The following is a 144,179-nucleotide window of genomic DNA, read 5'->3' as shown; positions in this document are numbered from 1 at the left end:
TGGTATTTACAGTGGTACTTCTTGTGGTACTTAAAGTGGTAAGTACTAGCATTTACGGTGTTAATTCTAGGTTCTTATTGTGGTACTAAAAGTGGTAATTACTAGTAATTAGGGTTAGGGGTTAGGATTAGGGTCTTAGTAATGAAGGTTGTACTTCTATTTATTTCTATTTACTTTGGTACTTTAAGTGATAGTTTCTAGTAGTTACAGTGATACATCTATGGTACTTATTGGTAATTCAAAGATACTACAGCAGCAATTTATAGGTAGTAAATGTGGTACTTCTACATACAGGAGTAATTTCTAGGATTTTGTAAAATATAAAATAACATAAATCAGCATTAGAGAAAACAAGAAGTACAACCTTCATTACTAAGAGTTACCACTGTATCTAAAAGTACATACCTTGTAATTCTCACTATAGTATCCTTTAAGTACCACAATAAGTACCTAGAATTACCACTGTAAGTACCACCGTAAGTACCATTTTAAGTACCACTGTAAGTACCACCACAAGTACCACCGTAAGTACCACTGTAAGTACCACCATAAGTACCACAATAAATACCTAGAATTACCACTGTATCACTGTAAGTACCACCGTAAGTACCACAATAAGTATCTAGAATTACCTCTGTACCAAGGACTTACCGGCCCGTAATGTAAAGTGTTACCAAAAAACAATACGGCCGTACTCGAGTCACTGAGTGCGCTCTCCCTGCGACCGAGTGCGAGCACCACACTTGAGAGGGAACGCTCAGTTCTGCGAAAATATTGCGTGTTATTCCAAATGACAAAACCCCATCGAAGCGTGAATGTCAACATTGTTTTGAATTTGAGGGAACAGTTTGGGAGCCAATGGCGCGCGCACGTTGATTGCTTTAGCAGACGAAAAGCAAACGGAGCACACACGTAGACACTGTTGGCGATCTGGGCTATTTCCAACATGTCTTTAGCGGGATAAAAGTACGGTCGGTAGTAGTAGTGCTGACCTGGAGGAAAAGGCTTTAGGGCCGCGCAACTGGACACAATAACACGGCCATCAATTACAGCCCAGAGAGAGAGAGAGGAGAGGGGAAGAGAGGGAGTCCAATCAGAGAATTAGAGCGATGTGGGGCGGGCGGACAGCGGGATGGACAGCCCCGAGGACAGATACCGGCCCCGGGCTAAGTGACAGGACGGGGATAATAACCGCGGGTCGCACGAGGGATGGACACGACCAGGTGACAATACAGTGAGCGATAGACTTCATCAAGATGGCCGCCTGGTGCTCGGGGTCCACCCCTGGCGCTCTTGCGGGGCAAAGAGTGTGTCCGTGCGTGTGTGCCTCTGCGCACGTGTGGAGTCGCTCAATCTCCGGTGACAGTGAGCGATTCATTGCAGGCCGGCGCGCGGAAAGACCAAAGTGACCAATACCTTTTTCCTGGCCGGATCCATTTGAGCTAATGTATTAGTGGAGGGGGCATCAGTGGGTGCTGGACTTCTGCTGACGGCGCTGGACTGACCCGGACAGGCATTTAACGACCACACTAGCTTCCAAGAGAGTTTTTTAGCGAGGTGTGACAAATAAAGCGGCCGTGTGCTTTAGCTGTAAGTATTTCATTAAAGGTGGCACAATGCAAATTTGCCTTTAAAGCAGTTTTTACATTTTTTGTTGTTCAGTCACCAACAACATTTCAGTGGTGTTTTGGGCCATTCATGTATGTTTGAGTTCTCTTTGAATCTCACACACTGACTATTCTAAGCGCTGTGACGCTTATAAAGTGCTTCTCCAGTTTTCCCATTTGCGGAGCCAGGAAGTGCGGTACGACCCGCCCAGCTCCCACTCTGTAGCACAGCTAACCCTTCCTTTGCAGCGCACCGAGAGGCACAAAATATCACCTAAGCTTCACTGTAACAAAACAACATACTTTATCACCTTCTGATAGTGGTCGTGTTGCAATATTTTGGAAAAAAAAACATTAGAACAAAACTAGCCAAATTTCTGCTATCTTGTTAGCTGCATTTGCAATATTACTGTCATATAATTGGACATCTTTCAGTGGTTTGTTATCTCACACATCTTGCATCTGACTTAAAAAAAAAAAGTGTTGCTTCGATCTGGACTCTCAAAATAATTGAATAAAGTCAAATGAAAGACTGAACTTGTTGTCATATCCTCTGCGCACACTCCACACTTTTGCTCTGATCCTCCCTGGTACTTCTTCTGCCACATTCCCACCACGTCTGTCTCTTTCTTTCCCTCTCTCGTCATCCCTCTCTCCCTCCTCAGTTGGAGCCGCCGATATCAACATGTGCCACATGTCCTTGAGCCGGCAGTGGACCCCTCTCCGCAGGACTGCTCCTGCCTGTCCCCTGCCTGCTCTGTGTCTCTCTCATTCCCCCTCTCTCTCTTAATATCGAGTTGCCGGGGTAAACGGGGGCCCGAGGAATCTAATAACTATGACAGTGGGGCTTTTTTGGCATTGTTCCTGAAGCCGAGCAGACACACACAGGGCTGTCTGCTGGCTCTAATGAAAGGTTAAATGAATAGGACAAAGTGACAGGAGGTACAATAATGGAACAGCAGAGAATGTGTGAGCGAACAACAAGGACAGGCCCACCACGGCGCCGCACAATCCTGGGGCAGATATAGGCCCGCGACACTGCGCTGCGGCTCTGAGTGCATGCGGGGCTCTCCGGGACGCAAACGCTCGGGAGGAATTCCAGCATGGGTCTTCTCTGATAAGTGCTAAGGTCAGTGGCAGCGGGTGGAGGATGTGTGTCTTACATGTCTGTGCCTGAGCTGGAGGAATGCAGTGTCCCTCATCAAAGACACACACTCTCTCTCTCTCTCCTTCCACCTCTCTATCTCTTTCTTGTGTCAAAAGCCCCACTGTCCCCGCCGACACACAAGCTGGTTGTCAACAGATGTGCCCCTGGCTCTGCCTTTTAGTCTTTAATAGTTACATATCTGAACAAACGCTCAGACATAAGCTCTCCACACTTTCACCATCTCGCACTATTGGAACAGGTGGAAGTGCAAAAAAAAGTCTGTATTCAAATGTCATTCTACGATAACACATTAAGTTATAAAGGCACACATTCTCTCGGTTCCTCAGTGTTGATATTGTACTTTTTAAAATCAAGATAATGTGTATGTGAAGAAAACATAAAGTTTATTTGCCATTAGAGAGGAGCAGTGGATTGATTTTCATGTTGTTATTTTGGGTTATTTATAGATTATAACCAATTTTGACCCCACCCCCCCCAAAAAAAAACACAGAGTGCAGACCTATCAAAATAACAGGCCACACGGTTTACGGTTACCGTCCCTCAAACAGGAAAAGTGCTCTGAGACACAAACAAACACGCAAAGTCCCTCATCCATAGACTGTTCATAATCACTATCATTACCGCCTTAAGTAGCCCCTGTGTCACCAACAATGACAGGGTAGGACTGCTAACATGTCATCCATGGCAAGTGCTGAAACCGCAGGCAGAATAATGAGTCAAAGTCCTCAATGGTGACCAAAGATGATGCCCCCATTCATGTTTTCAACTGGAGTAATCTACTCAGTGTTTGCAGATAGAATGGACCGTTACAGAATGCATGGGTGGGAATACCTGTATGAGGCCTTACAAGGAAGTTGCACATGTAGTATATGGTTAAATCTTGCCTGGGTTTAGAAAATAGCAGCAGACGAAGCTGGCACTAACCCCACTTTCACATGGAGCACTTACAGAAGCCATTCCAAGCAGATGTTGATTCAATTTCTAAGTAATATTCAATAATTCCATGTTTTGTCCCTACCTTTGCTGATCTCAGTGATTAATCCGAATCCCCTTTGTCATAACTTTGATGAATGGGACGAGCTTTCATGTGAACCAGGGAACAAGGAGTGGCTTTCGGCAGAGACAGAAGTAGTTTGATTGCTCAATCTCAAAGTTTCTTTCTCTCTCCTCATTTTGCAAAGTTTTGGACTATCATTTTAAAAGTACCTCCAAAAGTTTTATATTTTAAAAAGGTGTCTCCACTCGGTAGGTGGGACAACTACCTTTTGGTAAGAGAAGCTCCAAGTAAAATGTCTTCTATCAGGCTGATTTGAGCTAACCTTTGTGATACAGTAATGATAATAATAATGCATCGGTTTTAAATAGCGCTTTTCTGGACACTCAAAAACGCTTTACATTGCATTATTCATTCACTCCATACTTGATGGTGGTAAGCTACTATTGTTGCTGCCCTGGGGTAGACTGACGGAAGCGAGGCTGTCGATCTGCGCCATCGGCCCCTCCGACCACCACCAACCACTCACTCACACTACATTCGCCAGGCTTCCTGGTGCTTCCTTAACGGTCTCCCATGCAAGTACTAACCAGGCCCTTCCCTTCTTAGCTGCCGCGATCTGCCACCATAATGACTTTCTTAATAGTGATAATGTGATGTCATGAAGGGTTATGAAAGCCTTTAAATCTAGTAGTAGTCATTGTAATTGTTGTAGATCTCTCTCACACAACAACAAAGTCAAAAGGATAAAAAACAAAGGTGTGATCAGGACAACCCAGCTGGAGGTCTTAAAATATTGTGCACATTTGAGCACACTCAGAAGAAACCCATTCAGACAGTCATACTCCTGCACACAGGAAGGCCCAATCTCACCAGAATCAAACCTTAGACCTTCTTGCTCTAAGATTACAGAGCGAAAACAACTTTCTTACCCAAGCGCTCCAAAAGAGATTCAACCTCCACCAAATCCAGCAGCACCAAACAGATGTGGGCCTCCCAAAGCAGGCAAGGAGTCAATGAGAGGTAGACATGTTGGCAACGCGCTGCACTTTCCACCATGTGCTTCAAACGTCAGGCAACGTTGACCTTAACGTATTTCAATGAACTGTGCCAACATCTGAGCCATTTTCTCAAGCGCTTATGGCCACAACTTTGGTGGCCTTGCTCTCAAATCAAACTGAACCACCAACAAAGTCTTTTCCTCTGACTGTGCGCGATGGTTGTCACATAACAGGAGGCTCGTGTGGAAAAAAGGACTCAGGACTGAACCGAATATGCTTGTATTCCGAAAAAAGAGTGAAAAATCTGTCATTATAGCGTAACACTGGCTATTTGCCCCGATGGCAGACCGCACCTGCTAGAGTGACGGGAAACTGTCAGTATATGAAAAAGAAATGAAGCAAAGTGGGAATTTAAAGTCGATCATAACAAACTTACTATAACCAATCATTCTTTTATTCTTTTAAGAATGAGCCTGATAAAATGATGGAAGTCAGATTACATGAACAGGCAGAGCTGAGGAAACCAAGTGAGCCATAAGTAATGCATTTTGACACGGATGCTGAGGGCTATATAGCATTGTGACTTGTGCCATGACTCGCCCTTGGGCTACACTTTGGACGCATCAGGTACCACACGCAAGCACATCACTCATAGAAATAAAATCCCAAATGTTTTCGATCCCAATGATAACTTGAGATGTTTTTATCTGCCTGGGCGATAACCAGCCTTTTCAAAGAAGCATTAGCCTGCCTCGAGGAAACAAGACCTGACTTGAGCGTCTAATTTGCCTTTTCATTTGCAGAAATAAAGCAAACAGTTGAGCGTGTAACGTCACCGCGCGGGCTTAATCGTCCTGATCCTTAGTGCAAATACAAGCCGGCAGTGCCACCGCGCCGTGTGCAAATGTTAGAGACTAGCAAATCTTTATTAAATTTTACAAGACAAACTCATCATTACGGAGAGCCCAAGAAGAGAATGCCAGGAATGACGAGCACAGTAGTTGACTTTGTCCCCTCTTTTCCCCAAAGTACATAAACATCTTATAAATGAGAGACCGAGACGTCCGGGGGAACGGTTCTAGGTAAAACTAACATTGTCAGGCGCAGTTACCAGCTCTGAAGGAGACACTCAGGGCAATAAGTCCAAAGTCAACGCAGCGCGTCTCAATCCTTAGGAATTTTTCATGAGCTACCACTTATCTTGTCATATCAGATTTCTTCCACCGGTGTTTTAGCAGGGAACAGAAAAGACACCTCCAGGCCAAATTATTCTCCTTTAATCAAATCACTCCCCATGGCCCGAGGAGACAGGTGCAGGGCATGGGCCACTAATGCACCAGGAAGAGAAAGTTGGGACTTGGAGTAAACAGAAGGAACAGGTTTTCAAAGATGTGTATTCGAAACAGAAAATACTTACTCATAGTGGAACTGTTATCATTAAGTTACGAAAAGGGGACAGCAGCAAGACGTACCAAATATATTATAATAAATGCGACACAAATCTGTACATTAGGACAGAAAGGTTGCTGCAGGAATTAAGGACACTCAGGTTTAAGTGTAACATACCAAACTATCAGGTCCCCTTGGCATGGTGTGCCAGCTTTGGGCTTGGTTAGTCCATTAAGATAAACTTTGAGCTGTGGGCACAGAAAAAAAAGAGTTTCTGAGTTAACCCCTGCCTTAAATCAAGCACATTTTCTCCTGTTTAGCTTTACCCAAATCTAAAAGCTTCTCGACCGGAGCTACAGAGTACAGGCCAGTGAAATACCTCATTTGAAAACTAAGACCTACAGAACGGATCAAAGATGTTTCCTTAATGTGTTGCTGTCACCTTTTCATGGTTAATTTAGTGCTTTTTTTGCCATGTTTTTGTTGCTTTTCTGCTACATTTTTTTGCTTGTTCATCACTTCTTGTCGCTTGTTTTGCTGCATTTTTGTAGCCTGTTCTGTTTGCTTTTTCTATGCTTTCTTGCCGCCTGTTTTGTTATGTTTTTCCACTTTTTTTTTAACTTCTTCATCGCTTTTTTGTAACCGTTTTGCTGCTTTTTCATCTCTCTTTTTGATGCATTTTCTGATTTGTCACTATTTTGACACTTTTTTCGAGAAGCTTTAAGATTTGGATAAAGTCAAAACTGGAGAAAATATGCTCGGTTAAATGTAAATGTAAATGTATATAGATCAATTGTTCTTTTGATATTACATTGAGAATATACTGGCACTACCGTAAAAACAATGGAAATCAAACCTGAAAGTCAAGTCAACTGAACAACTGAACAACTACATTTTTGCGCCTTGGATTTTCAAACAATGTTTTTTTTTCCGCTCCAATCACAATACAAGGAGCTAAACGGCGGGGTCTGGCGTTCCCATCACAAGCGAAAGGGCCAGATTTTCACTTTTCATGGAACAAAAATCGAAACAACTTTATTCTGGAGCGCAGTCGGAGCAGAAGGGAGCTATAAAATATAAATTATCCCCCATAACCCTATACCTCCCAGCTGAGCCATTTGGTTACAAGCGTACTCCTGTTCGCTGCTCTTTCTGCGGCGCGGACATGAGTTATACTAGGGGCCTGCGGAGGACGGATGGATTACAAGTGAGGTGTAATTTCCCTATCGGACGCCCGCTGCCCAGTGACAACCCAGTGTTTATTTGACACCGTTGCCAGTAATTAGTTCTGGACAGAATCAATTAAGGCCACCCTAAATTTAAGCAGAAAATCCTGGATTCATGGGCAGTGTCCGGGACGAAGAAAACTGTGGGGTGTATTTTACAGTCGCGTCGTGCCAAAGACTGTTTTTCACTTTGGGTGCAGGGCATGTTTTTGGACAGAGCGTTTCCAAAGCTAAAAAAACGCAAGTGATGCAGGATTAGGGCTCAATTGTCCGTTGTTGTATAATGACAAATAAAGCACCTTGTCCTTATCTAATTATGTTTACAGTTACTATGAAAAGTATGATTACTTTTTTTTTAACATCCTAACCCCCACCGAAACCAAATGTTGGCATTACCCAAATTTAAAAAAGCTTTGACTGGAGTGCTCATTTTTGAGTAAGTTCTTGAGATAGTTCACTGAGATTATTTACATAAATAAAAAATAATAATGGCCCTTAAACGGATCCTTGAGGGACTCCACAATGTAATCTTGCCCAATCTGAATTGCAGTCATATAAAAGCTAAGATCTACAAAACTGATGTAAACTTTGTTGTTGCGTTTATGTCACATGTTTTTGGGCACATTTCTGTTGCACTTTTGATGTGTTTTCTTCGCTTTTTTGCTTCTTTTTCATCGCTTTTTGTTGCTGCATTTTCTGCACTTTTTTGTATTTTTTTTGCTGCTTTCTCATTGCTTTTCAGGCATTTTTTGCCGCTTTTTTGCTGCTCTATTGTTGTGTTTTTGAGGCGGATTCATTGCTTTTTTATGATTTTATTCAAGTGTCGTGCCCAAGGACACAATGGCAGTCTTCTCCTTCATGAACGCTAATATTTCCTCTTTGTAGCAATGCACTTTTGTCAAGCTTATGCCAAAACCAAACATGTTCCGAAACCCCTATTAGAAGAGGCTTGGATTTGCCTGTAAAATGAATTGAAAACAGACATTGAGTGAGCACATGTAAGTACGCCTCTCCAATTACAATTCAAACACAGCTTGTTGCAGCACACTTAGATGAGAATCGCATTACCGCTGATTCCATCCAGACAGTATCTCCAGCTCGGGCCTCTGTGATAGCGATCTGCGTGATAAAACACATCTTAAGCGCTTTTGTCACAACACCTACTCATTATCTTCGGCTGTTTATACGGACTTCTAGTACAGTAAATCAGGGCGTGAGGATCGGGTGTCTGACTCCGCACGCCGAGGGACAGAGATGTAATTATGCGTACATGTGTGTGTTGTTTTAAATCTCGGGGATCTCCCGCTGCGCGCTTTATTAAATGAGGTGTCCTGCCATCCAGTTTGTCTCGCGATTTCACGCCGCGTCTGATTGGCCGCCCCCCCCCCACATACAGTATTTCTAAAGTTAAAATAATGTCTTTGATTTATATACTGTGTTCAGTAGCCTTCAAAAAGGACAGAATGTGCCACTTTGATAGTCACCTCATGCTCTGGGATTGAAAGAGAGAGAAGTGGCAACAATGTCAGCCAACGCTCCAAAAATCACCCGCAAACTTATCTCGGGCGACGTGAGTGAAATGTCAGTGTAAAGGAAATCCCGTTGCTATGTCACACCATAGCAACAGGAGAGTCAAGGGAGCTAAATGAGGGGCAAGTCTGAATTATTATTTGTTTTGACACTCAGCCTGAAACATTGAGGGTTAAAGCCTTAACCTCTTAACCGAGTGCATTTTCTCCACTTCGGCTTTACCCAAATCTAAAAGCTTCTCGACTGGAGTTCACAGCCTATAGGCCAGGCCTTTTGCTCAGTTTTTTGATGAGTTTTTGTTACCTTTTTGTTGCTATTTTGTAGCTTTTTTTCTTATTGTGTCTAACTTTTTTCTGTTGAGTTTCTGTCACTTTGTTGCAGCACTTTCACTGCTTTTTGTTGCTCTTTGGTGGCTTGATCTTGTCACGTTTTGATGCTTTTTTCCCAAGAAGATTTTAGATAATAACAAACAGAAGAAAGTGTGCTCGGTTCAGGAGGAGGTTAAGCTTTTATTAAAAAAACAATAAAATAATGGCATATTCTTACAGAGTTCTGTTTATATAAATGCATTTGTTAATGTGAGTATCAAAAGCTTTGTTTCAAGAGATATTGGCAAAGACCCGCCACCCACTAAAAATGGTCTTGAACCACATGTGATGATGAAACATGACTTTTTGCTGTAGAGCTTTTCCAGTGCCGATACTGAAGGCTGGTTTTATGTGGAGCAAAAAGCTGTGGAAGTATTGGGGTTAATTGCTCATAATCGCAGCATGTTAATGATTTTTTTTTAAAACACGCACTTAGATACAAAAGCTGTTACATTTCAATAATAGAAAAGTATGCATTGGTTGAGGACGTGCGGGGGGAGGAGGGGGGTGACCTGGGTCAGATGGGAGCAGCACTAAGCAGCCTCTCTCTTCATTAGCCTTGTCCTGTGTGCAGTGGGCAGCATGGCCGACCTCTACCTGTCCAGTGGATTATTGAAGCGGCTAACTGGAGCTCACTGCGGCGCTAACCTCTTCTCTCTGATTCTCTCATTCACCAGGCAATCGCCACTGCTGCTGTAATCTCCACTGCCTGGCTAACTAATATAGACACCGGATATTAAATACAGTTCATTATTTTGCCAGATTTGAAACAATAATAATCTTTTAAAATTGTCAAAGTACAACAAGAAAAATAATGTAAAGTAGGTAATAAATGTATCATGTTTTACATTTTACACGTTTACAATTGTACTGCTGACATTTTTGGTACATTTGAACTGGATTATGTCTCTGTAATCAACATTGAGTCATTTGCATGTAAGTTTTGGGCCTCCGACCTATTTCCAGAGTTGGTGGGATTTACTATGTAAAAGAAATCCAACTACTGATGACTCTAGTTACTGCTTGGATTACTTTATTTCAGAAGTAATTTGATACTAGTTTAGTAAAAAAAAAAAAAAAAACAATGCTCTGAGACTAAGCACTTCAGCTCCACTTAAGTTTGAGCGTCTGCGCAGCCCTTAGTGTTTTAATAAGTTGGAAGAGTTTGTTTGTCTTGGTTCATGCACATAACCGACAACAGACCACAATATTCTTTGCTTTAGACGAGAAAAACTCAAAATAATGTCCGTATCCCCCCAGAAACTCTGTTAGACTCACTTCTCTCTGTGGATCCTATTGCTAAGGGATGCATCTCAATCCTGTATGGATCTATTTGGTTAGCCTCCTCAACCTCCCTCACAGCTATTAAGAATGTATGGGAGGAGAGCCTTAATGTTAAATTAACTGAACAACAGTGGACTTCTGCTTTATCTTTAGTTCATGCATCATCTATTTGTGCTCGACACCGACTCATACAATGTAAAGTTTTTTTTAGGGTTCATTACACTAATTCTAAGTTGTCTAAAATTTATCACTCTGTGAGCGATTCCTGTGGCAGATGTAATTTATCACCAGCAAATCATGTACATATGTTCTGGTCATGTCCCAAGTTAGGACCATTTTGGTCATACATTTTTGACCTACTGTCCAGAGCCTATGGTTGTACTATTGTTCCAAATTCCATATCTGCCATTTTTGGTATTCCTGCTGTTTTGGGCCTGCCAAAAGCATTTAAACGCGTATTAGCATTCACCACCTTGCTGGCCCGCAGGCTGATTTTGCTTAATTGGAAACTTCCCTGTCCCCCATCACATGTTCGTTGGATACGAGAGGTATTGTATAATCTGAAGCTTGAAAAGCTGAGGTTTTCGCTCAATGGAGCAGTAAAGTCATTCTACGACACATGGGATCCCTTTTTGCGACACATCGATTCTTTGAATATTCCTTTTGAGGATGATTAGAATGTTTGTACGTACCTACATAATTTTTCTTCTCTTTTTTTTTTTTTTTGTTTTTTTTGTTTTTTTTTTTCATTTTGGTATTTATTTTATTTTTATTTATTTACTTATTTTATTCCTTTGTTTTTATATATTTTTCTCCCTCTTTTTCTAGATTCAATTTAAATTCTGTATTTTTAAGGAAGTGTGTTTTTGTTTTTGTTTGTGTGTGCGTGTGTATATGTTTTGTGTGATTGGTTTATTGGCCTTTGGTTGGGGAGGAGGGTGGGTGGAGTTTTTTACATGCAGTTAATTTCTAAGAAATGTGACACACTATATTTACAATCTTGCAACTGTATGTTGGGTTATATTAAAAAGTTCAATAAATAAAGTTTGAAAAAAAAAAAAAAAATAATGTCCGTATTTCTAGACAAAAGTACAAATACTTTTCAGTTGTTTTTTGTTTATTGGTTTATTTGGTCAGGACAGTGCATGTTAAGGAACAAGCCACACCGAGTTGTAGCCTTAGGCTAATTTCCATCCGTCGCTCCGTTTAATGGAAAATAAAATGTATTTTAAAAATAATAAGTTTTCGTTTTCAGCTGCCTATTTCCCATGTTGTTATCTTTTGTGTACTATCTTTTGCCTTCTTGGGCAGTACTTCATTTGTAATTAGTAGTTTCAGGAACACTTTTGGATTGAAGAGATGGATTCAGGGAACAGGCCAAAATAGTTCTGGGATCCTTTACCCCGAATAACTGAAAGATTGGAGAAGATGTTCCCCCAAAAGGGGATCAAATGAAGCACTGCTCTTGGGGCAACAGATATACTTACTTTGACTTTAACATAAAATCTAAAAGAAACAAAACAAATTGGGAGGCTATTTAGGAGGAGGTTCTTTCTGTTTACAAGAGAGCACAGTGCCTTGAGCAAAGAAAATGGTCTTCATGACACTGGCACAGGAGAGTATGTGTGATGAACAGAGCTTCAGAGTGGTGGGTGACACAGGAGGAATGTAAATTGACATTCTTGAGAGTATCCTGAGCCATCCCTGACGCAGTCTCACACCAGGCCACCGTCCCCTCCACACGCTGGGCTCCTCGGTGGAGTTTATTAAGAGAAACCATCCATCTTTGTCACTCGTGTGTGTCTTTGTATGTCTGCTACATTCATTCTCCCAACACTATGTTGACTACATGTTCAGAAGCTCTTAAAATGTCACCTATGAGGTGCAGGTTTGTCCATAAAGCCATAAAGAGTATTTGTGACTGCAGACTAATAATGTTAGCGTTATTCCAACACTTCTCTGTGGTGGAAACAAACTGTCTTGCCTTTAGACATAAAGGCAGTTTTACCCACTTTTAGGCCATAGTTTTGTTTTATTTTTAGGTATAGGAGAGTCCTACTAAGTTACAGTTTTGCAAGGAGTCCTGTTTGTATTAGTACTAATGTCTACCCATGGAGGTATTGCTGCCGTACAACTCATTAAAAAGGGGGCAGTGATAAAAGTTTATATATACTTAAAGTGTTTATTTAAAGGTGATGAAGGATGTGTTTGCCTCTTCTTACTTAAGCCCAATTCCTAAATTTCTCCGGAATTCAGTAAAACTTTGACTCCCGAAGGCTGCACAAGCCAGATTTGGTACTTGACTGGGGACAGGTGCAGGGAATGTATGCTTAGGAGAGAGAGCCCATTTCAAACTGGTTTTAGGATCTCGGTGGATCAAGTGTGAAGCTCTTGAAGTTTTATGATTGGACCGTCATCTTAAGAATAAAACAATTTACAAAAAAGTAAATAAAAAACTAAAAAATAAGAAATTTTAAATCATGTAAAATGTGATTAATTCAACTTTGCAATTGTTCTAAGTGAGACCAGTGGGCCTATTTGATTTAAACATGTTTACCTGCAGTTGAGGACATAAGGTAAAGTTTATGAAGTATTCACTAAAAAAACTAAAAAAACTTATACTGTTCTGTATTAGATTTTGACATTCAGCCTGGCCTGCCACTCATTTATTTTGTTTGCTTCAATATGTGAGTGTAGAAACATAAGCATATTAAAAAAGAGAAAAAAAAAGTCCTGTCAAAATTTGTAGCTGTACTATTTCAACCGCTGTGCCACTGGGATAAATAAATAAATACAAATCATTCATTTTACTTATTTGGGCCAAAAGGGCAGGAAAGTCGAAGGCCTAAGGAAATTATTAATTGCACAGGGATTTTGAAAGGGCTAGACTCACACATTTAACTGAAACCTAACAAAAGCTTCAATAAAAGCTTACTACTACAACACAAAACATACTGAAATCCATTCGATACTACAAAGTAACAACAGCTTGCTTCCAATATGATTCCTATAAAACCCAAATTGATAAAACCCCAGTCAGCCAAACACTGTGCCAAGTTACTCCACAAATCCAATATAAGAGAGAGTGCAATATGAGGACTGTTGAACAGGGCTGAGGCACAATACGCTTCTTGACACAACTTTAGCCATTTTTCCTACTAATGTTGATCTGCTTTTCAGTGACGTGAGGCCATGCAACATATTTATGAGTGCATATGAAAAAGCATGACCCCAGAGGATTTATCTTTAATGTGTGTAAAAGAAAAAGAGAGAAGGAGAAAGTGTGGAAGAACTCTTTATTTCTATTCAGATCCACTATATATATTCTTTGTGTGTGTGTGTGCGTGCGTTGGGTCACAGTCTGAATTGTGTTGTGAGCAGGCCTGTTATTATTTCATGCTTTGAACAGGCTCTTGAAAGACAAATGTGATTTCCAATGTTGGCATGTGATTTTTGTAAGTGGCACACATTTTGTCAAAGCAGTCAGTTTGTTGTGGTTAATAAAGAGAATAGGGAAACACAATAGATAGGTAAGGAGACGTCTCATGGAAAAGCAACAGGTGAGGGGAAAGTGGTTTGAAGCAAGGCAGACTGCTGAGCAAACACAAAAACGTCTCTTCATTCAACCTCACAGGGGAACAGCGCGCATGGGTATGAACGCGCGTGAAGGTAGAATCCAAGAATAAAGTGCGTAAAAGTGAAAGGAGACGCGGATCCTCGGGCGAGTCATAATTACCATTGCAGCATGTTGTATCTGACAGACCCCGCACTCCTGGCTCTCCGAAAAGTTGCTGGCGTCTCCCCCACAAAAGTCTGACTTCGCCCTCAAGCGGGGAACTTTCTCCTCTCCAGCGCCGCCGGACCTCTCTTGACTCTCGGCGCTCAATGAAATCTCTTCATCGCAAACTTTTCTGCTCAACATCACAAGGAGTAACAGTCACGTTAGCCCTCTTTTTTTTTTCCCTCCCTCTCCTTCACAGTGCGTGGATCGATATCTCTGTGCGTCACGACGTTTTTGAAGGGAAAGCAGAGTCCGCGTTCTGCGCACCGCGTGTCCAAAGCGACTGTGTGGAGGGAACTCTGACAAGACGCAGGGTCGTAAACTCCGTGTCCTACCTTGTGGAAACGCTCCGTGGTGGTGGTGAGGCACGCACTCCCCTGGCTGCCCCTCTCGCGCGCTGGCTTTCCTCGGTATAAGCAGGCAGACGGAGCAGACACACACGGAGAGAGGAGGATAAACCAGGGCTCGTCTCTCCTCCGCCGTGAATCCACTTTTGTATTTGAGCCACCGAAGGTCAACACCCTGTCTGTGCCCGGGCACTTGATTTACGATGTTGTGTCAGCGCGAAGAGTCGCATCTTTGTGACACAAGAATGTTCCAAAAAAAAAAAAAAAAAAAAGGCGAGTTTGGGGCAAGGCGAGTAACGAACAGCACCCGAGCGTTAACAAACTGCAGGATTCTTTCTGCGTTATGCACGTTTTTGTTTGGTCAATGTGTATAAGAGTGACAGCTGTGCAGAGTGGAAAATAATAACAAACAAACAAATAGGCTGCCTCTAAACTGCTATAACTTCTTCTTACTGTACCCCAAATAATGAATCAAAGGGGGGATTTTCTTAGTCCATTATGAAACAACTTTTTTGTAAGCTTTAAGAAACATAGACTTTCAATAAGCAAAGGAGGCCAAATAAAAAAAAACCAATACATCCAATTCTCTATATTGACTTTTCCCCCTATATTCTTACTATTGTTATGATCTCATCTATTCATCCTTCATTTATGCAAAGAGTATTGTTTGGTCTGTTTTTTATTTATTATTGGCTTGCACTAACATAAAGCAGGACTTGTTCCGAACTAGATTTACAGGAAGTTTGTCGATAAAAATAAATCAAACCATTTTTTAATGCAATCTATGCTGAGGAGAATTTGATAGGCCCGTACACCGTCACGCAATTTAATAAAATAAATAAATAAAGATCAAATTTGCTCAGTGTGCGTTACAGCTATATGTCTCATTAATGTGAACATGCTCCATCTTCTCTCACCCGCCTCCGCCCCTGCCCTCTTGTGACTGCACTTTTCAAACACGCAAACAACCCAGCGCTGCGATGTGACAGTCCTACAGCTGTGTCCCTCTGATCCCTCTCATTAAACTTTCACTGCGCGCTTGTTTTTCACATTTGCTCAACATTTTTTATTTATTTTATTTTTTTTATTTTTTTGACTGAGACATCTCCAGAGTGAGGAGATTTGAAGGGTGTGTTTTGAGGGATACATGCCTTCTTCCTCCCCTTCTCCCCCCTCCCTTCCTCTGCTGCCTCGCACGGTCCCAGGACAGTCGTTCCTATCAAGTTGGAGCGTCTGGAAGCCCCACTTGCATGTTTGGTCAACGGGTAAATAATAGATCAGGGATTAGTCTTGTGCTTGAATTCGTTTTGGGTGTAACAAGCCTGTCGGGGCGTCCTGGGATATGCATATTCATACATCCAAGGCCGTGGGAGAGCAAAGAGCAGCTGCCGGTTCGTCAGAGGGCTTACTCTGCTAATTAAATGAGATATTACATACTTGCGTGTGCAACAAAACAAAAGTGCTTTAACAGGGGGACAAATTGTGCTTTGTTACAGTTAACCTTTACGGTTTGTTCCCGTTTGTTCCGTTTTCAGGCTGAATAGAATAAAGTTATGCTATGTTAAATGACTCACATTTGCCAGACGTGATGATCACATATGAAGCACATCCATCGGTTCATTTGAATCTATTAGTACTCACAAATCTCTCGTTCATACCGGCACAGGTGTCAAAGGTGGGTGATTCATGTTCACCCCTCCTGTCTTTCACTTTTCCTCTGAATATTTGTTTGAGACATTATGGAAAATGAGAAAAAAAAAGGGAATAGATTATGAGAAAAGCATGGCTATTACCAACACGGTGCTAACACAGACAGAAATGTCATTGCTGAAATGAAAGTGTTTTCTCCCATAAATTCATGTTTGGTTCTTTCCCCAAACTGGAATCCTTGCATCAATAAGGCAACGCGCCATGGAGTTAAAAAGTTGATTTCGCCTGAAAACTGGCAAAAGCCTCGTGAGCAACAACTCCATGAGATGAGATAGAACTCAACCCTTCACCAGTGGGCCAGTTATATTGCATCATGTACATGTTGAGGTCATTGCATGGGGAAATCAAACAAGATTTTTCATTCAGATCATGATGCTTTTCTTTTTGATGAACCAGACAGTGATGTCTGTGACTAAAAATAAAATGAGGAGTCAAGTACCAAAAGTCTTTTCAATGATATTTGTGAAGTCCCTCTTGGAACGAAATGTTTCGAGATAGTGGCAGTTGTGATATTTGTTCAGTACTTCTCGTAAGGGTATGGCCCTGCAGCTCGTCTGGTCAACTTCTTCCCAAAGCCTGATTAATCTCAGCAAAAAAATAAACAAAATAAGAAAATGCAGTTATTAAAGGGGAGTTTTGCTGGAAAATTGTTGTCGAGCACTTTGACAACATAAAGGAAGGTCTTTCATCTCCCCCTGGTGTCTCTGGTCAGAAAACCACAATTGCAACTTCGCTGTCTCTGGGTAGGAGGCCCCAATACACACTAATGGAATCACAAAGAAGAAGCTAGCAGGCTAACGGCAAAGCTAACTGCGGGCTAGCGCCACTTAAACAGTATTTACAGCCAAGTTTGAGTAAAAAAATTATCTCCATTGTGTTATTGGATGTACAATATCCCTCTCTCCCTTGTCTTTTCTGTCAGCCTACTATTTACTCTCACGGACAATTAATAAAATAAGTTAAAAAAGCAACATGATACGACACCTGCAGTGGTGCTTATGGCCTCTAGGGGCATGAGTTACTTAGTACTGCTTTAAATTGGTGCTTTCCCTAAAATATTCCTGTGCCGAAATCCGTCTGATAGAGAGTGCTCAAATATGTTTATTTGTCCCGGTGACAGAATCCCACTGTTCACTAATTACCCAGTGGGAGCCCTGATAATGAGCTATTGAACCCGCTAGTGAAGTGCTCGGCCTCCTGGGACGGCCCATCAGCCCGCGCACCCCTCTGCAGGATCTATCACCCCGCACCGGTCCTCCGTTCATTAAGTTTCAGTCACTAGCCAAGCAGAGAGAGGGCCAGAAAGGTCAGCCCAGCTTTCTCCCCCCCCGAAGAACCCTGGGATTGGCTGCAAGTTCTCCTCGCCATTAGGAGACAGACAGAAACTGCAGCCAGTAATTCTACGCTTCTGCACTCTCACACATTTAACTTTCTCTTAAATAAGTTATGCGCTATTGTGACACCGAGTCAGGTCAAGTTTATGTACAAGTGCAAGTTAGCCTGAGGGAGCGCTACACAATGTCCTTATCAAGACAAGGGGTGACATTAAATATTCATGCACCAGCGCATTGTGTTTCTTAGTCCTGCTGTACACTATTGATACACTGTCACTAAGTACGGATGTTTTTATTAGTGAAACATGCGGCTCTAAAAAGCAATCTCCTACCACTCAAGATATGGCCAGATTTTAACTGTTGTTATGCATTAATAATTAAGAAGTAGAAACACTGTAAAGTAGAATAAGAGCATGGGACTTCTGCTACTTTGATTTTTAAGACTGGTCACTAGAAAACACATGTGTCTTGTGACATTTTTCTTTCTTTTCCAAAACATCATCCCATAGTTTGAGAACGTACTGGCCGTCTATTCACGTCTTCACTAACCTGGCAAAAGTTCATAATGTTTTCGGACTTCAACATTGAAATTCATAGAGCCTGCTTACATAAGTAGGATGACTCTTGGTGAAGTATTGCTGCTGACTGAATTGTAAGCATTTGAAAACGTATCTCTCGTAACTGTCCATGAAAGGTTAAGGATTTGGCGTTACAGAAATCACCTGATGAGCACATGAAAATCAGGTTTGCTATATCAAAGTGGAATCCTTTCACAAGCTGTTATCCTGTAGTTTACCCTATAGAGGTTAAATAAGTCAATCAATCAATGGTTGTTCCTTTCCTGACCTTTATGTTTGGAGTTTGAACCTTCAACCCTATCTTTATAATCATACGACATTCTGGAACCAAATAGTGTTCTCAATCTACACCAAACACTACCCAAAAAAAAAACCACCACAAAATAATATTGGACCACCTTTAGCTTTGGTTTTCAGCGAGATTCAGCGTTGCATTAATTTCTTGCATTGACGATGGGAGAGAGTGACCAATGCAGAACGTCTTCGACAGTGCATCCCAAAGATCCCTGTGGGGTTAAGAGCTTGACTCTGTGCTGGTCAATACATGTGTGAAAATAATGTCTCCTGCTCCCTGATCCACTCTTGCCTCAAAAAGTCCTTTAAAGCAATAGGCCACCGTTTTTACATACCAAGATATGTTCTTACCTAACCTTAGCCAAGTTGATATATCCCCGTCTGGTCTTTGTCCGTGCGCTCTGTCACGCAAACGGAGCACATACGCAGCCTCTCCCACATGTCATATAGCTCCAAAAAAGCTCACGATAGAAGCTACCAAGCTCTTCCACGTGTTCCCTATTTAAATAAAGTTACGTGAAGTGTTTTCATGCGAAGTATATTTACACAGAAATGTAACATGTCGATTTTATAAGCAGATAAAAAGGGGGACTATATTGTGAGGCGTAATGATACGAGGAGCACAATGTCCGCGCAGTAACTCCTAAAGACTTCCCCCGCTCACTTCCGTCAATAGAAGCTGCGTGACTTGTAGAGAGCCTTTTACAACAAGCAGAAAATATATTTTGGGAAAGTGCTCGCGCATTCCTACCTCATGGTCGAGGTCCTGAGTCCTGTGTCGTCGTCCGGGGTGAGTTGGAAATCTGTGAAACATTACTACACTATATACTTTCTGCTTGTTATCACAGCCCGGCACGATGCACGTAAAAGGCATTGTTCACAAGTTATCGACGCTTCTTCAACTGTTCTCTGCTAGCTCTCTACAAGTCACACAGCTTCTATTGACGGAAGTGAGCGGGGGAAGTCTTTAGGAGTTACTGCGCGGACGCTGTGCTCCTCGTATCATTACGCCTCACAATATAGTGCCCCTTTTTATCTGCTTATAAAATCGACATGCTACATTTCTGTGTAAATATACTCTGCATGAAAACACTTCACGTAACTTTATTTAAATAGGGAACACGTGGAAGAGCTTGGTAGCTTCTATCGTGAGCATTTTTGGAGCTATATGACATGTGGGAGAGGCTGCGTATGTGCTCCGTTTGCGTGACAGAGCGCACGGATAAAGACCAGACGGGTATATATTAACTCGACTAAGGTTAGGTAAGAACATATCTTAGTATCTAATAACGGTGGCCTATTCCTTTAAATAAGCGAGGACCACCCAAAATGTCCTCACTTTCCAAAAATGTCCTCACTCTGTTGGTTAAAAACTCAAACTGGTCCTCACAATGTCGTAATTACAAGAACACACACACACACATACACACACACACACACACACGCAATCTTGTACTTCTATCTTAGTGAGGACACTCATAGACATAATGTATCACCCAGATCCTAACCCTAAGGTTAGGGCCCCTAACCCTAACCATAATCCTAACCCTAATCTAAACCCAATTGTAACCCTAACTCTAAAACCACATCTTGACCCTCAAACAGTCCTTCAAATAAGTGAAGACCACCCAAAATGTCCTCACTTTACAAAAATGTCTTCAGTCATTCATCCTGGCCTATCGAAATCCATTGATGGAATAACCTGGTAATTCATGTACAGTATGCAACTTTTTCTTTTTGTCAGGCAGTGTATTTCTACATGATAAAACATATACAGTAGAACACTCACATGGCCAAAGTCATACTGCGTAACAGTTCATCCAATAAATAAAACATACAAACATTTATTTCATTGCAAGGATACTTGTGAGTGAAAACATGTGTGAACTGGCTCGCCTCTCTTCCATCCTGACTCATAACTTTGCTATAGGAGCAGGACATAACCAGCTTGTCTATTTTGACACCCACTGCATCTGTCAGTTCAGTTATTGTGTAATGTAGCAACATAACATAACCTGGATTATTCCACCCTGTGCGATGTACGTAAGATGTACCTGCGCAGTGTAGTGAGACAAACCGCCGTTATTGGACAAAAAGACAAATACTTTTCTCATCTCAAAGCTGTTTTCTACCTTGACAACATTTACTCAGCGCGGGCGCGATCAATGTCCCATGTCCTTGGTCTCTTCTGCGCGGCACCCGGGGGAAATATGAACTTAAACACAACCTCCACACCTTCATTTACTCTCTCGGCGAGCAAAGGACACGCTCTGCAGCGGGGGCCCGGGGGAAATTGTTTGACTTTTTCGTTCCCACCAACTGTCCTATGGGGGTGGAGTGGGGGGTGGCAGGGTTCTGGTGGTGGGGCAGGTTGGGATGGCACTCGGAACAGGGCGCTGCTGAGTCATTTGGTGAGGCTCCAGGGATGCCCACGCTAAACACTCGTGACTTGTGCCGATCAATCCGTGCTTTATGAGGAAGGAGAAGGTCATCAGATGGGAGTCAAACAGAGGTTCACGTGCTGTCTCTGGTTTGGGACAGGGGGGAACGGGGTGGGGGGTGGCACAAAAGGGTATCCGTGATGATAGTGGATGTTGGCGGAAGAGGATGCAGCAGTTTGGATAAGTGAAATGCACGTCAACAGGTTTGTTTATCGAGAGTCTTATGTGTCACAAGATTTGGCCCAGGAACTCAAGTTTGTTTGTTTAAAAGAAAAAAAGGAAATAAAAGCCAAACCTTAAATCAGGGAAATCCAGTTAATTATGAGCCAAATTAAGCAAAAGGTTAAAACAAGAAAACTCTATTAGTTTCCCGTGCTCTCACAATCCCTCCTGCATGTCCAAATAGTTCAAGCAAATTGTTTATATGCACGTTTCAAGCCGATTTACAGCTCTGAGTGGGGGCAAAGTGAAGAAGGGGGGATCACTTCTACCTTCTATCGCTAAATAAAACATCAGGTGAGGACCATGCAACAAGGTCTTTTTGTTGTGCAACATACTCTGTGGTGGTGAAAAACAAGTTAATTTACAGCAACAAAAAGTCAGTTACCCCAGCTTTAACCAAGAAGGACCAATTGAGAACCAAGAGTGTGGAAACAGGATAAAAGGACTACGAGGTAAAGAACTGGTTAGCAAGGATCTCTGCATGTACAATAATCCATCATTGTGTATTAAACGTAATCATTTTTCCAACCCTTTTTCCAACTTCCTTTGAAACATTTTGTCAATATAAACTATTGCTGCAAACAGACACTTTTTCATCACTCACATAACACTTTCAAATACAGGAAAGGAGGGCCGACACGTCCTGCCCAAGGACACAAAGAGATTATGCACTCGTTGGGGCTGACATCTCCAATACTCCTGACCCACTGTTGCTTCAAAGAGGCTCAAAAGGCACAGAATATAAGCTCTCTGCCACCACACAGTGATTATATTTGCGAGTTTGCACTAAATGCTACATCAAATACTAAAGCTTACTGTGTTATGTGAAAAATAAATAATATTCAATAACAATAACAATAGGAAGCTACCGTGGGTACCATATGTTTACATACACTTAATAAAATAAAACTCACTTTATATTAATAATATAAAAAGACATATTTGCATTTTGTTCTTCACTGTATAATAATAATAATAATAATAATAATAATAATAATAATAATAATAATAATAATAATAATAATAATAAGTCTCCATTTGCTAAACACCAGAAGAATGAGAGATAGAATTGTCAACATGGTTTTATATTACTTTTTACAAAAGCAAAAGTTTACATACATTTCATTAATATTTGGTAGCATTGCCTTTAAACTGTACAACTTGGGTCAAACATTTTGGATTTCCTTCCACAAGCTTCTCACAATAGGCGGCAGGAGTTTTGATCCATTCCTCCAAACGGAACTGGTGTAACTGAGCCACATTTGTAGCCACCTTGTGTACACATGCCTTTTCAGCTCTGCTGATCACTGTGATGACCACTTCAAAACATTGACTTTGTTATCCTTAAGCCACTTTGTAACCAGTATTGGTCATATGGTTTGGGAATTGTCCATTTGGACCCATCTGCGCCCGAGCTTTAACTTCCTGGCTGATGTCTTGAGATGTTGCTCCAATATTTCCATATAACGTTCTTTCTTCATGATGTCATCTATTTTGTGAAGCGCACCAGTCCCTCCTACAGCAAAACAACCCCACAGCATGATGCTGCCACCCCTGTATTTCAAAGTTGGGATGATGTTCTCCCTTTTTCCCCCAAACGTGACAATGGTCATTATGGCCAAATTTTTATTTTTTCGTCAGACCACAGGATAAAAATGTTATTCGGGATTGTATCCGGCACGACGGACAAATGTTAGGGATTGTAGGACTGTATAATGATTTTGGAAGTCTTCATCCACTCAACATATCAAAATCGGACACAACGGGCAGTTTCAAAGATTTACTGTTGTTCAATTTGTTACAAAGGTCTGATGAGGTTACAAACATCTGGTATCTGAAAGTACATAGGGACAACTATTACTACGAGTAACTTAGCTACACATATAACTCCACACCTAAATCACATTTCTTAAGTAATTACATGAAACTATACTAACTTACAGTTAACTGTCAAATAAATCATTACCCACCTCACACACAGACGCAGACATTTGTGGCTGCCCAACTGAAGCTAACTGACAGCTCAACTGTATATATGGTGCTCCGTTACTTAGCAACCCTAGACTCCTCCCACCAGTCAACTGTATTAGAGAATTTACAACAAATGTTATTCTTTATTATATTATATTTTATTTTAATTTGCAAACTCCAAACTGGCTTTTTGATGTTTCTTTTGGAGTAAGGGCTTCTTCCTGGCAGAGATCCCTCTCAGCCCATGTCGGCACAGTACTTGTTTCACTTTGATGATGACAAACTCTTACCAATTTCAGCATCTTCACCAGGACTTTTGCATTGGTTCTTGGGTTGATTTTCACATTTCAGACACAGGACTTTCAACTATGGGACACAGAACCTGCCTTCTTTCTGTATGATGACTGGTCTTTTCCATCATTGTTTGAAACAATGAACCTGAACCTTCAAGTGTCTTGAAATTGCACCCAAGGATGAACCAGACTTGTGCTTCCAAGAACATGACATTGTCATCTGGGCTTTCCCAAATTGTTTAAACGTATAGTGATCTTAGTGTGTTAAATTCTGACTTTGTAAAAAGTAACAAAAACATTTCTAAAAAAAATAATAATAATAATCTGTCTCTCATTCTTCTGACATTTAGCAAATAGAAATATTTTTTTAAATTCTAATTTACCTAAGTAAAGATTTTTGGTTTCTGGTTTCATGTCAGATACTGAGAAAAAAAATAAAAATGTGTCTTTCTTATAAAGTGTATGTAAAAATCTGTATGTTCTTCTTGAGGGTTCTAATGTGCTTAATCAGCTAGGTATCTGACAGCCTTCAAATTGTTAACCTAATACCATCCAACAGGCTCAGATAAATTTACCTAAACATGAATAAAACAAATTAACTTCAGAAGTCTTTTTTGTTTTTGCTAACTTCTTGTGTTTAATTGCCCAATATTTAAACTAAGAAGTGCCACCCCTTTGAAACATGACAGTTCTTGTATTGACAAATCCCGAAAAGCATTCCCCACTTCCCACCTGCATTCTGCCTCATGGGGACTGTAGGGCTTACTAATCTGCCGGTGCCAACAAGTGACAGCACACTCCGATCATGCAAATCCAAGCAGCATGAAAAATTCAGCAACCGCAATGACAAGCAAAGGAAAGAGAGGAGGGGGGAAAAAAGAAAGAATGACACTCCATGGAGGATTGTGCAAAGTCTCCGCCTGTGCCGCCTCAGGTAAGTAGGGATACGATGTCTGCATTAATGCGGGCCTTTCTTTGAAGCGCTATGGGAAGGAAGAGAAGTGTGGGAGAGATGACAATAGGTACTAAAGAGTCACAAGTCCCGAGCTTTAGAGGAACAGCACTTGTACAAGCTCCAGGTGGGATGTAAGGGCTGGCAAAGCGTTTAGTTGAACATGCATGGAGATGAGGCAGGCTGCGACATGCGAACAGTCTTTGAACACTTGGAGACATGAATGGGACCTCTCCAGTGTTCCCTTGTTAGTGCTCGCTTAATCAATTTACCCAAAGGAGTTCACAAGAGAGACATTTGTGGCCCCAAGAGGTTCCCAAGTGAAACATTAAGATTATTTTTTCTTTTTTTTTAGTAATGAAATTTGTTCTGTTCTCCTTTAGTATATTGCAAACTCAGACATTTGAGGGAAAAACACAGTGCATCTGATTATAAAGCATTTGTATCAATTTCATAAATGTGCAGGCTAGTTTTCTAGCATTTCTGAGAAAGTGACCCTGAAAAGTGACCCTGCAAGTTGTGAAATGTGCCTATAAACTCGTCACTACAAATATGTTGGGAAAGTAATGAATGAGTTTGGATTTAGTGGCTTCTTCTTTCATTGTTTGTAATAATAATAATAATAATAATAATAATAATACAACAATCAGGTATAGGGCATATAAGGGCAACTCATTCTTGTTCATAGTCTTAGAAACTTAAATGTAATTTGTTTTCATAATTGGTTTGTATGACCAGCAGGTCATTTTCCTAAATCCTTTTATTCCCCCCCAAAAAGCTTAATGTGTCAGAAATTAAGATTTTTGCAGTTTTTGGAGATTGGAATACATTTTAAAAGACACCAAAAAAAAATCCTTTCGAGCCTTTATTTAATCATTCTCTTAATGTTTTAATTAAAAACTGTCTGACATGTAGGTCTGCATTACCAACAGTCATTTTTACACACACATATTTTAAAATATGAATTTAGAAAAAATCAAGTCCATAATAAAATAGCCTTAGTTATTGCAGTGGTCTCCAAAAATATAATTTAATAAGTTAGAGGTATCTCACATTTCGGTCAAATGAAACCAGTCATGTGACGCCAATTTTAGCCTCACACGTTTGATACAGTGTGGCGTGGTTGTGTCCGTTGAGTTGCCTTGTGTACGAAATGCGCGGTATATGCCTTGCCACCATTGCGTTCTGTACAGTACAGTACGTCACAGCAGCCGGCATGGTGGCCTCCAGTCCCGAATGTTACACCACTAACCATTACACTATCTGGATTTGTTGTTTTTGTCATCATCGTCATCATTATTCTTGCTTTAACTATGTTGTTTTGCTTTTGTTTGTTTTAAAAAAATATATTTCATCTTTTTTTCTAAAATCAAAACAAAAACCAAATATTTGCATATGCATTAGTGCTATATAAGTGCTTCCAACCTGGGGTATAAGGATGCCTTGGGGAACGCGAGCACTTAGCACTGGATACTAGGAATTATTTCACAGTGAAAATTAAAAAAAAAAAGTGTAGCTAAACCGTATGTATTATTTCTAAAGAAAGATATGAAAAGGATATGTTCTGTAAAAGATGGTCTGAGAGTAGTTTAACACTATTTTTAGCACAACATTATCTTTAAAAAAGAAAGAAAAAAGGCTGTTGTTGTGTTACAGTATAAATGACAAGGCCTAAAGGGTTCGATGGACAACAAGCTTGGGACATGCATAAATATAAATATTGAATTCATACAAAACCTTGTTTTATATTGCCTTTATAAACAGCTAGTTGTTGTCTGATTATTCTGTGCACAAAGAAACAAAAAGAACGTAATTTGACTGGATACGTTGCATGGGCCTTTGTTTGCCAAGTGTATCAAATTTGACTCATGATCACACTTGCAGAAATGAAAGCCTTTGGGATGCTACTTGTAAGTGAGGGGGAGAGCTACTGTCTCCTGAGTTACAAAAGGTTGGAGAACCCTGGGCTAAGCTTATGAAAATGACCAGAGATGTGTGCCTGACATCTGTGTTGCTGGAACAAGACAAGTCCATATTGTGTGTCTAATGCACTAGCGCGGGGCGGGGAAGGAAAATGAAGAAATATGAAAACTGGCACTTCACTACACAGTCGGACAAATGTTGCTTCATCTGCTCACTGTACGACATAACGCACACACACACAGACACAGGCACATTGTGAGGATATGGAATCGACTTAGTGTGATTAGGCAGTTCTTTGACCCACGGACACAGCCTCTCATTAAGCTCCTCATTTGTGGAACAATTTTAGAGGCAGTGGACTGGTACATAATGTGCAACATCTGCCTGCGCTGCGCCTGGCTCAGACACTCACACTGACACGTGGCATCTATCTCACTCGCTCTCGTCACATGATATAATGACCGTCATACATCAGCAACAGGCCTCAATGCGAGCTCTGCAGTGGGGTCTTTTCGTGGGGTCAAAGGGCAGGTTCAGACAAGATCAGTAATTAGAAAAACAGATGAGGACAGATTCACGCACATTCGATCACAAACAGGGTCACTGACAAGTCAAGGCTACCTCTGTTTGCTCAAATATTACATTGGCGACAGATGCACTTACACTGTTACAGGGAGGCATGTTGAGCCATGTTTAAATGGTAAATTAACACTTTTTTTCTCCACTTTTTTCAGTTTACTTTTATGTGTACTGTATATAGAAAATTCCCTTTCAGCCACAAATGTATTTTGATGTTGTTTTTTGCAGCTTGCAAATTGTATATAATTTTAACGAATTTCCAAAATGACTCATGGTATCACTGCAGAGAAGTTTCCTGCGTTTTGATCAGCATGAGCATATGGGGAACCTGTTTTTGTCTTATCCATTGATGTCCAGACACAAGTCACAGCAGTTTGGAGGTACAGACCAATGATTGTTGGTACTATAAGTGATGTCACTTACTTGTCATGATGTAATTAATGCCATATGAAAACTGTACATTTACAGATGCAATGTTCCTTGAATGGTGGCACACCAGTCAGCACTCCTGCCTCATAGCAAAAAGGTCCCAGGTTTTGTTCCCAGGGTTTACATGCTTCCCTTGCCGTGCCTGGGTAGGTTTTCTCCAGGGGCTCTGGTTCCCCTAAAAATGAAAGTGAAAAAGTAATGTGTAAACTTGGTGCCTTTTTGAAAAAGGTTCTTCCTCTATTGAAATGATATTCATGAAAATTTGCCTTGGTCTGTTTTGTTTTGCAAAATTCTCCCTCTACATTATGGATGCAGACATTTGTGGGTAAAAACACTGTGCATGTAATTATAAAGCATTTGTATCCGTTTCATGAACTTTCACATGCCTATGGGTCCCTGTTAAAGAATTGTAATGCTAAATATGTTAGGAAAGTTAGGAATGAATTTACTTTGGACCACAACTTACATTTTAATAGTGGCTCCCTCTTTCATTTTTGTAATAATAATAATAAAAAAATGTCTTGCAGCTTTTCCGTGAGTGTAAAAACTTTTGATCTAAAAATCGTTTCTTCCATCGTAAAACGCCTGAAAGTGTCGTGAAAGACGCGCATGCTCAGATGAGCGCAGAGACAGGAAACAGCGGCTCGTTTGAAAAAAGAGAGGAAGAAGCTGCTCGGTTGTTGTTGACAACTGTGTTGTGCGCCGAGAAACCCGTGTGATCTGCAGCTAAAGAGGCAGAAGATCGCTTTTATATGGCCACGAATGACTTGCCTGGATGCCCGCCCTGACGTGCTCTTACGAAAGGACTTGGTTAATGTTGACGTGGGGCATGTGTTGCTGCTTGTGCAAGTTTACGATCAGTAGCTAAAAGTTAGCTACATATATCTGCCAAAGAATAGGCTATTGTTATAAAGTTCTACCTCGCAGAAGTATCTGATCAGGTGAAATCATGGACAGGTAAGCCTCCGTGTTTGAAACACTGTCTCTTATTTTTGTGACATGAAAGCTGAAGCCTCTCCTACTTCGCAGCATCAGACATTAATCTGAAATAACTTGTGTCTTCTTTCTATTCTGTTTTAATTCCCAGTGCCACCATAATGATTGGTGATACTGACTCGCGCATCCTTGTTTTGGAAGAGCACGTGAAAACATTATCAGATGAGCTAATGCAGTGCCAGGTTTGTATTTTACACTCATTAAAACGCAATAGTAATGTATGCATGAGATAACCTGTGTTTGTATCGTTAATCATAAGGTAAAATGTAGTAATGGCTCTCCACAGTCGTATTGATTATATACTTGATGTGTCTAAAAATAATGAGTCTATTATTCATTGCAGGAAGACACACAATATGCTCTCTGCCTGTGGTGACATTGGCACTGGCAATGGCAACTTTATTTATAAAGCACTTTAAAACAATTAAGTTGACCAAAGTGCTACAAAGGTAAAACATAAGATTAAAACAATACAGTACAAATGGTGCATCAAATACAAATGAAAATCTGATAAAATGTCAACATCTCAGGCTGTGTCAAAAGCCAAAGTGAACAAGTGCAATTTAAGAGCAGATTTAAAAACAAGCACAGAAGAAGCCTGTTCCCTCTGAGCTTTCGGTTGGTCTTTGGGACGCTAAGGAGGAGCGAGAGACACTCCGTCTCGATCTTCAATATAGCAATTGTATGCTTCTTGGCTATTACCGTAGTCTGTTGCTTTTTAAAGACAATTTAGGCCTATTGTGATTTATTTCTTAATTTGTTTATCTTCAGCAAAGTAAAAAAAAAAAAAAAGCCCATTGACATACATGTGATTCGAGTAAAAAAAAAAACCTCATCAACAGTTTTTTAAATAGCCTGGCAATGACAAAAACATAAAGTTTGTAGTATTAACATATTTGTTCTTGTAACAGCATTCGTAAGTATCTAAGGAATATTATTGTTTTTGTACTACTCTGGATAGAGTAGCTTAAGTATTTACTCAAGTAAGAGTAACTTTAATTTGAAATATTTTATCTCAAGAAAAAGTAAAAAGTAGTGATCAAAATAATTACTCAACTAAGAGTATAAACGTACCTGTGGAAAGTGTAGTACAGTTACGCAGTAACGCAGTGTGAGTACCGAGTAACTGTTTAAGTGGAAAAGTCTGATTTACGACCAATAGTAAAACAAAACATGAAATAATGTGAAAAACCTTTTTCTTTTTTTTTCAAAGGAAATGCCAGAAAAAGATACAAAAAGAATAGTGAGAGTACAGATGCTTCATTAGTAGAAGTTAAAAGTACCAGATGGTTAAACTACTCCTAAGTAGTACAGTTACTTCATAAAGTTACTCAATTGCATTTGGCTAATGTAACTGAGTGTTACTGGGCTCTGTTCAGAATGAGCAGAGACCCTCTCTCTGACTGAATGAGCTGTTCTTGCCTACTCACCACCAGGTGGTGCCTAAAAGCATGAGTGAGGTGAGCTCGGCCTTCTTTTTGCATACGCTCACTTGCCCATCATGCACCAACAGCTGCAATGGATGAGTTGTTAAAAGCACACTCTAATGAGTCAAAAAAACATTCATTTTGGCTTCATTTAATTTTTGTCTTTTGAAAGTTATGGTGACTAAAAAAGAGAGAAGGTGTTGTATTCAAGTCGAGATCTATATTCAAGCAGTAATAAATGAAGTAATACATTATGCCATTGCATTGCACTCACAAACACACTCTCATTTATCCAGGCTTATTGTACATGTTTTTAGTGGTAGAGGAAACCGGAATAGCCGGAGGAAACCCACAGGGCGAACATGAAAACTCCACACAGAAAGGTCCCGTCCAGGTGGGAATCAAACCCGGGACCTTCTTGTTGTGAAGCACGAACGCAAACCGCCGCGCCACTGTAAACTCAACATATATTCATTTTATTAGGTAACTGATGATGATTAACTTCATTGTTCCGTTGGGAAAGTTGTTCCTTCCTTAAAGTACTATCAGGAGACTTGAGCTAGGCTCCGTGCTGGAGGATTGGCCTTCCCAAGATAAATATCAGTTCATACGTATGTGTCCACACACAGAACATTTTGTTTTTCAAAATTGTTTTTGATAAAGCTAAAAAAAAAATTAAAACAAATCTGTTATCTCTGCTTAAACTCTTGCCCGAAATGCCACTTATGCATTCTTGATTCCCACGATCACTTTCTACTCTTCCTGGGATTCTGCTCCAGAGTTTGAGAATGTGAAGCTGCAATGTTTTGAGTTTGTTCCTAATTGCCTGTCCTCTTGGCTCACGCTGAACTCGAACCCGTCCTTGGTGGTCTCCTCTCGGGAAGGACATCAGTGAGTCTGTCTAGCTAATAAGAACCTTTAGTTGTGCCCTGTACCATTTAAATCGGAGCATTTGAATACCATTGATGTCTTAAGTCTCAGCAAGACGTTCTTCTGGACGACCATTAAGTAGAAAAAGGCTCATCTGTCGAGCTGCAAATGATCCTACTAGACCAGTGCTAATGTTATTAATATGTGGCTGGATTCCAGTGGCTCCCTTTTTGGTATGTTTAGCCCATGGTGTTTTAGTGTCTAGATTTTTTTCAAATGAATAATTCAGCAATCATCAAACACACATCCATCGCATGTTTTAAAGAGCGTATGGCAGATGAGAGGAGCCTGATGAGGCTCTTGACCGAACGCCTGTCTATATGTGGGCCGTCTAATGGCAGCCAAAGGCCAGTCAGAGGCACAGCACCTTTTTCAAGTTGCTACTTAATTTCTTCGGCTGATTTGGTGAGACCCCCCATACCCCCGCGCTGACTATGTACACGCACAAATGCGTACTGACATAGAGATCTGTGGTCCTTCCACTTTGTATGTGGAGCTCATGGCCTTATCAAGGTCTGCTTCTGCCATTTGAGTAAATAATTGATAAGACACTTTTGAAAAGGGGCTTAAGATTCATGTGCTAATTGGAGACCAGTAGATTCCAGTGGGAGGGATGACTTTTATCTTCTGATGATGTGAACATAATTTATCAGATAATTTTATATTAAGTCGATTTGGTATAATTCTGTCTTTTAATGTCAGAAAATGTACTTTTTAGATGTCCCTCATTAAATGTAATGTAGCTTAAAAATGTTTGAAAAAGCAGCGAGACAATTTGAATTGGAAATGCGTCAGGGGCATGCCGGCTGCTCCACTTGAGGATGACTCTCTCTGTCATCAGTTTTGACTTTCTTTGGGGCTAGTTACTTTGGAGCGGCAGTGGAAAAACATATCTGGAGAGAGCAATTGATTAATAAAGAAAATGCAAGCTCCACTGCTGTGTTTTGATTTGGATCTGGCTCCCCGGTCATAAATACTGCATAATGACAAGTGTCAATGCTTGCTCCCCTTGAGTCGAAGGTCACATCTTCGTGATGAAGATCCCTGTTAAGAGTGCCTCATAATTAGAGAGGGCAGAACACATCAAAAATTATTTGTATAAGATTGTTAAATTATTGATGGCTCGCAGTTCTGTCTTATGCTAATGTCACTGAGCTCCCTGTTTCAAATTTGTGTGGTTCTTGCAAGATATTTAGCCATTTTCCTCCGTTGCTGCTTAAGACAAATTTATAAATGAACTATTTGTCACGATAAGGAATTTGTAGTTTGATATATTGAGGCAGGAATGTATAGCGATAAACAATGTTATTGACTATAACAATACTAGATACTGTCAACTCTCAGGCATAAAAATGACAGTAAACTGTGTAGAATCCTAAAATACCACACAAGCTGCAATAAACATGAAATGTAACGCAATTTGCTTCAGTTAGACAAAATTGGGAGGAATGCTAATTAATGTACAGACGATAAAAAATATCGAGCCCGAAAATGTATTGTTTATCTTTTATTTATTGAACGTTAAAGGGACTATAGGGAGTTCAAAAATGTAAAAAATTAAGTATTTTCCTCCCCTACATGTTCCAGCCATGTCCTAATGTGTAGAATGAGCTCAGACCTGTTCACCACAACTGCCTCTAAAATCCTGCACTCTCACTCAAAAAGGTGTCACTTCAGGTCCGAATTGCCGTCATGCACGAGCTTAATATAGAAGGTGCAGTTACATATATGGCCTGAGATGGCAGTAGTGAGTATAAAATGGCCAACTTGCATCCGGCCCCTTTAAGTCGATATAGTAATTATTGTGACAGCCCTAATGAACTATAAGTAAATTATAAGACACTGCGTTGTCCATGACAGTCTGTGGCGACCACAGGGACGACTCCGTCCCCCGGTGGTATGTGAGCGCTGGTTGTGACGCGTGAGGACACGAAACGCAAAATGCTTGATTATATTAATAACTGTATGTCAACCTTCATGTTAAACTTGATTTTCACAGGCAGACAAGGAGTTTGTGTGGTCCCTATGGAAACGTCTACAAGTGGCAAATCCAGACTTGACCCAGGCTGTCAGTTTGGTGGTTGAGCGGTGAGTATGTTCATATCTCAAATTGCTACCTGAGAAAATTCCTTTATCTGAGGGGAGAAATATGTGTGAAAGTGGTAGAGGGGTGTTAAGGCACTGCGGCCATTCTGCTGGGGTTGCGAGTGAATCTGGTGCAGATGCTGATTTAAGCCTCCTTATCCCCGGTCTAGAGGTTCAGCCATGGAAACCCCTTTAATGAAAGCACTCTCCACCGCTGCTCCCGTTCTGGACAGCTGAAACACTGCTGCCAAAGACATGTCTTTATCGGATAAATTGTGAGATTGAATATGACCTTTTTTGCCGGGTGGCTAAGCTGCACTCAAAACAGTGGCATGGGAACTTTCTGAGCAGAGCAGAGGGTGGGTCTTAAGCCCAGTTTATACAACTTTAAAATCTGGCAGGTTACTTTAATTGTTTTCAGCGTTTCTTTTTTATCTTTACTTCAATTGAAATGTTTACATATTCAGAATAAACCTATTTCCCAGTCGTATTGCTATACAGTATTATGGTAAATGTTCTATATTGGGGTTACCAACTAAATCAGCTCGAGGTCCGCAAACTTTACTATTGTAACTTTTAACATATGTCCAGGGTCCGGACATATGCATCCATTGCTCTTAAAAGGTTGCCTAATTACATACCAGAACTGCTTAATGAATCAATAATTTTGCCATTGCATTTTATCTTATTTAAATGTTATTACAATTGTACAGAAAATTGTTAATTCAGCCTTAGATATTTAGGTATATTGAGAGGATGAAAAGACTTTGGGGTCCGGACTAAAGCCTCTGGAGGTCCGGATCTGGACCCAGATCCGCCAGTTAGGGACCCCTGGTCTACATACTTTAGGCACACTAAGCGAGTGGGTGTAAGCGCTTCACACCTGCTGCTGAAGCTTATTTGGACATTATGTTTGCAAGGATACTCAAAGATGCTTTACATTGCATTATTCATTCACTCCATACTTCGTGGTGGTAAGCTACTATTGTAGCCGCAGCTGCCCTGGGGTAGACCGACGGAAGTGAACCGACCACACACACGCACACACGTACACACACAAACAGGCGCACACAGGCACACATGCTTCCTGGTGTTCCCAAACGGTCTCTCATTCGAGTACCGACCAGGCCCTTCCCTGCTTAGGTCTGACGGGATCGGGCATAGCAAAGGCGGTTTGGCCACAAGTGGTACTCAGTAAGTAAAATTAAGCCTGGGTTATGGATAATATAATCAGTGTGATAATCTGCCAATTTGGAGAGTTTCTTCTGTGTATTTAATCAAAATCACAATCTCAACTTTGGTCCATCTCAATTATTGACATTGGGCTTTTTATCAGGTCTGGAGTAAAATAGAAGGTTATTGTGTGTCTTTATGCTGGAGTGGAAAGCATTGCAATAGGTTTTTTTGTTTTGGCATATCGATAGCCCTGTCTAGGCCAAGTAATGTTTTAGGTTATACTGATTTTGAGAATCACTGATTGAGACCAGGTTTAAAGCATGGATGAAATATTACATTACGTTACATTAGTAATACAGTTCAGTCCCCACTATTGACATTGTCCACTATTGTATGTATGTATGTATGTGTGAAAATGTGTTGACTCTCGGTGGTCGTTCATGCTATGGTTAAAATAAAGTCAAATAGAATATTGATACTAATTTTGTCCATTGTTCCAAGTTTAACACACTGCTTTTAGTCTCGCTGCAGTAGTAGGTGCTTGAACACTAGTCGTATTGGAACACATAGGACTTTGTCAGTACTTCTGTCTCCCACTGCGTCTCCCCTACATTCTTGGCCCCTCAGGAAGCCCATCAAAGTGAGTGAGCTGAGGGAACATGCGCCCAGAGAGTGTAGGTGCATGGTATCACCTGATGCACACGAGGATATTGACATGGTAATTGTGTCGACTCCAGTCAAGCGCTGGGGCCCGCTGGGAGCCTCCACTCGGCGACCCCTCCCCTTCCCGGGCCGCTCTTGTACAGTGATTGGTTGGTTGCTCAGGACATGGTGAATACAGCCCCAATGTACAAGAAGATGTAGCTAGGCCAGGCTGCGTTCGTGCGCCTCCCGGGACGCCCGCATACTTATTTCAGTGTGCGCCAGGGAGGAGGCCGATCAAGAGAGGCACAGAAGAGACAATGATGAGTGCACGGATGGTGGCCCTGAGAGACAAAAAACAGTAGAAACAAACAGGTCCCATACCAATACTATGTTTTTGTCTAACTAAAAGTTCATCATGATAAAAGAAGAGCTGGCTTGGGTTTAGCGCTGCCGTGGGAAATGCACTCATTCACTGCAGTTTTCCTCAAGTGACCTTTTCATGTTTCAAATCTGTTTTCACACTAACTATGCACTTTAAAATGACAGTTTTTATTCTATTGCATTCTAAAGATGAAAAATATACAAGAGCATTAACTATGTTTGTATGATTTTTTTTAGTTGACCTAACCCTAACCTTCTGTATTCTGTCTAGTGAGAAGCATAAAGCTGAGATGAAGGACAGGAAGGTGCTGGAGATCCTCCAGTCCAAGGACTTTAAAATCCAAGAGCTTGAACAGGTACAGTTTAAATTGGGAATCTCCTCATAACAATCTACTATTAATTTCATTTCATTTATTTATTCATTTGGGCAGAAACCTATTTCAACCATTTTTACAGAAGAAAGAAAACAAAACAAGACTATTGTGCAGGAAGAAGTTCAAAGAACTTATAATAAACCTACCCCTTATCAATCATTCAAGTAACATCACATAAACTTTCAGCACAGACTCATGCAAGAAACCGATGCATGAGTCTGTGCTTGTGCTATGCTATGTTACTGCAATAGAACTGGGAACTTTCATTTTCAGTGTTTCTATAGAATAAAGTACTATATTTCTTATCACATTCAATATGGCCTGACACTGTGAACAATGATTACACTGCTGAGGCAGTTTACTCCCCCTCCTCCTCCCTTCAGTGAAATGTCTTTCATTAGCACCCCTCATCCAGACTGTATGTAATGAGACTGGCAGCAGTAAAATCAGGATTTTCCCCTCTTTAGCTAACTAAACACCACTAAAGCACTTTATGAAGCATGCGTAATAGGTCGTAATAGGTTGAGCATCGTTAAAAAATTACCTAACTCCTCATTATTGTTGTGTTTTTTTGTTGTTTTTTACTAGCTTTCGATTATTTTTGTATTGTAGTTTATTTTTCATTGTCGAACATTGTCTGAAACAAACCTGACTCCAGAGGTTTTTAAAGGGCTCTGCGCTGATGCAAGTAATAATTGAAATTACTATTATTGAAACATAAACTTTAAAAGTCTTCAGTACAAAATGTATTATTTTAACATTTTATAAAACATGCGATTTTTCAAATATATTCACTTTGGTAAAGAAAGATTTCAGTTTTCTACCATTGAACTGCTCTAGGCAGTCATGAACTGTCATAGAAGTGCACGCTTTGAGATGGGGCGGGGCAGGGGACATTGTGGAGGAGCTTGTGTGTGCATGCATTAATATATTACAGAGTTGTGTTATTAATTGTTTTTTCAATTGTTATTTTTGAATTAGTTGAGTTTGATGATTATAATTGCTATTCTATAGATGGAATAGCAAATAAAACATTTGAATGTAAAACTGATTTGTAGATAAAGAATGAACAACTTAAGGTAAATAATACTTAAACAAACATAATTCTATTGATTCATCTATCTATGATCTTTGTCCGAACATATATTCTCAAATTAATATGTAATCTCCAACTCTGTCTTTCAACTATGTCTTTCTCCCCAGTCTCTTCACTTTCCCTTGTTACTCCATTTTTGTAACATAATTAGCTTTCATTTTGAATTGCACTGGGAATTTCACATGCTAATCTTTCTGTCCTAGACCTCTTAACTTCTCGGAACACCCTCATTCCTTTCGTCTATCAATTGAGCTTCAAATTGTTCTCGCCCACCTCATTATCAACGTTTGAATTTATTTTCCGCTCGCCAGTATAAATCTCTATTAAAGCCCCTCTGTTCTCAGTACAGCGAGCTCAGAGGACGGTGGAACGCTAAATCCACTATCTGGGTATATCTGAGTGATTTCCCCCTACATGGCAATTAATTGCATCCCAGAGCGCAGTGTTATTTGAGAAAAGGGTGTACCCAAAGAAGGCTGTGGATTATGAGCCAATGCTCATCCCCAGGTGAGGCCGAGTAAAGAGGCCAGTCTCTGCCTACTAAGGCCACTTTAGCTGCCAAAGAACGTACGGCATATATCCATATGCACATACTGCTGGCCCAGAGTTAAATAGGCCTTGAGAATACCATTTAGGGAGTTTTATAGAGGGCTGATCAATTTCTAATGAGAGCTGAGCGTTTGTTTGATCTGTTCTATTATTCTATTATTCTATTATTAGAGATGTGGTAGCACCAATACAAGGTATTGCTTTTGGACTGATCAATAAAAAGTGGTGTTTCTGTGTTTCAACATTTAAAATTTCTGAACTGAAGAATTAATGGCAATTGCACAGCAGCATTGGCTCTAATTCAGACTCATGAAAGGTTAGATCTAGTTCTGCATTGATCCAAAACTATCTCACCTTGATCAAATAATTTATGTTTTTTTTACATACCTACTGTGTCAAAGATTAGGGTCTGCATTTTGTATTAAAACCTTGGCGATTAAACTTCATTTAAATGAATTATTCTTCTACATTTCCCAAGCTTACTAAATTTTTCATAAATCAATCATTATTCTGTCAGTGCCATGGTATAAAACAAACAAAGCAAACGTGATTGTTTTTAGCATTCGATATCATCATAGAAACACTGCTGAAATTGAAAGAAAAGAAATGTGTAATTGTAATCCAGTCCAAGGAGTCGCTCCCTTGTTCCTTCCTTTGCAGAAATGGAAAACCACTGGAAGAGGACGTTTTTATCTAGTAATGTGTTGTTTCTGTGTGTTTGTGTTGGTGCCACAGAAGGTAGCGGCGCAGCAGCAGGATCTGAGCAGTCTGGTACAGAAGGCCCTGGCGGTGGAGGAGAGCGCTGTAATGAAGAGAGAAGTAGCAGCTCTGCAGGAGCAGCTCGTTGCCCGCAGTCAGGAGCTCACAGTGGGTGAAACAAATTCTCAGTGACAGTCTGAGCCGCGGTCTCTGTCACACCAAACACGACAAGTCCCCCATGGCTATAGCCACAGGCGCTTCAATGATTTAAGGAGCGCATAGACTCTCCACACAGCATCACTGTCTTCATCTTTTCACCCTGTCTCAGTTATACCTGTGTCTCGGCGCTGACAACAGAGAATACTTAACAGCTGGAGGAGTGAGTGTGTGCATGTGAAACAGAGTGAGAAGGAGCAAAGCAGGTTGTTAACTTGTAGATAAATACTTAATGACTCTTTCAGTAGTAGAAGTGTGTGATGGTGTGGCTTCTGCCTAATTATACTAGGATGGGACTTGGTTATGATTAATTGATAAAGGAGCGGTCCTTACACGGTCTTAGTATGGTCTCATGGCGGGAAATGGTGGGGGACAGCATCAAAGGAGCCTGAGGTTGAGTCTAATGGGTCTTGCAGAAAGCAGCATTCTCATTAGGAGGCTGTCATTAAAGCGGACAGGCTGGCCCCTGTACCTGCGTGAGCCGGGCTCTTGCAGCATGTGTCTCCGTGCACCGGCCAACATCTGGCCGTGCAGGCCCCGTCATACAGTCGTTCGGCACAGGTGACCTTGGCCAATCAGGAGCCCATGCAGGGGCCTCCCACTGCAATGTCTATCCACTCTTTACATATTCATCTCACCCACTGCCCGGCAGGTTCCTTTTCTTTTTTGACTTTTGATATTTTTTTTCACCAAAAAAATATTTTTTTGTGTCCATTGTTTATTTGGCCCATGTGACCCCCACCTTTCGCACGTATCTTATCCAGGAAATGAAGACGGAGAGTAGGAGGCAGAGGGAGGAGGATCAGCGGGTGGTACAGGCTCTCGAAGAGAAGAAAGAGGGATTAGCGACCCGCTGTGCTGCCCTGCAAGCTGACCTGGAGGAGACAGGGAGGCAGGCCAGTGCCCAGAGCGAGCAGAGGGACGCTGCCCAGGCCAGAGTCAAGGTATGGACCTGGGGCCGAGCCAGGACGCCAGTCTCCATTTATACCAACAACACAACTAATCTCAAATAATCAATTAGTATAGTGCCGTACAGTGGCCTAGGGCAATGGTTCTCAAACTGTGGTACTTGGGTTTCCTTATCTGGTATCAGTCATAAGTGAAGTGGTTTTGGTTTAAGTTTTGATGCAGTTTTGAGGGCTATTTTCTCCAACCTGGTTTAGTCCTGAATCTAATATTGATCCTATTCTTGGAAGGTCAAATATTTTATTATGTGGTTTTGGGAAAAGTCTGAACCAATGGCCTTAACAGGAGTTTGCATGTTCTGCATACTGTACACTGTGCGGTCTGCAGCGCCATGCCCAAGCTCCAACAATTTGCTTAATATCTCTCACTGCTCTTCGCCCTCTTTCACACTACAGTATATTATAAATCTCTTGAAGCATGTCTAATTACATACAGCCAATCAAGTTAATTTATAGGGGGGTAACTCATTTTCATAATTTCTTTCTTTTCCACACTAAACAATTGACACATATTAAAACAGTCACTGCATTGAAGGACATATTCTGTATACATCCATGTACTTTGTTGACAAGTTCATATTTATTCTGCTGTTGGGGTGCTCTTTATGTTCTGCCTGCCTGCACTCACGTCCCAAGGTAAAGAAGTGGGTGCAGAATGCTACATTTGTACCCTTGGAAACCAATCTGCAGAAAACGTATTCCTCCTTTAGTCCGACTGAGGTGAGGGGAAGTCTTGAATAAGTCATTGCTTTTCAGTAATTACACATGGACAGACGTTGGACACTGAGCAGCAGTAGTCTCTGCATATCCGTTAGTCTAAGACACTTCGACTGTTCTGCAATTTTGGCTATAGATTTGAGATATTTGAATGCAAACACAACAACCTCGTTTGCTACTTTATTGAACTACCCAGAACAATAACAGCACTTGAAATCTTTATTACGTACATTTCAACCTGTTTAAAGAAGCGTGTCAAATACTTTTACTTTCCGGGTCAGAAGGATTTTGGTACTGTACTAGGGCTGAAACAACTAATTGATTCATCGCCAAGGAATCGATTATTGAAATTGACAACTATTCAATGAATCGTTTTCTAGTAAACACAGACTCAAAAAGAGCAAAAATGACATAAAAATTGTGTGTTTTGAAATGTTTTTAAAATCTCAGATTAATGTGCATCAAATCTTAATAAAAACAAATCTCAGATTTTTTTAAATAATAAAATAGATTTACGATTCGATTAGATTCAGAAGCAGAATTAGTGCCAAGAGCCTCCAACAAACTTTACTCCATCAACATGTCCTCAAGCAATACCACTTTGGCGTTATGTGGCAAAATGTATAAAAAAAAAAAAATGCATACACCATTCACAGCCAAGCGACTAATCGATTAATCAATTAATCGTGAAAATAATCAGTAAATTAATGGATTTCCAGATATTCGTTAGTTGCGGCCCTATTCTGCACATAATGTTCACAGGTTTTCAGCCGGGCATTGGAAAGTATTTAAAATTTAAAAAAATAATTGTGCCAAAATTAAGGCCTTGATTTTCATAAAAAATCCAAAAGGCATTAAATCTAAACTTCGCTGAAAATAATGCCATTTCTGGATTTCTTTGACTCCATATTTTCATTAAATATAAAGAAATATGTCCCAAAATTAATTCAGTGACAGGTTTTGCTCAAATTGTGTGCAATTCTTTTTCCAGCTCTACAGGTTTTTGCTCATAAGTGTCCCGTTATGTACAGTTTTCTTTTTTAATATCCAAATTTAACTCTTTCCCCCTTGGACGCCTACTCGGAACAACCCATACATTTATTACTAGGGCTACCCAGAGCATAATTGCGTAAAAAATCTGTGAAAATATATCCATATATCCTGGTTGTGGTGGCCCCCACCTATCGCAGCCTCTGTTACTTGTGGAAAATGGTCTAACAGCGGAGGTGGCAAAACACGCCATTAGGGGTACAGGGGGGTCGTCAAATGTCGTCTTTATGGAAAGAGTTTAACTTGACTTGCATGAAGGCCACATTACCGGACCTATGCTGATCAGCCGATTTAATTTCATCTGGCATTTCAGAAATAGTTGACATTGTGTAAGAACAGTTTTGCTGCGTTACTTCTTGTGAAATCCTTCATGTATTGTTTTGAGTTTGAGTCTTGTTCTTGTTCGCCAGGAGCTGGAGGTGGAGCTGCACAAAGCCTGGCAGGAGCTCTCCGCAGCGCAGAGCCACAGCAGCAGTCTGGCAGCCCAGCTCTCTGCCAAAGAACGGGAACTGATGACAAAAGAGGGCCAACTCAACCAACTCCGGTCAGCCAACTTCTGCACTGACAGTGATCGGTGTCTGACGGTCTCCGTTTGCAACACCGAGTGTGTTTTGAAATGATCTGAGCTGCAAAATGAATGCAAGAGATGCTATATTACTCACTATGCTGCAAGGCTTGAGGGTGACACAGATTTCTTCCACCCCGGCTCACCTAAAGCCACTTGATAAGCCCTGCATAGTGGATGCGCTTTAAAGGAGGGAGGAAAGGGAAACGGGGCAGGCTTTGGTTAAGCTTTAGTCGATATGATAAAAACTGTGAGAACCGTCGGGGTCTTAGTGGTAATCTCAACCTTTTTTAACTACTTTTCTGTTTTAATGCCACAGGAACTTTGACATGTTAGTCACTCCTCAACTGGAGACTGCTGTTAAGGCTTTAGCTTGACGATTAAAGATGTCCTCCTGAGAAGTAACTGGGAGAGGAATTTTGGAGACTGAAATATGTGTAAGGTGAACGTTGGGAGGGTTGTTAGCGGAAAGTTCAGGGCACCCACAGGCGCTGTAGGCACGCAGTGACCAAGGACATGCTCACAAATGTAGAAGTGTCCGCCTGTGCATTTATGATCAGAAATGTGCCATAAGTATGTAACTTTGCTTTTTTATTCCACAGTGAAGAATGTGCCAAAGTGCAGACTCTCTACAAACAAAGCACAGAGCATGCAGCGGATCAAAGCCATCTGATCCGACAACTGGAGGGTCTCAACCTGGACACGCAGAGAGTCATGAGGAACCAGGAGGAGGCCCACAATGCGGACGCCACTTCTTATCAGGCGGTAAACACATGTGTTTACATGGAAGAGGGCTGTTCAGTTATGGGGGAAAAACAAGCATGATTATTTTGTCATAAGGGAAATCATCATTGTTATTTAAATGATTGTTCATTATTAAATAGATTGCATTTTTAATATATGAATATATTATATATTTATATAATATATATTAGTATAAAATATCATAATGTATTAATGCGATTATCACCACATTTTCAATCCATGTCCATAGCTCTTCTCTTATGCACATTATGCATTTCTGTAAACTTTGGGTAATAGACGTTTTCGTTTTTGGGTCATTCCACCAAATCGGTGCCTTTTTGCGTCCCGAGGAAATAAACAGCCACAAAATGGCAATCACAACAAAGTCTTGAAAGACAACTATTACATAACATTATTAACAATCTTAACAATGTTATGTAATAGTTGTTTTTTGAGTGTAATATTTAATAATTTTGAAGCAATTTCAACAATACTGTGATTTTTCTTCTTTAATAAGGTGTAATATGAGAATCACTGAATCACATTATCCACTTGGAGATCTCATTGTTTTAATCTTATTTCTATGAAACCTTTACAGTTTTATGTGTGTCCCTAAGTTTTTGTCATTCCTGTTACTGCACAATAGGCCAGGATGAATGATGTGTGTGAGTGAATGTATGGTGGTGGTCAGAGGGTCCGTTGGCGCAGACGTGTGTAGTCGCGAAAGCGCCTCTGACAGTCTCCCCCAGGGGAAACTGAAGCTACAAACGTAGTTTACCACCACCGAGTGTGGAGTGAATGTACAATTGTCTCATGTAAAGCGCTTTGTGACCATGTCTGTGAAAGGCGCTATATAAATGAAGATCTTCTTCTTCTTCTTACTGAAGTACATAAACTCTCCAAATATTAATATCCCCATTTTACAAGTTGGAAACCATTTTACAAGTTGTCTATGTCTTTATTTGAAGGCATCTTAATATTTGGCCGATTTATTGATAAACATCATATATTTGTATTTATTGTATATATATATATATATATTATATATATATATATATTTTTTTTACTGTTTAATTAAAATATTACTTTAACAGCTTTATACAGAGTTGAGCCAGTGTTACCAGGCCTTGATTTCGAGCGAGGCCCAGCTCCGGCAGAATCACCAGGAGCTCAGTGACCAGTCGGCTCAGAAGGACCAGCAGCTCCTGAAACTGCAGGCCCAGCTGGAACAACTGGAACAAGCGCATACTTCACTACAGCACCCATCTCAGACTCGGCCGCCCAGCTCTTCTCTCAACAGACAAACCAACTTTAAGGTGAGCTCTCTGCCTTGGCATCCTTTAGCCTCTCGCCTACGGAGGGCATCCCTTTTCATTATTTATTAAACATTTGCACACTTGCACACTTACTTAGGGCTAAGTAATTTTCTTTTAACGCCTGTTATTTGTCAAACTTTGACATGCATTTATGTGGGTATAGAAATAATTATAACAGTTATCTATACATTTTATATGGCTAGATGCTGTCCATAACCTCTGTTGGCACTTTCCCCCATGATATCATGACCCTGCTGTCAATCATCAAGTAGAGGCTAGTGTTTAATTGTCCTGAGGTACAGAACATGTGATATGTAGGTGGATCTGAGCTCCGTAGGCAGACTTGTAACTGACAAGCGGACAAGGGAATGTAGTGGTGGGCTATAACTAGGCATCACTGATTTAATATTGGCCTATCACCCTTGATCTATGCACCTCTTTTAACAGAAATGTCTTTCATGTCATGTTTTTTCTGATCTCCTCATACCCTGGGTAAACACAGCCCAGTTACATGCTACACTCTCCACCTCCCTCCTGAGTACCTGGTGGTACTCAAAGGCTCTGATTGATGGTACAAGATGAGAAGTGATTTAATTGGTGCTCTGAAATGTCTTGATGTCCTAAATATGGCGTTAAAGGAACCGTCCTTCGTCTGCCAGCGAGCAAAGAGTTGGATCTCTACCTTTGAACCCCAAGGCAGAATGTGCATAGATTAATTTAACGCAGCAGCCGCAGTGTAAGTGGCCTTTAATGGCTTCAAATGAGGTGCTGCTCGGGCCACACAGTGTCAAAGACGGGGTCGAGAATAGTAACAGGTTCCCTCGAGCTGCACAACCTCATTCCTTCAACGTGCGACCATGGTGTACCGTCTACTGCTTCAGAGCATGTTATGTTCCACTTTTTACATCTGTTTATGTCACGTACCTCTAATACTGCAGTACAGTAATCCTAAAGTGTCATGTAGCAAATTCTAAACATACATCATACATTATTTAGATTTGGCACTGGTGGTGTTTAGGTTTTGTCCAGGGTAAGTTTTGTTTTTGTTATATACTGTATAGTGAAATTATGTATGGCTAATAATGATTAATAATTGTTAGATAGAAAAAAGTTATGTCAGATCTTAGAAATTAGTATCTGCTGTGGACATTTCCAAACTACATTAACATGGCAAGTGCCGGATTGATATTCCAGTGCAAATAATCCCAGACTAAATCCTGATTAAAGAAGAGGTGTGGAGCATTTGCTGCTGATTCATTTAAAGTGCAAATTCAAATGACAGATTTGAATGCTTTTGAAAACATGACTTCTTTAGATGGACAACATCTGTTGTAAGTCCTTTTTATCATTTTATGAAATTGAAGAAATGTTGGTGGTAAAATGTATTTTAATTTGAATTTTTAATAAGCTAATGACAGGAAGTGACATACATAGAGGTAAAGTTCCATAGCACTTTGACTCACTAATTTCCCATACGTTAATAAGTGATGATGTCATCGCTCCACTTCCATGTCCAGCAGAACTTTAGGCCTATTCACTATAATGGGATTTTGCTGTTTTTAACCGGCTACAGAGCCAACAACAAGGCTCTTTTTAAACATCTGATCGCAAAGAAATGTGACATTTACTCTGGATAATCTTGAGTAATGCTTCTGGCATCAATGATCAAATTATTTTTTCCATACACAATGAAGCCTTATTTTAAATATCTCATGAGCTATGTTATTCTAATTAGGTGTAAAACAGTTTGTGGTCTTTATCTGAATCTCCTGCTGTATAAATGAAAATACAAACATCACAAAAAATGCCAAACCAAAGAAAGCTGGGTAATTTCTTTCTTTTATTTTTATTTTATATTTTTTTTGGCAAAATCTTCAATACAATTGTGTCTAATGTGTCATATGCACTTTAAGCCAATCACAGCCAAGTCTCAAACCATCAAACTGCGAGCTGGTTAAAAGTATCAATAAAGGTCAAACCCCACCTTCTCATGACAATACTGCCCGTGGTGCAGATTCAAACAAATCAAGGCAAGCTGCACAGTTTGGATTCTCACGTGTATGTGGGCTCAAAACTACCGCAAGACAAAGGGTGAATTGCTTGTATATCATTTATTTTCATAGTATTTATAAGTAGCTTATTTTGAAAATATTGTGCGAACCTCATTTTGATCACAGTTAAATATAGAGCGCGTTTTGCAGCTTCAATTTGATACTCCTCCTGCTGCACATGCCAATTGTTTAATTTAGCTCCTTGATGTGTTCTGACAGCGCTGCCCCCAGACTGTGGAAGTTTAAAGATATCAGCTCAAATGTTAAGTGAGCTACAATCGCTCCGTCTCACTTAACCCTGTTCATTTAGCCGGCGGTGAAACATAAATGGATCACTTAGCCGGTAATTAAATACAGTACTGCAGTGTTTCTCCAGTAATTAATACTACATTTAGCCGAGATGCTGTTGGCCCTCAGTGTGTGTGGTCTGTGTGAGTGAGGTGAGAATGCACAAGGAATAGTGTATGTGTCCTGTTGCCTCACTGGCCACAATCTGAGATGCAACACGCGCTCACAAGATTACGTAGTACTTTTTACTTGCAACCATAAGTTTCGCCCAAATACATACATTGTAGGGACAAAATATCGTTTCACAGTACATATCGCTATACTTCTTTGTTGTGATACATGTATTGTATTGGAAATCATGTATCGCCATACTTTTGATACTCAACCCAATTATAAAATAATATACAAATGTTTTTCACTCAAATAATAATAATTATAATAATAATGCATCAGTTTCATATAGCGGTTTTCTGGATACTCAAAGGCGCTTCACATGGCATCATTCATTCACTCCATACTTGGTGGTGTTGGTGGTGGTAAGCAACTATTGTAGCCACAGCTGCCCTGGGGTAGACTGACGGAAGCGAGGCAACCTGTCTGCACCATCGGCCCCTCCGACCACCACCAACCACTCACTCACACACTAGGCTTCCTGGTGTTTCTCAAAACGGTCTCCCATCCAAGTACCGACCAGGCCTTTCCCTGCTTAGCTTCCAAGGTCTGACGGGATTGGGCATAGCAAAAGCGGTATGGCCATGCAAAACACACACAAATATAGTTTTGTTAAGACCAGACTTGGTGCTGATTGGTTTAAACGAAAGACTTTTAAAATGCTTTTGCCATTTGCACTTTTGAAAATGTTTGAATCAATATCTGACTGATTTATTTTTAATTTATTCATTTGGAAACTCCACTTGCGCTTGTTAAATTCTTGTTAAATTCATGCGGGGTAAAATATTGCAGTTTGTTGTAATGAAAAATCATAAATTGAACACTGTCTGCACCAGTGTTAATTTCGTCGACTAAAATATTTAGTCTTAATTTTAGTCAAAGTGATATTTTTGACGACTAAAATTGGACTAACTAAATTAAACGTTTTTCATGAGACTAAAACTATGACTAAAATGTCCAGATATTTTAGTCGACTAAAATAAGACTAAATAAAAATGAAAGGGAGAGACTAGAATCATCCAAACTTCTATTGACCGTCTGAAAGAGCCTCAGATCATGTAAATCCTCTGCCAAAGGATCAGCTCTGAGCTTTGTTCATGTGGAGCAGCTCCATGAAGCAGAGGAACAAGATTAAATATGATTATAATGAATATCATCAATGCAAAGTCGACTAAATTCGTCTTAAATTTCGTCGACTAAATTTACTTGCAATTTTAGTCGACTAAAACTAAAATTGAAGATATTTTTTTGACTAAAACTAGACTAAAATCGAATTACATTTTCGTCAAAACTAAATTAAAATATGTTGTCAAAATTAACACTGCTCTGCACTGGAATTTATTGTATCGCAGTATCGCATCGTCTGTATCGTGATACGTATTGGATCACGTCCCAACCCTAGCAGATTACTTGATCAGAAATGAGGATTAGGTTATATGAAAATAGCAATGTGCATCATGGAAGTATACAGTTAGTGCCAGTATGTACAGCATTTTCTTTTGTGTGGCTCAAAGCACTACATTGGGTTGAAACCTAACAAAGCCGTTCAATTACAGAATGAAAATACTACAACACATGGGGAGTAAGTTATGCATAGAATGAATGTGAACTTTTGTTTACTGAACACATGTAGCTGCTGTCTGGCTGATTTGTTTCCTTAACTTTCTTACCCACTGACATCAAAGTGAACAGATCAGGTATCCCATGGTATAGCACTCAGTCAGGAGGGCTTTCCGCTTCCCACTCTGTAATTTCACTGACAGCCTGTTTTGGCGCGTCTGTGTGTGTGTCTCTCCAAACTACGAGTGTGTGCGTGTTTATATCCGAGCGCGTAATCGCAAATTCTGTAACAACTTCCTTCCCGAACACCTGTTAAATTCTAATGCTCGGGTTGTTAAGGCAGATTTGATTTTAATTTTAAATGTTTGGGTGGAAGTTGCCGTCGGAGGTGATCAAAGTGCCGATCGCAACAGGAGCGCAGAGGGGGGAGACGCCGCGCTCATTTGAATACGGACCACAGCGACGCCTTTGAACACCCCTCCTGCAGCGGGTGGGGCGGTGGAGGAGAGGGAGAAAACCCATTGTACTTCCCATGCTGCGCTCCAACACTGATGCTATGTACTTGGCCACCTTACGCCGAGTTAACTATGCAAACATTTGAATAAGGGCATCGACTCTTCATCATTTATACATTTATTGCCACCTTCAAACTTTCAAATGACCTGAAGCAAGTCGGTTCAGGCAACATCACCATCGAAGAGTTCTCTCATTAGTTCTGCTAAGTTTTCGTCGCGGTGAACCCTTAATCATTATCAAACTTCTCCACGAACCGCACCACTGTATTTATAGCAGTTGAGCGTTTGGCCACTGTCAGAGCTGTGCAGTGATTAAAGACCAACATTATCCATAGCAGACCTCGGGCTTTCTGGAACCTTCCCCACACTAAATGAATGCTAAGTTGTTAATTGTGTGGGCAGTCATTCAAAGTATGCCTTATTCTCTCATCAACAGCTGAGATACAACATTAGGCATGTGAACGCTCTCGCTGCATGGAGCTGGATCCGAAATCAAAGCTGAACTTGAGAATCTTGGCAAACTTTCTGAGAATTAACAAAACAATTCAATTTTACTTTTTTACACATCTCCAAATTTATTTATTTTTCCATATGTTTTTCTGTGTTTGATTGGACAGTACAGAAGGAAATGGGGGAGGAAATGTTTATGATAACATCTAGATGTGCCAGTGTTGGTTATCCATTCATCGAAGAACAAGTTGATCATAAGTATTATGCTTTCTACAGAGTAGGGCCTTAAAGGAACAGGCCACCGCTTTTTCATACTGTGATATGTTCTAACCTGAGCTAAGATGAGTTGATACGTACTGCCCCCCTGTTTGGAGCTATAGGAATACATTGGGAGAGGCCAAATGCTACCAACATCTTTGGTCGCTTTGCGTGACTGAGGGCACACATAAAGACCAGATAGGTACGCATCAAGTCGTCTAAGCTCAGGTAAAATCATATCTCAGTATGAAAAAACAATGGCCTGTTTCTTTAAATGAATTAATAATTCATGTCAGATCAGATTTAACTGACAGGGTTATAGCCAATCATGTGGCTGTAATGCAGTTTAGTTTAGACTTTGTGTGAGAAAGTGGTAAGTTTTTCGGGAATCATTATTATACATGTACACCATTTTAGTTTCACATTTATTTCATAATTTGATTTTTTTTTATCTAAAAAAAACTACATGGGAATATGAAAAGCTGTGATTTTACAAAATTGTAAAGCAACTTTGAGCGTCTGGAAAAGATGAAATAATTATTCTAACTATTATTATTTTACTACAGTTTTTCTTTTTTATATATACATTTTTTTTAATTCTGTTTTGATACCTTTACGTAAATGTACCCTTTCATGCTTTTGGCACTATGCAGACAGTTAGTGTGGAAACTATATTTTTCTCTCTGTTACTGTGCACATTACCACATATTTCTGACTACTTCTACTTGCGTGATTTATTCTGAATTATTTTATAGATTTTTTACGTTGCTTCTGCCCCTATTTTTTGGGGGTAGATAAATTAGCATAAAACTCATGTTATCATGTTGTTAACATAGAGAAGTCCCTGACCATAAACCTTGAAGCACATGAGCAACATTTCCCAAGGTGACCAGGGTGTTTTCTCTTCAATAAAGTGAGAGTAGCCCACATGGCGCTTCTCCCTTGGCTTATTGAGATGGTTTTTAACATCTGCTGCGGGCTTGTTATTTATGTTAGCCAATCTAAATGTTTTTAGATGTATAATTAATGCGTGGCTTAGGCGCACACAGGCATCCACAAGTACACCCACCATTTCGCCGGGTCATGTCTGGCGTAGGTGAGGCTCTTCTTTGATCAGTATCATCATTAATAGCAACCGTCGAGAGAAACCCATGAAACTATAATGGTACAAAGGAGCGAGAAAAGTTGTCTTTGAACAACAAGCCGCACTCATTGTCTTAGCAGCTACAGGGCTTTTTCTGAACTTGTGTGTTGATGCATCCTATTGTGTTTTGATGTAAGAGTCTAAGTCGTGATTGTAATTGTCCTGGTTTTTCCCCAGATAGTTACCAGAGCCTTATGAACAGTATGCGGCTGTTTATCACTGTTGATATCTGTGCAAGTGCCTTTAAGGTATCAACTTTCACTTGATTAACCATAGAAATTATTTAAATTATTGTCATGTTGCTTTGTAATGGACAGGTGTACAACCAGTCCTGTGGCAGTGACTTTCCATTATTCAGAGTGGGGTCTGTGTCTCTTGTACGTACTCTAATTTCTGTTTGTTCTGTATACAATTTCAATACTAGATACTTTGGAGGAATAATATTTGGCAGTTGTGGTTTAATGTTAGGGGATGTCTGAAGACTATTAACAGCATCTGTGGGCTTGAGGGGGAATGAAAAGCTGATGCTTGTGTCTAAAAAAAAACATATCCATGAATTGACTATTAAAATCTTTGAACTTTGGATAATCCTTCTTAGCTTGGAGGGAATTAAGACGACCAATTCACTATATCATTTTTTTTTTTTTTTTTACAGATTTGTTGTATATTAGATGAAAGATTATACTTTTTTATTGAACTAGTTGATGAAATTGAGTTAAAGCTTTACATTTTCAGCTCGATTCTTGGTGTAATTGCACTGTGTTTATTTTTGCTTTTCCACAATCATGTAACTGTATATCACTGAACCCTATGACTTAGGTTTACGTTACAAGATATTTGGAATTCATGTTTCAAAACAATTTTGTCAACGCGAGTTTATGCAGGAGCTGGTGTTTGGAGCCGGGCCATGTCCAGGGCCAAAGACATACTAATGACATGGACTCCAGTGGTGTGTTTTACCAGCTCAACTGCTCTCATTAGATGAGAACCTCTGTGTAGCGCCGCTTGCCTCATTAATGAAGCACAGCGGCGTGGCTCTGTAGCCGATCTGCCTTCGCTCCAGCGCATACACCCAGGTCAAAGAGACTGTGTGGGAGGACTTGGGCTATATACGCACCAAACATACATCCTACTCACTGCACTGTCCTTCTATAAAGTCCCTCTTCTTCCCTCTTCAGGCTCATGCATAAATGCACGCTAACCCTCTGAAGAATCCGCAGCCGCGTGAATACAAAGTGCACCTGGCCTGGATGTTGGCACACACCTTCTAAGGCCTCATCTCCTCTGCTCTCACAGATGTGCAGGCACAATAATTAATATATCGACTTCTCGTTCAATATATGAAAGTTGAACTATAGGGGGAGTTTTTATGTACTTTTATATATACACGTTTTTTGTTAACAGCAATCTCCTTCCTGTAGTAGCAAATATGAGCTATGAAAAAATGTAACAACACTATACTAACTACGCTATTTCAGTGCGTTTTATTGTACTTCAGATTTCTCACAGCTCATTTATTCGATTTATAATATGGAAAAGGATTTATTGGGTGACTGAGCTTAGAGTGACAATAGTATAGTTTATTGCAATTATGTTCTACAGCAGTACATTGCCCTTTGAAACGTCTCCTCCTGACAGGCCAAACTGTGCAGGTTTGGTGTCTGTGTACGTCTGCGTGTGGCGCGCGGGGGGGGGGGGGGGGGGGGGGGGGGGCGCCCTCCTGATTGTAGCGGCTTCCATAATTAACAGTGATCAGATTTGTTTTGTGGCATAAATGGTGCATGTGTAGAACATTAGGCCTGGCAAGTCTCATTTCACATTCAGCTCAAGGGCTCGGCAGCAGACGGGTCACGAGCTTCAGGGAGCACAATCACAAGGCTCGCTCCATATGCTGCTGCCTGCCGCATCCTCACCAGCAAGGGCCGCCGGTGCCAGACGAACTCCCACAAGAACCTAATCGTGTTCAGTAATTACCGACAACGCCGTTTGCCTTTTTTTCCTTTTTTTTTTTTTTTTTTTACTTCTCGCTGCTTACTCCTAACCAATTTTTTCCCTATTTGCACCTGCATACGCTCCTCAATCCCTGCCTTATCTTCGCAAACTCCAAATACAATTTTAAATCCGATATGTGTAAATATTTTCCAGTTTCGCGCAGCATGAAAATCAGTGCTCGGAGAAGGCTTACGTGAAAGAAGAGCATCGACACTCTCACATCACTTAATTCCTAAATTGCTTGATGCTGAAGAAGCCAGTCCATTCTCCTGACTGCCTGGAAAATTATAAATAATTGTAACAGATGTGCCAATATGGCCGGCCTCCAATAAACGAGGCCCTAGATAATTTGACCGGCCCCTTTTGACAGGCCAATTTAATAAAACATGAACAAAATCTTCCCCACTAATAATTTATCATCCCCTCTCCTCCCCTTTGGTTAAAGTTGATTACCCTGGCAGTTAACAAGGTCACGCCCAGATGCCAGCTTTCTGATAATGCAATAAGGACTCGCAGGTAAAAAAAAAAAAAAAAAAAAAAAGAAAGGCGTTGACATCCAGTTGTACCTGTGCTGTGGGTGTGGAACAGTTGCGGATGCTTCTGTGTGTCAGCAAGAGTCAAAGTGATGTGTTGAAACGCCGATAATATAAGCAGGTGAATGTGAAGAGTTGTCTCACGCTGTTTATTTAAAAACAACTTCTAAGAACAGAATGCGCGACGTGTGTCAAAGTGCATAAGCGGACCAGTTTCGTCCATAACTCAAAGTTGACAAAAGTTGAAAGTACTGCGATATTCATTCTACTGTGGCTGTCACTTCAACTGCTGTCCCTAATAATAAAAATACTATTACTTCCACTCAGAGCAGTGGTGTCAAGGGGCCAAAAATGTAAACATAGTATTGGTCGGCGGCCGATACGGAAAGTCTGTTTTGATAGAATCAAAACACATTTTTATTATTTTGCATAACATGCTTTTGAACAGACTGCACATAACCTACCTATTCCCATTTATTAAGCTGGAGTTTGACATGTATGACTTAGAGTATCTACATCCTGCAATGCTAAGAACATTTGTTTTGCTCAAAATATTAAACTTCTCTGACACTTGTCTGTGTGTTGTTGAGGTTCTTGCCATACTATATCATTGATGTGTTCACTTTAATATTCACTACCATCGGCAAATAAGTGCTTTAACGGTTTAACACCCTTTTAGGTGTTAACCGTAATCACTTGGTGGTTTCCTTTGTGCAGTTAGTAGCAGTCATCGAAACTCAGAGCAACCCGGGGGACAAAATCAGCCTCCACTGACCACTCTGCCATCGTTCACTCTTTTAACTTTCTTAATGCTAATCTCACTCATTTCCCGTCTCCTCTCTCCACAGGCTGCACCGTCTGAGCCTGTCCCGAGACGCAGCCGCAGCTCTGAGCAGGTGTCCACTCACGAGTTCGACCCGGGAGCGGAGGAGAGCGGCCTCCGACACCATTCAAGCCGATCTGCCACAAGACACAAGGCAGGAGCACACCCACACGCACAAACACCACCTCTTCAAAGTCATACGGACAGGATGTGAGGGAGTAACTCGTGATTTATCAGTCCCTGTCTTCTTGGCCAACCTTTGTCCTAAAGTTTCCGACACATTACACACACGATGTCTGTGCGGGACCCCTCCCACTGCGAGCGGCCGGCATGGTGCTGCTGGTTTCACGCATGCCTTGGGCTCAGGCACTGGCTAATTTACCGCTTCAGCAGAACATTATGAACAAAACACAGGCGTTTGATCTGCTCAGACATCCACCCAGATGTGTGACAGGACATGCTTCTAGATGGCCTACCATACTCCTCACAAGGGTATGTTTGTGTAGTTGATGTTCAAATGTTATTTTTCTTCTTCAGAAAAAAGCAAGCAGTAGAAAACCTACTGTTTGCTTTCACTGTACAGTCCAGTACAGTGAAAATACAGTACAGTGTTTCAAATGTTTTCTCTTTTAAAGGAACAGGCCACCGTTTTTCCATACTGAGATATGTTCTTACCTGAGCTTAGACGAGTTGATGCGTACCTGTCTGGTTTTACGCGTGTGCTCAGTCACGCAAAAAGACTAAAGATGTTGTTAGCATTTAGCCTCTCCTCCTCTCCTCTATGGGGCCATACGGGGGTGAAGTTAGAAGCGACCAAGCTCTTCCACGTTTTCCCTATTTAAATACGTGAATAGCTGCACGATCCAAGTATAGTTGCACAAAATTAAACATGTCGATTTTCTAAGCGGATAGAAAGGGGTACTATATTGTAAGGCTTAATGATACCTTAATTCTTCTGCAAACCTTTTGTGAAAAAAAATGTTAAAAACTTTTTTGGCTATGTGACTGGTTGAATGCTTTTTGTATGAAGCACTTTGATTCCAACTTCACTTAATTTAGTGAAAGTGTATTTTGAAAGTTTATCTTATGCTGCGTATCCACTATATCTATTCTTTGCTTGTGGGCTTCCATACAACATTCCCATTCACTCATTCAACCTGAACAAGTTGTGCTTTGAGAGGTGCCGACGTGCACATGACACTCTGCCACAGCCATAAAAGAGGCCCATTGATGACAGTGACCCTCTCCGGGCGATGGAGGGAGAGCAGAAGGGAAGCTCTGATAAAACGTCTCATCTGTACTCAACAGCCAGTGACACTGACCTCTGAGTAAATAAGGCTGTACCCCTCACATACAGTCTGTTTACACTGCCTCCATTTGCATCGCACCCGCATGTTTACACACCATTACGGGGTCCACGCACGGGTCAGGTCATCATCGCCAACCAGCTGCTGGACTGAGGCGCGCATCTTCTTCCCTTTGTGGTATCTGCGTTTTATCCGTCAGGCCCCCGCGGCTAATAATGTCACAACATGTTCAGTGCACAAGCAGAAGGTGTTCATGTGTCTTCCTGACCTACGAGAGACAGGCAACCAACTGGACCCAAGACAACATCTGCAGGACATCACAGTCATCTGTCACTGTCCTGTTGTTTATCATTTTGTCCTTTGACACTTTACTTTGTACGCATGTATTGTACAAAAAATGACTAAGAATGACAAAAGAAAGTAACATGTTAACAGCAGTTAAAAGTTATATATGAGATCTGATATGTTTAGAAAAAAAATCTTGCTTTAATGAAGGATTTGTCTCCTGTTTTGATTAAGATTTACATTTACAGACAAAAACCTCCCCGGTCCTCACATGCTCTGTCATTTATGGCTAGGCTCGCACGACTAAATTAATTTGAATAAAAAATTGCAAAAGGCTACAATTATTTATAATATTATGAAAATGCATGTGCTTCAAACGTTAATAGCACTTAATGTGTTCACAAAGTGCACTGTAAGTGAATCTTTTGGCTTTTTAAAAGCAAATCTTATTACAATCACAAAAAGATCGCTATTGGACATTTTCATTGTGCCCAATAATGGCTTGAGGAGCTGGCAGCACAAAGCATACACTGAACATTCTGTAAATGGGCATAAAAATCAAAACATGTTTGCACAATGGTTAGCACTCGCCGCTCGTGCTTCTAAAGCCTTTCTGAGTGGAGTTTGCATGTTCTCCCCAAGTCTGCATAGGTTTCCTCCGGGTACTGCGGTTTTCCCCGATCATTACAATAGGTCAGGATGAGTGAGAGTGCATTTCTGAGTACGAATGCGGGACAACTGCCCATGGCTACAATCCAGCATGGTGTGTTTACATGCATGAGCTTTATGTGTGTTCATAGAAAAAAAAAAGTCCAAATACATATTAAATGCTGTAGTGAATTCAGAAATGTTAATCCCTTTAAAATTGAAACGATTGGTCATACTTGTTTTTAGTTGCAGTGGATTCTCCTTTGGCTTGGTACATTTCCCTCATGTACATATGGAGCCGCCAAGTTGGCCTGCCACTCATCAGAAATATGCAGATCAATCTGCTAATTAGTGGCATACAGTCATTAAAGCTGAGCACAAGCACAACATGGTTGGCACCCACGTCCGTGTGATGGCAGAAGGGGCACGTCAGGTCACGGGAGTCAACTGTGGCCCTCAGGCAAAACAATACAGCTACTGAACATAGTGGCACAGATCATGACAGACAGAAATCAGTGTTGTCCATTTTATTGTGAAATAGGAACATTTGATTGTAAACGAGAACATCATTATCAGTGTTCTGGTTTACAGAACATTGATAATGTTCAGGCAGTGTGTCAAGCCTGAGTAGAGAAAGGCTTGTGTCTGGAGGAGCCTCTTCTTTTATGGTTTCTGTTTCCGAATACATTGGCGTTGGTAAGTACTTGCTTTAAAGGTACACTATGTAACTTTTTATGTGATTTTTTTTTTAATATATATATATATTTGCATATTTCACCTTTAAGTGACTCAGTGGCTGTATGGGTGCAGCATAGCACATTTGCTTTTCCTCTCATTGGCCTCAATGATGCTCCCAAATCAATTGTTTTGGGGTTTCTGGCCAGTTTCTGGTACGAACCCTGAAAAACATTTGATTTTAGAGCATCATAAATGCCGCTGTTAGGAAGAGCAATTGTGCTATGCTGCACCCATACAGCCACCGAGTCACTTAAGGTCAAGTATGAACAAATATTAAGATTTTTTTTTCACTTAAAAGTTGCATAGTGCACCTTTAAACCACTATTTATTGAGGCAAATTATCCCTGCTCAAACTATTATGATCTGTCGCGCTCTACCAAGTGATTCACAACAAGGACAGAGTCATCCTCCTGATGCACACTTGTTCATACTTTGCCGAGCCAACTCTGAAGATGAGGTCACTTAGACAAAGATTAGAGTGATTACCTCCAAACCAAGAGACACTATGTTTTAGGCTGATGGGCTCATTCTGGTTACCATTTCCATAATAAGCCCCTTATTCCATCTTCCACCCCATCCCAAGGACTGCTGTACGTTTAGTCGCATTGCATATTTTAGCCTGCCATCTGGTCAGCTCTGCTCAGGCACCGCAGGGGAGCGCCTTTCCTCCCATATTCATATTCCAGTAGCATATTGTTCCTACTGCTTTTTTTTTTTTTTTTTTCGCTTCTCCAGCACAGCCCCAGCACATATCCACTGCCGTATTTATTTATTTATTTACTCGCACCAAGGAGGAACATCTCGCAAACGGCAACTCTCCCCCTCCTCTTCAGTTGTCCTATCAAGTGTAACCTGGAGGCCCCTAGTAGAGCAATTAGAGCGGCCTCCCTGCCCACCTCTTGTAATGAAGCCCAGCACATTGTGGAATCTATAGCCCCTTTAGTCTCCCCTAATGGGACATCATTATTGTCAAAGAAACAATGTAAATGGAAATGAACATACTCATTAGCCAGTCGCAGGGAGAAACCTTTGGCGCTCTCAGCTTGCAAACTCCCGCTTATCCAACACACATGCATGCACCCTCACACACGAGCCAACCTTACCCCCTTCAGGTCGGAGCCAACAACGCTCCAGTTGCTTTATTCCTCCGGTAGCGTGTTTGTTTGTTGCAGAAGACGTGCGTGTGTTTTGTGCTCTAGGTGTGAGGGGAATGCAGCGAGCGGCAGATGATCCCACTATTGGCATTCGCTCAGTGTTTCTACAGATGTTAATTGTTGCATGGGAGGGTGCCCGGGTGTAATTGAAGTGTGCTTCTTTGCTTACCTGTGCGCAGCGCTCCCGCTCGCTGTCCCCAGCCGGCAGCGTGGAGCTGACTCCAGGCAGCGGAAGACATGCAGAAAAGAGGATTCAGGAGCTGGAGGAGCTGCTGCAGTTAAAGGTATAAGCTTTACACTAGATTATTTAAATATTAGTTAGTTGTTAAGTTACTTTTAAAGTCTGATCTCACATCCTGCATATCCGCTCCTCAGAATGTATTTAATGTCCACTGTAGATCTTCTTCATTCTAATTTACACTAAGGCAGTTTCACTCATTAGAGTTACCATTGTTCTGAGATTGCGCGGCCCCATCTCAAGAAGAGCCAGTATTTAAATGCCAGTGGACTTCCAAGTTGGCTCAGATGAACGAGAAGAAGCCTCTGACAAAGTCTTCAACTCAAACAACCCAGATCAGTTGATGACTTTTAAATCCTGCTCAACGATGGGGAATTTGGATAATTGAGAAGTTGCTCAAACATAATGCTTTGTTTCAGGGGGTATTTTGCAGTTGCATATTACAATCTCAACGTTCCAGGTTTATTTCATTGTAGGTTTATTTAAAACCTACAGTTCATTCTTTGTTGAGAAAACAGTTTTCAAAGTCTTTTCTGACAAATCTGCTCCTCTGATGTGTGTTGACTCAAACCTTATTGCTGCCATTGCCGCTGGAATTCAGGATGGTCCATGATATGATAACAGTCACTCTCTCCAAAGGTTCAATTGTTCCGCTGCTGACACTGCCTTTACAGTGACCTTCCCCTAACAATGTATTGAACACACATTGTTACACACAATGTGTGCACATGTGGCCCACAGACACAAGGTGTGTGGGCAGTGCAGCTGACACAGATTATGTCTTTATTGGTCATGTAACCTTCAAAAAACATATCCAGCTTTTGTTCAATTTCTCTTTACACCCAATGCAAGAGTTAAATGGTAAATAGCCGTGTTCATGTGACATAACGTTCTTAAGAACCTTTTAGAGTTTCAGATTACATATTTTAAATGGATTGTTATTATGAAAGCAAAATTTAAAAGAGTGTAAACCACGCTGTAAATCAAAACTGAAAGTCTGTTTTTTAATACGTTATTCCACACGTTATTATACAGCTGCCAGCAGGAGGGAACTGCAGGCAAAGTCTTCACCAGCTCCAGCTCCTGTATTTCTTTGTTAAAATTGTATTCTTACGATGGCATAATTTCAAATTATTAAACATAAAATATCAATACTGAGGCACCCAAACTAATGTTAGTCTATTGTAACCCCCTATGCATGATGTCCACTTTAAAACCTCCTTAGTGTATAGTTATGAAATGCACCTCTATTCCCATAATACGTAGTGGCTTTGAAGACGTAATCTCTGATTTTAATAACATTGAGTCAGAGAGCAGGTCAGAATTATTCATCGTTAGAATTAACAGTTAGTGACTTGCATATGTTTAGACTTGGTTTATTGTTTCAACTTGGTTTAATAACGTATATCACTGTTATTTTAATCAGCATTAAACAAAATCAACAATTTCTGTGTCAGCACAAATATAATGTAGAATCACAATAATGGGGCATAACATTTGAAATTTTCCGTTTGACTAATCTCTTTAAAATGCCTTTCCACTACTCTATTATAATTCTATTGGCCCACACTACGAATCCCCACAGCCCCCCCATCTCCTTTTTTATTTCAACTATTGCCCACAGTCTTCACCCATATTTTCCAGGCCAGTCCGGTGAATATGTGATTACGCAGAGGTCATCTCCTTTTGAACACATTCGCGGGAACACTTAAGGCGTCATTTTCTTGTCAGATCTGAAGTGTCTGAATTACATCATTGGCAGACATCTACTCAGCCACTAATGCCCATCAAAGACTCAAAGGACACGCATGACTGTGTTAGTTAATAGCGCATTTTTGTGTGTCTGCGGCTGGTTGGGGCCGTCTAGCGAAGGTATGCGCAAAACCACTCACATCTATGACTATATTTAATCAGGGGCATTAGGGCGCGAATATGAATTGGTGTTCTTTGACATGATGTAAAGCAACATGGCCTCGATTAGCAACACTTAAGACCTCAGACCCCAATTTCAAATAAGATTAAGATGTACTTAATTGTCCCAGTATGGAGATTTGTCCCTGCAGCTTTTGATGCAAGTTTTAGGTTGCTCTAGCAATTCCGCCCAGACTCCAGGACACACTTCACAAACTCCTGTGCAGTCTGTGATTCAAAGCTGTACTGAGCAAAAATATAAATGACCCATGTCACACTTTTTTACTACCATTAGGGCAACGCAATAAATGAAATGAAATCAGAATTAATCGTGTTCTTAAATAATCATTAGATCACCCACCATTGTCTTGATATTTATTGGCATCTGAAAAAGAATGGCTTCCTTCGCACATAGTGGGGTCAGGTTGAAGATATTCACTGTTCGATATTTTGTATCTCTCATAGAAACACATGTCATTCACATGTTGACCAGAGTGGTTATTCCATTCTTACTTGAGGATCTTGAGGAACTTTGAAGAACTCTGGAGCACATTACCTGGAACTATACCAGTCGCGGACAAAAATGATTCAAGACATCCCAAAGAATGCTGTACGAGCTGATTTGGAAGATGTCGCTGCCTAATAATCTTTTTGTCTCCAGTGTAAGGAGTGCTCGAGTACTACAGTCACTGCATAACTGATCAAATACTCACTGAGCTGGTATCAGGGATGGCAGAGATGGACTCAGACGAAATATCGAGAGGAATATCTATTTTGTACACAAGAGTATATGATCTCTAAAGTTTTCTGACAAATGTCTAACCACTTTGCCACCATTGATAAAAAGAAAAAATGTAATGTAATGTACCTTACGCCTTTCTTCATCATGCACGTCTGGAGAGACCTCTGAGGAAGGCCTCTCATATAGTGTATGGAGAGTCATGTTCAAATTGTATACAACGCTTTACAATTGACATGTTGACTAACTACAGCGGACAGTTAGCTCTTTAGCGTAGCTTTTTGTGTTGTTTTTTTCCTCTTACTTTCACGTAAACACTAGCTGTTGCTGTGTAATTATTTTTCAGCTTGAAAACCTCCACAGATGTGTACGCGGGCTGGGAAGGGGGCATATTGATCGGTGGGCAAGGGTCTGTGGCCTGATGACCAGAGCGGAGCAGCCCAGGGGGAACTCTATAAGGAGCCTGGGAATCCATGATGTGGCTAATGCCCTGCCACTGGTGCACCCCTCCCTCCCTCCCTCCCTCTCTCCATCACTCTGCCTCTCCTTTAGCTCCTGGTTCCACCAATGCTCCGCTCCGGCCCTTGTCATTAAAGTGTTGTTTTTGTGAGGTGCGTCGAGAGGCTCAGGATGTCTTGCAGATGTCCTATGTGAATAAAAACGCACTGGGGTAAAATCCATACTTGTCACACTGCCGGCTCTACGTGTGAATGCGCTGGGCTTCTCCTGTGTACGTGTGTGTGTGCCCAGTGAATGTTTGTGTGCCGTCTCTGTTCTCTTTGTCCTTGTTAATAATAACAGGGCTGAGGGCTCGCATTTCCCTCTCTGCAGGGCAGCCGTGTCATATCAGCAGTAAACAAGCTCCTTCCCTTCAGAAAGCGCTCGACAACTCTTCCCAGCCCTGGCCACTCAAGCAGAAACCTGTCCTGCACTTTTTCCCCCTTCTCTCTCCATCTTCTAATTTCTTGTCTGCTTCTTTCTCTTCTCACCACATTTCCATCCTTCTCTCCTTTCTGTATTCTTTTTTTTTTTTTTTTCCTTCACCTCTGTTTGTCCTGCCTGTTGAAACTGTTCTCTCCACCGCCCTCTCTGTTAAGGTCAGCATGATGGGGAGGAGTGGTGTGTGCCCCCTGACAAGGAAAAAAAATCTATACGTTGTCTTCTCGCTGCTCCTGCTTTGAAGCCGCATGCCCAATCTTTGCCGCCTTTTAATAGCTGTCAACAACATTGTCAGCTACAAAGCGCGCCCGGTCGTCAGCGGGTAACTCCAGTAAGTGGGTTCACGGAGGCGAGCGTGTCTCGAGTGTCGGTTTGCTTGATGGTTTGTGTCCTTTCTTGACTGGCCATCTAAATATCAGACTTTAATGATGTTTCTCACTTGTCAGGGGGAAGGAGAAGAGACGGGCGTGTGGACTTTTGTCAGGCTCAGGTGTGCTAACGGCACGCCGAATTAAAAAGTAAAGGCGGCGCGAGGACCCAAACCGTTGCAACACTCATCAATGTGGCTGTGTGAACAACTTTTTTTTGTTTTTTTCACTTATTAAAAGGGCACATTGTTTTACAGATGGAAGAGAATGAGGAGCTGAGGAAGGCTCACGATAACCGCAGGGAACGTCTGCGCCTCATCCAGAGCAACTACAGGACCGTAAGAGAGCAGCTGAAAGAACTGGAGAAGGCAAATGGCGTGTAAGTACTGTATACAATAGAGCTAGACAAAGATGTTCATGAACTAGGAGGAAGTTTAAGATGCATAACAGCTGCTATTTCCTTCCATTGTGACTAAAGGTTTAAGCAGATGTGGGACTGATTGAAAGTTTGTTGAGAGCTCAGTTTTAATGATTTGAATCACAGATGGAAAAAGTGTGTTTCCAGGGTCAGGTCTGTCAGCGTCCTGCTGTGTGATATTTTGCCTGTTTATTTTTATTATGTGACACTTCAGTATTTTATATTACGCTGCGCTGCCAGACTGAACTATACATGTTTAAAGTTCCATAAATACAGTACCGCAGATTCTTTAGACTAAGCGTTAAGCCATAAGAAGTTGTGTCAAGATAATGGTGTAGCAGCCCACTTCAGCTTATTAGGAAAACAACCTCAGTGCATTAATGCTTTTCTCTTTTGCTGTTAAACATCAGAGACCCAAGAATGTTTGTGTATATACTCTATAGCAACATTCATACTCGTGGTTGTCAAATATTACAGCACAATCTAACAACAGCATTTCTCTGGTGATGATCAGCATCATTTTGGGTCTGTTGGGCCTGTTTGGACATTGAACATCAGCATACTGTATTTTTCGGACTATAAGTCGTTTCGGAGTATAAGTCGCAACCAGCCAAAACATGCATAATGAAGAAGAACAAAACATGTATAAGTTGCTCTGGAGTATTAGTCGCACCAGCCGCCTTGGTGCACCGTTGACAAGCCTCTCCCGGCAGCACGTTGTTCAAGCGCCCATTTGCAAACTCGTTCCTCTTGCTGTGGCCATCTAGCTTTTAGCCCAAGATTAGCTTTTTTTGCTTTCTTCATTGCAGCAAGAGTAACCTCTGCTTTTCACCAGTCCCTCACTAGTTTCACGCTCACTCCAAACTTTCTCTCCGCTGCTCTATTCCGTTTTTTTTTTTTCAGCAGTGGCAGATACTGGTACACAAGTCTAGAGCGCCTTCTCGCAGCTGTCTGTGTGAAAATTACAAACTATTATGTACTGTGTTTTGATATACAAGTCGCACCCCCAGCTAAACTATGAAAAAAAGTGTGACTAATAATCCAGAAAATATGGTACTAGCTTTTAAATTTCTAGTTTTAGATGTAAAATTAGGTCTATTAAGAGAAATATACTGTATTTGGCCAAACCACAACAGTCCAGAGTACACCCAGCCACTTTTGCACTCACTACAGCCACTCAATTCAGAGTGACATTACCCTCCTCCTCTTCATGGCTATATTTAATACCTTTAATCCCACAATGCAAGTCAGTGGCCCTTTATTATATTGGCTAGTGGCACCTTCAAATGTAGCGTCTTGCAATTTTGATCATCTACTTTATTAGGCTTTAATCAAAACGGATAATAAAAGGCCCACTTTACAAGGCCTGCGCACGTGCTACCCATACCTTTTTATAAATCACTTGAGAACCATACATACCTAGTGAGTTACTTTCATTCCGATCCCGCAGTTGGGAATAAAAACGCACACGTAACTCAACGTTGCCTTATGTTAAAAGCCCCTATGAAACTCTATAACCCCCCTGAAACTGCTCGCAAAACAGTCTGAGGGTCTTACTCGTCTCCGCGTGTTGTCTGACAGGAGCCGAGCGCTGGATTTGGGTAAGTGGTAGGAATTTCTCTGCCTTTGAAAGAGCTCACGGGTTTTAAGCCCAGTCAATTTGGGCCATTTTTTTGTGCCAAGTGTGTCTGCGTCTCCTGCTCCCACGGCGTTCATTAGGATGTGAGATCCAAAGATAGGAGGTGTCTGGTCCTGAGGGGGGGCGGGCAAGGTGTTTGAGGAGGGATGTGGAGGAGGCTGAGGTGGCGGGGGGTGAGCGGGGTGAAGGCCGTTTCCTGCTTCAACCTGTTATCTTCAGCACAAACCACAGGACGCTTGATCCGCAGTGCAAAATGTGTGGATACAGTCAGAGCGATCGCAATATGTGCCATGTTCATCATGTCTTTCGGTTAGCCTTTTGTTACTTCATAATCATTTCTATCTGTTTCATTATTTTGCACTATACCAGTTATATTATTGTACCAACTTGAACCATCAAATGACCTTCAACATCACGAGTAGGTTTGTCTAGACGTGGAAAAATGCAAACCGATGGTGCCCCTTTTGAAACTTCTCTTGGTTTTTCCTGCCATTTCTGTTCTGTTCTTTGAGTTCTCAATCTTGACTTTGAGAACTGACAATTGAGATATTTTTATAGAAATACATACATAAATAAATGATTGAATGTATTATTATGAACTTAGTCATATGTGCATTTCCCAATTTTGTTATAGTTTTCTGTTTTGAACAGATTTTTTTTGTCTATTTTCCCTTCGTGACTATTTCAATGAAACAACCAATATGGCAAAAGCAAGATGTCATATGCCTTTCCCACCCAGCAATATATAAAACAAAGTAATTACACACTTTCCCTTTAAGGCCATTTTAAACCATGTAACTTAAAGGTGAGTGTATTCGGTGGCCGCAAGGGAGCCAGCGTTGACCCTGTCAGATGTTTTCTCTTTGGGTTAATTAAAGAAAACAGCGGTGCAACATGAGCCCGTGTGAACGCGCCGTAAGTGAGGGGAGCATGTGCTCCACTCGGCTCCTGTCAGCTCAGCGCGGCTCAACAGCATGTGTCTGAGGCAGTGGGAACAAAGAGTCAACACCCGCTGTACCACCACTGCTATGTACGTCAGAGCAGCTTATCAGGGAGTCTGAGGCAATATGGCCTCATCCAAAGGTAGACCTTAGGGATGAACAATTCTGGGTAAATATCTATTTGTGAATTTGTAATTTGTAATCTCCCAGTGCCCCTTTGAAACGCTATTCAGGAGCCCTAACATTTAACAGAAGATTGAAATACTAGCTGCTACGCTAATACAATAACCGCATGGCTTTTCCAAACAATGAGACTTCAGTGAGATTATGATCCTCCACATAACGATTTGAGGTAGTTGCAATTGACGTTACAAGCTACCTGCTTGTCATAATCAGTCCAACTGGCAAACTTTTAATCAGTCCCACATCTGCTGCTAAAATTGTTACTGAGTTTCTCGGCGGTTGGCAACCAATCATTAGAGCATTTCCGCCACCTTCTATTTCGGAGGATGGATCGGACAGGAAGCTCACACTCTATTGTCCCAACATGGGAAACATGGGGACGATTATGGATCTATGGATCTGCTATAGATAAAGCTGTTGATAAGCAAAGAAAATTAAATGCTTTTAAGTAGTAAAAATGGCAAGGAGGCCCGGGTGCATTGATCCTCAAGTTTAGGGTTGTTTTCCAACGGTAGGTCGCAGATTTTTGTTGTGTCACGTTTGGATTGAGTAAAAGCTAAAAATCTGCACACAGCTACAAAAAAACAAAAAAACTCTTCTACCCATGACACACACAGCCAGGGACTCTTTATGTCTAACTAATAATAATTATTATTTCCTTTGTTTCATCCCTTTATCCCCTTTATCTCCAAGCTGTGATAAGACCCATCCAGTGCAGCTTTACGGGCTTTCTGTCTTTTCAAATTTGCAAACTAAACAAACAACAACAACAAGAAGAAAATTAACTCTTGCAAAACAAGCATAAATTGAAAATGTAACTCTTTTTCTTGTCTTTTGCTCCTTAAAAATGTTGTGGTTAAGGAAAGATTACAAAATAATGTCTATACAAATATATAAAAGTGTGTGGCTAAATTCAGTCCTTAAATGGCAACGCCACAAAAAACATTAAAAAAAAGGTGTAATACCACTTATAAAAACATGTTGCTGTATCTTGGTATTTATCCCTGAACAAGATCCTTAGCTCAAATTGTAAGAAAGGATCAGTGCCTTGGCAAAGGTTAGTACTCTTTGTGCAGGACACAAGCACAAAATACTCCAAAAGACTCCAGACTAAATGAGTTGGTGCTTCATGTTTGATTTGACACAGAATTAGTGCAATAGGCAGCTTTGCCCTTTTCAGTCAAAGGCTCTCTATGGCACCAGCCAGTCACTCAGTGTTATCATCCTTGTGTTCATTTGGCATCACGCCCCATCTCTAAATAGCTGCTAAGCCCGCCGGGGTAATGCCAGCGAGAACAGCAGACAATAGAAAATGACTTAAATACTCCCATTAGTGCGGAAATCAGGGCCCTAACAAGTCAGTGGGGAGAGGCGTCGAGTCTCATTGCATCTCCAGCTTGTTAGGAACTTCCCTAGTAGGCTCCATGCTGTGTTGTTGCCTTTTTGGAAATAAGCAGGGGGTGGTGTCTTCCCCCTTTGTCCATCGGGCATATGAAAGATTATTTAACTTTATGATGCCCCTTTGTTGTACAAACCACACCTTTTAGTATTGAATTATGTGACTGCAGCTTCATGATTTTTACTTTTTCTTTTTACATTGGATTGAAACCCACCTCTAGACAGCCACCTACTTTGAGTGTTTGAGTCTTTTTTTGCACGTGGTTGGGCTGTGTAATTTACAGTGAAGCTTTTCTCAATCAAGCATGGGTTTTTCCATAGCTAAATGTTGAATTGCGCTAACCTTTTGTCCCCGCCCATGATTGAGAAACTAGCCAATCACCATTCTCTTGAATATTTCATTAGCTTGTCAGCATGTATGGGCTCAGGAGTAGCCAGCCCGAGTGAAAACAATCTGCCATTCACCATTACCAGCATATTCTCCCAAAATGGCTTGAAGGAGAGGGGGAAAAGGCAACTCCGTATTTATATTAGAGGAGGGAGAAAGTTTTTTAATCAGACTGGGGATGATGGGGGTGAGCAAATAAAATTAAAGACTATTAAGGCATACGTTTGCTGATCAAAGTTGCGCCCATAAACAGATTCCCCCTGAATCAGAGCAATTAGCCGCAGCGGTGTGGAAAAGTTCTCTCCATTTCCTCGCGCTTAATAATGGAAAGTAGGATACCATAGGGAAGAGAGCACTGAGGCCTGAAGAAGATGACTCTCTCAAGGCTCTGTGTTCAACAGCTTTTAAGCCCAGTGTAAACAAATTAAAATGTATAAAGCTTTACCATGTCTTAATAATGCGCCATGCACCTCTCACACTAAAGGCTGTTTATACGCTTAAACGTAGCCGCTGTTTTTCTGCCAACATACCTTAACGGAACACAATCTGAACTTTTTAACTCATTCTTGTATTCTATGAAAAAGTGTATGTGCTTTCATAGTATAGGAGTTTAATTTGACATCCTATTTTACTGATTTTGGGGAAGACATAGTTAAATTGAATATCGTTTTTTCACAGACCAGCCCGCAACGCAATTAAGCCTGACCAATACACCTTGGATCCGTTCTGAGAATAACCTTTTAAGTGACACTAAACTTTGATGTGTTCTCTTAGACAGTTTTTCTTTTGTTTGACTGTCCATGGCAAATGTAAAAACACAATGTGACCCTTGGGTGAAAAGGTTTGCTCATACTTGTTTTAAAGGAAACTATCTTATAGACCAAATAGGAGTAGAACATAGAGATCTGTGTATTTGGCTAATTAGTCGCAAAAGTCACAAATGTTTTGTAGAAGTGCACTTTCATACAATAAGTTAATAAGCTTAATTACCACTCATCCACTCTCAAGTATTGTACATCTGCTGCAAAGAAGTGGGAGGGGGCTGAAATTGCTCACAGGGGCATTAGCTCTGTATTAAATGAAAACATTTGCTGTTACTCAGTAGCTTCCATCTCCAAGGCACCCTGGTTTAACTAGTATTAGTGTAGCATGTTGGCATCCACATAGCCAATAATGACCATGTGAACAGTCCTCCGCTGCGACCCTGACTGTCCATTACCACATCTGTTCTCATTCATTGAGTGAAAATGGGGAAAGGTGAAAAAATGGTTTTGTGCTTCTATCTGCTACTTTATCAATGTGAAATCCTCACTTAGAGTGGCTTTACTTGGCAAATGAAAGACTAATTGGAATTGAAAGTGATGGATAGCTGCGTGCAGGGGTGCCGCTGGGGCAAGTGGGGACCGTACGTGTAAAAGAGCGCACTGAAGTTCAGTCGAGGGCCCGGCCACAAAGCACACGTTGTCATTAAGTATTCATAAGTGAGGTGTAGACATTTGAATGACCTCGTTTGCAAGTGTGTTTTTGCCATTATTTACATTTGCATGGTGCATAGGGAATGCTCTGCTGCCCTGCCACATGGGCAGCGCCCTGGGCTTTAGCAAACATGCGTGCGTGTGGACATGATTTGCCACTGAAATGTCAAAGTCAAGGCTGCTCATTTGAATACTGCTAAAGATGGCTGAATAACAAAAACAGAGGGGAACTAAGGGGCCTTGTTACCCCATGTGAATCTGCATGAGGCAGCAAGGTAGCATATAGTTCCATAAACGTCACTTGTTAATATACATAGAGTGTGAATTCTGTAGCATCATTGAGTTTTAACTATAGGTACAATGTAATGCAATGAAAGCCACTGATTCTAAATGTGTTATGCATTTTCAACTTGAATTGAACTTTGAACTTGTCATATGAGCCACGTTTACTTCCATACACATTAACATTGCATGGGTGATCCTGGTATATATATTTAAAATGATTAATATACTTACTATACTTGTACTGTAATAATTTTTTTGGTCGTCCATCTCATAATGCGCAACTTAAAAAAAGCCGCTAATTAGCTCATTTTTGTTAATTAACCGTTTATATTTTTTATGTTTTCTTGATATCCAGGCACAGAAAGATCCAGCGTGCCGAGCCGTGGCAGCTCACACAGGAGGACAGTGACGGAGTGTGGAATGAACTTGCCTTTCTGAAAAACCTCACCAGAAAACTCTCCCTGGAGAAGTAAGTCTCTCTTTTTCTGCACTCGCACATGAAAAGTGGACACTTGAATCTCAACTTTTATCTCATTAATTTGCCCGCACACACACAGCTCGGCTCTCCCACTGTCCCTTCTTGTTTGTGGGTGTTAAGACTTGAGTGTGTGCCCTTCCCAACTTCACAGCGTTCACCTAGCCCTCCACATCATTACCAGCCAGCAGGAGCCAAAGCAGGATCATTAGAAACTGTGCTCATTTGTGAAATTGGCCGCCCCGATATTCACACATTAAAGTGGGGCCAGTAATATGGCATTATGAAAATGACTGGCTGGGTCTTTGTGGAAGAGAAGTTAAGAGTTTAAAGGTACATTCAGAACAAAAAGATACGGCTTCATATTACACGAGGAAACCTGCAAATTGTAATAACCATTGTCCTGGAATCATAGAAAGCACTTTTCTACTTGGAGTAATTGCATACATTGATACATTTTCAACATTTTATTTAAAGTAGATCTTATTGTCCTCATTGGGTTATTTGTCTTCAACATTTGACCTTCAATGACACCGGAGCAACCTGTAAAGAGCAGTAGGCAAACACAGGAGTGCCTAGCTGGATTCATTGATATTGCAGTAGTCATTTGCATTTAACAGCCATTGTAGAACAATAGCTCCTCTTTGTATTAGCTGTGTCTCAGATTTGGGCTGAAGTTGTTGAGTCGTGAACAGCACTGTCTTGTTTGATCCGGAGTATCCCATGTACCCGCACTGCGCACACTGACCCTCTGTGATTCCCCACAAAAGCCTGTCCTAAAGCCGTAGTCCTTCTCTCTCCATTTCCCCTAGCGTTCACCTCTCCTCACCTCTTCCCTCCTGTATCCTCCTTGCCTTCCCAGCCTCCCTCCGGCCCATGTGCGGAGCTTGCACTTGGCCAGAATTCTGCTCCTTAGCCCCGCCACCGCCTTCTCCTCCTCCAGCTGCCCCCTCTCCTCCTTTTCCCCTCTGCTCACCCCCCTGCCCTGTCCTCCTAATCCCAACTGAGCTCATTATGATATAGCCCGGCTGCCTCTCTCCAAGCCTGAGCTGTCCGAGCTAATTACAAGCTAGCAGCCCCTGTGCCGCCGTTGCTTGCCTGTTAAGGGATGTCCGTCCGGCTGCCTGGCTGCCTGGCTGGCTGGCCCGGGCCAAGACTAGAGCTGAGCCGCAGGACCGCAGCGTCTAGGGGCGGGGCACGGGGTCAGCAAACTATTCTGAACGCACGGGGTCCTTGGAAGTGACCTGCTAGGGGGAGTCATGTGATACGGAGCGCGCTGGCCTCTTACCTGGCCGTTATGAGTGGGCCGTCCTCTGGGGTTTGCACTGATCCCCTTCATGTGCCCCTGACCAGCTCCACCTTAGCTCCGTGCTCCACACCCCCAGGGGGCCTCTCCTTACGCGGATGGCTTAGGCAAAGTAAACTTGGCTGGGCGTTTTAAACTTGAGGAAAAAGTGTTTCTGGGCCCATCACTTCACTGACATGTTGATCAGTGAGAAATACAGAATGCACCCTCGCAACTTTTTAAAATTTTGTATTAAACGCCAAAACTGCACATTAACCAGCAAAGAAGTATAGAGAGAAAAACTTCAAAGTCTCCTGTTAGAGCTGTCGCCTCACAGCAAGAAGGCCCAAGAAGCTTCGATCCTGGGCAGAATGGGAGCCTGTGTAGAATTTACATATTCAGCCCACATCTCTGGTTTCCCCTAATGCTAAAAACATGAACATGAGTGTTACCTCTGGGCCAAGACTGCCCTGAAAAAGGAATTCTGCAAATCTGTGTGGGTTTCTCTCTTTAAATATGTAAGTTATATATTATGTTATTTTAGTTTTGTTTTTCTTTTCAGTGTTTGGCACAATAAGCACAACTTATGGGTCTTATCTTTAGTTGAAGCAAACTTTGGATTCAGTTGCTTAGACGAACCACCGCTAATTGAAAAGTGCCTATTGGGTTGCAGCTAAAACTAGTTTTACAACACAACTGCTGCGAAACATAACGGCAGCTATTTAGAGCTTGTCCCGATGACCGTGTTATAATAATTGTTCTTGTGAAGGTTATGCTAGGCAAGTGTTTGCAATGATCAGCTAATGACTAATTAAACAGGCTGTAGAAGAATTTAGGAGCGAATAAAGGCCTCATGTTAAGCTTTTAGTACTTGGTCACAAGGTTTGTTTTTACACACCATTGTCAGTGAGGGTGAGAACAGATGCTACTCATCACTACCTCCTAAAACAGCACTTGTAAAACACTGTCTCAAGCCCCACGTGACCATTTCCCACAGTAATGATGGGTTGATGAAACTGCTGGTGAGTCCCTACACAGTTTTAAGAGAAGGTTTTCAAGGTTTGGGCATTATGGTTATGAAGGCAAGGCCAGTTTATTTGTAGAGCATGAATTGTATATCGTATATAAAGACATTCTAAGTTCTTTACAGAACAAGAACAATTACAGTTAAAAAGCAAACAAAAAAATTCAACATTAATAATCATAAGAGTGCTTATCAAATACTTTCAGACTGATACAGATTTTAGCTGCATAAAACTGAAGCGCAGCCTCACCATGTTTAGTCTTGACTCTGGGCAGACCACTAACCTTTCCTGCAAGATGTTGAGTTCACACCAGAGAATATTCCTGATTTAGGGCGACCTTCTTGCCTCACTGTACGATGGTCCTGGGATCGATCCCTTTTTGTGTGCCCCCCAAACCCCCCGCCTGCATAGGTTTCCTCCAGGTGCTCGGTTTCATACCACAAAAAATATGTACAATAGGTTCTCCTCTGGGGTCATCACCCCAAAAAACAGATTCTTAATCTCAATTAATCTTTAATTAATCTTAATTAAATCAAGTTAATAATTATAAATAAATGAAATACATGATCTTTTTGAAAACAGAATCACTAGAGGTGGGCCAATCACGTACCAGTATTGCTGTGAGTAACATTTGCCGACACAACAACAAATACTTTTATTCATACTAATTAACAGCGTTGTGTAGAAGAAAAAACATAAGTTGTGCTTAGAGACTTACAAACACAGCAAAAAAAATGTTGTCGGTGATTGGTTAAAGCGAAGTGCGCTTAATCCAATAAGCAGCAAATGCTGCACAAAAAGTTCCTCCTCTCCCCGAACGATTTACACTGGAGCAATGCCTTATTAATAGCAGAGCTAATGTTATTAACACTGTAATATCAAGTTAGAAGAGCACTCCCTGGGTCCTGTCCTGTTTGGGACAGTGCATGTTCATGAACAATGAACGTACATGTAAACACGCCATGTCAAATTGTAGTCATGATTTAATTTGCATTCGTTCTCTAACAGTCACACTCATAAACACACTTTAATTTATCCTGAACTATTGTACATGTTTTTAGTTTTAGGGGAAACCAGAGCACCTGGGGGAAACCTATGGTGGCACAAGGAGAACATACAAACTCCAGACAGGAAAGCTCCACCATTGCGCCACCATACCGTAGATATAGATTTTTGTTCATTGTGCTTCACAGTTTCAAAGCCTGCTGAAGCCTGTTTTCTGATTAAAAATAGACCTTTCATTAAATTAATTGGAAACCGTCTCCCTCAACATTTGACACCAAGGTGTACTTTTGATTAAGATTTCCATTAGTGGTGCTAGATGGCTGGCATGTAACCACGGGCCGGGTGGGCTAAAAACACTCACAGAGGGATCGTTTTCTGTAGCTCATTATGCGTCTGTCTGCTGCACTGCATGTCCTCGCCAGTTAATTGTTGTTAAAGATCTGTTGCTAAAATGAGGCAGGAATTATTTAGGCTCAGTAAACAAAATAAACACAGTATATGACATCAAAGCATAAATTTACTGGCGATTACTGGGGAAAAAGCCTTAGAGATCATCTTCTTTTTCCACACAAAGTGACCATCATGGACATGGAGCTCCCCAATAAGCGACTTTGACTCTAATTAAGTTTAATCAAGTTTAGTCGGGTGTTCTATTGCTCTCCGTTTCATCTCTATTTGCTTAAAGGTATTAAAAGTAATGAGGGTCTTTTGCCCCCGGATGCTGAGCTGAGCTGGAGGAGGGACAAGTTTACACAAATAGTATGTTTTCTGAAGAAGGGCGGCTTTTCTGTCATTAATTATTTGGTCAATTAATTTATGCAAGAAAAAAAGCTCCCCTAAGTAATTACATACATGCAGTGACACTAATTGCATCTCATAATATTTTGTGCATGCAGCATAATTGCATGTAAGAGGGACTTTCACCATATGATATAAAACATTTATGTTGTTGGAAAATAAAGTGCACCATGAAGAAAAATGCTGTTTTTCAGCAGTCATTTGTACATTGTAATATATGATCATTTAGAAATCTTGGCACCAGTACAGAGCAGATAATGGTGTTTTCCTGCTGTACCTTTCTGAACCTTGGGGCTATGAGTGGAATTTACCTCTGACTTAAACTTTTTCAAAAATTCTAAAACAGCAGAATTGAGAGCAATGGAAGAGCTCTGGCTGGTGTATAGCGATTTATGCTCTCAAACTTTTTAAATCACAACCACCAATATAAGAACTAGAGATGCACCGATTCAGCTTTTTTGCTTCCGATATCGACACTGGGGGTTTGAGTATCCAATATTAACCGATGCCAAGATGCTTTCTTAAAAGTGGCTGCTGTGAGGAAAAAAGTTAATGGTCCTCTTTTGTCCAGCTCCATTTTTAAATGAAGATCAATTAAATGTCTATTGATAAACAGTAATGGAAAAACATTAAACAATAATTACTGGGCTTTTCTACACTAAATGTGGGTATATGACAGGTTTTTAAGTTGCATTCGTATAACAACTCACATAAAGTGTACAAAAATACAAACACATAGCCACTCCAGCAGTGGTTATTTAATTAGGCTACTTTAGGTGACCCAATCATAGTTTCTGACCCTAGTTGACGTTAGCATTAGAATGCTGCAGCTAGCATTAGCGTGCTGTTGCACCTTTGCGATCAATAATGCATTAACTCAGTGATTGAATCCTCCATGTTCTATACTGTAGAATGAGGTACGGCATGCCCATATTCACTTAGATTTAGTGAAAGTTGTGTTTTTTTTAATGGTGAGAGACAAAACGGGTATCTGTTCAGTATCGGATACTTGTAGCCGTATATATTTAGAGCATCAGCTCCGAAATCCAATACCAGTATGGGATCGGTGCATCCCTAATACAGAACCACTGCTGTTCATCACCCCCACAGGGCACATTTTCCATTCTAAACTAAATGAAAATATGCCATATTATGCGCAAAATTGTCTCGCAACCCCCATGAGGATTCTGGCCCCCAGCTTGAGAACCACTGGTGAATAGGGTCTGGATACTTGCATCACCATGGAGTTTTAGTTTTCTGTTTCATATTATTTATGAAAAACGTTTTGAGTTTTTATATTTTGTATTTATATTTTTGTAGTGCAGGGTTATAAGTATGTTAATACAAGATTCATTATTTCATTTCCGGACCGGAAATATAAAGAGGTCACTGTATAATGGCATTTGTGAATGTTTTTTAGGCAGATTTCTTATGATGTGACAAAACTGCTTTGTTTGTCACTTACAGCGCTGTCACAGAATTTGACTCTCATTTCCCCCGGTTTAAGGTTTTCCTTCAAGCAGATATATGACACTGCTTGAACGTTGTAGTATTGTGCCCTAATTTATCTTTGTCGTGTCTGTAGTTCTATGTTCTGTGTCTGTTTATATACCGGTAAGTAAGTAAAATTGACCCATTCAAGATCTTTCTCCCCATCTTTAACACTCTAAATTCAATTCCCTGATATTGTTTTGTTTCGCAATAGGATATCCAGAGGCATCAACAAGCCTTTTAGAGACAGAATATTTTAGTTATTCTGGGTTGTTTCCACCAGTGGTTAGCTAATCCCTATTTACCTCTCATATCTCCGCTGCTGTTGCCCTTGCATCGCCTATAGCCATACTCCACCAGTCGCCGTTTCTGCTGACAGGAGTGACTTATCCAGCCAACAGCCCTGCAGCCCCGCTTTAACCATAGGGGAATCCCCGTCTCACACCCCCAAAAAACAAGACTCTCATCCCCAGCCATTAAGATGCCAGAGGTGTTTTTGCTTTCTCACCCCCCCCATTCCCCGCTCCTTCCGCGTATTTTTATGCAAGAAATGAGACAAGGTTGGGATCTGAAATCACAGTGGCTGGCGCAGATGATGATGTTGGTTGCACTCTTGTGGTCCAAAGCTGGAGAGTGTTGGCGCTCTAAGCTGTGTTCGCCGCAGCGCAGGTAGCAGATGAGATCAAATGACAACAAATGCATGGCTCAGGGCTGGAATTGTTGCAGCGCATAAGAGAGAAAGGTGTTTTTTTTTTTTTTTTAAAGGGCCAAAAGGGCGACGTGAGACAGACCACATCATTACCGAGCAACACCTGACTGTTGACTCTACCACCTTACTACTTACTCTGTTTGCCCAGATAAATAAATGATCTTTATCACATTTTTTTCCCCCGCATCCCTTTCGAAAGGGGCAACGGCACAGATCAAGGCATTGACATTATTGCATTTATAGAGAATGAATACAGACAAACACTTAAATTCTTAGATCTCTCTATTATAAAGAATTTACTTTAGTTTTCTGCATCATTTCTAAATCTTGTCTTGGACCATTATTTAAACAACAATATACATATTTATTTTTTCCACTGCATATAACCCCCCTCTGCAATGACAAATACTGGAAAGGGAAGCGTAGTCCTCCATCTTCTAAATGTTGTGATGTGAAACTGGAGCACCGCAAGCCAATGAAGTCAATCTGCAATCCAATCCCTTCCTTGGCCTACAAAGTTGCTTATCCTTCAACAAAATTGAATGTTTTGCATATGAACTTTGGTTTAGCGTCAATACCATCAGCATCTGAAAAGGCATAAAAGAGAAACATGAGCTGGAACACACACTGCATATTTCAGCTCGTTTGTCCCATTAACAGCCGGGACACATAAGGCAGTGCCGGGCTTCATCGACTTGGGTTCATTTATGGAGGAAAATCTATAGAGAAGCGACACGTATCCATCTGCCTCCTCACCTCCTCTGGGACACTCATTTGTGGACTTATTTAAGCTGCAGTCAGCCATTAGAGCTTTCTCCACTGCTGGGTGGCCGAAAAGATTAGGGCTAGGGACGGCACAATGCTGCGTATCGTGATATTTCCAGGACAAAACTGCACTATTGCACCATTTGCAACGTTATTGTAATGACTTAAAGGAACAGGCCACCATTTTTCCATAATATATGATGATATGTTCTTACCTGAGCTTAGACGAGTTGATGCGTACCCGTCTGGTCTTTGTGCGTGTGGCCAGTCACGCAAAAAGACGAAAGATGTTGTTAGCATTTAGCCTGTCCTCCTCTCCGCTATGTGGCCAAACGGGGTTGAAGTTAGAAGCGACCAAGCTCTTCCACGCGTTCCCTATTTAAATATGGTTACGTGAGCAGTTACACGATCCAAGTATAGTTACACAAAATTAAACATGTCGGTTTTCTAAGCGGATTAAAAGAGGTACTATATTGTAAGGTATAATAATACCCTCGGAGCACTTCGTAATATCCTCACTTTACTGTGCGGAGGCTAAATACAGTACTGACAACATCTTTGGTCTTTTTGCATGACTGAGGGTGCGCACAAAGACCAGACACGGTGGCCTGTTTCTTTAATATTACATGCTTTACACGCCTCTTTGAAATGTACACACTAATGGAATCACGAAGAAGAAGCTAACATGCTAACGGGCAAAGCTAACTGCGGGCTAGCGCCACTTTAGCAGTATTTACAGCCAAGTGTGCCGAGTGAAAAAAATTATCTCCATTGTGTGATTGGATGTACAATATCCCTCTCTCCCTTTGTCTTCTCTATCAGTGTAGTATTTACTCCCATGGACAATTAATGAGTAAAAAACCGCAACATGCTACGACACCTGCAGTGGCGCTAATGGCCCCTTTGGGCTTGAGTTACTTAGTACTGCTTTCATTTTGACAAGATGTCAAAAAGTTTTTCTCGGCTAAAAACAGAACTTCTGTTAAGCTAAGATAACATTTTGTGGTTGACATGTAAGGCTGTTTTTTTATACTTTTATGCCACATTATATTACATAATTACTGCTAACTACAAATACTATAAACTGAAAGTGGATGGGCGGCCTGACCGAAATGCTGGAGCTGTATAAATATATCAACAGTTTATTCCATCATTGTAATATATTTTAATTCTGGCTAGACTCATGGGATAAGCAACAATTACGTCTTTTAAAACCCTTTTTAAAAAGTAACGAGAATTTAAAAAATGTATCACTATTTTGATTGAAATGTGAAAAGGGGCCATATTCAGAACTGCAATTTGTAAATAAAACTGCATTACAAAGGGCAATCCACTGAATGCCTAATTAAAACTTATTGTGAAAAAGGAACCATTGCATGCTGGTAATCACAAAGAGTTTTTCGTGACCAAAAGTGAAAAGCAAATTCTTAACTGGTCATTGTTTTTCCCCAGTGTAAGTTTGCATAAGTAAACCGGGGAAAGAATGCCACAGTACTGCGAGGCGCCTGTGTGCAGACTCCGGAGATGAGCTGAGTGGAGGGAGAGGAGTGTGTTTCAGGTGTGTCGGTCTCCCCGGGCTTCTCTATCCCCAACAGAATACAGCCAGGGTCCTAATAATAACTTGAAAGTGCAAAGTCTCGAGCATGGCTGCACATAATTAGCCTTTAACAGGAATCAAGCTAATTGTGGGAAGGTAATTGGGCACAGTTTCTAGTCTATACTCTACTTTCCTACCTTTGCGTTTCATGTTGCTTGTCACTTTGATATTCCCCATGAATTAAAAACAATTTAATTAGCCATTGTTGTGTCATTCTACTTTGTTGAGATTCCCTAGTTATTTAAAAGATTTTTAGTAAACATGTTTGTTTTTGTAGAGCTGAGCTTGAAGAGGAACTAGACTTGTTGCGAGTCCAAGCAGCCATGGACCGAGCTACTGTAAAAGAGGTGCACCTGCGCCTCGCAAGTGGACACAAAGGTGAGTTTTATTTAAATATCAAAATAAAACAAACAGGTTAGTAGGATGGGTAAGTTTGTTTGGTGCCACTTTTTTCCTAGTTAAAAGATGACCCCACTTTCCACATGTTCTAGTAGACCCAGTCATGTCTGATTTTTATTTATTTTCTAATCAAGGCCCAAAAAATTGGGGGGAACATCTTAGGCAGAGATCTAAAGACTGATGGTTACTTGCATTGGCTCAAGTTCAGTTTGGGTCATGTATGCTGTCCGCGTCCACCTGGACTGATAAGCTCCAGCCATAATGGGCCTTGTATTGGTGCAGAGGAGTCGCACTGATAGTCACGTGGCCTAATCACCGCTCTAATAAGGCTCCCGCCACTCCCTGCATTTGATCTATTTATCCCTACAGCCCGCCATGACGGCGCCCAATGTCAGGGTTGGACCAACTCTGCGCTATGTTTCCTTCTCTCAGCCATTTGTGTGACTCTGACAGAGGCAGAGACTGGTGCACTTGTAAACAAGCCCTCTGGACTGGATACGCTTTTACAGTATGCTTTTACTTGTGTCTACTCAGAAGCCAAAGCTACTGCAGGCGCTGCCTTTAGAAATCGAAACCAGATGCCCTCCCTCCTCGTCCTCCTCGGCAGACTCCACAGCACTATTGTCTTCATTCATATTACCTGTATGAAAAGATTTTAAGATCGTGTCTCGCAAAATGGCTCACGTGGTGGCATGTACATGCTCAAATGTGCCCACACTGTCACGTGCACACCAGCACGGGACAGTCACTGACTGACCCACTGGACACGAGTCGTGTGACAACAGAGAGAAAGCAGAATGTGGCTAAGTTTAGCGCTAAGGATTTACACTCCACCAACACTACAGCATGTGAATAACAGAAAACACATGAACCGTAATCCTTCATTTCTATATTTATTGCACATTTTGGTTTATATTTGTATTTTTGATGCCTTGTAATATATGTATTAAACCTAATTTTGAATCAACTCAGGTCCAAATGTAGCAATAAAATATATATGTTTTGCTTTTAAAGGAATAGGCCGCCGTTTTTACGTACTAAGATATGTTCTTACCTTAGCTTTGACGAGTTCTTTAGGACCCGTCTGGTCTTCCCCCGTCACGTAAACACAGCGCAGACGGCGTTAGCATTTAGCCTCTCCTGCTCTCCACTATAGCTCCAAAACAGGTCAAGATAGAAGCTACCAAGCTCTTCCACGCTTTCCCTATTTAAATATGGTTACGTGAAGTGTTCCACTACAAAGTATAATTACACAAAATTAAACAATGTGGATTTTCTAAGCGGATAAAAGGGGGAACTATATTGTAAGGCGTAATAATACCAGTCCAGGAGTAGTTTGGCATCCGCACAGTAAAGTGGAGATTACTGCGCAGTAAAGTCAAGATTACTGCGCGGATTTCGAACTACTCCTGGTATTATTACGCCTTACAATATAGTCCCCCCTTTTATCCGCTTAGAAAATCCACATTGTTTAATTTTGTGTAATCATACTTTGTAGTGTAACACTTCACGTAACCATATTTAAATAGGGAAAACGTGGAAGAGCTTGGTAGCTTCTCTCTTGACCTGTTTTGGAGCTATAGTGGAGAGCAGGAGAGGCTAAATGCTAACGCCGTCTGCGCTGTGTTTAAGTGATTGAAGGCACGGGGGAAGACCAGACAGGTCCTAAAGAACTCGTCAAAGCCAAGGTAAGAACATATCTCAGTATGTAAAAACGGTGGCCTATTCCTTTAAAGTACCAATAAAAGTACTGTTAAAGTACTGGATCGTAAGGAGTCTTGATAAGTGGTAGTATCGATAGTAGGATTATTGATTATTGATTTATATTCTTTTATATAGAATGTATAGTTTCCATCTGTTCGGAGTTCTTGAACAGGTGTCTGCTGTGTAGTTATATTGGGTGCAACTGCATGGCCAAATCAGGACTAAACCAGGATTAACCAGGCCACTTTTCCTTACATACCTGACGAGCTGCAAGAGCAGTATTATGGCTCTATAACCATAGATTGCAGATTACTTTTATTTTTACACCAACATTCTTATACTGGGTTCTGATCTGGATCTGGTTTGGTAATCGGCACACTCCAAATGAATATCACACCTATGACCCCCCCCCTTTGTTAAACCTTCCTAGCAGAGTGACCACACAAGTAACACACTGAGGCTCGAACTTTTCAGGTGAGCTGATCTTTGGTTGCAACTTACTGAAAGATGCTGGAGAAGCACAGAGGGAAACCAGGGGCCATGTTGAGAGGAGCTGCTCTCCTGCTTTACAGTTGACACTTTGCCCAGGGAAGTTTGTTACTGTGAATTAGCCTGCTCTTTTGTCTCCCCCAGCATGTCACATTCAATCAGCCAGAGCACCAGATAGGACAGGAGGGCTGCCGAGCTGGCTGGGTACATAACCAGGTTGGGAGACAATTAGCCCGCTCTCAGCGCTGGTGGCTGGGGAGTTGGCACCACAGCACTCTACCTTGATAAAAAGGCCGCGGTGGCTCCCTAGTCACCCCCAGTCAGAGGAGGAGGTCCTGGCACAGCGGCATATATTAAGGTCCCTCCCTCGTGTCCTTGTGGGCACAGCACAAAGGCCTCGCTCCTTTCATCTGCTGCCTTTGGTTAGTGTGATCCTGGTGGAGGAGCTTCAGCCCGCCACGTCTTTGAAAGGGTCACTCAAGTTCTTCGAGTCTGAAATTTGGTGGGGGGTGGGGTTTGACCAACTTTTGTTACTACTGTATTTGTAAATGAAATATTTTGTGATTTTGGAACAATTACAAAAACAAAAAAAATGTGTAGATAGATTAGACACATGATGATTCATAAGCATTTTAAAGTTTAGCATACTAGCCATACATTGAAATGGAAAATTATACTTTGACAAAATAAAAAATGATTGGCAGTCTAACCATTCGGATGCAGTTCAGGACTGAAACTAGTTATTTTGCTAAGTGAATGATCAGTTTATTATTTCTTTATTAATTGACTAATCAATAGACAGGAAAGAGGACATGATTTTTTTCTTTAACCACATAAAGTTACTTACTTAGCACACAGATGTTGCAATTATATCAAAAGCACAAAGTGTATGTTGTTGTTTGTGTGTTTTCATAGGGATGAATGACATGTGTGCGTGAATGAAAGGTGGTCAGAGATGCGTTGGCACAGGTGTGTGCAGTCGTGACAGCGCTTCTGTCAGTCTACCCCAGGGGAAACTGAAGCTACACATACGTAGCTTACCACTGCCGTGTGGGAGTGAATATAGAACAAATCTCTGAAACGATTTGGGTGACCGGAGTCATGTGAAAAGCGCTATACTAATAAGCTTCCACTCACTTGTTGTCACTTGTTTTCGTGGATTTGTACAGAACAACTATCAATTACTAAATAAGTTATTCCAGTAATTGATTTTTATGATGATTCCCCAATCTGATTCATTGTTGCATGTTTAGGCTATATTTACCTGGATCTAATAGTTCGACACTATGCCTTTTCATCCTAAAAGTTTCAGTTTCTTATATGCACTGTTGCTTTAGATGTTAACTTTTTTCTTAACGTAAAATGTATATAAAAAAACAATTAGGTATTTGTCACATATAGTGACCCCGATTCTCCCTGATGAGTAAACTATGCCCAGCTCTAATTATTCCGTAGAAGGTTGTCAATAGCATACAATCCACAATTTTAATTAGTGCCATCCTTTAAATCGTACTCCTCCATCTTCAACAGAGACAATCACCTCTCGCGGAGTAAATGAAAGTGATCCAGGACAGATTTGTTATTGAACTGGTTAATTAAGGACACGGCTATCGCGCTGGTCAGTGTTTGACAAAGGTTGCAGATTGGATTCAAAGCGAAGTGCTTCTGAACATTAGGAAGGATGTATGCAGACAGGACCAACACCACTTGATCTCCTAATCAATTTGCAAGTTGATCAAGCCTTAATTGAGTTGTCCTCCTTATTCCGCCGGGAGTTATCTTATTAATTCTGCTCACAAGTGCACTCGGAACTCAGGAGAGGCGAGCTGAAAGAAGGCCGTGATAAGCACAATTCTTCACTGACAGCGCGGTATCTAATGTTAATAATGCTTAGTATTGTTCCTGCGTTTAGGAATTGAAATGAGCAGGATTAGAATTTAGGGGGATATACTCGATACTTGGAAAGGGGATAAAAAGGTAAAAAGATAGAAGATGTTCTTATGTAATCTCATCAACTCCTTGTGTTTGTTTGCATCCTGCTGTGTCATAACAACCATACAATCCTTGCTTTCTCTTTTTTAAATCAACATTGTATTGTGTACCCTTCGCCAGTGCATTTATTCCCGCAGCACTTAAAACTCCAGCATGCTGCATGTTGTTACAGTAAAAAAAACCTTAAATTTGCTGGGGCCAGTATTGAACTTCTTTTGGAATAAAGCACAGTTTAAGTCTGCAGAGATTATCGGTCCGCTGGGGAAACACAGAGGACTACAAAGCAGAGCGGCCCGGGGGCTGTGTGCTCACCAGGGACTGCAGCGCTCTTCTCGGCTTGTTTAAGGTCCCTGGAGAGAGGTTGCACATGGCATGCAACGTTGTGTGCTTTTGAATGCTACTTTTTTTTTCCTATTTCCTTGCGGAGTATTAAATAAAATACCTCATTGTCCACTGAATAAAGCATAATAATGTTTTATAGATTTTTACATTGAACATTTAAATCCCCTTAAAAAAGTGTTCTTTCTGGCATTGACTGACGAAAAAGGGAAAAATGGACCTGAGGAAGGAAATTAGACCTCAGTAATGCTAATTGATTTAATGTAGGCACTTTTTTTTTTATCACTATTGATTCAGCAGCCTGGATTTGACACTGCATGTCACAATAATGAGCTTTGTTCCCTTGTGCAGAATTGCTTCACAAAGTGGTGAAGGAGCGGCAGGTCAAAAGCAGCACTCCCAAAAAGCATTTTGTGTCTTTGGAGCGCTTGGAGGAGTCATTTAAAAAGGTACGCCACTCCGCCATTACCAACTGTTCTTTGTCATTGCCCATAAAGGAAACCAGAAAGAGCCTTAACTACTGCACAATGGCTTTTCCACATAATTTGGCAGTATTTTTTTTCACACATAGACATTTCGTTTGTGGTGACTTTTACATGTAGATCTCTGAGTGGTAGCAAAGCAACAATGCTCTTACTGCCAAGTTTTTCATTAACATTTATGTCCAGTTGATAGAAAGGCAACATTTCACCTGCAAAAGAACTCTGCAATTATTTTATTTTTTTCAATTGAAGTTCAAAAACACGGGACAAAATGATCCTTTGTCTCTTAGATTTCAGTTTCATTCAAATTGCATTGCTCCATTAAATACCAATAATACCAATTATCTAAAACATATTCTTAAAGTCCCTACTTGCGATCATTTACACAAAACTTTCTTCTTTCTTGGCACTGAATATTCAGAGTAAGAGGAGACACCTAATTGTGTTGAATAGTACCAGGCTGCACCAGCAGGCAGTGAGTGCCAAATAAAAGGGAGAAACGCCTGGAGGCACAAACCCAGCAGGCATCTACTGTTCTCTTAAACAGTCCCCACCAAAGATCTAACAAACACACTAAGTGCTCCTGGTTAATGTGAAGTTAGGGCTGATCAGGGTAAAAGGCCAGTCCAACAGTCAAATGGCCAAAGATTTACTGGGTTAATAAGGGCATAGGCTGTTCCCTGGAAATAGAGTTTAACTGGAATTCTGTTGCACAAAAGAATATTAATAGCACTGAAAGCATTTTTGCCATAAGCCTTTACCTCAGTTGTTCAATGTATACCAGTATGTACAGACTAATAGCTTAAACTTTTGCTTTTATGCAGGCAGGTAATTGTCCTGAACCTGAAATACTAACCTATGCTACACATGGTTCATTTTATCAACCTTTTAATTTAGAATGAAAAAAGTGTTGTCTGACAAGTGTCAGATATTGTTTTGTAAATTCAACCTTCGCAAGTGTAAAGTGCAGTCATAAGACCTATACACTGTTGTACCACTGAGATCACTTTGCCTCTTCAGATTGAGCAGCTTGAACGGAAGATGGTGTCCCTCGAGGAGGAGACGGAGCGACTCAGGGAAGAGAAGGAGCACTTACAGGAGGCCAATGAGGACCTGGCTCATAACTGCTGCCGACTGCAGGCCTCACTGGACCAGTGTCGAGCGCACGATGCTGCTCGTACGGAGGCAGCCCAGGCTCAAGCTCTGCTCCAAGGGGAGAGGCACCGCAGCCAGATCATGGCTCTAGAAGGTCGTCTGGCTGCCTCCCAGAAAGAAGCTACTCAGCTTCAACACAAGCTGCTGAAGTTGAGGCCGGAGCTGGGGATTCTGCGAGCAGCCAGGGACTTCTATAGGCACCATGCAGCAGGGCCAACACGGGCTGCTGGGATTACTAACAACATTAGCGGCAAGGTCAAATTCAAAACAAGTCGCCTCCGAGGTCCGCTACACCAGCGCAGCTACCCAAGAGTCAACCCCAATCAAGCCATCAGCTGGCACTGCCGCAGCCCCAGTCCCTCTAAGGATGAGTGGGAGGACATGAGCGTAGATAGGTAATGATACACACACACACACTCAGTGGCCACGCAGGCTCATTATTTTTAGGTGGGTGAATTGGAGTGGCTGTGCTGAAATGTGTGGGGCCATGCAGAGTCGAGGGGACAATGTGCATATGCAAAGCATAAGCAAATGGGTGATTGAATTTCATCGTCTGTCTAGTTGGTATTCAGAAGCCAAAAGAAGAATATGAGAAATGGTGATAGAAAGAAACGGGAAAGGAGGGGGAAACTACTGTCAGATCCTTTGAAATATCCTGGGACGCCTTGCTTGGAGCTTATTGACTGAAATTTGCATGCAAAATTAGCCACCTCTCCACACAAAGTTGAACCAATGCCAGAAAAGCCGAGGGATAAGGGGCCCGGCGAAGCCTTGATACCTTCCAGTGATGCCATTTTCATGCACTAGTCACGCTATCTCCAAATTGACAGTTTGGCAGTTTGATTTAATTTACTGGTCCTTTGCATATTCACTAACCCCCCCCCTGACAGCACTAAGGATCCCCGTGCTAGTACCCCTGCACCCCTCCAGCCCCACACTCACCATATCTACCCATACGTTCTCTCCAGTGCTGGTTATCTCGTGATATGTCAGTTCACTATAAGGCACCTCCTAGCCCCTCCCACCCACCACTCAAACTCTTCTCCATCCGCTCCACGCGCCGCTCTCCTCTCCTTTAATTTAGTTAGATAAATTTTGAATGACCCTACTCGGCTCCGTACCAGATGTCTACAAGCTGTTTAACACCCTCTAAATTAAGAACCATCGACAGTAATTATTTCATGTATGTTTTATGCAAAGAAGCCACAGAGCCAGCGTTCATTGAGTGATGGCTGGAATGATTTGATTTTGAGCTATCGCCGCTATTTATTTCCCCTTCGCCTCTTCCCCCTCGCTCTGTCTTATTTTCTTTCGCGCGGCCCTTGCTAACTCTCCATCCTCTTCTCCCGAACTAATTCATCAGGCCGTAATCCAGCCCAGCTCTATCCACGAGAGGCCATTTAACAGCGACTGGGTGCGAGCGCTGCCCTGCCTTCCTAATGCTCCTCCATGTGGCTAATAAGCGGTAGTGTAATATGCGCTTTACCTGGGAGAAGGATCTAAGTGGATTTGTGAAGAAGGAGCCCTAAACTGAGATGTTGTCTTATTTAAGGCACCTGTCAACTGATTTGCTACTGTAAAGCCTCCTGCGCCTCCTCCCGCACAAGGGTCCTCCCCAGCAATATGTCTTATAGGCACCTCCACAAATACACTATTTCCGCCTAAGGACTTTCTTTTCCTAAATAGTACAAAATAAAGATGTCAGTTAAGGGTACTGACAAGTCTGTGTTTTTTTCCCCTTTTCTTTCCGGCCGCCTCTGGCTCCCTCACAGGTTTTGAGCTGCTGGAGCTATTCTGAGCCGAGCGGGCAGTTTTTTTTTTTTTAAGGCTGGGGAGAATTTAATCAGGTGGATGTTTTATCTTGTTGTACATGAGTACATACACAAAGCTGGTGTAGTGTACGACAGAGTTGCCTGGGCCTCTACAAAGACTCCACAATCCTATAGGCAGAAGTGTGTAGTGCATAGGTGTAAATGGTTTGGATCGCACAGAGAAATCGGGGCTCCAGTGCAGCATTTTTGGGGTGGTTGTAGTTTTCATTTAGTGCACCAAAATATAATTCGGGCGTACCACTTTAGAAATATTGAAATTGATCTTCTGTTGTACATTTGACATATTATTCAACATTTGAACCCCTGAAAATATACATCTTTAGTTGAGAGTTGCCAAGTTCATCAACCCAACTCATTTAAACTGACCACTTATTTTGATCCTTTTACTGCTCGAAAAATCTGGCAAATGTTTCCACAATTAATCACAAGACGGCTATAGGTAGATGTTAATAGCAAGAAGAAAACTGGGACATTAAGGGTGGATCTAACTGAAGAGTCAGAATAGGTTTTATTGCCATTGTCAATGAAACTAGGATTTTTTTCCAATGCAATTGTGCAACATGAATTCTAATCTAGGAATTAAATGATAATGATGTATTAAGGCCATGCAAATAAAAGTAATAAAATAGAATTAAAATAAACAAGATGTAGTAAAACTCTGTAATAGGTGATTTACTGTTCATGAGTCTGATTGCAGAGTTCTTTAGTGTTCGTAAGTCTGGGAAAAAAAGAATCCTTGTATAAAGATAAGGCGTAGTTATCAACATTAACATTTAGCTCTTTGCTGTCCTGTGCGCATAATATCCCACAAGTTGTAGAGACTGTTCCTCGGTCCGGGTGGTAATCTCTCCTGGGCCAGGTCCCCGTGCCCCCTCGCAGGCCCCGGCTTTAACCCAAACTAGCCCCCAGCGCTGTCATGTTCCGCTCAGATCCCTCTCTCTTTCGGCGCTCTTTACCTCTGTTGCTTCTCCCAGGCCCCACCTTAATAAACCCCGCCAGCGTAAATGTCACTGGCTTCCACCTCCACGTCAAAGGTCACTGTCAATAAACCTGTGCGTGTGTGTGTGCGTGTGTGTGTGTGCCTGAGCTCGCCGCGTGTCCATCAGATGCTACTTGGTGCTCGGCTCCGCTCGGCCGCTCCCCTCTCACACGTCTGTCACACAGGGCCCAGGGCTAATGAAGGCCACAGCCGCGCTCATACATGTTGATGCATTCACCCTCCGCACTTAATTTACCGCCGCGTTTTCACTTCCAGCTTCGGAAATTGGACGGGACATTGATTTTCTGTTGGTAAGGGGAGATGCACATATTTTTGCTTGATGTCAACTAAATCAACCATAAAAGGTAAATTGGATTTTTGTCCAAGGGTGGTAACTTTGAGGCCCAGGAATAGGGGTGATGGGTTACAAGTTTTAGCCTATGATAATGCTCTGTTACCTTTTTTTTTACAGTGAGAATGGAGAAGGGTACTCGGACAGTCTCAACAGTGTAGCGTCAAGGAGTGCATTTTGGAAGCAACATGCTCAGCGAAAGGTTGGTCATACTAAAAACTAAAAGGATTTAGAATTTTCAATTGGACATAGAAATGCTTACATCTTTTTATTTGATTTTTTATTTGTTTTCATCAAGAGAAGCTTCATTTAACCATTATCCATCCAATGTGGGATTAACATGACTTGATTTCATCCAAAAAGGGAAATGATGAGGGTCACAAATGGTTGTTATAGTGGCAGTAACTTGTTTGTTGTAACTTTATTGTCCCCGTAGGGAAATTTGTCTTCTGCATTTAACCCATCCTTCGATGCCGCTGGGGCAACCCGTAAGGAGCAGTGGTCGACGGCAGTGCCGTGCCCGGGGACCCATCTCCATGATGCAGAGCCAGGCTGGTGGTTAGAATCACCTGGCTAGAGGATTCACCTATTGCATATGTTTTTAGTGGTAGGGGAAACTGGAGTACCCGGAGGAAACCTACGCAGACACGGGGAGAACATGTGTCTCCCTGTGCACATGCAAACTCTACACAGAAAGGCCCCGTCCTGGTGGGAATCGAACCCCGGACCTTCTAGCTGTGAAGCTGAGGCGCTAACCGCTGCGCTACCATGCCGGTGTCTTTTTTGCATGATGAAAATGGTAAAATAGGAATTTTTATCCATGCGCATTGTCCAAAGATTGTAACTCACAAAATTGTCTGTTTCGGCTGTCCCTGAGGAAGGTGAAGGTACAAAGTAAGCCCTTGTCTTTCCTTGGTGGCGGACCGTAAGGGTGGATTGAGTTGGCTTTGTGGCACAGTCACTGTCCTCTTGAATAGAGATAGTGGATACAGGAGATCAGCCATTAGCTGCACACTGGGAGCTGCTATGACAACATTCTTATGGCTTTGGCTCAAGAGACTTGACACATGACAGTACATGCTCTTCTAACTACATGGTGGATCAGCCTGTGATACTCAGGGCTTAGACACTGACTGCCACTAGCCTTCGACAGTCTCACTACTACCTGCTTGTCCCAGTCAGCCATGCTATAGCTTATACTAGCCGATTCCTCACAATATCTAAGCCTTTTGTTTTCTTCAAACACTTGGTCATCAACCAAAAATATTCCACATTCATCAATGAAAGATAAAGGCAAAAGGCCCATATTTTACTTCATTGAGATTGTGACCATGTTAAAACGTGATATCCTTGAACAGAAGGAAATCACATTTTAACATGGACATTTTAAGTATGTCTGAGTAATTCTGCATAGTCAGTATGTCACCGTCTGCAGAGGTCAAAACTTTGCTTTCCCACTTGCTGCTTTACAGACAGCTTCAGCTGATTGCCAGGATATCTCGGCCGTCAAATTGCCTCTATTACAAAGCATGAAGTGCTTCACTCACGCAGCAATTGCTTTTAATTATTTTGAATTACGTACATTATTTCAAGTTGTAAAACACGAAACGCAAGTAATTCAAAAAGTCTGAAAAATTATTGATGTTTGTAGGAGCTTCTGTTTAGAAAACATACATTAAAAACATTTAGCATTCATGAGCCCAACTGGTTGATAACAGCATATGAACAGCTCTGATAGTCCTTTAGCTCAGGACTCACTCTTGCAGCGGAGCTGATCCCCTCACAGTTTCCTCATTCCTGTTTGGCTAAACGCACCCATCAGCTCCTCCCGGGCTCATCGTCGTGACAACCCCCAGCCCCCTCGCACCTTAGCCTGTCACTACCCAAAGCTCCTGTCTCCTCTATCCTCCCCACACAGCACCGTGTGATCAAACCTGGCACTGATCAGATCCTACCTGACCTTCGCCGCAGCGAGCAGGGGAATGGGGCTCCTTTGATGTCACTACAAACAGAGGAGCAGTTGGGAGGTGTCACTATGGGCACTTAGAAGCACATATGAATGAGCTGGGGCTTTTAGACAGTGATTGAACAAAGGAAGCTTTCGCAGGCATATGTCAGGAGCGATATCCGCCCGGAGATGTGCGGGAGTTGAAGTTGGCGGAACATGCTCAGGTGAATTATTAAAGCTCCCAGTGATTTGTCTTAGGGAGTTAAACAGAGTGTACCCTGTGATCATGGTGTCATTATGAGCCGCGTTCTGAGAGGAGCGACATGTCACCGGTTATGTTACATTAAACACTTGTCGCCTGATGTAGGTAGGAGATGATGGAGGGTAAAGAAGGAAAAAATACAGTAAATCACATTAGTTAAACTCAATTGCAATTATATGCAGGTGATTATGGTTAAAAATGGCTTGCTGCACCATATTTAGCCTGGTATCAACATACTGGAGTTTTTTATTTTATTTTACATATTTTCATTTAGTGGTGTATGTAAGCCCATAGCGGTTTCTGTCACACCTTTTTTTTGTTAGCGAAAATAGCTATATACAGTATGTAATGTTTTTTTTTTCCTTCACATGTGCAATGTTATATCTATATAACAGTTTTTCTCAATTGACTGGGCACTGTTTCTGACTCTTTACACACATTTCATTAAACACTGTTACTATATTCAAACGAACTTCACAAAGCACAGCAGTGGCAGTTGAAAAGTGCACTTTAGTTGTAAGTACGTGAACTCTCTCACACACACAGCAGATATAACGCACACACACAAAATTGCAGGTATTGTGTTGCAAAAAGTTGCCATGAGAAAGGAGTTTACTGAATTGGTGGCTTGGTGCAGTGGCATTCAGTGTCTTATCAATTGAGAGAAACTTCAATGTGTGGGCTACATTTTCCCTCTGCAATTGAGGCGGTTTATTGTTGCACTAGATTTTTATCTTATCTTCAATTGTTCAGACCTCATTTATGTATATTTTTTTCCTTTCTTGCAGTCTTACAGATCTGCACAGAAGTCTAAATCGCAGCTTGTGAACTCTACCACAAGACAACTTCTAGATCAAGGTACATTTCTCTCATTCCCAACCATGCTGAACTACAAAAACCTAATCGACTATTAATCAAATCCAAAAGAACATTCACAATCTGTCGATCAAAAACAAGTATCTGAGAAGTTTACAAGCTTTTTCCCGCTCCCCATCGCCACCTGAATTATTCATGGTTGCACAAATGTTAATCATTCAAGTTGTTAAATATATCAGTCTTGTTATCCACTTGTGCATACACTCCCATCCGTCGGTTTCTAAATAGGGATGTGGTTTTATTGTGTGTACTTGTCAACTCAGAGGCGCCTCTATGTATGACTTCCTCCCTGTTAGATGATGAACAGCATGGGTCCTGGGAGCGGGGAGGAGAGCACAGGAGGTGGAAGAGACAGAAGCAAAGGAAGAAGTGCCCCTCCTCTTCTCTGCAGCAGCGTGTTCAGTCCCTACAGCGTCACACCGACAGGCTGCGAAGTGCCAGAAAAGATGCTCTCCTGTCAGCCCGAGAGCTGCGTGAGGCCAACGAGAAGTTAACAGAGCAAGTTGACTCCCTCAACAAGACACTGAGCAACAGCAAGCCGCTTATACAGGTAACCAGAGAGAGGGAGAGAAGCTATGATGTAGAAAACTAGGTATGTAGAAAATATCATTGTTTAGAAATTCAACCAGATCAGATTTAAATATGGCCTTCATTCTTCTACTGCAGTATATGAAGGAAAAACAATTCCAAGTAGAAATCAGTGGCCATTTTCAAATATTCTCACCAGGACTGGGTTGGTTGAGTTGAGAATGTTTAACTTCTTTCTTCAGAAGATTCTTCTCGCTCTTGTAATCAAAATGTAAGACTGATTCACAGGCACTTCTGGCCACTCCTGGGAGGACTGGTCACGACTAAGGCTGGCCAGTCTGGTGTTGTAAAAAAAGTTTAGGTTCTACCGGTATAGAAAAAATGGAAGAAAAAAACATTTATCTTTAGATCCAAGTTTTGATGCCATTGGTCCAGGGACAGCATCAAAGTAAGTAACTTGGTTGTTTTGTTTTTTTTGCCAATGTTTGCCCCATTTTTGTATTTATTGTTTTCCCAATGTTTCCTGCTCATTTTTCTCATTTTTTTTAATTACTAATATTTTCCTTTTGTTTCCATCATTACCCAATTTATTCCCCATTTTCTACCAATTTTCCTGCATTTTTCCCAAAATGATTCCCCATTTTTCACGCATTTCCTGACATTGGAGATGAACCCGCTATTGTAAATGTGCATGTCTTTCACACATTATTGTTCTGTTTTCTGGTTCTGGACGACACATATTTTAGTATAGCTGTTGGAAAAAGTATCGTTGCGGTATTGGTATCAAAAATCAAGTATCGTTAAAGTACTGGTATCGGACAAAAAAAATGAACCCAGCCCTAGTCACCATGGCCATAACCACACCTACTGCAATGCTTCTTCACAGCTTCACTAATAAAAGATATTATTCTGGGCTGGGGAGGGGAACCATTATTATTTCTTTGCTATTTCCAAAGTATAAATTAGAGGGTTATATCCAAATGGCCATTTTTTTTTTTCATTTATTGCAGCTCATCACCAACACATGCCATTCACACCTCATACTGGTCATACTGGTCAGCCTTTAACCATGCTCTGAGTGAGTGGGAGGCAGATTAACCAACGCCAGTGAAGCTAAAGTTACCGCTTCTAAGTGTACAACATAAATTATGATTGAATTTAAATCGAGATCGAGACTCTTCAGGCAGTATTTCACCAAATCTCCCCATACACTGCCTGCTTACTAACTACCAGAGTTAAGTAAAGAGACATAAAGATCGAACCTTATCTTACCATCTCTCTCTCTTTACACCTTTCGACTAATATTCTTTGTGGGCAGCAGTTGCAGGTCCTTTGCCCTCATCATGCTAATAAGTTCAGCTGACAGGGCTGTACTCTTGCCTGGGGAGATCAGCGCCATGGAGAGGGGGAGACTAGGATCCTCTCTCTCACTGCTGCTGCCGTGTTGTTGTCATGTTGAATGTTTTAAAAAGATTTCCACAATGTCACTAGCACTATTCCTTCTGATCCTGCTGCCAGTTTGCAACACACCCATTAAGTTATTTAGTACCCGCCTCCAGGTAGAAAACTTTTCGACGGGGTACAATGTATAAATAAAACACTGGGCACTTTGGCCTTTAAACAGTATCTTTCCTGTCCTTGCACACACAAACTAGACAGCCGCAGTCCAGAGGAGACTTACATAGGAGAAGGCACACTGGACAGCTGATTAGGAAGGCTCTGTATATTTAGTACTGCAACGGGCCGGACTTGTGCGTATGGGTCATAGAGGAGCCCTCATATTGTTGCTACCCAGGAAGTGGCCCTGGTGATCCCTCCCAGGCATCTGACAGCAGCGGCCCGGGGAGGCCTCGGACACACAGCACTGTTGTCAGTGAGTGGACAGCGCAGCGCAGGAGTTGTTGTCTTCTTCCTGTTTGTTTCTTCCACTTTGCTGCTGCAGTATTAATGCCACTCTGCCGGAGAAAGTTGGAGCACACTGACTGGTCAAAGCCGGGTCTCGTTGCCCTCTCTGGAAAGGGCAAGAGGTGATGGACTCTGGGCTTGTTCCAGTCGGTCATAGCCAACTCTCCAACTCCAACTCTGCTGGTAATTGGCTTAGGACAGCCTCCACAGGGGCCATCATGTGAGGAAGAGCATGGCACTTACACACTCGACTTGTTTGTGCTGCACTGTGCTTGGGCCATTCTGTCCTTCCCTTGCTGCCTCAAGTCTCCGCGCAGTCATTTATTATTATTATTTTTTTTTTTTACTTTATGATGATGTGTTTTCATGCTTTTGAACACAAAATTTGACAGGAATTATGCAGACAATAATATGTATCAATATGACAATTAAATCAAGGTAGATGGAAAGAACAGCGGACTAGATCCACACAACTGTTATGTTCACCAATTTTTTATTGGTGTCACTGACAGTGACGTTGTCAGGCTTAACCCTTTCATCAGTACTAAGTAACTTGTTTACCTTAATAAATCCTTTTCGTACATACATACAAGTGTTAATGGGATGATTGGGGGGTCTTTCATCTCCCCCTGTTGTCTCTGTCCAGAAAACCACAATTGCAATTTGACTGCCACCGGACCGGAGCAACCAATAACACACTAATAGAATCACGAAGAAGAAGCTAGCGGGCAACGAACAAAGCTATCTGCGGGTTAGCGCCACTTTAAACAGTATTTACAGCCAAGTTTGAGTGAGAAAAAATATTTCCATTGTGTAGTTGGATGTACAATATCCCTCTCGCCCTTTGCCTTTTCTGTCAGTAGTTTCTCTCACGGACAATTAAAAAATTGCAACATGCTACGACATCTGCAGTTGCGCTTATGGCCTCTAGGGGCAAGAGATACTTAGTACTGCTTTAAGTAGTTTCACCAGGATGGCTTTCACAAACAGTTGTCTACACATGCGACAAAGCCTTTACAGTGAACAGTTAAACTTCCATTACTTTAAAAAGAAAAAAGAAAACATTACAGACGACTAAGTTAAAAAAAAAAAACCCTAAAATATCTGTAATGGAAAGCTCCCGTACAACTGAGAGACTATACATACATGCATTTATGTTGCGGTCTATATTTAATGTGTAATGTTATTTTTAAATAGCACCAAATCATCAGTATTGTATTTTAATAACTTATCTAAAGAAAGTATATTATGTACACATACACAGTTCGATAGTTAATGATCAATGACACTTCGAAGCCATTCTCAACAATAGATTCATTAAGGGTTGTCTCATTAAAGCATCTAGGTTGAAACAACAAATACACTAAGCCAAAGACAATTTATTTGGTATGTTTATATTTGGAGGGTGTACACATGGGTTACATTATTATTGCGCCCTGCCATTGGTCATTGTGTAGACATTGTAACTTGTGGGTCATTAAATATACTGTTTCTACAAGTTCGCAGTTTTCAAATCCCGAGCATAACTTGTTCAGGCGTACTGTACACCTTACATTCCCCGCTTTTCCAAACAGTCATACTAAACCTGAGTTATCATCAAAGGCAGGTTAAGAAGCTTTACAGATGAATGAAACCTGCGCTGCTTCTGCTATCAGCCCATGTGTGAAATGTGGGATCTTTTGGTTGCTCGGATTATTTACAACATTAGACTTTGTAATTTTCAGTGACATCCAAATTTACCGGTGTTACCTTTTCATGTATGCTATGTCCTACCCTCCTCCTTCGTGTAAACACTTGGGATTAATGTCAGATTAAGTGTATTTTCGTAGTAAGAGGTGTACGCCATAACATTTTTGGGGCTTTCGTGGCTTCAACCATATTTTATGTATTTGAATGAAAGGAGACATTAACCGCCTGAGACAGAAAGAGAAGAAAAGGTGTAGCTGCAGCATGTCCTCATTCACACCAGGCAAGTTTAGCTAATTCAGCAGAGTGGATTTCTTTATTTATCCTGCTAATGACTGGGTATCACTTTGGGGCCAGGCCTGACCACCACTCATAGGAAAGAGAGATGGCTGTCCTCTCCCCCGCGGGCTTAATGGACCCACATTATTCAGCCCATGCAAGTGTCATCTCACCGCCGCTCAAAATGGCCTGTGAAATCAAAGCTTGTCTTACCGGAAGTGTCATCAATGCCACCATCAATTCTTGCACCACTGTCACTGCGGCCCGCGCGCCTCTCCTTCTATCAATCCCCGCTCCTCCTCCCGGGACTCGGCATGTTCTTCTGCAGGAAACCTAAAACAAGAGGATTCTATTAAAAGGTGTCAGCCAGCAACCAGATATCAATAACCTCCATGTATGCAGAGCAGGGAGCGAACCCCGGGGACTCTGCGGTTTCACGAGGGGGTGTGTGGCAGTATTTGCCTCTCTGTAAGCAGCATATATCTTCATGTATCAAGTCTCCTATTTGTGCCATTAGGCATGCTTGATGTTTGAAATGATACCAGAGACAGAAACTAATTGTGGCTGTATTGAACCATATTTCAGAGACATGTTTCTATCCTTAATCAGAGCTTTATTAGGCATCACAAGTATTTAATTCTTTGGGTTGTGGTTTTGTACAGTGTGAATGCTGGACCAATAAGTGCATATAGGGCTGGCTACCTTAAATTTTTATTCAATACCAACACTTTACTGAACGGTGCTTTTATCTGGACCTATAGTGTACATTACTCATAATCGAGAACCAAGAAACAGAAATATGCATTTTACAAACAAATATTAGAGCAAAACCAGTAACCACTTTGTTACTTTTTCATCTCAGGATCTTCCAGGCATCAAAACTTGGTACTTTAAGATTTATTTTTTTCAGGGTCATGCCCTATGCATGCATGACTCTACAGTATTCCAACATAGTTCATATTACGACATGGCAAAAGTACAACTTCCTTCCAGTTTGATTGCACATACACCAAGACATTTATTGAGTGCAAATAACTTTTTTTCTTTGGTTTTGAGTTTAGAAGTGTTTAACTTTTTCCAAGTTTGCCATTGGGCTTTTTATTCAATATATCTTTCTGGTAAACGCAGTATTAGCGTAGACAAGAGGCCAATCAATAAGAGCCTGATAATGGTGAAGGTAATGCTGTGTATTTTTGCTTTATGTTCGTTATGTGATTGTACAGTGTTCATTAGGGGGGAATGTGATTCTTTTTAAGTAGCTCTCAAATGTCTTCAGGTTAGTAACTTTTGTTTTAGTTGGCAGCTTGTCAGTAGTTACCTTCTCCACCAATTGTACCTGTCGGTCAACCCACAGAAGCTGACCTCTGACCTGGCTGGAGTTGAACAACAAAAGAGGGTTCTGGAGATGGAGCTGGAGCAGTGGAGGCAGATCACTCTCCCCCAGAAAACTGCTCCAGTGCCCACTGCACCAGCCCCCCGCGAGTGCTCCTGCCAGGGCCGACCCAGCCCACCTGACCCTGCCCTGCCCGCTCTGGAGGCTGAGGTCAAACTACTGCAGGCCAAACTCAAGGTAATAACTTTTTACAGCCGGTGTGCAAGTACATTGTTAATGGGTTGCTCCTCTTAAGCTTGACGCACGATTCCCTCCTCCTTAAATACTATCAGTAACTTTTTTTTTGTTATTTATGTAAATTAAAAGTGAATCCAGACCCATCTAAATACTTATTTTACTCTCCTATGCTTGTGCCACATGAATGCTCATCCTGCGCACTAGAAGCCCAAGAAGAATTACTGAAAATAAACTAAAAAAAACACACAGAAAAGTTGTTGTTTTTCCCTCACACTGATGAGTCTAGATTTTGATTCAGTTTTGTTTTTGTTGTGTTAACAAAACAAATGAATTGTGCATTTACAATATGCTAAACCTCAGCTGAGACTCTAGTAACAATATACACAAACAGTTCCTATTTGACTTGACTGTTAGACTCAAGACTTGACAATTAAGCTGCATGATTCTGTTTATAATCTATAAAAGCAGTTGTTGGTGTATACTTCACAATTTGTCTGATCTCTTTTTTTTTACAAAGTTATGCAATGACTGTACTGTGCTAGTACTTTTTCATCTTTAGAGAAAAATCCCAAGCGTTTTATTTAAACATCAATATTTCTGAGTCACTTACATCTTTGCTCCGCACAGCCCCCAGTCCTTGAGAAGTTTAAAAATCTCTAAAAGAAGCCGTCAAGGTTTTCGTTTTGAAATCATACGGCAAAGAAAAAAAAAATTCGACCAATTCTCCGGGCTTGCAGTGTGCACCTCAGATCACCTGAAATTGCATGTGATTTGGACATGAATTAGCATTCCTTATCATTTGATCTTATTAGCAGGCGCCTGTCACAGAGATGAGCAATGGGCTTTAGCAGCGGAGACGTGCCCTACATCATGGGGAATGAGGTGCGAGGTGTAGCGCAGCCTCCCCGTCAGTGTCACACAGCAGATTGGCCCTGTCATGACGTGCGGCGGAGGACGTCATGGCAGGTGACAGCGCACGGGGCGGGGGGCCGCGGGGGTGCACCGGCTTCGGCGAGCTAGCAGACTGACAAAAGCTTGCACGGGAACGGTATCCACTAGAGACACAGGGGCCTTTTAAACCAAAGTAACATGCAGGTTCCAATATCTATCAGAGTCCTGATCTAAAACTGAGCTGTCTCCAGGAGCCGCCAGTCGCTCCACAGAAGCAAATAGGAGGGAAGTGTCGGGGGTGACAAGAGCAGCATGTCAAAAGTTATTTGAAGGGAACAATCTCCTGTAATATATGTATAAGTGGCCACTAACAATGCAACAACAGAAAACTTGGCATATATAAATACAATAACTGCAGTAAAAGTTTCACACGGTAGTTTTACAGCATTTTGATTGTTTCCCGGTCTTGCCTTACAGCAAGAAGGCCCTGGGTTTAAATCCCTGGCCTTTCTGTGTGGAGTTAACATGTTCTGCTCATTTAGGTAGGTTTCCCCTAGTTGATCTGTTTTCCCCGACCACCACAATCCTGTACAATAGGGTTCTCCGGGACCAGGGCTCTGAATTGTCCTGGTTGATGAATGTAAAATAAATAAATAAAAAACAAATGTTCTTGTCATGGATGTAAAAGCAAAGACTTTTACTTTACTCTTTAATTGATAAAATGATACACACTGACTTGGTAATTGCCTTGATTGTGTACATGCTGTAGGTTCTGCAGAAAGTAGTAGCCTCTTTTCTCTTGCTGTATTATAATTATGTGTACTGATTCACTTTGTATATACACAACTGTAATTAAAGCTCATAATATCTTCGCTGTATGGAAGTAATTTAGTTAGAAATGTACATTAAAAACGTCTAGCTTAATGAAACGGCAATGAATATAGTTATTTCCCTTAATTACTCCCCTCATTTGATCCGCTTTGAAAAATAGTGCGTTCCTCTTAACCTCTTTTAGCACCTTCCACCCTCCTGCTGTAGATCTAATGAGGAGGCATGCTGCGCCTGACCTGTCATCAGCCGTGTCGTGAAAAGCAGCCCCTCCCCTCCCGCCTCGCATTGCGCCGGCTCCGACACATTAACAAACGCACAGTCTTTTCTCCGCCCTCTCCCCCAGAGCGCCGGTTCAGAGGTCACGAGGCAGGTGGCAGCTAACAAAGCCCTGCGAGGCCAGCTCCAGGAGAAGGAGGACAAGCTCCGCCAACTACAGGACAAGTTAGTCTCACACTCACCATTATTATTACACTACCCTCTTTTTGTTCTTTTACATCACCTTGCTCTCCGTATCTGTCCCTATAACCTCCCACTGCTTCGCTAAGTGACCTATATTAGGCCACAGAGGACAAACTCCAAGCTGTACAACATTAAAATACTCAGTAAATTCAATATTTTAGAAGACGTTAAAGACATTAAAGGATAACTCCCTGTCAATTTTTGCTGAGACGCACCACACAAATGTTTTTCATCACCTAAAATGCTTTTACATCGCAGATAAGTCAACATTGATATTAGATCAATATTTCATGAGCACATGAAGACACATGTTTGAATATTTACAGAATGGCATGATGTAAACTACTTGCCAAATATCAAACTCCTGTTTTGGTTCTAGTTTTAGTTTTCAGTGAGCATAGCCTTGGTCTTTGTCTCTGCTCTGCACCTCTCCGCTCGTTGGCACGTCCACAGCTCGTCTCTTCTGCAGTGTCTGATTCCACCGTGTGGCAGCTCTCTGTCTCCTGCACGTAACCGTTGGTGCTTCTCTTCTCTGCAGATGATTAGTGAAATTATGCATGTTCTCTTAAGTAAGTGCGCAGAAGTGTAAAGGAGCGCAGTGTTTATGTGGGTGTCTTGTGTGTCATGTAGTGTAGGGTTTCTTATGTGGGTAGCTGCTGTGGAGTGCTGATCAAAGACCAGTATTGATTGTTTGTGTGCCGCAGGAGGGACCAGTTTGGCCCATGACACCTAAACCCACACACTATCACTCTGGCCTGTGGGCCACACAGCCCTAATGAGTTACACGGTTCACCTACTGCTGCACTGGCTCCATTACATAGAGCACATCTATAGATAAACAATTCACTTAGGGAAAATGTTCTGTTGTTGATTTGAGTGGTGCTGTAAAAGTCGCGTTGTCGTTCTGCATTAGAATTCCTTCTTTGAACTGAGGGAAAGGTACAAAGAACAAGTTGGCATTCCTCCGTCTCTTTCTCTTTGTCTAGTATTCTGTGTCCTCTGCCTGCCTTTCTCAATAATGCATACGGGGCATGTGTACAATCACAGTGGGCATGTGTCGGTGTGTGACCAAAGGATCACAGCCACAGAGTGAACATCCCCCAGCAGAGGGCTACGACAGCAGCCTCCTCACACTCTTGTCACACACTCTGGTACAGGCAGCTCCCAGCCCTTGTTGCTACCAGTCCATTTGCCTCCATGGAGGGACTCCTTCTCAGAATGAAAGACATGTCTAGACATCTCTGAAATATACATCTCAGCACACACACAGGGAGCAAGGCTGCCTCGCCTTAAAGAAGAGAAGGGGTAAAAAAAAAAGAAATGAATTTCAAAGTACACCGGCATGTCCTCAGTCAATATCCGGCACTATGGCCCTGCCTTATTTATGAAGCAGCTTCTTTCATCTTTAGCCCTGTTGTCTATCAGCCACATGAAACATCCAGCGCTCTCCATTCTTAACAACATCCACCCAAATGTTAGCGCTCACTTTCTCTCATGCACTCCAGACCGCTGACTGTTATCATTACAATACACGCATGTTTGATGAACAATATTGCCAACAAGCACAGAACAAAGGGAACAAATGCGGGTGTTATGGGGAGGGTGTCGGAGGCTCTGGTCTTGGCTCCTCACTAACACTCATAAATAGAGATCACACGCTCCAGCAGAAACACCAGTCATCCCTCATTCTTTTTTATCCTCTATTCTTTTTGGGGTGCAGAAGAAGGAACATCTAAAATAAATGCTGTCCATCTAATTGCCATTTGCATTGGGGCAGAGGGAGCTGCTGACGCTTATTGCTGCGTTCTGTCTTTAAGTCAACAGCAGACAGTCATCAGAAAGGTTCAATATGGGTTTTCTCATTAATGGCCAAATCCATGGGGTAGCCATTCAGCGCTACTTCCCCCCCAAAGTCCTAAGGCTAGACTCTCTCATTTAATTTAATGTCACTCCAATAGGACAAGCTCACATTTATTTAGCCATGCTGCCCTCGAGCTCCTCTCTACCTGGGGAGGCCGGGACATTTACTTACACTGAAGCCTTTGCTCTGTAGTTGCGTCATTTGTTTATTTAAAACACACATGCCATGATGCGCGCGGGAGCTAAAGAGATCCAATACATCTCTGAGTGTTTTAATTAACAACATCCTTATGATCTTTATTCTATTTGTTCAAACTCCCAGCGGTGTAGACAACCATGAAAATGCCTCATATTTGTCTTTCATGAAAACGGAATAAAACATGCTAACATGCATTGCCAATTTAGAATAACGCCGGGCCATAATATGCTAAAATATTGAACAAATCAATGTTATTAAATAAGAGAGAATACAGCATTTGTTGGTGTGCTTTCAGATGAGGCAGTACAAGCGCAGAACGCCGCCAAATTCCCCAAGTAATCATTTGGAACCGCGTCGCCTTTGCAAAGATAAACACATAATAAATTCTTCAACTCGTGTCACTGTTGATTCAGAATGCCGTTTGTCAGAGAGGACTCCCCAGTCAGGCTTGGCGCCGCGTCCCCACTAGAGCGCTTGTTCTAATACATGCCAGTTAGAATTACACATGCAGGCCTATTCCAGCCCCCCTCTGCCATTTACCCAAACAGCATGCCAGCGTATTTAGTTGTCATAATGAGCTGTCACACCTGATGCACTGCACGGGGACATTGTGGCTGCCAGTGCCCTGCGCGTGTGTGACAAGTGTGTGCGTGTGCTGAGGCGTCTCTATTTGTAGGCTGCACGCATAGACATAGCGCTACACATCACAATTGCGTGGAAATTGCGATTTGAATGGTCGCAATTGTTCATGTGCTACACTATACAGTACTTTGTCGGCATCTGCTGTAAATGGATCTCAAAGTGGACATGTCATGCAGAACTTTTTGGAGCTTTAAATGTTATAACGTTGTTCCCTCATCAAATACATACTTTTTCAACGGTGCTGGCGCTGTACTTCCAGGATACAAAACTATCCGTCACATTTTTAATCCAACATTATATCGTTCCTGAGCAGTTCTGCGCTGAAAGTGTGTTTATCACACTGTGCTGAGGCTGTAAACCATGCCGTAAATCAAAACTGTTTCTTTTTTCTTTTCTTTTTTTCATCTAAAGCAGTAACTAATGCCCCAAAGCGCCACTGCAGGTGTCGTAGCATGTGCCGTTTTTTTTACTCATTAATTGCCTGTGAGAGTAAATACAACGCTGACAGAAAAGACAAAGGCAGAGAGGGATGCTACAATGGCGCTAGCCCGCAGTTAGCTTTGGCTTTGTGATTCCATTAGTGTGTATTGCGCCTCCGACCCAAAGGCAGAGAAGTTGCAAGGGTGGTTTTCTGGACAGAGACACCAGGGTGAGATAAAAAAAAAAACTATCATCCCATTAACACTTCTATTATTAGATTGTGAACTGACAAACATCTGACCGACTTGCTGTGATGCAGCTGAAAACCTCGTGAAATGTCTGTTTATTAATCCAATATCAACAGGAGCTGTCAGGTCCTTTTACTCCTTTTTTTCCCCTCACAAAACAAAGCAGCACCGAAGGAGAGGCTGAGGCGTTCAAGGGTTGCGGGGAAAAAAGTACTACACTGTAAACTTTCATGAAAGTTGCAGTTTAGCAAATAAATGTAAATCTCAAAATATTTAATTTGTACATATCTTTTTTATGCGGATGAATGTGTGTTTCACACAACATTAATGAGATTTCCGTAGCTCAGAGTAGCATGTGGTCTATGCAGTGTGGAGGGGAGTGAGGGGCGTGGCCCACGGGGGAAAGCCAGGTGAGGGGAGGGGGTGGTGGAGCAGAGCAGAGTTCACTACTCCACCTACTGATGAAAAAAAATCAGAAAGACAGGTTCTCAATATTATGTTTTAAGTCATTTTTTTAGCCCCACATACAGTATATGATATGTTCACTTTTAAACTTGCTAACCCTGGAGTTTAGACGTCTAGAAACTGGTTAGGAAATTCATGCGGTATTACTTTAGCAGTTCATAACCACGTTCCCAATTTTAGTAATGTTTCATGTACATAATCACTCTTAAATTCTTTGAATTACAACAAAGGATTAAGTTTCCATGTGTTAATATGGCTCACTTACAAAATATGTGCATTTCAGAGCACAGACCTCAGTGATGGATAGTATAATAATATAATATTGCAACAGCGGTACCGTAATTCGGTGACATATTTTGCTGCTGTTAAACACTCTTGTTTTTCTGTCCAGAACGGCCCATGTAGAGCGGGACGTAAACATGAAGCGGCAGCTGGTGGAGGACCTAAAAACAAGACTCAAGTTTCTACAGGATATGGAGGGCAGTTACCGTGGACAGTTGGACGATCTGGAAAAGAAGGTAAATCAAATGGATAAACGTCTATAATGGCAATTATTTGTTTTTGTTTTTTTTCTTGAACGTGTAGGTGAAGACGTTAACAGAGGAGGCCACTAATAGGAAGGCCTTTATTGAGTCCCTGAAAAGAAGGCTGAATGTGGCAACAACAGAGAAAAGCCAACACGAGGCCACATGCGCCAAACTAAAGGAAGACTTGGATAAAAAGGTTGGAGACTTTAATGGCAACAATTTTAATTTGTGTGGTTATTTTTGCATCTAATCGATTTCACCGTGAGGAAATTGTGGGAGGGCTCATTTTAAAGCTCTGACTGAGCTCTTTCTGGTGGTTTTGGAAAAAAAAATTAAATAAATATATCCTTGATATACATGTAAGTAATAAGATTAATTTTTAATTGTCCCCAACATTTGCATCTCACTTAGAAACTTGGAAATCCAAAGCATTTTGTTTTCAAAAGTGTACCCAAAGAAAACTTTCTATGACATGAAATTTGATTTTGCAACTTTTTGGGAAACAGACCTTGAGCACAGTACCTTTTTTCTTAGTAATGTACAAAGTGGATTTGCAAGTTGTCTCATCAACCTGAGTGAAACTTTATCTTGTAGTCGTGTATGCTTCAGAATCCCATAATCTATCAAAGCCTAAAAGCTGACTCTATTAAGAATTAAAGGATTTCCCTGTTTTTGCTGCTATATTTTTCTATAGGAGCAGCGCATTCATGCCTTGCAGGCCCGTGTGGGAGCTGGTGAGCAGGCTCTGGCCGCCCTGGAGAAGACGGCCACAGAGCAAATGGAAGGGTTGACCCAGCAGAGCTCCCTGGCCCTGGACAGACTTCAGAGGCAGTTAGCCCAGGCCTACTCCCAACTGGAGCAGCTTCATGCTTTCATCAAGGTATGTCTTTTGAAAGGGGGAACAGGAGTGCTCGCGGTTCATTCAGTCTCTTTCTGTGCATGTGCAGAATATTTACCCTCATTGGGATCAAAAGCCAGTGGAAACGATGTTAGTAACCTGATTAAAACTAGTTAGAATTGGGTAAAACTAGAATACACTTGTTTAATTTACCCTACATTGACTGACTTACCTACTCGCCTTTATACCTCTGGCATCTAGAGCAGTGGCAAAATCTTTCCATCCCAAACTGTCCTTCGCCTTGTTTCCGATGAAAGCCCCATGTGATGTTACGATCCTTCATCTCAGCCTCCACTGTCCGCCTCCAGGTGCTCTTTCTTTTTCCTTCAGGAGTGCAGACAAGGGCTGTTTTAGTAATATTGTGAGCATCCTTCCGTAACCAAGTTTTCTTTATGTACAATGTTGTATTAGTGGCAAGCTACATCTACTGTTGGTTGAGTACTATGTCAACTGTGCGCTTTTTGAGGACTGAAAATGCTCACCGGTATGAAACAACGATCAGTGACATGAACAATGTAGTGAAATCCCTGGTCCGGTCAACGTGCTGCGCCTGTTCTCATGTTGAGCTGGGATTTATATTTCATGGCTGCCCTGGAGGCGCACTGAGAGGCATTCTGCTGTTGCATCTGCGGATTCAGCGCGTCCTTTTTCTTTTTGGCAAAGGCAGTAAGCATGGCAATGTGTCACTGAAAAAAAAAACCGACAAAGCACCGTTAGTCTTAGTCGACACATCGCTTGAATGTTTCAGGGGGGTCAGAGCAGCGAGATGCTGGTGTCACACACAGGAAGCAACCATAAAAGAGCGGTTAGGCCCAAGTTACAAGAGGAGGTAGTAGTGTATTCCGTCCACTGACCCGAGGGTTGCATCACCGGATTGCTGATGATGTAATTCTATTATCTTTGAACAGTGGACAGCGAAGAGTTTTTATCCCAGTTGTACACAGTCAGGACAAGAGTCAGCATCACTTTCTGAAAGCTGTGGTTTAGGACTGGTGTTATTTCGGGAGATATACTGGCTACTGGACAAGGAGACTGTTCAGGTGCACAGACTGTTCTGCAAAACACAAAGCAGGAATTTAAGGCACTAAATAATGTTGCCATTTCCTATGCAAAGGTTCCTGTGTTCGTTGTAGTTCTTATTGACATGTTCACACTGGAGGAATAAAAAACATTTGTCGGGGAATATTACTGCTGTAACTGCGCCTTGTAATCAATGGCTCAGCCCATAGGTTTGACTAAACTAAAGCTCCTGTAGCAAATGTTTCCCGTTCCCAAAGAGTGGCAGAGGGAGAACGTTTCATTTCAAGTGTCGCAAATGGCTCTCACAAACCCCTCTGCACATCCCAATTCCTCCCGTGCTGGACTTTATATGCACGTTTCACAACTTCAAAATTAATTGTCCTTGAGAGTAAATACTACGCTGACAGAAAAGACAAAGGGAGAGAGAGGGATATTGTTCATTGTGCCACAACTCAATGACACAATGGAGATAGTTTTTTTCCACTCAAACTTGGCTGTAAACACTGCTAAAGGGACGCTAGCCCACAGTTAGCTTTGTCCTTTTGCCTGTTAGCTTCTTCTTCTTGAGTCCAGTGTGTATTGGGGCCTCCAACCCGGATCCAGGGAAGTTGCAAAGGTGGTTTTCTGGCCAGAGACACCAGGGGGAGATGAAATACCCCCCAATCATTCCATTAACACTTGTATTACCCCCAGAGGGACTACGAAAAGGATTTATTATGGTAAAAAAGTTACTTCGTTCTTCTCTAAAGAAGGGAATTTTATTTAGGAAAAAGTCGAGCTTAAAGTCTGCTCCTTCATTTCTACTGTTTATTCAGTATTGTGTTGAGAAATTATTGTGTATACCGTACAGTGCAACTAACATTATTCAGCGACTTGTCAGTTCTTCAGCTTATTCCTAATGAAATAACATGTAGAGTAATGTAGTCTATTTACACTAGTGGTGGGCCGTTATCGGCGTTAACGTGCTGCGTTAACGCGAGACTCTTATCGGGCGATAAAAAAAATATCGGCGTTAATCTATTCTCAAAGCTGGGTTGGGAGCTGGGTCTATACTCTGCAAGCTTTGATGACTTTCACCGTGATATTTTATGGTCAGCACACATTATACGACTTTTATGCCCAATTTCGGACGCACAGGAGAAACGTGAGTGAATATAGCGTCTCATAAGCGACACACAGAAGCAGCGGCCAATGACAGAGTGAAAAAAGACAGAAAAACACTGCAGCGCCTCCCTCTTTCAAATCAGCGACATAACTCATTTCATGTCCACAGCCCCACACGAAACAGCCCCACACGAAACAGCCCCACACGAAACAGCCCCACACGAAACAACTTTATCACCAAAAGTTCACAAGAGCCTTTTCCAGCTACATTTCAACCGCGAGCAGAGTTTAACAGCAGCACTTACGGAGTTTGGAGACAAACTTTCCTGCTCCTTTTCTCCAAGTCCGTTAGCTTCTCTTTCTCCGCTCCGCCCGTTGCCTTTTCTGATCAAATCCAAAGAAATACGTCCCGCATCTTCGTGTCGTCGACGTTTATCTCCATTTTGACAGAATTATCAACAGGTTGAAGCTCGTAGTAGCAGCAGCTGCAGCAGCATGAACTGTGTTGTTGTGACAGTGATCACGTGACACTGTTGAGCAATCAGGAGACGCGCACATGTTTCCCACGCTCACAAACAGAGGCCTATATTTTCTGATCTGGTAAGATGGCCCACATTACCCGTAAATAAATACTTGGGGACTCCTGCCACAACTGTCCCATGTTAGAGACTTTTTTCTTTAGCAGGTCATAGTCACAGAAGAGGAGATTAAGTTTGTCACCGGAAAATTGATTGACACAAAGCTACTGACTGTAAACAGTTCATCAGGACCTCTTATGTAGTAGGCCTACAGTTCAAAATGAATGTTTAACGGAATAAACAGTTAGTAAACACAAGTGCATCTTCTTGAACATGAATTATTTTCATCACCAATTATCATAGTGGAACGTTCTCAAGCAGTTTGTGATGCATTTTGGAAACAGGAGATGAGCCCCTGGTCTAACGCACCACCTGATTTGATAAACTCGTTCTTACTTTTAGTCATTATTTGGGTAGCACACATATTCTGAATGGCTTCGGCAGAATTCAAGCGAGCCATATTAATCTATATTAATCTAGATTAATTTCAAAATGAATCTAGATTAATCTAGATTAAAAAAAATAATCTATGCCCACCTTTAATTTACACAGATAAGTTCCCTGATTGTAAACTTTTAGCCCTTTACAAATCCAATAGCCAGACTATACAAGAACAGTCACTGTAATATTCAGCATTAACATTGCTAATTACTGAACTTATCTCTGATATCCATATTGTTTCGAAACGATAAGTTGAATCAATCCATAACCAAATGAGATTCAGAAACTTTGCTCCATACACATCCTAACTTAACCGCAAGCATCAGGAATGGGACACAGGGGCTGCATTTGTACAGCCAGCCACCGTGACCTGGCTCAAAACAAGGATCGGGAGAGCGATAGGACGGACAGAATATGAATTTTCTGTGTATGCATCATTATACAAATGCTTTTTTATCATGTATAAGGTGAGGCAGGCCACCACCAGTGCTCAGAATACTGTGTACCCTGAGGAAATAGCAGCATTGTCTTGTTGAGGAGCTAATCCATCACCAGGAGGAGGGCTTGAATCAGTCTATGGGTTATGGGTGTCTGCCGGCGGCTGATAAAGATTGCCCATCAACTTGGCTCATCTGACACCTGTCCATCATGAGGGGAATAGTGTGGCAGAGGTGGGGATGCTTTGGTCTGCACATAAATCACTACAAAATGTGTAACATGTTGTCAGTGTGTCGTCACAGTTCGGAAATGTAATAGAAATTGTATGAGAAATAAAAGTTATGTTTCAAATGATTACTTTTCAGCGTTTAAGTGTACTATGAGCATAGTGGAAACTTACTTAATATGCGTTTTCCACCTGCTTGGCTTCACACTGCTGTACCTCACTCTACTCCTGACACTAAGGACTTGCAGGCACTAAGTAATTGTCAATCCGTGAGTCACTGAGTAGAGTTAAGCAGGTACTAATCGAAAAGACCTACGTTTTTTGGCTATTGCCATGAAGAGGGCAGTGTATGTCTGTGGTAGTGGTGGTTAGCTTGTTAGAAAGATGACTCAATTGGATTTTTGGAGTGGTTGCTAACTTGCCAATGCAGCAATTATTGTAATTGTGTAAATGTATTCTCTCTCGTAACTGTTGTAAGTCGTTGGTCACCACGAGTCACCACTAACTTAATTTGATCTTTAATTGTATGTATTTGATGGTCAAAAACTTTAACATGTGGCTCAGATGGTAGAACTTTTGATCTGAAATTCGTGGTTGGACTGGTACAGACTGTCATCGTGTCCGTGATCAGTGCACTTCACCCAACCTGCCTGTTTGAAAACAGAGTGTGTGTGTGAGTGATTGGTTGGTGTTTGTCAGGGGGCCTATGGTGCATATTGGTATAGGCTCTTTTCCGAACATGAATGGGCCAAATAGGCAATAGCCAAAATATTCATTCCGTTTCCATCACTACCTGGCTTACCAATTAGGTTTGTACTTATTGGTAAGCAGATCTTTCTCAGATCTGCTGCTCACATAGAAAGGGTTACAAAAAGTGTTTGTTTGCACAATGTAGCAGATAATATTGGTTAAAGGGCAGTTGTATAGACATGCATAGAAATCCAGTCGTTTCTTTTTTTCCCTCCATTCCCATAACCCTAGGCTGGTGGGGGCCATTGTGTTGTTGAGGATTCACATCATTGTTTGTCTCCCCTAGCTCCTGTGATCCCCTATAAGAACAGCGAGCCCTTTGATTGGACTGGCTGACGTCCGGAGGAGATTTACTCTTGTCATGTATTGATCAGGACCGGAGGGCTGTGTGTCTGTAGATGTGCGTGTGTGAGTGTCTTTATGAGCTTGTTTTTTGTTCTCTGTGGCTCCATGTGCTGCTGTGGCTGTATATATTTGTGCGTCGAGATTTCTTATTGTGTGCCAGCAGACCCCTTTGGCCCCTGCACATGCCCCAGGCTGTAAGCACTGCTGTTGAACTGCTAAAGAGTGGCCCTGCATGCAGTGACTCCTCATGTCGGCACACACAGGCTGGAGGTAGCTCGCTCTCGCACTGAATGTTTTGGCTTGTCATCCCTACTGCCAGCGTCTTTCTTTTCACAATAGAAGCATTTCTTGCTAATACTCTAAGCTTATTGTTGTGTTGTCTTTTTCATATTCGTAAAATTGTCAATGTATAGTAATTTCTTTATACTGTGATTGTCCAAGTAGTTGCTGGCAAAATCTTTGTACGACTGGCCATAATGGGGATGAAAAACATACTGGTTTATTATGTGCTTCTCGTATTGATATGTCATGGATAAATTCAAATGCCACCTACATTTTTTAACCAGCTGAGGTTGTATTACTGAGTTGATGTCCACATTGAGGGATATTTTCGCCACATCTATCATTATTAATTTTTTGTTTTTCAGAGCGGGTCAAAGCTGGGAAGGCAAATCTACTTTTATAGATACAAAAATAAAAGGTATTATCGTAACATCTTTCAGCCATTGTTTTCGTAATCAATGTTTAAGTGCAGGGTTTACTCCTCCCATACTGCTCGTGATGAATTTGAATGCTCCTTTGTGTCCTCGCTGCGTGTGAAGGGGTTCACAGGTTGCTGGTTATTAAAGGGGATATCTTTTAGCTGCTCATTTGATCCTCATCTCCATGCCCTAATCCACGTCCTGTCTAAATTGGCCCTCTGGCTATAGTGATTGTGCTACCAGGCAGGCTAAGAGCTCATAACTAACACACGCTTCTCATGTAGACACACCAGCTCTCTGATATGTATATGAATACGCCTGTGTGTGGTACGATTGTTTCTCTAAGGGCCGAAAATGAGTGGGAAATTTTAACCTGTAATCTCTTTTGTGGGTAAATAGACCGACAGGATTTAGGTCAATTGTATGTAAACATTGAGTAGTGACAGTGAATGGCTGTTAGGGGTTTTTGGCAGGCTTTGTTGTCAAGGAAACAGCTTTTGCAAATGGGCCTTTTGCAGCATTGTTTTCAGCGTTGAGTTTAAGATGCTGTAAGTGACATTTCTCCCTAAATTCGTGTGCATTTTCTTTACACCATATACTATTTTTGAGAACAAACTTTACAGCGTAGGGTTTATTTATAAGAATTTGCAGTCCAATAAATCTTCCTGAAACTGCATAGATTAAAAGTTAAAGATTCATTATCCAACTTTTTATGCGGAAAAAAAGTTCATATTAGTGCGTATTTGACCTCTCAGTGGCCCATGGGTGGTTTGCTAGGCGCCTTTGCTTTCCATCCCGGTGGCCTCAAGGATGCTCCAGGATCAATTTTATGTCAGGTTTTTGGAGAAGGGTCTGGATGCAGCCAATGGAGGGGCACATGATCAGTGGAGCTCCGCTTCTCCACAGGAAATGACGTCATCTTCACATGACAATGCCAGCTTGAACTAATCCTAATCTCAAGGATAGTGCAGTCAACTAAAGGCATCTTATTGAGATTCATTTAAATAAGTGGAGATCATTTCGGCGACGGTGGCGCAGTTGGTAGAGCGGGTCATGTCGTGGGTTCGAATCCCAGCTCCCACAAATGCATACTGTCGTTGTGTCCTTGGGCAAGACACTTCGCCCTACTTGCCTCCAGTATCTGCGTACATTGGGTGTATGAATGAGAGAGTGAATGGGTGACTGGTTCCGTACTGTAAAGCACTTTGGGCCTAATAAAGGTAGAGAAGCGCTGTATAAGTTGGTCCAATTACCATTTCCTGCAGAGGTGTGGAGCTCCACTGATCATGTGTGTCTCCATCAGCTGCATTCAGACTCTTTCTGTTTTTTAGGGTTTCTGGTGGGTTTTCTGGATGAAATGTATAGGTAACCATGGAGGCAGTTCCATCAGCAAAGAAAATCTACAAGAAAACATAAGAAACAATTGATCCTGGAGTCCTACAGGCCACTGGGATTGAAAGTAAAGGCGTCATTTCAACCACCCATCCAGCCACTGGGTCACTGAAAGGTCAAATACGCGTCAATATAAACTTTTATTATTATTACTCTGATTACTATTTATTATTGTCACTTTCTGTATATAATGTACTTTTTAAAGAAGAAAAATGTGCTGTTATAATGGTATACCTTGAAAAACATACCTGAAATTATATTTTATTTTAATAGCACACATTTCGATATTCTGGAATACTTAGTCCATTTCCCTCGTTCGGTCCGTTCAGAGAGAAAGGGCAAACATCATGGAAGATCTGTGGATAAACCTCCAGAGAGTAAACTAAATATTCAAAAGATTGAGCATAAAGCATAATGCAACACTGTTCATTAGGAACTGAAGCCCAGACTATGCTGTTCAACGTCTTAAATTTCTACACATCTATCTTTAATAGCCAAATGGAAAATGGCCATGTTGCAGATTTGTTTTGGTTTTTATCAAAATGGCATTCTCTGTCCCTATAAATACAATTAATGAGCACTATACACTTAAAACTCACTGCCTCTGTAGTAAACGTGCAACACTGGTTCATCTGTGGGGGGCATCAAATGTAGTGCGCAGTCAGCAAACTCCAGAGAGGACAACTACAGGCTCTGCACCTGTGTGAAATTACAGCAGAGATGTTCGCAGCTATTATTCCTTTTATTGTAATGCGCCGGAGTATTATCATTTGTCTGGGCACATTGAGTACTTATTATGTGCTCAATTGCATCCAGTCCAAGAGCAAATCGGACTTCGTTTTCTTTCTTTTTTTTTTCATATTTGCTTTTGTTTACTGCCCATTCTTCCGCTTCCCTCAACTGACCATCTACTCCAAGGTCAGCTTTTCAGCCGGCTTACAAGGGAATGATACTGAAGATTATTGCCTCGATCAATAAGCTCAAAATGAAGCAAAGGGGAGTTGGCTTTATTGACTTTCCCGTGTACAGTGGCAGTTTTAACATTTAATTGTCTCTCTAGTATTTAGCCCAAACTCCCACTTTGCGGCAGTCAAACCGGCCCGGTCCGGTGATGGCCTGGGATGGCGCGGTTCACTCGGGCACCATTTTGGAACGGGGCCCCCTCGTAGCTCAATTATTAACCGCATTATGCTGCCCCCGTTGTACTTTACCGAGACATCCCGAAAAGCAAATAAATAAATGAATGGCTAGTCTTTTTCTGTGGGTCTCTCTCGCTCTCTCTGATGCACGATTCTTGCCAGTCGGGGGAGATTTTTTTAAGCAAAACTCGGGGTGCGTTTGATATCAAAGCGGCGTTCCCCTCAGCTCTCAATCGACGGGGCAACAAACCCTCAGGTCCACATTCCTACAAGGGAGCGTGAGGTGAAGCCAATGAGAATCTGAGAGTGTCAAACTCAATATTCCTCCATAATGTACCAGGGCTCTCTGGCGCATGCTTGATCAATTTCATTTATTCATCTGCCAGGCAAGCGCTATCCCTCTTGTTTTTCTATATCCATTTCATCATCCCCGTCTCTGACTCTTTTTAAAAATATTTCTTTCTGCAGGCCCTGGCCAGCGAGATACTTTTAGACGTTGGTGAGGTCAAGCAGCAGTTGATGAAGAAGCGGAGGCAGAGGCAGGAGAGCGCTGTGGCAGCAAAGGGCGGCCTCTCAGCCAAGAGCATGATCAAAGCCAAGAGCATCGCAGCCTCCATCCTCAATATGTCGGAGAACGATCTAGCCGACATAATGGACACTGATCAGGTAAGGCCAGGGGACGACAGCTCACACAAACGCCAACTTTCCCGATCCATACCACGTGAAGATTATGCCCACAGCTCTCCACGTACCTGTAATAGATTTGTACAAGTGTAAAATATTCCCCCCAAAGTTTCTGACGGTTTTACTTAGTAATTACACCAGAGTAATGGCAAAGACATTATTAAATCAATCATCGACTTGCTGCTCGAAGCCTTTGCGTTTGTCAATTGAGACAAAATGAGTGGCGTGGAGAAGTGCGGAAGAAACTTCGGTTCATCATCTCTGATCAGTTGGGTTGGCCTTAGCTAGTAGGAAAACATAAGCCCACCACTTTTACCTGTAGCTAACTATGTTTAGCCTCTCATCATGTGTCTCTGACCTTCTGGTATTGATGCGTGCAACAAGAACGTGTCAATATCTTGTTTTTAAAAGTGTACTAAGCACGCAGTTATCCATCCTGTAAGTTTGAGTGAAGTTTGTAATCATAATAGTTTACGGCTCTGAAAAAGCTATCAGCAGTAATCAGCTGCTTGATCTAAAAGTGTACAAATTAATCAAATATAAAGAATTAAGCTAATGCAATCATTTCATTATGGGTGTAAAGAATATCTCAAAAGGATGTGTCTGTTTGGTGGCGTTGTCTGTGTGTTGCTGACATGTTCTTTATCAGGGTTTTATGACAGTTTAATTACACCACATATTAACCCAGGGGTATCCAAACTTTTTTCATTGGGGCTGCATATCGAAGTGTAAATGCCGTGGTGGTCAGTACATTCATCTGGGTGCATGTAAGAGAGCTTTAAACCGTACCCCACACCTTTATTTAGACTTGGAACCTTAAAGCAGAACTAAGTAACTCGTGCCCCTAGAGGCCATGAGTGCCACTGCAGGTGTCGTAGCGTGTTTTTTACTCATTAATTGTCCGTGAGAGTAAATACTACGCTGACAGAAAAGACAAGGAGAGAGAGGGATATTGTACATCCAATTAGACAATAGAGATCATTGTTTTCACTTAGCCTGTTAGCTTCTTCTTCGTGATTCCATTAGTGTGTATTGGTAACTCCGACCCGGAGCAGGAAAAGTTGCAATTGTGGTTTTCTGACCAGAGACACCAGGGGGAGATGAAAGACCCCCCAATCATCCAATTAACACTTGTATTACTCCCAGAGGGACTACGAAAAGGATTAATTAAGGTAAACAAGTTACTCAAGCTTCTAATTGTGTGGAGTTATGGAAAGTGCCTTAACAAGTACAATTTCTGGAGATGTGTGCCAATTCAACAAAAAGTCTTCATGGCCACCGGGCAACACTTTGGGCATCACTGTAGTAAACCACAGTGTGGCTTTAAATGACACAACCTTTTTCTTTTCTTTGATTGGCCATGGTAATTTAAAAAAAAATATTGAAAGATATTTGGCTTTAAATAATCAGTTTTCTTAAAGGGGGTATACAGAGTTTAAAAATGTTAAAATGAAGTATTTTCCTCTCCTTTCATGCTACAGCCATGTCCTAATGTGTAGAATGAGCTCAGACCTATTCACTACAACTGCCTCTAAAATCCGGCACTGTCACTCAAAAAGGTGTTACTTCAGGTCCGAAGTCCCGTCATGCACGAGCTTAAAGGAATAGGCCACCGTTTTTACATACTAAGATATGTTCTTACCTCACTTTAGACGTGTTAATATATCCCCGTCTGGTCTTTGTCCGTGCTCTCTGCCAGGCAAACGGAGCACATACGCAGCCTCTCCCACATGTCACATAGCTCCGAAAAAGCTCACGATAGAAGCTACCAAGCTCTTCCACGTGTTCCCTATTTAAATAAAGTTACGTGAAGTGTTTTCATGCGAAGTATATTTACACAGAAATGTAGCATGTCGATTTTATAAGCAAATAAAAAGGGGGACTATATTGTGAGGCGTAATGATACGAGGAGTAAAACGTCCGCGCAGTAACTCCTAAAGGTTATTGACGGAAGTGAGCGGGGGAAGTCTTTAGGAGTTACTACGCGGACGCTGTGCTCCTCGTATCATTACGCCTCACAATATAGTCCCCCTTTTTATTTGCTTATAAAATCGACATGCTACATTTCTGGGTAAATACACTTCGCATGAAAACACTTCACGTAACTTTATTTAAATAGGGAACACGTGGAAGAGCTTGGTAGCTTCTATCGTGAGCTTTTTCGGAGCTATGTGACATGTGGGAGAGGCTGCGTATGTGCTCCGTTTGCGTGACAGAGCGCGCGGACAAAGACCAGACGGGGATATATTAACCCGGCTAAAGTGAGGTAAGAACATATCTTAGTATGTAAAAACGGTGGCCTATTCCTTTAATATAGAACCTGCAGTTACGCATAAGACCTGTGGTGGCAGTAGTGAGTATAAAAATTACCAACTTGCATCTAGTCCCTTTACATTTCGCATCTTGCTTACGGATATTGATATTGTAAGTACATTTTTATCACGATTGTGAGCAGTAAATAACAATAATTTTTTTGTTTTTTTTCTGGAAACCCCTAGAGAATGTGAGGTTCAGTCTTGAGTCTTGACAAATGTCTTTTCAGTAGGTACTTTCCTGAAAATCAGAAATAAACAAAAACGAAACAAGTGTATGTCTGCCTTGGCCAAAACGACTCCGTGGCCTATTCTCAAAGAGATCAGACATCTGTCAAGTAAATACAAGTTGAAGTGCTACTTTTTTTCCTTGTGGTCAAAATGGAAATTCATATCTTTCTATGGGACACAATTGTTGGTATTATTCTTTTTTTGTTTTGTTTTTTACTTTCTTTTCTAACTTGGTGGGCCTTTCCTCCCCCATAGATCATACCTATCTGTGTTCTCAATTAGTAGACCCACGTTACAATCTTCCTCCCTTCCCTAGGGACGTCCTCTATCTATCACCAGATGGAGAAGGTGCAGCGGGCACTTACTCACACTTGAAACCAATTTTAGCCGTTTTCTGCGCTGCTCCACCCAGGACATGACAGGCCACAGTTAGTCAATTGACAAAAAGTCGCCTTCATGAGAGCTGAAATATTGGTAGGTTAAATCACTCTCTCCTCGGCGCCACATGTTTTCTCCTGTGGATTAGGGGTGGTAAAAGGTAGTCTTGCTGTGGGCTCAGGGGCCTTTTGAGTTGTTGGTCCATCATGGCGTTCTCAAGTGCCTTATTATGATCCATTCTGATGCACTGTTGCTTTGTAGGAAATGTGTTTGTCAAATGATTTCTGCCTACTTTAAATGAGAGTGTAAAAATACATAATACAGGAATGCATTCATTGACATGCTCAAAATACCTTATTAGAATCAAAATCGTATTCCTATGATGAGCTCTTCCAATTACAGAAGATACAGGCTTTACTTTGTTGAATTGTTGAATAAAGTACATGGTTGTTCAGTCTATCAACACCGGATGAGGGACACAAATAAATCTTAAAACTTTCCTGAAAGAGCTTTTTACTTTTTATATTTATTGCTTAGTACAATAATACAATGCAAATTTAGTGGAAAATAGATTAAAACAATTCTTAAATTGGCTGTTAAATTGAGGATCTTAACTATAATATAATCCTCTGTTGTATTTGATAAACATTTTTATACGTATAAAATAGTAAATCATAGTGGATGGGTTTTTCTTTGAACCTGATGACATGAAGTTATATGGATGTCTCAATAGTATTTATCCGATCGAACACACGCCCAGAGTATTCACATATTCACTCATGCTTGTACAATACCAGTGTACCGAGTGAAGCCCCAGGCTCACAGGGATTCACTTACTTTCACTTATACTTTAAAATGAGAAAAGTTCATTGCCAACAACTTTACTTAAGTATGGGAGTTTTTCTTCGTGATATGTTTTGAGACACATTTTTGATGCCATCATGTTTGCAGATGTTGGGAGCGGATGACCTGTTGATGACAACCTGTGTTTTGGCATTTGTCAAAAGATATTTTCAACTTCTGGCATATTCTTTCATAACGGATTAGCAAGTCTGTATAGTTCTCATGTTTCAGTTGAGAGGCCTGTACTTGACCTTTATAGATCATAGATCATTGTTGCTCCTAAACATAACCCAGCTACTAGTTTGAAATCAATCAACCGTTTATTTGTAACACGTCTTTCAAATGTGTAAGATATGTTTATGTATTAGACTCTAATATATGCATGCTTTCTTTTGAATTGGCTGATGTCCATGCTATTTTGCTGTTCATGTGTAATAATTATTTATCTTTACTTGCTTATTTCGCAATGTTTTGATGCTAATAGACCATGAGTTTCTCTTTTATTTTTTAGAAACTGAAACGTTGGCATGTGTGTGCAAGTCCTGTTGTCTAATTTTTAACCTTCAGAACTTTGGGTAAAATGGAGTAAAGAGCGGCGAGAGACAAGTAGCAAATTGGGGATTCAAAGCCACCATGCTGATATTGGCCTTAACCACTCAAATAGCATGTGTGAGGTTGTTATGAGTTGATTGCATTTGGTTTGATTGTATTTTCAATTGTTTTGCAGTACATATAGTTCAAAATAAGTCAGAGCCCGGAATGTAAGGGATGCACTAAAACAATTACCCTGTTTTCCTAGTTCTGATTAAGAACGCATTGACTACGCATCAAATGCATTACTTGAATACAAGAACTGCACACACAGCTTCCACTGAGCTGTGGAGCTGCAGTTTTATTTCTCTGCTTCTTCCAGCAGTGTTTATCCGAGCACCACTGAGGGTCGAGCAGCCAGAGGCTCCCTGGGCATCTTGTTGTGGAGTTAATGATCCAGATGTAATAAGACTATAATTGCCAGGCCAGTTTGTTTTGTGCCTAATGTTAGAAGGAGTCAGAGTGCTGTTATATATCTATCAAGGGTGGACAAGCACAGTTATCCTCGCACATGCACTGTTTGGCCTTGTGGGAAGCTTCAGGGCGCTGCAGTCGCAAAGACCCTCCCTCTCTGTTACAACTAATTCAACAGCAGCAGTTACTCTATGCACTGGTCAGTATACAGGCCTCCCACAAATGACACAGGTGTTTTCTTCACAGATACCTGCAGAAATATGCAAAAGAACAATAGCAAAGATAGTTCTTTTGAGAGCAGTATTTTATTTTTTTTTAATACCTACTAGCGGCAAGGTGGCATACTAGTTAGCGCTCCCTAATTATTATTGGATTTGTTATGTGTTGGTTGCCAGTTATATTTCTACCTAACTACCGCGATTACTGGGAAGTTTTTTATTTGATTGAATGGGTTTGCCTTGGGTTTGAAACTGAAAGTTGGGGGAAAAGTTCAAAGTGATGTTTTGTGAGCCTTGCAAACTGTGGACTGTCCAAAATAACTATTCACCAGTCAGCAAAGTGGAACTGCTCCCCCACTGTCCCTGCGATGTGGTACAAGGCCTATCGCCCTATTTCAAACAGCAGCACCTGGGGTTCGAAGTGAAGAGGTAGCACATTCGTTCCGAAGCGCACGCGGCCCGACTTCTGTTCATTAGCGCTAACAAGGCTACCACTCTGCTAGCTCTTTATACATAAGTAGCATGCAAGTGTATGCTGGCGGTCCATGCCACTGGTCTCCCGGGAGCTCCTTCAAGGTCCTGCCTGGCGCACTGCAATTCAGCCCTCCAGCAAGAGACTCGGAGAGCGCGGGGCAAAGATTAGTGGCATGTGTGAAGTAGCAGGCGTAAATCGAGTCCTTGCACTTTGCGCAGTTCACTTTTGGACAAGCCAACAACGTGGAATTGTTATCCTTGTTATCAAATGCTATGTGTCTAAATACAAACTAACCATTACTTTGGAGATATACCGTATTTTGCCATTTAAAGGCTGTGTTTGATCTATTTTCAGGAAACAGTGGCTTATTCAGATGGTCCCGGAGATCAGCTGTGGATGGACCATTTTCATCATATTCTTCAACAGAAGGTTAGTCAAATGGATAAGAAAAATTGTGCAGCTTCCTTTTAAGTGCATGTTTGTAAATAGGAAATTTAATTGCAATCGTTTATCAATTGCTTCAAACTATATTATTATTACAAATAAGTGTAACGATGATTTTTCATGGAAAGAAGATACACATCTCATTCTTCTTTATTTCATGGGTATATGAGAATGAATTTTCTAGTATAGAAACGGCTAAATCGTTATCTCTTAGCATTCTATTTCCATCTTGTTGCCTGTCCAAGCACTGTTTTGGTTGTGCATCATGCAGTGTATTTTACTGTGGGTATTTTTACTACTATATTGTCTTAGGGCCATGGTACTTTTTTTCTTTCTTTTTTCCTGATCCAACAGTGCAACAGTGTGGGTTTTTTTACGGCCTCAACACAGTGACACAAGGACACATTTGTTTTTGTCATGCCATCCTGCCTGGAGTCAGGCGCTCTCCAGGGCCCTGATCCGCTACCAGTTGCATTTGCACAAAACACACACACACGTACCAAAAAAAAAAAAAAAAAAACAGCATCAGATTTACTTTCCCAAGCAGCACCGCAGATAGAGAGCCAGATAAAACAAAAGAGGCTGTACGTCGTGAGTCTTTGTGAGCCACTTATGTTTGAGCGGAGCCAGAGTGGAGGGCTGTCAGCGCCCCGTGATACGGTTTGTATGACTGTGCGCGCCTGTGCTGTTGTCAGCGGCAGCCGCAGGCACTCATGCGTCGCCTCCGCACCACGACACACACCAGACACTGCTCTCTTGTTCCCCAGATCTTCTCCTGACCTTTGCACCTTGCGTACCCCCCCTCCCCACACACACACACACTTCCTCCTGCCCCCTCCCACACCAACACACACAAGACCCCATCCATGTTTTTCCCTTCTAGCTGGACAGCTCCTCAGTCCCTGTTCTCCGTCTCTCCATGCCATCCCTCGGCTGTCCCGCCACCCGCTCGCGCTCTCTCTCTCTCCCTCTCTCCAGCTCAGACCCCGAGGCAGCTTGTTAGTGGGGAACTAAATATTGATTTGGCGGGCCTGTCGATGCCGGGAGAATGAGCTAGTGTCCACCAGAGACCTCGACACCGGCAGCCTGCTATCGACGTTTTCCGTGGGCAGAAACAGGGGGGTGGTGGAGAGGGAGGGGGGGGTCAGTGGGATGTGGGATGGGTGGGTGGGGGGGTGACTGTGTGGAGATGCTGCGGGGAGAGGCGGAGGAGGGAGAGCAGGGTATGACAAGGCTGAGACTCGCCCCGAGGGACCAGCGCAGTCTTCCCCACTGCACTTTTTCTATCCCCTTTCAAGTCCATCGTCTGCAGTTTTTTTTGTGTGTGTTTTTTCTTTCTTTTTTTTACCTCTAATCCTGTACTTTACTCTGTCTGCACCAGCTGTTTGCATTCATAGTTGTGGCACATAGGACAAGGCGGTTCCATGGACCATTTTTTTAATATTTTTTAGTGTTTTTCCAGTCCAGAATAGTTATTATTTGCTTTTATATTTTGCAGGTGGCACCCCTTAAAACCCCTGTACCTGATTTTATTCTCCACTTTAAAACATTGACAGAGGAAGCTTCTTAAGTGTAAACTCTTTGTGATGTAACTCATCCCTAACAATTCTTCATGTTGATAATTTCATTAGCATGTTACACAACTTTCGAGACGCATTTGTGAAAGGTAGTGCCAACAACTAGCCTTGGGTTTCACTCTAGAGAAGTCATGCACTGCCTCTTTAACGCTGATTAGATGATAAGCAAGTGCAGTTTTTTGTACTGTTTATAAAATCCACTGGACCCTTGTACTTTCGACAGCATTGCAGTCAACAGAGCAAGCTTGTCTCACCCTCTCCTCCCTGTGATAGTCTATGAAGGGCTCAGCGAGCGGAACATGTGTGAAGTGCCCGGCCTGTCACCCAGCCTGTGACACTAATAACACACTCCCCTAATAGTTATATGATCTTCACACACTTCTGCGCCGATAAAAAGACACGGACAGAAATAGACGTTGTGGAAGGAAGAGAGAGCTCCGTGTCCTTAACTAGTGCGAGCTGTCACCGTGAGAGGATGAGACAGTGTGGTACTTCTGCGTGTGCGTGAACTCCCAGCCCAGCCTCATCTTGTCACTGTCAGGGTCTAATGGAGCTGCCAGTGGGACAGCACTTTATTATCGCAGTGGCCCTGTCAATACAGAAGCCATCAGTCACTGCGGTGTAGTGCAAGTGTGGCTCTAAGGCGAAGGAAGTGTGTGTGTGTGTGTCCGTATCTTTGTGTTTGGACAGTTTGTTTGCCATCACTGTCATGCACTGCCACATGTCAACGTAATGAGAGGGAGAGACGGCTCATTTGCTAACACTTGAGGATGGTATGATTTGAGATGGTGCTCCTTTTATAGATGACGGACAAACGGATGTCCAAAGTTTTCATCCAAGTGTTAAAAAGTAATCCACAGTATCCAGTGATGCTTCTATTATATGACATGTGATCACATGGCCACGCATGACTGGCAAAACAGATTTTTGAACGAAGAGTTGGGTTGTTGGTCCCAGACAGGCAGGTGAATTGTGGATTAAATATTTGCATTTGAACTACAGGATGCTCCCTTAATGCCCAAGAAGTGGCATAGATTTTCCAAGCCCCCCTAACAGACTCCCCACTTGTCCACTCAAAAGCAAATGAAACATAGCATTCATTTCCTGGTCTCCCCTCTGCACTGGTGAGTTAATGAAATCAAAGCGCACTCCTCTCAGTAGAGAGCCACCATAGGCGAAGCTCCACTCCAGGACCCTGGGACAGGCTGGTGTAATAATGATTGGCGGGCCGGGGGGTGTGCTGGATGGCTCTACCGCTGCACCATGAATAAGGCCCGTGCTGAAGATGGAGTGTCCGTGTGGGCCAGGGGGTCCAGGCACCGGCCCGGGGAAGCATTGATTTAATTGCCTTTGGTTTATTTGTGGAGTCCTAATTATTGACTGGAGGTAGAATTTAATGGGCCGAGTCTTTATGAAGACAGGGAAATGACTGGCTTCTGCTGCTGCCCCATAATGAACACCAGCAGCCCGTGCACACAGGCATGCCGCATCCCTCCTGATCATTTTTCACACTCATTTTATCCACACACACGGCCGTCCCGAGCCTCATGACAGCATAATAACATTTAAAAAGTCATTGACTCTGTTGATTTCTTTATGAGAGGACAGTGCTTTGGTTTACTGGTATGGGGTGGCGCTCGGGGCCTGCTAATATTTACCTCGCAATGACGCCCAAGGGAGACGTCCAGGCATCACTTCTTATCAGCTTCCCGACCATAACAAGCAGGTGAAGATTAGGACAGTGGCAGAGACAGGCCGACCAATCAGGAGTGGTCGTGTTCTCCACATCAAAGCTGTTTATGCGCAATCTGCCGGCCTGTAATAATTCCTGTAATTGGAAGCCTTTATCGAACTTTAGGGATGTTTGCTGCGGCTCGATGCTATGAAGGTAAATGGCATCATTTATCTCTAAATAACATACTTTACTATTCATGTCGCTCCTTGTCAAGTGCTCCAGCCCTGTAGTCCCCTCCGCTGGGATTACTTCATTAACCCTCGGAATTAGACATATCAAAGGCTCCAGAGTGCTAAAGTTTCTGGGCGAGTGTACTGCGTGGCTCATTATGCCTTTGTGATGACAAGGAACAGCTCTGAGTCGTACACTTCTCTCTATAGGAAAGTGACTCTAATTAAGCTTCGTTTAATGATTGAGCTAATTAAATCAGCCACTCTTTTGTGTTTGTGTGCGCGCGGAGGGGACCCGAGCTCAGCCTTTGTACTGTAAATATGCCATAGAACAAGCGGGGCATCCCCTGGAGAGGGCTCATTATGCCCGAGCGCGCTGTGACTTCCTCTGTTAACTTTCACATAAATAGAAACTGGAGATGGAGATTATCGGTGATGATACATAATCCTCGGACTACTATTGTGGGGATTACTTAACCAGGCGCGCTTCTTCTTCTTTTGCCTGTTCAAGTGTCGCCATAGCGATGCATCTACCTCCATTTACGCCTGTCTTCTGCTTCTGCCACGCTGTAGTGTAGTCAAGTATTTCCCTTTGTTTAAAGCTGTAGTAGAAGACACTAGCAAGAAGTAATTGTACATTATATATTACAAGTTTTTCTTCTTTTTGACATCATCATCACCTTATTTTGCTATTTCTCAAGGGTACGCAAGTGAGCATTAGTGCCACACTTCTACCAAGGCCTGCACAATGAATCGCAATCAAATTAAAATAACTATTACTATTAGTATGACTACATTCTATTTTCTAGGTAGTCTCTTCATCAGCCTTTGCAAACTACACATTATCCCTGTGTCTCTGTGTCTGTTTTAAACCTTCTAACTTTGGAGTTTAGACAAATCTCTGCAAGTCTCATGGTTACGGCTGCTACACGTATGGCGGAACACTGTTCTGTTCTGTTTTCCAAAAGCGACTACCTTCGAGCTTTAGTGCTGCTCAGTAGATTAGCTCGCCCAATGAGCCACACTCTTAACCACTCCTGTGATCACAGAGTTCTACCTTAAGGTTGCGTCTCTTTTGTATGGATATCACCCCCTCTATATTTATCCCCCAATCAGGCCCGAATCACCTCATTTTCACACCTAATGAGTGCAGCAACCTGCAACAAAGACCCGGTGTTTAATCTAGGCCCTATTTAGGTCACATCCCTAACAAATGCGCTCTGAAAATGATGTTTCCAAACAACGCGTATCAAGAAAAAGGGGAGATTTTTAATTACAGTATTTGTGGCCCCAAGTGTCCAATTCCCTTTCATATCAGTCTCCTGTGGCCTGCGGGAGAGGAGAGCGGGATCTTCTCCCACTGTTGGGAAGGTAATTATAAAGCAGAGGGAGAGAACAGGCTGGTCCGTGCGCTCCTTTACCTGAGCCGCGGCGAATGTGACAGATTCATTATAGGAGATAATCAAATGCAAGACTTTTGAGTTGGTGCCTTTGTGCTCGGGCCTTTTTTTAATCTATTTATCATGTTGTTGTTGTTGTTGTTATTCCCTTGTTTGATCAAATTGATTTTCAAACAAAAGTGAGAGGATCAAAGATCAAAGAGCGCCTTTTTTTCATCTCTGATAAAACTACTGTAACTACCTCTGCCTTACCTTGAGTAGTGGCCTAGATTGGAGACTCCGTATCAGCCAGGGACTGCCTGGGAAGATGATGGGAATAGTTCACTTGGATAATGCTTTTGTCATAGCCGGACATTCCTTCAGCTCTGTATCAAGCCAAGCCAAGTCTGTCTTTTGTTTAGTGTCAGCTAAATACTAAGAGCTGATCATTGTACCCAGACAAAGCCTTAAGATTTTGGGATAGTCTCCGGTTCTCAAAGATGTACCGTGTGAATGATGTTGGTTTTGGGGCATCGTAAAGCACGGTAAGACGAGGCCTTGGATCTGCTTCTGTTTGCTGCTGCGTCTGATGCCCTTCCGTGTCCCTTTTCGGCTTTGCGCTTGTTCGTCTCAACTCAATCCTTCTTGTTTTATATCCAGCCGCTTGACACAGTCTCCACTCCGAACAAATTGGGCCCTTGGAAATAATTGCACTAACCTGTTTCGGGGGAGAGGACAAAAGAGCCTGAATGATCGATCTTTTAGGTAAAAAAAAAAAAAAAAGAGTCTGTGCGCTTAATGCCACTAGCAGACAATGGTCACAGGAGCGCTCCAACTTTGAGCTGCACTTTGCCTGGAGGTGTGCCCCGGGCTGCAGAATAGCAATGTCACTTAATTGGCTCGTGAAACCACCTTTTGCTTGCAGCCCCTGTCCTTGTCTCGAAGTCGCGCACGCACACACTTCGCACACACATCCCACTGTCAGCGGCGGTGCTTCTCCACGTCAGTTCACTTCTAAAACATGTTCATGAAATCATAGCAGGACAAAAGGTCTACTCTGGAGGGCCTGTTGAATAGTAATGGACGGGAGTTAGCGCGGCTTAATGCTACACTAGCTATTTTAGTGTAGCCAAAGGGGACAGGGGCCTCTTGCACAAAAAAAAAAAAGCAGCGCTTGCGTTGCCTAGCGCCGTTGCTGATGCCAAGAGGGACAGGAAGGCCGGCTAAATCAACTGTAGCATAACATTAGTGCCAGTTCCTAACAGTGATTGAAGCCGCCCAGGGGATAGCCGCGATCCTACCGCAGGCCTGCTGGGCCACCTGCACGGGGAGGGCATCTGGAAGAAAGGGAATAGCGCGTGAGGTGGAGGGGCCAACGTGAGTCAGGGTGTGGGCGCTCCTGTTGTCTTTATTTTACAAACTTAGAACGCTATGCGGCTCTTAGTCACACCACAGGGAGAGGCGTAAGAGAGGAGCGGGGTGTATCGAAAGCATTTCATCAGCAGCAAGATTTGGCAGGTTTATTTCTATGGTGCAGATGATAGACAAGTGATTCAGTGTGTTTTACAGAAGAGGTCGAGGAGTACATTGACTATCAAACTGATTTCATAGTCAAAGATGAGAACCGGCAAACTACTGATTACAGGTGGTGTTGTAATGAAGCTTAAGCGCAAATTCAACCTGGAAGACCTGCAACATTCATTCATCGCCTCGTCTCCTGCAGTTCTTCACAAATCATCCAATCACAGCCTTATCTCAAGCCACACCTTCGCAACAGCTTATCACCGCAGCTGCTCATTCCTGCTTCAGCCATTTCATCGCCCAGGGTCCCCTTCCTAACCTTCCTCGTCCGTCACTCGGTTGTTTCCCTGCTGTGCTGCGGCCCTCCTCCGCCCCTCCTCCACCTGGCCTCTCCTCAGCTCGTCCTACCACCATCAGTGTTTGGGCTCCGGGGGGAAGATTCTGTCTAACATTCATCATCGCCATGTATTTCATATCGTTAATGCAATCTTCTGCCGGGGTCTGAGCCCCAATAACGACTGAAACTTCCTAACGCCACTCTGTTTCTGTGAGTCTTTTTTAGGTTGAAATGTGGTTGGATAGGCTTTTTTCTAAACAGGGTCAAAATTTGTGAAAGTCAGCAAGTCCCAAGTTGGAACCCGTTTGTGCGTTTTCTCTGTGTTTTACTACTTCGCTTCATAAATTTGAGTATTCTGTTGCTTCCCTAAAAGTTTGAAAAACCGTGTCCCCTTTGTAAAACTCGTTGCACTTTTGAGGATAAAATGATCACGTTTGATGTTTACCTGTTGTTTACCCGTACTCCCACATCAGTTCCTTTAATGATCCCGTCTCCCTGCTCTCCGTGCGGTCCCTCAGAGCCCGGTGCTGTGGCTGCATGCGTCTCTATTTTGGTGTGTTTGTTTGCATACTTAGTGGCTGCGCGTGTAATTAGCTGATGAGGAAGCGCCGTGTGCCTGTGAGAGTGCCAGAGACTGAGGGGTGTTCCCACAGGAGCCACCAGGGGGAGATGTCTCAGCAGTTCCTTCAGCGTGGAGACCCTCGGAGGGATAGGCCTGTGCGTTTGAAGCATCCTTCTAGTGCGCTCACATCTTACAGCTTGGGTTCCGAGATTGTACTTTTAATGAAGAGGAGAGGAGCCAAAGTGGTGCAGTGACCTGAAAGCTACCGAGGAATAGGTAGCAACTGGTAAGAGTGTTTGCAAGTGGATCCAGAATGTACTTCCTTTTTTGTTACGGTAGATTTTGAGGTACATCGGCTGTTCTTTAAGAGTTCAAATAATTGTGACACCATGGTTTGCATCTCATCTAGTTCATTATTTTTATTACCCTGCCTGTGGGAAGAGCAATTCCTCATTGTTCAAGTTCAAGTCACACAGGATTTAAAGAGGGGGTATTATGCTTTTTTCAGCCACATAGCACCAGTCTATGGCACACTACAATGATGACGAAACCTTCTGTTGGTCTGTAAATGCAGTAAATTAGAATAACTGCCTTGTATAAAATTGCTCTTTCAAAATGGCGGTAGCGAAAGACTTGAAATAGGCCTCTGTCTCTTTAAGAACCTCTGACCCTTTCCGACACGCCCCCTCCACACGCTGTCTGTGGCATCACAACACTTTCTCCACAGTATTGAAACTACCATCGGTGCATTTTAATTTTTATTGTTGGAAAGGAGCTACTGTTTATCACTTTGTGAACAATGGCCACACAGGATATGATTTGGAGACAAACCTTCCACACCGGACGCTTGGAAGGGGCTCTTGCCTGAAAAATAACTGCTGTTTGGAGGCTTTCTCTTTGCATCTGCCATGCCCTATGGATCTCTAACTATACCCCCATGGACGACACCAGGATCTGCAGGAGCCCATACGATTCAAAGACGGACATTATCTGTGCAGGTGGACAGTGGTTTTTCGAGGTTACCCGTTAGCTTGTTATAATCGACTACAGCTCATTGTTGATGAAAAGTCTGCAATAAACCACAAATGTGTAAAGCCAGGCTCATTGTGTGATCATCGTAAAGGCTGCTTCAAGTAGTTGCCTGCTTTATTGACGTTATTTGTGCATAATATGCTGCGTATTTTCAATGAATGTTGTGAAGGTGAAGGTTGTTAGCTTGTCGTGGCTAATAGTGCCTTAGCTCCGGGAGAAAACCACTCGGCTACGACTCACTGTAGATGAAATGTGAGCAGTAAACTACAAAATCAACAAGCCAGGCTCAGTGTGTGATCATCATAAAGGCTGCTTCAAGCAGTTGCCTGTTTTAGTGACGTTTTCAATGCATAATATGCTGCTTGTATTCAGTGAATTTTCCCGTTAGCTTGTCGCGGCTAGCTTGTTAGCTCCGGGAGAAAGCCACTCGGCTATGACCCATTGTAGATGAAATGTGAGCAATAAACTTCCAAATCAACAAGCCTGGCTCCGTGTGTGATCATTGTTAAACGGTTCTTTATGTGTGTGGTGGTTTTATTGACTTTATGTGTGCATATTTCTCGTTTTCACGTGATGACTCGAGGTTTAGCTTAGCATTAGCTTTCTCCGGAGGCTCTGTGCATCATCAAGGCCCAGCGCAGAACCAGACACTGAAATAAGCGTTCTTGTCACCGGTTTTAATCCTGGGTGTTTCGGCAACAGAAACACTGATGTGTGTCTTTGTAAAAGTCTGCTGTGGCTCCGGTTCACAACACATGAAGCTAATCCTCCATGATGACTCTGTTTACATCTTAGGGCTAGACACTGCGGGGAGGGGGTTCTGCTGAGGAGCAGTGGTTGGTTACTCGGCTGGTGACGAAAGGTTGGAGGCGTATCCTGGAGGTCGAGGGCGTTTCCTGAAGGAATCAGGCGTTTTATCCCTAAAATGGCTTCCATCGGAGTTTTTACAGATTACTCAGAAATACGTGAATGTGCTAAGGCAACACTTCAGGCATGTTTTTAATGAGGGAATGACTTAATAACATGATGTAAAGCTTGAAAAAGTCGATTTTGCATAATACCCCCCCTTTAACAGGCTTAAGTCCGAGTCCAAGTTCACCTCTTAACCCCCACCTGAACCAAGCATATTCTCTCCAGGTGTGCTTTTCCCAAATCTAAAAGCTTCTTGAAAAAAGTGTCAAATAGCAACAAAGATGTGACGACAAAGGGACAAAAAAGCAACAAAAGATAACAGAAAAGTGACGAAAATGTGTGACGTAAAAGCAACAAAAGAGCAACAGTAAAGTGCCAAAAAAAAATGCGATGAAGAAGTGACCTAAATGTGTCACAAATAAGCAACAAAAACGGCACAAAAGAGCAACATGAACAAACAAACATGTGTCTTTGCTGTGAGCGGCTCACGTCTCGTAAGACCTGACTTGCCAAATATTTGGTCCATATCCAAATACATTTCAGAATAACCCACAAAAGTTCTTCAGAATGTGTAAGTCTGAGTCCAAGTCGTGTCACTATGATCTATAACTGTGTCATAGTCACAGCTCCATCCTTTTTAAGAAGAGTTTTCTTAAGTATTTCTTTATCAGTGTCTCCTTTATGGGCCGTCCTATGAAATCTGAACCTTTGACCTTAAAACTATCATTTAAAAGCTTGTTTAGAATGCCGTTTATCCAGAGGTCGGTAGTTCCTGTGACTTGTGAGATTAATCAGTCAAGTCTGTGGCCCTGGTCCACATCTTACCCTCAGAAGCTCACAAGTCAGAGTCCCAAATCCTCAGTTGGATGTCAAATCACAAGACTCAGAGATTACTTGGAAAACGAGTCACAAGTCAGCGTCTAGGACTTCGATTCTTTATCTCAGGTGGAGTTTGCACGTCCTCAGTATTTCTGAGTGCATTTCATCTGGGTTTACCCCTTTAACCTAAAAATAATAATAATAAATAATATGTTTATTGATAAGAACAGTGCATCTTACCAACATCTTTGCTAACTTGCAGTACTTGGTCTGGGCCTCTTTTTAGTTTGGTGATAAATGCCTCTTTTATCACACATGATGTTTTAAGTAGTTTTAAAATAGTGCTAGTATTAAGTAATAATAAGTGAATATTTCTGTGTAACAACTTGATCCTCCTTTATTGTAAACAACCAGGCTAGGAAGCTTCTTGTACAATACAACACGCAGAGACAACCGAGGGATTACACAAACATTAATGGTTAATATCATGTGAATGGTGCCTTTGATCAGGCCTCTTAATGACTGTGAAAACCTTGTGTTGATTTAGAGGAACACCCAAATGAGCCATAATGACCTGCTCTTTAGTTTCTCACCTTCATAAAGGAAAAGCACACATCTGACGGTCCTATATTCAACCCTTGTAATTGTCTGTGATTCCCCCAAGGACGTCATTTAGGTTCCCACCAAAGACGGGGCACCACCGGAGTCCTATGTGTGTCTCCAGCGATGCCTTGGGGCTTGTCTCAGGAAAATGATCCAACTCAAGTTCAACACCATAGGAAAAACAAATATTCAATGTTATGCTCCTCCATACTGCGTTGGCTTGGTGAAAGTCTTTGTCGGTTTACCATATCATTTGTATAATTGTGCCGTTCCCATTCCAAATCGGACATTTTGTGGCACGAGTGTGTTCTTCTTTTTCTTATCTCCTCTCCCCTCACCTCTGTGTGCAGATCCCTTCCGCCATCCAGCTAATGGAGGCTATGCGCTTGAAGATGAAGGAGAGGAAAGTGCTGACAGAAGAGCTGGCCGCGCTCGCAACACCAGTCAGCGAAAAAGCCTGACTCCCCGGACTGAGGCTGGGAAAACTGTCATCCACTCCTTCTCCACCCCTCCCTCACCTTCGGGGCCTGCTCTGTGGGGGCCGGGCTGATCCAAGCTGGGCCGGGGCAGCACTACCAATATTGGCGAGGAAAGCGGCACGCTGACGGCTCCACGCAGCAGCCAGCCTTTTGTAAATGAGCCCTGGACATCTGTGTTAGCGCACGCTGCACTACGTTCATCAGACGGCGCTCTTTAGAGGCCTGCTAATTTACTGCACAGCCACATCCGCCGTTTCTGTGCAAAATCCTGCAGTGATCAGGCAAATGCTTACGCTAAGATTCAACTTTTTTTCTTTTTTAACATTCAACACTTTTAATTTAGTTGGCACCTCAAGGACTTGGAGGTGCAGGGACCTGACCCAGCAATACTGAGTCAACACTTTGAGAAAGACAAGAGTGTAGCTCAAGAGAGGAAAGTCCACTTCATCGACTATGATGTAAAAATGCGTGTATTTATTTGTCAAATAAAGTACTGTTTTTCTGCTTTGTTCTTTTCTGTTCTCTTTACTGTGTTGTGCAACCCCAACAGATGACGTTTTGCTCTAGTACTCCCAACTCACATGGAAATGATGCGTTGCTAATAGTCTTGCAGACGTAAAAGATGTGTCTGATTTCGCTTTTTTTGGGCACGTCGTTTGTTTTTACAAGATGATTAATACAGTTAATGTTCTGCTAGCTGGAAACTAATTGTGTCACTTCCCATAAAACTATATCCAAACCAGAGTGTTAAATCACTTTTAAGGCTTGGCCCCATTAGGTATTTAAAAAACTGATTTGTCCATTTTTCAACGTATTTCCTTTTTTTCTTTTACTTTTCTTTTTACTGTAAGGCTTAAAGTGATCATCTGTAAGTTTGCAATGTGATGAGAGATGGTGTGAAATATAAAAGTATATCAAATCTCTCCCCTCTTTAACCAGAAAGCCCTTCTTAGATTGCAAAATATGGAGAGCACGAACAGAATTTTCAAGAGTAAACTATATATCCTACCCTAACCCGAAAGTGATAGAGACTTCCCTGGAAAGAGCTCAGTCAGAGCTTTAAAATGAGCCCTCCCACAACGCCTCAGGGGAGCGGAGACACATCGCAGTGAAAATTGGTCACAAGTTGATACACCTATTTTAGATATTTTATGTTGTAGACATAGCGTATCATTTTGAGACCATAAGAGACCAAGAGTTAAGTTTTTTGTTTTAGAATCTACTATTTTTTGTCTTTAAAACAAGCTCCCTCTGAAGCATCTACTAAACATGAAACTGCTGTCACAGTTCAACGCTGACACGTTTAGAAGCTTCATGCGCAGGATTATAGACAGCCATGTCCTAAGGTGTAGAATGAGCCCAGACCTATTCACAACAACTGCCTCTAAAATCCTGCATTGTCACTCAAAAAGGTGTTACTTCGGATCCAAAGTGTCATCATCAGGTCGCAGTAGGGAGTATAAAATGGCCAACTTGCATCTAGCACCTTTAAATTACTTTAAATATCGGCCATGCCAACCCCTTCATATTGGTATCGGACCCCAAAAATCCATATTGGTCGGGCCCTAAAATAAATGATCAAGCTCCCTCCTCCTTATTGGACCTGACAGGCCGGTTCACAGGAAAAGCTCGTCTCATTGGTCAACGCGGGAGGATACTAGACTGATTAATTGCTGAGATCTGGGAGGGAGGGACTACAAAAAATAATATATCATTACTAACTTCAAAAGGCAAGACCAGGGAGTCGATTTTGCGCATTTTATTTAAAAAAAAGTAAAACATTTAGACTTCCAGACCGTCACTTTAAGTTGCCTTTGTGTGGTAAATCACTTCCACCTACTTTTACTTACATTCCCATAAAATATCTCTTTTTCTTTTTTTATCTTTGCGCCCTCCAACTTCCTCCAACTCCTTTCTCAAACATCAACTTTTGTACGTCAGTGAATTGTTTTTTGTGTTGACACTGTGATTCCAAGCAGTTCAAAAGCCTGTCAGTCACCCCTGCACCGCCACCCGCGGACGCGCCTATATGACCAGCGGGACGCCCCAGCCTCTCCGGTGATTGGCAGCTGACTGTTGCCGTGGTTTCCGGCGGTAACAAGACCGGTGACCCCTGCTGTTGACATCATTAACAGGCGTCCGCGCACCCTCACACCGAGCGCTGGGCCCATATTAAAGCAATGGCTCCATCCTTGACACCTCTCCTACCTCCTTTTATCTGCCGCGCGTTCCCTTCCTGTCTCATTACTCATTTTGAATATTAAAGTGAGATCCTCTGTCCTTGAGTTTCACAAGAGACACCACTCTTTTTCTCTCTTTTTTTTTCTCTTCTCTCCCCTCTTCTTGCTTTTGTTTTCTGTTATTATGTATAATTAACAATGGTGCTACGGCCGGTCCGTTCAGGAATTAAAAAGAAATAATTCCACTTTCTAATCCCCCCTCCCTCTCTCAAATCTATGCTAATGACGTCGTTTTCCTTTATCTTTTTATAATAAAGGATTAGGCCAGGACTGTCTCTCAGGCTGCAACTCGGGGACCAATTTAGCCGCGATGCAGGAGAGACGAACCCTGGTGGTTAATTACCATTCATTAACATAGTTTGCATCTTTTCTTCTCCTCCCAATACCCAAGAGCTGGCTATTGTCAATATTTGTCCCATATAAAATGTCTGCCCCCCTCCCCTTCGTTCTCTTCGCAGTCACTGTCCTCCAGCGTAATGCAGCTAATGACAAACATTAATAACTCTGGGAAATCCACCGGCGCTTTGGGAACACAAAAGCAATGGTAATCCTTCCCCCCCCTTCTCCTCCCGTCTTTCCCTTTGCTCTGTCTGTGCCGGTTTCTCTAATGTGCACAGTCAACATGTTTGCTCGCATCCGGGCTTGACACATGCACTTAGGAGTTGTTCAGTGACATATTCAAATTCAGGGGACCCCCTTTAGCTAGTGGTCCCCCGAGTTTAATTAACCTGGCCTCGCCTAGGACACTCCCTCCGTGTTTAAAGGGCCCTTCAAACAATGGCCCTCCCCGTTTTCTTGGCGCGTGATTCATGTCTTCTTCCCAAGCAGCGATGGCATTCCTCCTCTCTCTCTAAATCTATCTCTCTTTCTTTCGTCTTCCGCACTTACAGAGCTCATAATTATCCAAGCGTTTCCTCTGGGGGTTCACTTTGATCGCGAGTTCCAAACGCAAACTTTTCTTTTCGTTCCAACAACAAAAAAAAGAAAAAAAAACAACAACGCAGTGTCACTTTTCTTTCCTCTGAGTGTTTACCAGAGTGTGTTTTTGTGTTTTTTTTTTCCTGTAGGAGACGGTTCCTTGAGGGATAGGTTATAGAAGGTCAGGGTCAAGAGTTGACTTTGGGGTCGATCGATGATTTGCCAGTGTCCCAAGGCGTCTCTGGTGGACTTGACAAGCCCCGCCCCCTTCCCGGGCCAGAGTGAAGGCGCGCGGGTCAGATGCCCAAGGTACAAAATCATACAGCCAAACATAAATATTTACTCATGTGCGGTAAATATTTCACTTACGTAAATCACGAGATTCGTCGATATGATAAGTGCTTTAGGTTAGTGTTTCTCAAACGGTGGTGCATGCTTCTTCTGGTGCTGCTCTGCAACACTGCTAGTCTACAGGGTACAACATTAAATATGCTTTAGTTTAGAACAAAAAGTGACCACATTCCAATTTAGGTCTATTTTATTGTAAATGTTTATTAAACTGATTATGGGGTAGGCGTTTATGCGTTTTCTTGCTTCCGCTTACTCCTGTTGAGCTTCTATAACTGGATAATGTGAATGTTGTAAAAAGTTAAGAATATAAACTTTTCAAATAAAGTAAAGTGAAACCATTTTAGCCCCGTGTCAGACTTGATTTAGTTCGTATTTGGTCATGATCTCGTCCCAATGGTTTTTGTAATGTTAAGTATTTAAAAGAGGTACTTGGAGTGAATGGATGGATAGACAGTGTTTTAGGGCCTACTGTGGTACAGGAAACGCTAGTTCTAATTAGAATAATGATGATTTAACCTCTTCCCTCCCCCCACCTGGACCGAGCACATTTTCTCCAGTTCGGCTTTACCAAAACCTATAAGCTTCTTGACTGGACAGCAACAAAGGTAGAAAGGTAATACCGTCCAAAGTCACGTTGTCATTGTTTTTTTTTGCTTTTTCATCGCGTTTTTGTTGTGTTTTTTTGTTGTTGCTTTTCCGACAAATTTTTTCGCCTTTTTTGGGGTGTTTTTGTTGCATTTTTTGGGGGGTTTTTTGTACATATTTGCGTCACTTATTTGGCACTTTTTGTGGCTGTTTTGTTGCTTATTCATGCCTTTTTTCTTAGCTTTTTTGTCATGTTTTTGCCACGTTTTTGTCACTTTTTTGTTTAGTTTCTGTCACTTTTTTGTTGCTTTTCCGACACGTTGTGGTCACATTTTGTTGCGTTTTTGTTGCTTTTCCAGCACGTTTTTTTTTTCCTTTTTTTTTTTTTTTGATTTGGTCAAAGCCAAACTGGAGAAAATGTGCTCTGTGCAGGTGGGGGTTAGGATAAGACTTCTTCCACGTAATCATAACCACAAATCTTAACATATTTTGAGAGTCAACTGTCAATGCACATCCCCATCTTCCCTATCAGTCCCCTTCAGTGAAAATATTCTTTTTGAAACTACTTTTGTCCCCCTATCTTTTCCATATTTGACTTACAAAAGGAGCCGTTCAGTTTCTTTTTCACTATTGTTTACGACCATCCAGTCATGTGCTTGTGTTCTTCAATGGCAGCTGTGGAGCTCAGAGAACCCTCCTCTGCCGTTATCCCTCGATGTCCTGACACAGATTCTCGCCCAGCGATGGCTGCCAATCCTCCTGTCTGCTTTGATGCCACGCACACAGCCGCTTGGCACCAGTCTCAATAACAAGGTAGTGTGACAAACAGCCAAATGTATAATGCAGCGTGTTTACACTTCTCATTGTGTAGCTTCTTTTGCTTTGCGTCCCTAGGGAAAGCCGCTCACTGCTCAGTATCACAAGACGAACCTATTTATGCAGAGGGAGCAGAATGTTTTAGTTTAACTCCTTTTATTATTTAAATAGCACCTCGTCAGTTTGAGACTAATATCACATACATTTCTTAAATCTACGCTGACAAAAAGAAAAAAGATGTCATCAAAATTTCATACAGACATAAGTATTCTGACCCTAATCAACTGCAGACCCATTGTCCTCCATCACAATTGGGCATTTTCTTTTTATATCCCAGGACACACAAAGAGTAGCAAGAGTGCGGATAATTTTTAACCTCTTAAAGAGGGGGTATTATGCTTTTTTCAATTACATAGCACCAGTCTATAGCACACTACAATGATGACCAAACCTTCTGTTGGTCTGTAACTGCAGTAAATTAGAATAACTTCCTTGTATAAAATTGCTCTCTCAAAATGGCTGTAGCGAATGTCTTGAAATAGGCCTCTGTCTCTTTAAGAACCTCTGACCCTTTCCGACACGCCCCCTCCACACGCTGTCTGTGACATCAGTGGGGAGGGGGCTCTGCTGAGGAGCAGTGGTTGGTTACTCGGCTGGTGACAAAAGCTCGGAGGCGTCTCCAGGAGGTGGGGGCGTTCCAAGGAGGACTCAGGCAAACCTATCCCTAAAATCTCTGCCATCAGAGTTTTTACAGATTGCTCAAAAATACGTGAATGTGCCAAGGCAACACTTCAGGCATGTTTTTAATGAGGTAATGACATAATAACATGATGTAAAGCTTGAAAAAGTCCATTTTGCATAATACCCCCCCTTTAACCCCCGCCTTATCCTAGTGCATTTTCTCCAGTTCAGCTTTACCCAAATCCATAAGATCACAGCCTACAGGCCTGTGTAACACCTGGAAAGCCAACCCCTGCGTTGTTCGCACTTTTTGGACATTTTCTTCCATCGCTTTGTTGTCATGTTTGATGTCACTCTTTTTTTGCGTTTTTGTTCCACATTTTTGTCAATTTTTCATCGCTCTTTTGTCACTTTTCCGTCACATTTTTGTCACTTTTTCATAGTTTTTGGTCACGTTTTTGTCGTTCTTTTGTTACATTTGAATCCTTGTTTTCGTTGGTCTTTTTTCACATTTTCGTCACTTTTTCATTGCTTTTTTGTCACGTTCTTGACACCTTTTGGTCACTCTTTTGTTGCATTTTCATCCTTGTTTTGGTCACTTTGGTGCTATTTTTACACTTTTTTCAAGACACTTAGATTTGGCCAAACTGGAGAAAATGTGCAGGTGGGGATTAAGGAGTTGTCAACCAAATAACATGTACAACAAAAAGAAGAGGAACCGGTAAGTATCGTATTTTCCGGATTGTAAATCGCACTTTTTTTTCATAGTTTAGCCGGGGATGCGACTTATAGTCAGGTGTGACTTATATATCAAAACACAGTATATAATTTCACAAGTTTCATCAGTATCTGCTACTCCGGTACCACTGAAGATTTAAAAAACAGTAATCGAGCAGCAGAAAGAAAGTTTGGAGTGAGCGTGAAACTTGTGAGGGAAAGTCCGGAAAATACGGTATTTCCTGAACCCACATCATTCAAAAGTTTCTCATTTTAAATTATAGCAAACGTTTGCAAAAAGTTATCATTCAACCATATTCCGTTCAGATGACAAGTTTTTGAAACCCTCTGCTACGATGTAAAACTCTTGCACGATTGAGAGCTTACAATTGTTCCAGTGTGAATGCAAAAACTCCCATTACCGAACCTGTAGTTGAGCCCTTATTGTTCATTTCTGACCAGATGCCACCTTAGAAAGAAAAACTCATGCTCTCTCTCTTCCTTCTCCTGGAGTGCATATGTGATGTACACAAGCTCATTGATCTACACTTGAACAAGTCCCTTATCCTCCTCTCGAGCAACGCGGACATGAAACGGCAGCAGATTATGGGTGGATGCGGGCCGCCGTGGGAAGCCAGGGAGCAGATAAAAAGGCCAGCCGCTCCTGGGACTATGTTTTGATGCTGTGTGATAAAGAAGAAGGCATAGGGCCAGAGGAAGGAGAAAGTTACTGGATCTGTCTGTACAGTATCCACCATCGCACTTTTTATGGTCCATTGTAGCCGTCGTGCACTCTCCTTGTTCTTTGACACCGGCTGTTTGGTCGTCCCCGCGGACAGTCCTAAGCCTTGCTCATGGCTGCTGTCTCTCTAAAGCCGTGGCCTGAGCTCCTGGGGAGAGGGGAAAAAAAGAGGAAAGTGGAGAAGTGATCTGGTCCTAATCCACCGTCTCTCATGGTAGAGAAGGGAAAAAGCAGTCCTCAACATCACCTCTGAGAGAAGCCCCTACCTGAACTCTCCTGAGGCCCGCACAATTCTCCGTGTCGAGTCTCAAACGGCTGAATAATGGTTTTGTCCTAAACCGCCTTCTTGCGCAAATTTGTCGAAGCAGTACTAGTGACACTTCAGATTTATATTATTATCTAGTATCTATTATGAAACTATATAACAATGCTGGGAAGAATTGGGTCACACTGTTAGTATATGTTGTCTAATGTGAAGTGAAAGATTTTTATCACCAATAATGTTTTAAATAGAAACCTAACTCAACATGCCTTAAAGGTGCATTAAGCAACTTATTATGCTGGAAAAAAAGTTGTATAATTCATCCTTGTAGTGACCCAGCGACTGTATGAGTGGTCATCATGGTGCCTTCATTTTCCGTCACAGTGGTCTCTACAATGCTCCAGGATCACTTGTTTTGTAGGTTTTCTGGTGAAAGGCTCCGTCAACAGTGAAAACTTTCTAAACAGTTGATCCTGGAGTGTCCTAGAGACCACGGTGATGCAAAGTAAAGGCGCCATGCTGACCACTCATACAGCCGCTTGGGCACTACAAGGTCAAATAGGCACAAATATCAACTTTTTTCCACACAAAAGGTTGCATAATGCTCCTTTAAGCTCGACATTGTTTTATCTAAAAACTTTTACGGACAGACATGGGACATGCAGTAAGATAACAATGCCTGTGTTTTTATTGTACTTTTTTTCCACATTTCACAAAGATGAAAGGAAGCTTTACATCGCATTATTTATCCACTCCATGGTAAGATATAAGATAATAGTATAGACACGGTTCCCCTGGGGTAGATTGCTGGAAAAGAGGTGCATGGAGTTGACAAAAAGAGGCAACAAAACAGGCAACAAAAAAGTGATTTAAAGGCAAAAAAAAATGGTTACAAAAAGCAATAAAACATGCAGCAACAACATGACAAAGTGAAGACAACAAAAAATCTTAAAGGGGTTTTGTGGGTTTTAGCTTTCAAATGAGGCATTACACTGGCCTGATCACTGCCATTTTCACATTCACACAGAGTGAAGTGTCTTGTCCAGGATTCGAGATCACATGACCCACTCTACCTTCTGCGCCTCCTGCTCAATATCATTATGAGGTATTGTCAAAACTGGTGCTTTGAGAAGAACATTGACTTGTAGCAGTACTAGTAGCATGATGTCTACCAAACTTACTGACTTGTGTGAAGCTTAGAGTTGTGCAGAGTTAGTGTTTCTTGGAAGACACTTTAAATGCAACCAAAGTGAAATCAGAGAAGGGGAATTAGTAATGATTGTCCTTGCTGTTATGAAATCTTTTGTTTTTCACTCCCAACATTTTTAATCCCACCTTTGTGAGCAGTGTGGAGCTCCTCAAAGCACCTCTCCACCTTGACTAACTTTAGCGAGCGCTCATTAGTGCAGCGGCTGAAGTTTGGAGGGTACGAGAGGGGCCCGTCAGATTACCCCCTGTAAAGTAGCGCACCTCAGGTAATCACAATAATGAATTCAAGCGCCCCAACCCCATCTCTCGATTCGCCTTTACTATTATTCTGCCTCCTCTTCCACAGTGGCGGGTTGAAGCGCGAAGTGCCAAACAACAAAGCCGAAGTGTTTGTTTGCATAATATTAGTGCGCAGTGGCAGGGGTCTGACTCGCGGACGGACCGGAGGCGTCCCGTGAACACAGGTGGAGCAGGGGCGAGCATCACTGGGACCAATTAGAGCGCGGAGCAGGTACATTAACATGTTTGAGTGGAGCAGGGAGATCTGCAGCTACGGTGCGCTCATGACTGCAGGACCAAAGCAAGGGGGCCTGAGAGGACATGTGTGTGGGACAAATGACCAATGGTGTACCGCTACAGGGCATTGCTTTACATTTTACTAAATTACATACAAGCAGCAGAGGTATGAGACTATTGAATCATTTATAAGTTTACCATCCCTTAAGACTTGGGTACAAGGCTCATATTGTATCTATTTTTGTTTATTTATTTATTTAATATGGACATAGCAATTAGATTAGACAAACCTGTCATGGTGTGTTTTCTGTTACCCAGTTTTGGTTTGTTTTGTTGTGTTTACTTGTTTTATTTTGACATGTTCTTTGGTCCTTGTGATTTTCTGTTTGACTTCCCTCTCGTTATTGCCTGCCCCGCCCTAATGTGTTTGACCTGTGCCCTGTTTCCTCATGTATTTCTACCCCTGTGTTTCCCTTGTTCTTTGTCAGTTCATTGTCTTTTATTTTTATTTATTGGTTTATTTGGTCGGGACAGTGCATGTTAATGAACATACATAAGTCTCATGCACGTAAACAAGCCACACCGGATTGTAGCCTTGGGCTAATTTCCATCCGTCGTCCCCTTCATGTCTTCATGTCCGAGTCTGTTTTTCAGTTGCTCCTGTTTGTATTTGGGGTCTTTGTCAGTTTCTTGTTTGGATTTTTCCACGTATTAAATCTATTTCGTTGCAGTCTGCATTTTGGGCCTTTATTTATTTTGACACCAAACTGTGACAGAACCAGATGCATTGTTTAAAGTGTTGTAGTGCATGTGCTATTTTTAAACACAATTGGTTGAAAAACAAACAGATTTAGTCATTTAAGTAACCAATGTATTTTTAAAGCACATACAGTGGGGAAAAAAACGTATTTGGTCAGTTTCCCATAGACTTTCTATTGGATTTTGGCCAAATAATAATAAACACCCCAAAAGGAAGAAACATAGTAATAATGCATTGGTTTTATGTAGCGTTTTTCTGGACACTCAAAGACGCTTTACATTGCACTGTTCACTCCATACTCGGTGGTGGTAAGCTACTATTGCAGCCACAGCTGCCTTGGGGTAGACTGACGGAAGCAAGGCAACCAGTCTGCGCCAGCGGCTCCTCCGACCACCACCAACCACTCACTACATTCGCTAGGCTAGGTCGCCCATCCAAGTCCTGCCAGGCCCTTCCCTGCTTAGCTTCCAAGGTCTGACGGGATTGGGCAGAGCAAAGACGGTATGGCCACATCTTGTGCCTCTCCAAAGACTTGACTGTAGCTTTACTGGCTGGACATCTCCAGCTCATCTCCATGGAGATGTTGACTAAAGGCAGCCAAATGTGAGGTATAAATAGGTTAGGTCTTTATCCAAATCCATTTTTTGATTACTCACTGCAAAAATATCATTTTCATTAGGAGCATGTTTTGTGTGGTTGGCAACAATATTATCCAAAATGTTACACTGTGTGCCTTTAATGACCTCCTCCTGTTGGGAATAATAATGATTCAAGCATCCTGACAATGCAAAAGGTTTCATGGTATAGAAATGGTCAACATTGATGAGAAGGGGTTCCAGGGGTTACATACAGGCTAAATCACTGTCCAAAATAACAACATGGTTCCACTGAATTGTCTTTCGATTTTGTTGCAGTATTTTTTCCAAATATTGTATATTATTTATACTTCATGGCAAATAATTAAGATTCTTTATCATACACTCATGGCTGAAATAGATCATATTTTTGCAAACAGATTGTGGAAATGTAATACTGGCGTTTTCTCATCAGCTTCTGCAAATTCAAGTTAAATCAGGACATGATCAAATTGAAAAAGATCCTGCAAGTTACTCAGTTCCTCTGATTGTCCACATGGGGGAGCCAGGTTCACTTTCTCTAAGCAAACATAGATGTCAGATCAGATTCATTTTTTCTTCGGTGTTTTGAATATACTATTCTAGCCCGTACTTGTCTAGTACTGTCTTAAACTAGATTTGTGATGCTAAAATATTTCAAACACAGAATATTTTTACTTTCCCTGATTTTCAAATAAAAAAGAAATAAATAAGTAGAACTATTGTATGTCATATCTCTAACTAAACGAAGCAGACTTTTCCTTCCCAGTTTGTTTGTGAGCTGTATTAGTAGCCCAGTTTACTTCCTGTCGAAGTTACAGAATAATTGAACTTCTGTGTAGAGTTCTTTAGAGTTCTCTGTGTAGTTCTTTAACCGTGTTATTTATTTATGGACGTATTTACTTTGTTTTGTATACAAGCAATGAAAGAGGAAACAAATTAATGAAAATGTTGCAAATGTCTGAGTTTACAATCTACTAAAGGAGGACCAAACTAATTTTGTTTTATTACCAGAACATAATGGTATAGTGCCTTTAATAGTCGACGCATGTACCTCAATGTAATTTCAAAGAGAAGCCGCTTGATGGCACCAGAGTGTTGGAAAAGAAACAAGTCCAGACTGAACAGCTTCTCCATCCTCTGAGGATTCCTTCAAGCTGTGAGGGTTTTTTCACTTGACACTTTTTCTACTATTATACATTATTATTATTATGTTTTTGCGTTCTTCTTTGCTTTACCTTGTCTGAAGATCTCGTTCATCACGTTGATAAATGATGCAAATTATTTTACTTCAGATTTGAATGCTTCTTTCCACCATATTATTGGTGAATATATGTTGTATGTATTGAAGTTGAAATGGCTGTCTTTCGTCCTTTATTTGTTGATTCCACATTTCCAGTAGATACAAAATGTTTGTATGTGTTGGTGGTGAAACGTGGGCTTTTCTCACAGTGTGTGATGGTGAGAAATACGCCCACTACCAGGCAACACAAATGGAATGGAACGCAAAAAACATTTGGTGCACAGTGTTTGTGACAAAACATAGGAAAAATGTTTTTGCCATATATTGAAACTAAACTAGATAAACTGTTGTAGTAAACCGTTTCTAGCCGGCTGGGGACTGGTTGGACATGTTCCATGGTTCATGGTGATCTCCAGATCCTAGACGTCACAAAGTGCTTAAATAAAAAACACTATTCATTGATCTCAAGTGAAATGTTGCAATATTATTAACAATACATATATTTTTTTGTAAATAAATGTCTTTGATCCTGGAAACCAAGAGGACTAGCAACCTCTATGGTGGTAGCTAGTTTGTTTCCTTAACAATAAACAACAAACAAACCTGGTGAGTCACAGTTAAGTAGTTGTTTAGTCTTCTTTTTCAACACACCAGTCAATAGTTGATTTGATATATATTGTTTTGTATTCATTTATATATCAGGGACAATGCAATCAACAATAGTTACAATTCTACTTTGCTGCTGGTGCGACGCATAAAGACCTACAACCTTGTGCTAATTCGTAGCTCATGTCCCTGATTGGTCCTTTCTACACAACTCACAATAATAAAATACAGTATTTTATTACTGCATGCAAATGAAGCCTTGTAGAGAGGAATTGTACAGTTGTTACTGGTGGAGCCTCCGGTGACTCTGTTATTGTTTTGTCTCTGTATAAATGGCTCAGATCATTGTCACATTTTGATATTAGTCTGACAGGCACAACTTGCAAAGTGTTCAAAGCTGAGCAGTTTATGTGTCTGAAGACTATTGCAGTGATAGGAGCGTATTGGCTTTTTGTCCATGATCTTTATTGCTTGGTTGTATAATGGTCCAGTACGTTTTGTGGCTGAGGGATCGGCCTGGGCCTGTGCTGTCATGTTCATTTTTGATCAATTCATTTTTGCAATCTGTGGCTCTCCACTTGATTTATATTCAATGAGGTACTTTGAGTGCCTATTTTAGGAGGAAAAACACTGTCTAAATTCAAGCCATGTACAATTATGACAGGTTGCTTATTGCATTCAGAGCACTTCAGGTCCAATCGAGTTGACTCAACTGATCCACTGCACTGGCGGTGTTGAGGAGTATTGGCATACACGTACCACCGTTACAGATGTACAACACTGGTTCTGAGTTACTGTGCTCTTTCAGTTACTCTTTTATCTGAGGATATTTAGAACACAGTTACTGTGCTAAGATCAAGGGAATATTGAGGTACTCATTCATTTTGGCATTCCTGTTTCACAGCAAGGAAGTCCTGGGTTGAATTCCTGAATGGACTTTACAATTATCTGGGTACTTTGATATCCCCATCTGAAACAAGCTCCAGCTGGTCTTTAGCTCAAGATCTGGAGAGGGAAAGGGAAAGGTCGAAGTCTTAACCTCAGTTTATTTATGCATTCGTTCATTTGTTCAATCCCAATCAAGGAAACACACTTTTCATCAACACAGGCCATTCAATTCAATAATTTCAAAAATGATAAAACAATACAGAGTGTTACATTTGAAAAAAAAAAAACATGCTTACATAACTTCCACTGTTTAAACGAGAAAAATTCCTTCTTAATACTTGTATGAAATACAACTTCAAACTTTGGCGTGTCTGTACGTCAGGTGTGTTTGCCTGTCCATAGGGTTAGGGTCCATAACTTTACATGTGTTCTCTTTTAAACAGGTCCTTCTGCTTTTCAAGCCAACAGAAGCCAACCCGAAGGGAAGACTTTCTAAAGTCAAAGCGTACACCGAAGCATAAAAGAAATGTCCTTGAAAATACTCAAAAACACATGAAATTGTGCTTTGTTTCATTTGTGAATGTTTGAGATATCCTGCATATTTGTAAACTACACAAAGCTTTTTTTCTTTCTTTCTAACGCAACGTTTTTGTCTAACAAGAATTTCCCCTTGGAGGTCAACAAAGTAATTCTGTCTGTCTATTACTTCACAGCTCAAAATGCTCAACCATCACGGTTTGTTGACAACCAGTACAAATTCATAAAAATAAAAAATAAATCAGACTTGTTCAAATCATTTCAGCACTCTAATTTCCTGCAGCTGACTAATGTCATTCTATCTGCGACTGTTTTTAACTTAGTTCCAACTTCCCTATTTGTCAGTGCACCAGCTGAAGGCTTTTGATAGTATTATCAGAACAAAAGCACTTCTGTTTGGTCTGCTTACATAACTATTGAAATGTACTGTATAAAAGCTTAGCTTAACGACAATTCAAAACGTAGGAGCTGTGAACAGTCCTGAAACAGTGCTGATTCCACTTCTGTTCTCAGCAGAATGTGCTCCGTGTGTAGTTTCCTGTATTCCAGTTATGTCTCCTTTCAACAAGCTGTGTTTTTATGTCATTGACAGAAAAACTCACTGTCGATACCATACACTTTCAGCATCAAGCACTTATCATCTGCATAAAAGTAACTAGCTGATATACAGAAGAGAATAAAGAGAACTGGGACTTGCTCATGAGTCATGGCCCTTATGTACAGGATGGTTGCACAGCAACAGCTGTGGAAATTCTGTGTGTGTTCATATGTCACGTGTCAATGTCCAATGAAGACGTGAAATAATGAAAATCATGAAAAAAAAGAATCAGGGAAAAGTCTTTTTTGTGTTAACTATGGTTGGTGTAAAATAGTTTAACATGTCATATTTACAAAAAGGTCCTTTTCTTGCTTTCTGGCCTTGTCTCAGCCTCTGCATAGTGCAGACTTCAGCCAGCTCTGTGCTGCAAACGTTCTCCTTCAGCCGTTGATTCTTCAACTTAGTTTGAGCCGTCATGACTTTCTTTTTCTCTCTGAAAAAAGCACAACATCACATTGTGTTTTCTGCACAGTTATTTCAAAGACATG

General features: G+C 41.7%; 1 protein-coding gene across 1 annotated transcript; it reads left to right on the top strand.

Annotated features, from left to right (window-relative positions):
* Positions 1–28,081: 28,081 nt before the first annotated feature.
* On the top strand, positions 28,082–129,865 carry cntln (centlein, centrosomal protein). The gene is made up of 27 exons (XM_079553830.1): positions 28,082–28,378; positions 28,509–28,599; positions 32,774–32,862; positions 35,333–35,417; positions 37,816–37,947; positions 38,760–38,939; positions 41,138–41,271; positions 41,895–42,057; positions 43,131–43,352; positions 53,163–53,291; positions 57,449–57,553; positions 61,722–61,843; positions 68,547–68,660; positions 77,619–77,719; positions 82,616–82,713; positions 83,767–84,296; positions 87,185–87,266; positions 90,063–90,132; positions 90,447–90,700; positions 95,903–96,118; positions 98,184–98,281; positions 102,525–102,651; positions 102,719–102,856; positions 103,355–103,540; positions 112,161–112,358; positions 118,193–118,267; positions 129,280–129,865. Exons 1-27 carry the CDS (start codon positions 28,371–28,373, stop codon positions 129,388–129,390), a joined length of 3,858 nt encoding a protein of 1,285 aa, XP_079409956.1. The 5' UTR covers positions 28,082–28,370; the 3' UTR covers positions 129,391–129,865.
* Positions 129,866–144,179: the final 14,314 nt, after the last annotated feature.

Source organism: Gobius niger (assembly GCF_951799975.1).
Source record: "Gobius niger genome assembly, chromosome: 3".
Taxonomy (NCBI): domain Eukaryota; kingdom Metazoa; phylum Chordata; class Actinopteri; order Gobiiformes; family Gobiidae; genus Gobius; species Gobius niger.
This window is presented reverse-complemented; position numbering and strand designations above follow the sequence as displayed.

Excerpts from the sequence above, each read along its gene's own strand:
- cntln (XM_079553830.1), top strand. Across the intron at positions 61,844-68,546 it reads CTGGAGAAGGCAAATGGCGT|GCACAGAAAGATCCAGCGTG; the intron begins GTAAGTACTGTA and ends CTTGATATCCAG. Across the intron at positions 112,359-118,192 it reads ACATAATGGACACTGATCAG|GAAACAGTGGCTTATTCAGA; the intron begins GTAAGGCCAGGG and ends ATCTATTTTCAG.